Source organism: Hevea brasiliensis, chromosome 2 (assembly GCF_030052815.1).
Source record: "Hevea brasiliensis isolate MT/VB/25A 57/8 chromosome 2, ASM3005281v1, whole genome shotgun sequence".
Lineage (NCBI taxonomy): Eukaryota > Viridiplantae > Streptophyta > Magnoliopsida > Malpighiales > Euphorbiaceae > Hevea > Hevea brasiliensis.
Genome location: NC_079494.1, coordinates 112,577,829 through 112,705,175, shown reverse-complemented (window position 1 = coordinate 112,705,175; position 127,347 = coordinate 112,577,829). Strand labels below are relative to the sequence as shown.

Sequence of the window (127,347 nt, the reverse complement as noted above, 5' to 3'; positions counted from 1 at the left end):
ATGATCAAAGTCAAGATTAAATATAGGTTTGACACTTGGCACAATGTGATTGGGTCAATTAAACCTAGAGCCAATCAGAAGGTGACATGTGGCAAGGGTTTTAATTGTTGTTATGAAAAGAAAAATATAACAAGCTGCTGCCTTTCTCTTTGTACCGCCACCTTGGAGACCTCTTCCTTCTCTTCTTCTTCATCTCTCATCAATTTTAAGAGATTAGCAAACAATCTCTTGAATTAAAAATACTAGAAATAGTTTATAGTGTTTTGTTTACATCTATATTATCTCAAAAGGCAAAACTTGATTTTCTAATTCATAGAAAAAGCTTTAGAAGATGTTCAATGGCTGCCATAGCTGATCTTGGTGTGGACAAGCTAGAGAGACAACATCTGGTGTCCTAAAGACGTATACCAAAGGTGCCAAACACACTATAATGCATCAAAAGGTTAGTGCACTTGTTCTTGATCTAATCTAGGGTTTTAAAATTAATCTGATTAATTTTAAAATCTTAAATGACAAATATAGATCAAAAAACATATTAAAAGAGTTTTAATATGTTATTTATCATTGTAATCAAATAAATAAAAATGAATCTTGTATGATACATGTGACCTAGATGAAAATTTTTAATTTCAATGATCTAAACTTATGTTTTTCATGCTTCCGCTCCTTCACCAATATCATTTAAATTTTTTTTTTCCAAAAAACTTAATAATAATAATAATAATAAAATTAAAAAAATGAAGTTTTTAAAAAAAAAAAAACCTGCAGATCCGTAATTAAAATTTTTAAAGCAATTTATTATACATTGCATAGTAAAAATAATTCTTTAGATGAATTTCCATGTATCATACAATATATGTAATATGTACTGTGAATTTATTAATAAGTTATCTTATTTAATAATTATTACATCATTTGGGAACCTCAATTATTACATCACCCACACACACATATATATATTTATTATACTTGTTTCCTTTAACATGTCCGTGGCAGTGGGGATGGCAAAGCCAAAGAATGAAAGAACTATTGTACACATAATAAGTATATTTTAAAATTTTTAAATATATAAAAAATACAATTTAATTTTTGAAAAATAAAATTCACCCCTTAATAAAAGGTTTTCCCTTTATTTCTACTTTTTAATAAAAATAAAAATTTCTCATTATTCTAATTTGTATAAAAATTTAAATTATAAATTTAAAAGATAAGAAGTAAATTAAAAATTAAAAATTTCTCATTATTCTAATTTCTAACATCATTATATTGATCCTTGATAATAATGGATAACCATTAATTAAAAATTACAAAGTATTAGTTAATTGAGATTTAAATATTATTATATAAATTTTTACTATGGAAATCATTAATAATTATAAACTTTAATTAAACTCTAGCATAATTTTCTCGCTAAAAGTTATCTTAACATGCTTTTTAGTTCTCAAGTTTCCTTATATCTAATAATAAAAACATTAAACTTTAATTTACTATATGATTTACCTTTCGATATTTTATAAATTAATATATAAACATATTTTTATCAACAAATATTTAGTATGAATGGTATAACACCAAGGCTTTATTTCTCAGTAATCTGTTGATTTCCATGCAAATGGATCCACCATTTGGAATCTCTGGTGCTTTTCCTTGTCATAAGCAGTGTTCACGCGGACCTGAACCTGTGTGATTCCCTGGTCAGTCAAAGCATCAGCTCTGCATTTGTTTCGGATTTCAATTTCTAATTGAACATTTGAGATGGGCTGATCTCAGTTTAGCCATTTTCAATGGCCCATTCCTCGTTTGACCCCCATTTTTTTCTAGGTAAACCAACGCAAAACCTCCACGCTGTTCAGAACAATGGACCTCTTACAGCTTGCCACATCATCAAAACACGTCACAAAGTTCGTAACAGGAAGGAGCAGGAAAGCTCCTACGTGCAAGACACAGGTTCACTATTTCCACAAATCAAATATTGACACGTTAGAAATGTGACGGTCGAGCCTATGGAATAAACCTAGTGTCTTCTTCATTTAACATTTCTCATGCCGAATAAAATTCGACTCTAGTCCTTTTTAAGCTGAGGTTAAAAAAACAAGGAAAGCTAAACAGCGGAAAGAAGGAAAGAAAGATGGTGATGGAGAAGTACCAGCAGATCTGGTTAGTGTTAGGTACACTGACCTTTTTCGCCTTATCAGCCTTAGCAGACGACGTCGTTGTGCTAACAGAAGATAACTTCGAGAAGGAGGTCGGTCAAGACAGAGGCGCTCTCGTTGAATTCTACGCTCCTTGGTAAAATTTTTATCGATTACTCTTGCATTTCTTCGTTCTAATTTCGGTTGTTGAATTTGAGCTGATGTTAATGATTTTGCGTGCTGATCGTGATTAGTTTATCGATAGATCTGTTTAAGTTTTACTATTTACAAATGCGTTCTATTTAGTTCGTATTTGATTAATCCTGTAGCCATCAAAATCTAGGTATTTGATATCATAATTTGTCCCTATGATAGATGGACAATGGAGAAACAGAGGGAGAAATAGTAACAGAATTATATAGATGGTCATTTAGGCAGTGTGAGCTAATTGGTTTCTTGAGCTGTCTAATTCAATGGGTTGGTGAAATAAACTTTGTTTAAATCATAAGGAGTGATGGTAAATAGGCGGGATTATAGGTGAAAGATGTTCATTGTGTGTTTCACTTTTGCTTTCTAAGGCCTATAGGATGTTGCTTAACAGTGAGATATTTGCAATGCGATGTGCGGTGCACATTTCCACGATGTCCTTATTTGAAACTTTTCGAATGTGTTGTCCCAGTTTGTGTCAGTGTTTTCCCATAATTTATCTATACTTTTGAGACAATAATTCTAACAACATGAAATTGAACATAACTACTTAAATCCCAATTTTAACTACTACGTCTATTACAGTACACTGTTAAAAACAATAGTAGATTGAATTTAAAATTATCCCTTCATTGATAATTGATATTGGAAATATTTACAGTAAAAATATAAAAGAATCTTAGTTTATTAGATTAATTACATAATTGTATGGCTTTCTTGTTTCTAATAATAAATGTTATTTACATGCATATATTTTCTTAGTATTTTTTAACAAGAAAAGGGGGGGAAAAGCAAAAGGTTATAGCAAAACATTAGTAAATAGTTGGAAGTTCGATTATCAAATTCATCCTAGTAGTCAAGTGAAAGTTAATTGTACGATAATTCAGTGGTTAATTCATCACTTATCATGGACTACACTTATATGTTTTGGATGGAACAGGTGTGGACATTGTAAAAAGCTTGCTCCCGAGTATGAGAAACTTGGAACAAGCTTTAAGAAGGCAAAGTCCGTTTTGATTGGAAAGGTATACTCTTTGTTATTGATACTTGTTTTTTTTTTCTTTGTCCAGGATGGTTTTACTGTCCTTTTTGTGAGTGCTAACGCAAACATTGGCATTGTATGTTACAATGTTTAGACACAGACTAATTTGTTCTTTTTTCTTGATAGGAACTTTGAAACTTGTACTTCCTTATGACATGTTCTTGATGTGTGTAGGTGGACTGTGATGAGCATAAGAGCTTATGCAGTAAATATGGGGTTTCTGGATATCCAACAATTCAATGGTTCGCTAAAGGATCTCTGGAGCCCAAAAAGTGAGAATCGTTAAACTACATAATTGTTCATAAAATATGTGAATGCTCCAAATTTCATTGCCTTTATTTCTATTTGAATGGAGCACATGAAAAGTCATTTTTTGGTATTCATAGGTATGAAGGGCCACGAAATGCAGAATCCCTTGCTGAGTTTGTGAATAATGAAGGAGGTAATAGTCTTTCTTCCAGTTGCTTTACACAAATTTGTTAATCAAATACTTATGTAGTGGAAAAAAGAATTAGACGTTCCTAATCAGATAAGTTGCTTACAGGAACCAATGTAAAGATAGCTACAGTGCCATCCAATGTAGTGGTGCTGACGGCTGATAATTTTAATGAGGTTGTCTTGGATGAAACCAAAGATGTTTTGGTTGAGTTTTATGCACCATGGTAAGCATGTGCGCCCTTTCGTTCAATTACTATTCTTATTTCTGAAACATATATAGCTACTATTTATCTTACAAATTATTGTTTGATTCTCTTTTTATCTTAATTTTGCATTGTCCATTATTAATTGATTTTTCAATTTGTGCTTCTTCCAGGTGTGGCCATTGCAAAAATCTTGCTCCTGTATGTGATATATCCTATTGGTTTTCCTCAAACATCATATAATATTTAATTTATTGTTATACCTTTGTTTGTGTGTGTGGATTTGTGTTCTTTATGGGTGGCAGCTGGGTTCTTCCCGCACCAGCATTTACCCTGACTTCATTTCTGTCGGCAGACATATGAAAAGGTATCTACAGCATTTAAATCGGAGGAAGATGTAGTGATTGCAAATCTAGATGCTGACAAATATAAGGATCTGGCTGAAAAGTAAGGGCAAACACAATTTATGAGCTCATCTGTTAAAAGTCTTTATTCAATAAGAATCAATGTTAATGGTCTATGACATATGCAGGTTTGGAGTAAGTGGATTCCCAACACTTAAATTCTTTCCAAAAGGCAACAAAGCTGGGGAAGAATATGAGGGTGGTAGAGATTTAGAAGACTTTGTCAGTTTCATTAATGAAAAATGTGGAACCAGTCGTGATGGAAAAGGACAACTTACCTCAAAAGTTAGTTACTAAATTAAAGACTGGAAATGTAACTTTTTGTTATCGCTTACTTAAGCATTTAATCTGTTATTATTTGATAGGCTGGTATAGTTGAATCTTTGGATGCCTTAGTGAAAGAGTTTGTAGCTGCCGACGATGATAAAAAGAAAGCAGTGGTTTCTCGGATAGAAGAGGAAGTTGAGAAACTTAAGGGTTCCACTGCAAGGTACCTCATGGGATCAGTGGTTCTTTTTAAATTTAATTTAATAAATATATTGCTCAAAACTGTCGTAGGTTTTGTGTATTTGACTTTTCTTATTAAAGATCTTGTGAACATAGGATATGACCATGTCTATTCCTGGTTTTATTAGGTATGGAAAGATTTACGTGAAAACTGCTAAGAACTGTATGGCCAAAGGTTCTGATTATACCAAAAATGAAATTGAGCGGCTGCAGCGCATGCTTGACAAGGTAACATTACATACTGCATTCTCCCAGTTGAAGTATAATTTGAATTAAAAGTTTATCCTTCTTACACCTTTTTAGCAAAATCTTCCTACATTTTAAGATGACAGCATTGGGGCGAAAAATCTCTGATTGAGGTCACAAATAATCATACAATATTCTTTGGTGATTTCTAATAAATAGATTGCCTTTTCGATTTTGGGCGTTGACATCATCATCAGAAAGTATATAAACAAATGTGAATTTAACAAGCATGTAATAGTTGTGCTGACTCATTGCTCATCTTTTATTGTGCAGTCAATCAGCCCAGCGAAGGCAGATGAATTCACCCTTAAGAAGAATATCCTGTCAACATTTGCTTGATCTTGTGGATCATTTTATTCACTTATCAATACTTATGTGGTTAATTATCATTGGGTTTTGTGGGGATTGGTTCCTTGCACCAAAAGGAAAAAAAAAAAAAAAAAAATCTGCCGCCACCAGATGTTCACCTTGAAATTCATAGAACAAGGTTACTTCTCACACATGCGGTAGCAAAAACCATTTGGAGAACCGCTAGCGAGTGCAGTTATTTTATATGTATTTCTTTATATCTGTACTTTTATTAACAATGGCAGTAGATTGAATTTCTCAGATGAACTTTAGATAAGCTAGTCACGCCAATTAAATGTGCTGATAAGGACTTCTCAACCTGGATCAATTTTTCATTTTTTCTTTTCTCTTGACACTCGATTGAATGAATTGTTGCTCGACATGGATGAGTTAAGACATTTCCTGAGCGCATTCCTGCCCCGATCCTTGTGCCATTGATTACAGCCATCCCTTGCTTGCTGACGATTGTTTTCATTGTTTTTAATGTTTTTATTTCTCTTGGCAGACTGGGCATAAAATATTTAGCACAACTTATTATCATTTCAATGATTTTTGCTTTTTTATGGTAAACATCACAATATGGGATTAATTACTGAGGGAAGTAGGGATTAATGCGTATGATACAGGTAGCGTCCCTATCAAATGATCACTACATTTCAGAAATGTTACTTCATTAGCCTTTAAATTGGCAAAGATTGTGATACATAGTGATGTTGCATATAGGGATTACAGCTAAAGGAAGTATCATGTAGATACTTGTGTACAAGAGAGTGAGCTGATTGATTGCAACCCCTATTGACAAAGGAGAATGTAACCTCCTGGAAAAATCTGGCTATTTCAAAGAATGTTCAGAACCATATCCTGTATTGCAAGAGGCGTTGGGGATACATTCAATGCTTGTATGACAGTAGCGAAATCTCCTCCAATAATCATATTACGAAAAATTTTTGGCTTTGCATGCAAAGCTGCTTCACGACATATCAAACCTTCAAGAATCAAAGGGTTTTAAATTGCTTCCAACATTCTGCAGCGCCAATCAACGAAGTGACCTAGACAATTTTTGGCCCTGTTTAGCATTGGGTTTTAGAGTCTGAAACTACTTCTTTAAATAAAAGCATCATTTTATATGCTGATGAGAAAAGTAATTTGAAAAAAACTGATTTATTACTTTAGTGTTCTTATAACTAAAACTGATTAAATTTAATTTTTAATTATTTTTTAACTCTCTGACTAGTATATTTTCTCTAATTAGTATATTTAAAAAAGTAATTTTCTCAACAGCAATGCCAAACAAGCCCTCTAATAACAATAGTTCTCGTGCCTCTATTATTTCTTTTGTCTGTCCCTGCATCAGCATTCAATTTGAGAGCTGAACCCAAAAGAGGTGACTATGAGCTGACAGAAGGAATATTAACTGTGGGAACATAAATTGGATTATTATCTGCTCCATGCACTTGCTTAAATTCCTCGTAATGATATATCGCTGCTGAAATGATTTATTGATAAGTCTGATTTTGTTGGTTATAAACAAGGGAGTTCCTACCCTTCCACACATGCCAAAGAATAAATGTTGATTGCTGAATGAACTCCTGCCCATCCAGCATCTGATGAAGAAAAGAACAAAGTTCATTCTAGCAATCAATCATGGACGAATGAGCTAGCATCAAGGAATGCAGTCTAAGAGGCGAATGTAACCAAACAGCGATGGCTAGTGTACGGGATAAGAAAATATGATGCAATGTGTCTATGTTTCCTATGTTACAGTCTGGAGCCATGTTGTTAAATCTTCAGTGTAGCAAATCATTTGAGGGCAATTTCTCTTCAAACAAACTCCATAAGAAAATCATCAAGCTTACTTGGTAGCTTTAATTTCAAAAACTGCTTCCAGAATTGACATTTACGAGATAAGGATGGACGGACCTGGGCTCCATGTGACGAAGAGTCTTTCTTCATGTTGCATGCCACTCGATATCCAGATTTGACCGAATATAACCCCTACCTATCATAATGCCATACCATTCAATCCTCCCTTGAGCATAAGCTAGTCGGAATTGCAAGAATATGGTTTGCATCTTCCTCTTTAAAGTTGGCCTTAACTGTGTGGACCTGCTAGGATTTGGAGATGGGGTTGATCAGTTGTGAAACCCACACTATCTCGTTATCATGGCTTGGAGAAGTTCTCATGGATTGGGGAAACATTGAGGAACCCATTTATCCTCCTCACACATAATGGTTTCTCCATTACTGGCTTGCCACTTAGTCCCCTTGTAAAGAATCTCTGTACCCCAAAGAATGCTTTGCCACCCCCAAGAAGCTCTCTGCTACCTTATCTAGCCTGCAAAAAAGATGAGCGAGGGAAATATTTCCCCTTCAACAGTCTAGATAGCAAGTTGGGTTAGCTAAAATCCTCCATCCTTGCTTAGCTAGAAGAGCTTGGTTAAAGCATTCCATGTCTCGAAACCAATCCACCAGTTTGGACCATGCTATCCAGTGCATTCTGCTTTCTTCCCTCTGTTTTTTTGTATCTTTGTAGGTTAGTTAAGAACGGGACACCCCTTGGCATATTCTCATCTATGCCATAGAAAGTATGTAAGAGAAACCATGTTCATACAAATATGCTGCAGAAAATAGACACATTGAAATAGGCATAGTGGTGGGCAAACAAACACACTTACACAGTATGAAGCTTGTAGAGAGAGACACTCAAAAACTGCGGTTTTTTTTTCCTCATAGCAAAGGCTTTTCATCAGAATCTCATATCTATCTATTATATATCCAAGAGAGAGGATCAAACAGAACGACAAGAAGGGCAGAAATATTAATATATATCAAATGGTAAACATTACTGGCTGATCCTTTGATCATAAGATCAACTTCTAAATTCTCTACATTTCATCAAAACCTTTCAGAGCCAAGAGATATAAAATATAATATATTACTGATTTACAAAGATCACTAACCCAACTTTGGTCAGATTTGGCTAACCCAACTTTGGTCATATTTGGCCACCAATATCAAGTGATGGCTTACTTAAGCAGGTGACAATGTATAATCACATCCTCAAAACCTCCTTTTGGATGTATGAAATAGCCATTATTAAAACTGTATATGCAGCATATAGATTCTCTCTTAGTAAAAAAAAAAAAGCCTGATACAAAACTCACAATCATCAACGAATTCAATGAAAAAAAAAAAACAGCTTTTAGGTCAGAAAAAATGCTTGAACTGCGGCAGGCTATAGCAATCTTACAAGATGTGGTCAAAGTCAGTTTGATAATCCAGTTCCAGAAGTGTTTAACCCCCAGACTCATCTCTTTTTATATTCATATTCAACACTCTGCATGACTTTCCATCATTAAATTCAGGTCCAGTGGCACCCCTAGAAGAGCACTCAATCTGATAATCTCTCTCATCAATTAAGGACTTCATATATAAGCATGGCCGCTCATCAGATTCTATATTAGATACAGGCTCCTGCCCTGAGCCAAAAGGCAATTCAAAAGATGATGATCCAGGAGGTTGTGTCCTCATCTGCACGGATCGCAAGAGTGCAGCCCTCCTCAAGTCAGCTGAGTGGCAAATATCACTAGGTGATGATGGAAACCGACCCTCAGAATCTGAACCTCGTTGACGAGGTTGTGAGCAAGTGACACTAGTGGCAGTGCAGCCATGCGCTGGATATGAGCTGGTAGAAGAAGCGGTAGAGAACCCACCAAATGGTCTTTGGTACCTATAGGGAGAAACTGGACTGGTGGGCAGACTCTCAGGTTGTGACGAGCAAGTATTTATAGGGGTCTCACAAAATCTAGAGTCATCCGAGTCTTCTGACATTGGTGAATATTGCAAGGACATTTCATCCCTGAAATAATAAATTTGAGAAAACACAACAAAAATGAGGATTAACAAAAAGAATTGAAGCTTTCAAAGAACTAAATATGACAATGAGGTGTTACCAATGCTATTGTACAATTTAAGACCAATAGACTTTTTTAGAACAAACACATCCACCTTAAAGAATGTGGAGTCATGCTTACAAATAGTTCCCCAGTTATGACAGAAAACTATGCACATATAAGATAAGAGTGCATAAATACAAAGAGAAGGGATATCTTTGTAATTTTTATGACATCTCAATTTTCTTAAAAATCTTTTTGTTTGCAATTCATTCAGCAATAGTTTTCCCACTTTAGAGCTGTGGAAACAAAAGAATGGGTTTTTGGTGACCCGATATTCATTGTACATATGCTACTAATTTGTAATAAGAAGAAAAATATTATACAAAGAAGTTAATGTAGACTGAGGGCACCATTTTCACATAAGATCAAAAGTCAGTGTGTATTCAGATGGCATCATCTTGTTTGAGCTAAATATATTGAAAAAGCAAAACATGAAAACATTTTCCCTAGTAGTCAAATTCATTCATTAAATGAAATCATACATGAGCAACTGGCCCCTTAGACCACATTTTGCTTGCAGCATTTAACAGCATGACGCACTGGGCATGGAAGTTTCCTGCTGGTATTTAACATTCTAACATAAAAGGTATCAACCATTCCTTTTCATTATTCAAAAACTACTTGGAAGCTTTTCTATGACTTCAAGGACTCTCGTGATTCAAGCAAGCATAGATGACTTGCGAAATTCTATGGTTCTAGTAGTTCACTGCAAACCTTGTCTTAAGACTAATGGTGATTATGCAAGTCGTAAACTTGCTAAAAGCTCCACTTCGTCACGGTTACTGCCTTACTGAACCAAGGTAAGAGAAGACCAGATGAGTAAATTATTATTCAGATAATGCGATCAAAATCAGATTGCCCTTCCTTTCATTATAGGAAGAAATGCGGAAAGTAGCTCTTAACATACATAGTACAGCCTGGAGTCCACTGGCCATTGAGAGGAATACTAACAATCTAAGTGCTCTGTATGCATCACATTAATTGATAAGATAACCCATGATTCACTACAACTGTATTTCAAACTACAACACTACAAATTACCATTTGCTTTCCATTGATGCCTGCAAACATTCCCATTTCCAGAAAATATTAGGCCATTAATTAATCCAAGTACGTTGCATTGCATGATTCACTGATTAATAGAATAAACTGCTAACATAGGAGAAGTGGTACAGAAAGTTACAAAACCATAAGAATAAAAAATACTCAAGCAGTTATTTTCATGTGTAAACCAAGAAATTCACCTGGCATAGAACATGCCTTCAGACCTTGCTGGAGATTCCATAAGATTTTCAGAAAGTGGTTCTCCAACAGTTAATCCATTTAAGCTAGATGCCATTATCTGCAGAAAACAACAAAATTTCTAGAAATTAAAGGACCTAAATACAAATAAGCATACCAAATACACTTGACAACAAAATTTATATATCCTAGAGATAACCATCCATAAAAAAAACATAATTACTTCTTTTCGTACTCAATTGTTAAAGAAACAAAACAAAACAACGAACTTTTGTGTCTATCAGGAAACAAACTTTATCAGGAAACAAACTTCATCAAGAGTCACAATCCAGTAAAGTTCAATAAACAAACAGATAAGCAGTTGAAGAAAACCCAATTCAAGTCTGGCGAAGAGTGCCCACTATGACCCATCAAAAAGAGGTTGTCACAAAATGGAAGAATCAGTACAAATGGAAATACTTAGAACTATGATTTTTTTAAAGGATAAACCTCGCTTAGGTAACGCTTGTGAGAATGGAGATTGTCGAGATAGACTTCGTCTTCGGGATCTCTACTTCGCTTCCCATTGGGCGAAGCCGTTGGTGTGGATGTTGATGCCGGTGTGGAGTTCGAATCGGAGCCCATTTTTACCTTCTCATTTGATTAAATTTGATCAAAATACAATAGAACAAGACAATTCCTAGTTCTTGCAAATTGGGAGTTTCGGACCAGAAAATGTTCTTCTGCTGCCGTTGGTTTGTGTTGTGTTAGGACGCTAAAAAGCCATTTCTTTGGCTCAGAGGAGCGATCGCTAAAACTGAGACGTGCTCTTTCCCCTGAAGAATAATTTTATAGAGACAAGCGGTTCTCGACACGTTTCCAAAGGAGGGGCATTTAAGTAATTTCCCCTATTCTATTGAATTAATTAATAAAACTATAAAATTAATAAAAAAAAAAGAATGTACATTATTTAAATTTAACCTATTAAACAAATCAAATTAATAATTGATTAAAAAAAACAAATCAAATTAATAAAATTTAATTATTTTAATAACAATATTTAACTATTAATTTAATTCGATTAATAATTTGTAATTATCAATTCAGCTATATTTATTTTAGTAACTCAAGTAATTAAATTTTTGTTAATTAATATGTGAAATATAATTTTATTAATAATATATATTTTATAATTATGATTTTGTAATTTTATTAATAATATTTAATTTATAATTACTTTTCTGTTAAAAATATTGTAACACCCTAAAATTTTAAATTTTATTATTTTATGAGTATTATTGATATTTTAATTTTATTTAAATTTTAAGAAATTATTTGAGATTTTTCGGATTTTAAAAATCGGGTTCGATTTTTTGAAAATATAAACTTTGATAATTTTTAAAAATTTATTTAAAGACCACGTGGCAAAACTAAAAATATTTTTGGAGTCTACGAATTTTTCTGAGTTTTCTGGAATTTTTTTTCGGAATTTTTGGATCTCATTTTCGATCCCGAGGCAGAGTAAAAATTCAAAATTTTGTATCTTGAATCGAACAGGCCGAATCGAACCGGATCGGATCGGACCGATCGAATCAGACCGGCCTTTTCTTTTTCTTCCTTCTTCCTCCCCGTGCGTCCCGACCCCTCTCCCTTTCTCTCTCTTTTTCTCTCTCCTCCCTCCTCCCCTTGCAGCGCCGCCACCTCCCCCACGGCCGGCCGTTGCACGAACGCCGAAACGGCCTCGGCGATGAAGACGCGCGACCGTTCGTCTTCCCGGCCAAAATTCGGCCGATCCGGCCACCAATCGGACCGGGTCTTGTGTCTAAACTCATCTACTCGTCGAGAGCTTTCCATAGACACCAAGAACACCGAAATCCATAGAGCGGTTTGTCCAATTTTTGCCCGGGAAGTTTTAGCCCATTTTGACTTTCGGGCTAGATTTCTCGCAAACCGTGAATTTCACGAGAAAACCGAGAGTACCAGAGCGCTCCACTCGTTGAGAGCTTCGCGGCGACATAAATTTTGAATTTTTCCGACACCGTTTTTCGGTGGGTCCCACAGAACTTCGCAGTTTCTTTCCGAGCATTAAATGAGCTTAGAAAATTCTGAAAAATTTATGTACTAACCCCCCTGTTATGGGCTTTGTGTAGGTATCCTCAATTCGCGGAAATTCGACAGTTGACCGGGTCTGTGAATTTCCGGCTAGACAGACCCGTTACCGGAAAAGTCTCCGAATTGGACCGAGGTTTTGGCTACTCCCCCATTGTCAGACGTCCCGAGCACGTCCCCGAAATTGGAATCGGCAAAGGTAAACCCGAACCTTGCTTTTTCGTAATTTTCTAGTGCTTAAATAGGATTAAAAATTCATAAAATATTCGTGGTAGCTCAGAAAATTATGATTCTTTTTGCAATAGCCTAGTAATATTGCTAAGGACCGCGGGGCAAAGTTTTAGAATTTTTAGAGCTTGTTTGGGTAGTTTTTGCAAAAACGATCAATTATAAGGACTAAATTGAAATTTTACATATTGTGATGGATGACTGATTTGATGGGCCCAGGAGGGGGTGTCTGATGTGATTGAATTGTGGATATATGAGTTGTGAATATAGAAGTGTGTTTTGAGCCCTTTTGCAGGTTGGGTAGGTCCTAGGTATAGGGGAGACTCTGCCGGATTTTCGGCACGACTTAGGACGTATTTGGTCTTTTCATGATTTGTATTGAGTCAATTGTGTTAAATAATTGTAATGTAATTGTCAGATGAGCTGGGACAGCCTTCTTCCTCCGCCCAGCAGCCCCAGTGACCGTTGTCAAGTCTGTGAGTAAAATATTAATTTTAATTGTAATTTCGATATTATTATATGTTTAAGCATGCCCATGCATCACTTATATGCATATATCTATGTAGATAAATCCTAGGCACGATTTATGATGCATTCATAACTGTGAAAGTGCCATGTATGTTGTTGTGGTAATTTGGAGCAGTGTGCGTGCGTTGGAATGCGTGTGATGTGGTGTGGACTATGGATAGGACGGGTAGTCACGGCTTGAGTTCTTCGTTGGGACCCGATCCTTCGGGGGTAGTCACGGCTTGAGTTCTTCGCTAGGACCCCGATTTGGTATATTAAGCGAAAGTCCGGCTTGAGTTCTTCACGCACGTGTTGGATTTAAGAGAGTCAGATAGGATCAGCTCCCATATATTATGATTGATATTATTGGGTGTGTAAGTGCTCCAAATTACCTTTTTGCTGTTATGATGTGAATTTATTGCTGATGCTGCATTTCACTTCATAGGGTGCATTAGTTTTAGATAGTTATAGAGATTATGGTTAAAATTGATATTTTACTCTCTGAGTCGAACGCTCACTCTTGTTCAATATTTTTTCAGGCTACAGGAGGATTTTATTGTGGTTAACCTGCTTTTCTCCTTCGCAGGTTATTTATCAATATTTGTGTAATTTTATTTACTCCTAGAATTTCCGCATGTGTTAGAAATGTTTAAATGATTTGGGTCTGTAATATAAATTGTTATGTGGACCTGTAAAATTTTTATATGCATGTTTGATGGACTGGATGAGGGAGCTGAGCTCCCATTTATCTTTATGTTGACATGAGTATGTGGAGGGTGAGCTGAGCTCCCCAATTGATGATATATTTTGTTTACAGATCGGGTGAGTCAAAAACTCCCCGTTGAAAGGTCCACTTTATGGCCGGACTCCGTCCGGTTGATTTCTTGATATTGGGCCCAAATGGGCCTTAGAGTTGGGTTAATGAATAGTTAGGCTTACTACGGGCCTCGGGGGCTTTAGGCTAGCCCAGGTTCTAGTGCCGGTCCGGCCCATAGGTTGGGTCGTGACAAATGTGGTATCAGAGCTTAGGCTCCAGATTCATAGGGAAAAATTGTTTAAGTGTTGGGAAGAGTCTACTAGGAGTCACATGCGGAAAAATAGGGTCCACATTCTTCTTGCATTGTCATCTTTGCTTCTAGTTTCTGCTTCATATATTGTGTGTAAATATGAGTCTATAGAGCTGTGTAATGAGTAATTTTGAATTTTGTAGGCTAATGCTACTGAATTTCAGGAAAATGCGTAGAAGCTGCCACCGCACCAGAACCAGATGTGCCTGATGAGGTGTCAGCACAGGATGAGGCGCCTGCCCTGAGGAGGCGGGGTAGGAGGCCTAGAGCTGTTCAAGTAGAAGAGCAGCTGCCAACGATTCAGATCGCCTTTATGGCACAGGGTCCCATGGATCCCATGGCAGCTACTCTAGCTGGGTTGCAGAGAACCATCGACATGATGGCACAGTATATGGTCCACCCTCCACAGCAGCAGCAGTCCACCGCAACAAGAGGGGAACCTTACAAACAGATCATCAATTTCAAGAAGTTGGTACCTGGTACTTATGATGTGTCAGACGATGCATATCGGTTTTTGGATTCTTGCAGATAGGCAGGAACAGAATTGCAGTTGACTGATAGAAGACTAATAGAGTGTATGCAGCATTCATGGGGCCTATGCCTAGACAATGGATGAATGACTACATATTACCTCGAATGGAGGGTTTGTCGTGGACTCAGTTTGTGGAACTGTTCATCAATCGGTTTGTGCCAGAAAGCTTCAGGGATCAAAAGCAGTGGGCCTTTGAGGCCTTAAGACAGAATGGCAGGTCTGTAGATGAATATGCTACAGAATTTCTTGAGTTGAGCAGGTATGCCCCTACAGTAGTTGCTACAGAAACTATGAAGGTGAAGAGGTTCCTAAAGGGGCTTAACAGGAGGTATGCAAACTTGGCCATGATGTCGGATCAGTCTTTTGATGTGGTGGTAAATCGAGCCAGACAAATAGATATTAGCTATGTTGTGGATGACAGCGGAAGAGCAAAGAAAAACAGAGCAGAGGGTTCTTCAAGTGTTCCCCACATGGGTACTACGGATAGTGGTGGCCAGACTACTTGCAGAGGAAGAAGCAGGAATAAGAGGAGTGGTTTTAGACACAAATCCCGAGGGTTCGCACTGTGGTACGGATCCAAAGAAGGGTCACAGCTCGAGTACAGCAGTTCTAGGTCTGGTTCAGGATCCTCCTTGGCATCTTGTACACAGTGTGGAAGAGGACATTCAGGACCTTGTATGATGGGTTCAGGAGTATGCTTCAGGTATGGCCAACCAGGTCACTTTGCTAGGGATGCCCCATGTTCAGCGAGCCATAGATGGGGTCACAGGGTTCTGTTGCAAATGTTCCTCATCAGTTGTATCTGGGTGCTTCCAGCATGGCAGGCAGTTAGTTCAGTGGCCAACAGGGCCGAAGACAAGGTGGACGTGGATTTGGAGGCAGATCAGGAGGTAGAAGTCAATATCAGGGTTCTGCCACTCAGGGTAGGGGTCAAGCTCGGGTTTTCACCCTAACCCACCAGGATGCTCAGCTTCCAATGCAGTTGTGGCAGGTATTCTTCTAGTCTGTTCCTATGAGGCTCGTGTTTTGATAGATCCAGGTGCTACGCACTCATTTGTCTCTCCTGTATTTGCCATGAGATTGGGTAGAAACCCTACAACTTTAGAATGCCCTTTGTCAGTAGCTACCCCACTTAGTGACAATATAGAGGTAGATATGGTTTTTCCGGGTAGCCCAGTAGTAGTGGATGAAAAGATTTTCCCAGCAGACTTGGTTCCTCTACCAGTAATGGATTTCGATGTAATCTTGGGGATGGATTGGTTGGCAACTCATTATGCTACTTTAGACTGCAGGAACAAAAAGGTGTATTTTTACATACCCGGTGTGGAAGAGTTTAGCTTTGATGGTGACAGGAGCGTGGCTCCATATAACTTGGTGTCAGCAATTAGTGCTAGAAAAATGTTGAGGCGTGGATGCCAAGGGTATTTGGCATTGGTGAGAGATACATCTGTAGAAGGTGTTAACATGGAAAATGTTCCTATTGTCAGAGAATTCATGGATGTCTTCTCTGAGGAGCTTCCAGGGTTACCACCAGGAAGAGAAATAGAGTTTTGCATTGATGTTGTACCGGGTACAAACCCCATATCAATGCCGCCTTACAGGATGGCACCAGCAGAATTGAAAGAGTTAAAAGAGCAACTACAGGAGCTTTTAGACAAGGGTTTCATACGTCCGAGCACTTCACCCTGGGGTGCTCCTGTGCTATTTGTAAGAAAGAAAGATGGGTCATTGAGGTTGTATATTGACTATAGACAGCTGAACAAGGTAACTATGAAGAACAAGTATCCACTTCCTCGGATCGATGACCTGTTTGATCAGCTCTACGGGGCTAGATTCTTTTCCAAGATAGACCTACGATCAGGCTACCATCAATTGAGAATCAGGAATGAGGACGTGTCCAAAACGCCATTCAGGACAAGATATGGTCATTATGAGTTCTTGGTGATGTCTTTTGGACTCACTAATGTACCAGCAGCCTTCATGGACTTAATGAACAGGGTGTTCAAGCCATTTTTGGACCGTTTTGTCATCGTATTCATAGATGATATTTTGGTATACTCTCGAACCGAGGAAGAACACGTGTGGCACTTGAGGATGATGTTGCAGACTTTGAGGGAGCACCAGCTATATGCCAAATTTTCAAAATGTGAATTTTGGCTAGAAAGCATCTCATTCTTGGGACACGTGGTTTCTAGTGACGGCATTCAAGTGGATCCTAAGAAATTGAAGTCAGAATTGATTGGCTTAGGCCTACAACAGTCACTGAGGTGCAAAGTTTTCTGGGTCTAGCTGGCTACTATAGGCGTTTTGTGTAAGATTTTTCCAGGATAGCGGCTCCCCTAACTAAGTTAACTCGGAAGAATGTTCCATTCATTTGGACAGATGACTGTGAGAAGAGCTTCCAGAAGCTTAAGGAGTGTCTAACCACTGCCCCTGTGTTGACACTACCTATGGGTGATGAAGGATACACCGTGTACTGTGACGCCTCCAGAGTTGGCCTAGGGTGTGTTTTGATGCAGAATGGAAAAGTAGTGGCATATGCTTCAAGACAGCTGAAGAGGCATGAACAGAACTACCCCACCCATGATTTGGAAATGGCGGCTGTAGTCTTTGCACTAAAAATTTGGATACACTACCTGTATGGTGAAGTGTGCGAGATATACACCGACTACAAGAGTTTGAAGTACATCTTCCAACAGAGGGATTTAAACTTGAGACAGAGGAGATGGATGGAGCTTCTGAAAGATTATGATTGCACTATCCAGTACCACCCTAGGAAGGCCAATGTAGTAGCAGATGCTTTGAGCAGAAAATCTTCTGGCAGTTTGACGCACATTTCAGCAGAGAAAAGACCGTTGATTCGGGAAGTACATGAGTTAATGGATCAAGGTTTAATCCTAGATCTTTCTGATGAGGGGGTATTATTGGCTCATTTTTCAGTGAGGCCAAACTTGCGAGACAGAGTTAGAGTTTCCCAGCACAGAGACCAACAATTGATGAAAATCATAGAAAGAGTACAACAAGGTGAAGGTGGTGAGTTTGGATTTGCCAATGATAGCACTCTAGTGTAAGGTTCTAGGATATGTGTGCCCGATATGGACAATCTCAGAGATGAAATCATGCGAGAGGCACACTATACACTGTACAGTGTCCACCCAGGCTCCATCAAGATGTACCATGATGTGAAGGATAGCTATTGGTGGAATGGCATGAAGAGAGACATAGCAGACTTTGTGTCCAAGTGCTTGACTTGTCAGAAGGTGAAGTTTGAACATCAGAGACCGTCAGGGAAGCTGCAAGAGCTCCCTATTCCAGAATGGAAGTGGGAAATGATTACTATGGATTTTGTGACTTGGTTGCCTCGTACCACGCGAGGATATGATTCGATATGGGTAATTGTAGACCGTCTAACCAAAGCAGCTCACTTCTTGCCTGTGAAGATTATATATTTTATGGCACAGTACGGCTGACTCTACATTCGAGAAATAGTCAGATTACAAGGAGTTCCGGCTTTCATAATATCTGACAGAGGGCCCCAGTTCACTTCTCGGTTTTGGAGAAAGTTGCAGGAGGCACTTGGCACACAGTTGAACTTTAGTACGGCTTTCCACCCTCGCATGCATCGGACAAATTGAAAGGACAATCCAAACATCGAAGACATGCTTCGCATGAGTGTTTTGGATTTTGGAGGTCAATGGGATGATCAGCTAGCTTTGGTGGAGTTTGCCTACAACAACAGTTACCATTCCAGCATAGGGATGGCACCCTATGAGGCACTATATGGAAGAAAGTGTAGGTCTCCTCTATGTTGGACGGAAATGGGAGAAGCGAAGGTGCATAATGTAGACCTAGTGCAGTACACTTCAGAGGTAGTTCTTTTAATCAGGGAATGATTAAAAACAAATTTTCGAGGCGTAAGAGTTATGCACTCTGCACGGAGGGATGTGGAGTTTGCAGTAGGCGCCTATGTATTCCTAAAGGTTTCTCTAATGAAGAGAGTCATGAGATTTGGAAAGAAGAGCAAGTTGGCACCTCAATATATCGGACCTTTTGAGGTTACTGATAGAGTTGGAGCAGTTGCCTACCGGTTGGAGCTACCACCCAACCTTTCTCATGTTCATCCTGTGTTTCACATCTCCATGCTCAGGAAATACATTCCAGATCCTTCCCATGTACTACAGCCGGATGTGATAGAGCTAAAAGAAAATTTGACATTTGAGGAGCAACCTGTAGCCATAGTGGACTACCAAGTGAGACAGCTAAGATCAAAACAGATCCCTATGGTTAAGGTTTTGTGGAGGAGCCAGTCGGTGGAAGAGTGTACCTGGGAGTCAGAACGGGACATGCGTAGCAAGTACCCTTATCTGTTCAATGTGTAATCTTGTACTTTATTCTGCCTTGTGTAAAATTCGAGGACGAATTTTCTGTAAGGGGGGAAGAATGTAACACCCCAAAATTTTAAATTTTATTAATTTATGAGTATTATTGATATTTTAATTTTATTTAAATTTTAAGAAATTATTTGAGATTTTTCGGATTTTAAAAATCGGGTTCGATTTTTTGAAAATATAAACTTTGATGATTTTTAAAAATTTATTTAAAGACCATGTGGCAAAACTAAAAATATATTTGGAGTCTACGAATTTTTCTGAGTTTTCTGGAATTATTTTTCGGAATTTTTGGACCTCGTTTTTGGTCCCGAGGCAGAGTAAAAATTCAAAATTTTGTATCCTAAATCGAACTGGCCGAATCGAACCGGACCGGATCGGACCGATCGAATCGGACCGCCTTTTCTTTTTCTTCCTTCTTCCTCCCCGCGCGTCCCGACCCCTCTCCCTTTCTCTCTCTTTTTCTCTCTCCTCCCTCCTCCCCTTGCTGCGCTGCCACCTCCCTTGCCACTGTAGCTCGCCGGCGCGCCGCCTTACCCCTCCCTAACGGCCGGCCGCCGCCTGGAACGCCGAAAAACGCCTCCTGAAGTGACGCGCACGCGCGCGTGACCGTTCGTCTTCCCGGCCAAAATCCAGCCGATCCGGCCACCAATCGGACCGGGTCTTGTATCTAAACTCATCTACTCGTCGAGAGCTTTCCATAGACACCAAGAACACCGAAATCCATCGAGCGGTTTGTCCAATTTTTGCTCGGGAAGTTTTAGCCCATTTTGACTTTCGGGCTAGATTTCTCGCAAACCGTGAATCCCACGAGAAAACCGAGAGTACCAGAGAGCTCCACTCGTTGAGAGCTTCGCGGCGACATAAATTTTGAATTTTTTCGACACCGTTTTTCGGTGGGTCCCACGGAACTTCGCAGTGTCTTTCCGAGTATTAAATGAGCTTAGAAAATTCTGAAAAATTTATGTACTAACCCCCGTGTTATGGGCTTCGTGTAGGTATCCTCAATTCGCGGAAATTCGACAGTTGACCGGGTCTGTGAATTTCCGGCCAGACAGACCCGTTACCGGAAAAGTCTCCGAATTGGACCGAGGTTTTGGCTAGCCCCCCATTGTCAGACGTCCCGAGCGCGTCCCCGAAGTCGGAATCGGCAAAGGTAAACCCGAACCTTGCTTTTTCGTAATTTTCTAGTGCTTAAATAGGATTAAAAATTCATAAAATATTCGTGGTAGCTCAGAAAATTATGATTCTTCTTGCAATAGCCTAGTAATATTGCTAAGGACCGCGGGGCAAAGTTTTATAATTTTTAGAGCTTGTTTGGGTAGTTTTTGCAAAAATGATCAATTATAAGGACTAAATTGAAATTTTACATATTGTGATGGATGACTGATTTGATGGGCCCAGGAGGGGCTGTGTGATGTGATTGAATTGTGGATATATGAGTTGTGAATATAGAAGTGTGTTTTGAGCCCTTTTGCAGGTTGGGTAAGTCTTAGGTATAAGGGAGACTGTGTCGGATTTTCGGTACGACTTAGGACGTATTTGATCTTTTCATGATTTGTATTGAGTCAATTGTGTTAAATAATTGTAATGTAATTTTCAGGTGAGCCGGGACAGCCTTCTTCCTCTCGCCTACTTGATGACCGTTGTCAAGTCTGTGAGTAAAATATTAATTTTAATTGTAATTTCGATATTATTATATGTTTAAGCATGCCCATGCATCACTTATATGCATATATCTATGTAGATAAATCCTAGGCACTATTTATGTTGCATTCATAACTGTGAAAGTGCCATGTATGTTGTTGTGGTAATTTGGAGCAGTGTGCGTGCGTTGGCGTGCGTGTGATGTGGTGTGGACTATGGATAGGACGGGTAGTCACGGCTTGAGTTCTTCGCTGGGACCCCGATTTGGTTTATTAAGCGAAAGTCCGGCTTGAGTTCTTCGCTGGCACCAGGTTGGATTTAAGAGAGCTGTATAGGGATCAGCTCCCATATATTATGATTGATATTATTGGGTGTGTGAGTGCTCCAAATTACCTTTTTGCTGTTATGATGTGAATTTATTGCTGATGCTGCATTTCACTCCACATGGTGCATTAGTTTTAGATAGTTATAGAGATTATGGTTAAAATTGATATTTTACTCTCTGAGTCGAACGCTCACTCCTGTTCAATATTTTTTCAGGCTACAGGAGGATTTTATTGTGGTTAACCTGCTTTTCTCTTTCGCAGGTTGTTTATCAATATTTGTGTAATTTTATTTACTCCTAGAATTTCCGCATGTGTTATAAATATTTAAATGATTCGGGTCTATAATATAAATTGTTATGTGGACCTGTAAAATTTTTATATGCATGTTTGATGGACTGGATGAGGGAGCTGAGCTCCCATTTATCTTTATGTTGACATGAGTATGTGGAGGGTGAGCTGAGCTCCCCAATTGATGATATATTTTGTTTACAGGTTGGGTGAGTCAAAAACTTCCCGTTAAAAGGTCCACTTTGTGGCCGGACTCCGTCCAGTTGATTTCTTGATATTGGGCCCAAATGGGCCTTAGAGTTGGGTTAATGAATAGTTAGGCTTACTACGGGCCTCGGGGGCTTTAGGCTGGCTCAGGTCCTAGTGCCGGTCCGGCCCATAGGTTGGGTTGTGACAAATATATTATTTTGATAAATACAATTTAATTATATGTGTTTATTAATATTTTATTAATTAATAATATAAAATATATATTATGATTTCTAACGGGACTTTTTTATTTTTTATTTTTATTTTAATTTATTATTATATAATATAAATTTATTTATTAAAAAATAAAATATAAATTACAAATATAAATTTTAAAATATAATTTTAATTATATATTTATATTTTTTAAAATTATAATATTTAAATACATAAATATATAAAAATAAATTATTTTTTAATTAAAAAAAAGTTATCATGCAGGTGAGTTATAAGGATTTGGATAGGAAGAAAGTCTCTCTTTCTTTGTCCTGTACAATATAAGAGTCGAAGAAATTTGATTGGATATCTCTACAGATAAAGTGAAAAATTAATAAAAAGTAACATATAAATAAATAAAACAATTTAAATTAAAAAAAAAATCTTTGTTTACTTTGATTATAGATAAATTAATGGATTATTAAATTATAAAAAGTTAAAACACCCCAATTTTTTTCACCATACTTAGATTAAAATAATAATAAATTTTAATTTCATATAATGCCTGTTACAAACAAGATGAGTATCACTGAAAAACATTATTTTTACATTTCTAATTGGGTGGGCGTTGCCTTCGGTGCATCTAAGAATTTTAGTTGATTATATAATTTGTCTACATTGGATCCGCTAAGCCCCGGTAGAGGTGGATATTTAGTTCAAATCGAATCGAATTAAATTAAATTAAATTATAAAAATTGAATTATATAATTTAAAAATTAAACTGAATTGAAATAGATAAAAAATTAAATAGAACTAAATCATTATATTTCGATTTAGTTTTATTCAAATTGATCAATTTTAATTTTTAATTAATTTTAATTTAAATTTAATTTTTAAATTATTTGATCTAATTTTAATTTTGATTTGAACCTAATAACTATTAATCAATAAAATTAAATAATTTATATATATAATTAAATATAATTCATAAATTTTTTATAAAAATAAATTAATTTAAAAATTAATTCGATTCGATTTAATTTAATTTAAATATATAAAATTATTATTTAATTTAATTTAATTAATTTTTTTTAAAATTAAATTTAATTTAAATAATTAAAATTTTATAATATAAAATTAAATATAAAATTTTAAAATTAATTCGATTAAATCAAATTGATTCAATTCAATTTAATTTTTTTATTTAAACCGAAATTTGATCACCAGTATCCCCCGGAACAAGGCCACAGAATTAGGGAACGCGTGAAAAATCATCTGCCTTCAGTCTCCTCTACTGCTTTACTGCTGCTCATTCCCGCCCCTCTCCCATCTATCTCCCACACTACCCGCCTCTATTCTCAGTCCCTAGTTGCGATGACCACCAGCTTCGCAGCAAACGCAGAGATATCGCGTGTTTTTGCTGCCTCTATCAGACCCTCTTCTATTAAACCCAGACCAACCCCACCACCCTTACTTGGTTGCACATTTAACCGCTTATCCTATAGATTTCCGCTTCTTTCTGCCGCTGCCAATAGCAAGAGCGGCGTTTTTTCCATGTCGAAGGAAACTGGCAGAACAATAGCTGATGGGGCTGGAGGCCTCACTTATAAGGACGCTGGTGTTGATATAGATGCCGGGTCTGAGCTTGTTAGGAGAATTGCAAAGATGGCACCTGGGATTGGAGGATTTGGGGGCCTTTTCCCTCTTGGTAATGATTTTCCGTTGCCTTTCTTGATTTCTTCATTCATGGTTTTCAATTCTTTGTGGCGGCTTTTAATGAACTGTGGTTATGGCCAGTCTGACAATTGTGTATTTTTACACTTTTTAGCAGAATGTTTAGTTAAAAGCTCTATGTTTGCTTCTCATAAGGTTTTCAAGAATTCACTATGTTTAATTCACCTGATTTACTTTTTGCTGCCTGTGATTTTCCCTGTATAACATTTATGTCTATTTGTGTCTTACTGTTTGGAACTCCCTTGCTATATATGGTATTTGTTTGACAAATTATTCGGAAAATATTTGATCAAAGCTATTCTTAGTGTTCAGTTAAGGAAACTGGGGGAGTAGGGTGAGGGTAGGATTAATTGCTGGTGATCATTCTCTTAGGGGTTTTTGCTGGTCAAAGTGGCTTCATTGTTATGCTGATTATCTTCATACAAACAGGTGATTCATACCTTGTTGCCGGCACAGATGGTGTAGGAACTAAACTTAAACTTGCATTTGAAACTGGAATCCATGAAACTATTGGGATTGATCTGGTAACATTTGAATTGGACATTGTTATATGTTCATTGCTACTAGTGATATCATTTCTAATGCATTTCCATTACAGGTTGCGATGAGTGTTAATGATATTATTACTTCTGGTGCAAAACCACTATTTTTCCTCGATTATTTTGCTACAAGCCGCCTTGATGTTGACCTTGCTGAAAAGGTATAGACTATATATAATGCTTATGGTTTATTTGGTTTTGTAGTGTATATGATTATGTGTGTAAAGCAAACTGTAGCTATCTCATATTTTCTTTACTTTCTATTTAGGTTATAAAGGGCATTGTTGATGGCTGCCAACAATCTGACTGCACTCTTTTAGGGGGAGAGGTATTCTAAAAAATTTCTCTGTACTTTCTGCTGCTTAAATATCAATTGGTGCTACCATTCAATACTCTATGTAGTGTAGAACCTGTTAAATTTGGAAACTCATATCACGTTTATAATTTTTATTACAAACAGCAAGAGAGATGAAACTACGTTGCTCTTGTAAATAGACATTGATGTTGCCATGGTCCTGCAATCTGTTAAACAGACCTACAGATGCATGACTTACAGTGAAATTTCCCCATGTCAAAATCTATTCTTGTTTCTTCTTCCTTTCTTTTCTACGTATGTACTTAAAATTTCTCTCTACAAATTATAGGTTTTCTTTGGCATTCATGGTTTATGAATTCCTTTCAGACTGCAGAGATGCCAGATTTCTACGCAGATGGCGAGTATGATCTTAGTGGTTTTGCTGTGGGAATTGTTAAAAAGGACTCAGTAATTGATGGGAAAAACATTAAGGCTGGGGACGTTCTCATTGGTTTGCCGTCAAGTGGAGTCCATTCTAATGGCTTCTCTCTTGTAAGAAGGTTGATGTTGGTTAATGGATTCCTTACTTGCTTCTCCATTTGTGAAAACATTGTCTAATTTGGATGAATGTTTATTTCACTTTAAAATTTTGTTACGTCTATAGAATGTTATTTTTAATGGATATATGCATGTATTTATAGGGTTCTGGCTCGAAGTGGCCTTTCCTTGACAGACAAACTTCCTGGTGAAGGCATTACGTTAGGAGAAGCTCTTATGGCCCCAACTGTGATATATGTCAAGCAGGTTGGGCATCAAGCATTTCACATTATTAGGGGCAGTGTTATATACTGTTTATTAGATTCTAGGTTATTTTTAAAATATATATTTTTTCTTTTCTGAATAGGTGCTAGACATAATTAGCAAGGGAGGTGTAAAGGGCATAGCCCACATCACTGGAGGTGGTTTTACAGATAATATACCTCGAGTTTTTCCAGAAGGTCTTGGAGCTGTTATTTATAATAACTCCTGGGAAGTCCCAACTGTCTTCAAATGGCTGCAAGAGGTAAATGCATTTTACATGGAATCCTTGATTATGATATTAGTTTCAATTACCATTCTATACTCACCCATATGAACTTGCAAGAATTTGTAATTGTACTTTTTGTTTATAAGACCTTATTATATAGTTGCATGTATAATGTTTGTAAAAAGGCTAACATTTATAGCCTATAATTGTGCTTGACGTCAGGCTGGACGAATAGAAGATGCGGAGATGAGGCGGACTTTTAACATGGGCATTGGCATTGTTCTAATCGTTACTGAGGAAGCATCCCGCAAAATACTTGAGGATGGACGTTATAAAGCATATCGTATTGGTGAAGTTATAAAGGGTGAAGGGGTGAGCTGTCATTAAAACATGCAATCTTTACCCATTCCATTTGAGTGTGTTACTTGAGATGAGAAATACAGTGAATTGTAGCTTTTGTCAATTTAACTTGAAATATTCTGTCTTGTTTTTTGTCACGACCCAACATATGGGCCAGATCGGCTTAAAGCCCCCGAGATCCGTAGTAAGCCTAACTATTCCTTAACTCAACTCTAAGGCCCATTGGGCCCAATTTCAAGAATTCAACCGGACAGAGTCTGGCCATAAAGTAGACCTTTCAATGGGGAGTTTTTGACTCACCCGACCTGTAAACAGGATATACAATCAACTGGGGAGTTCAGCTTACCCTCCATATACTCAATGTCATAAAAATAAATGGCAGCTCAGCTCTTTTATCCAGTCCATCAAACATGCATATAATAATACGTTTACAGGTCCAACATGATAATTATATTACAGACCCAAATCAAATAAATACTTCTAACACATGCGGAAATTCTAAGAGTTAACAGGTTTATACAAACATTAATAAACGACCTGCGAGGGAGAAAAGTAGGTTAACCTCAAAAATATTCTCCTGTGGCCTAGAAAAATATTAAACAAGAGTGAACGTTCGACTCAGAGAGTAAAATATCAATTTTAATCATAATCTCTATAACTATCTAAAGTTAATGCACTCTGTAGAGTGAAATGCAACATCAACAATATTTTCACATTATAACAGCAAAAAGGTAATTTGAAGCACTCACACACTCAATAATGTCAAATCATAAATATATGGGAGCTGATCCCCTATACAGCTCTCTTAAATCCAACCTGTGTCAGCGAAGAACTCAAGTCGGACTTTCGCTTAATAAACCAAATCGGGGTCCCAGCGAAGAACTCAAGCCATGTCTACCCCGAAGGACCGGGTCTTAGTAAAGATCTCAAGACGTGTCTACCCGCCCTATTCATAGCCAACACAACATCACACGCACGCCAACGCATACACACTGCTCCAAATTACCACAACAACATCCATGGCACTTTAACAGTTGTGAATGCAACATAAAACGTGCCTAGGGTTTAATTACATAGATATATACTTATAAGTGATGCATGGACATGCATTAAACATATAATAATATCGAAATTACAATTAAAATTAATATTTTACTTACAGACTTGATAGCAGTCACTGTGGCGGCTGGGCGGAGGAAGAAGGCTGTTCCGGCTCACCTAACAATTTTATTACAATTGTTTAATACAATTGACTCAATACAACCCAATAAAAGACCAAATACGTCCTAAGTCGTGTCGAAAATCTGACAGAGTCTCCCCTATATCTAGGACTTACCCAACCTATAAATGGGTTTAAAACACACTTCTATATTTGTATATCATACACCCACAACTCAATCATATCACACAGCCCCTCCTGGGCCCATCCAAACAGTCATCAATCACACGATGTAAAATTACAGTTTAGTCCTTATAATTGACCTTTTTTGTAAAAACTATTCAAATAAACTTTAAAAATTTTAAAACTTTGTCCCGCGGTTCTTAGCAATATTATTAGGCTATTGTAAAAAGAATCATAATTTTCTGAGCTATCACGAATATTTTATGGATTTTTAATCCCATTTAAGCACTAAAAAATTACGAAAAAGTAAGGTTCGGGTTTACCTATGCCGATTCTGATCTCGGGAATGCGCTCGGGGCGTTTGACAATGGTGGGGTAGCCAAAATCCCGATCCAATTCCAAGACTTTTTCTGTAGCCTGTTTGTCTAGCCGAAAATTCACAGACCTGGACAACTGTCGAATTTTCGCGAATTGAAGGTACCTACACGAAGCCCGCAACACGGGGGTTAGTACATAAATTTTTTGAAATTTTCTAAGTTCATTTAATGCTCGGAAAAATACTACAAAATTTCGTGGGACCTATCGAAAAAGGTGTCGAAAAATTTTGAAATTTATATTGCTGCGAATGTCTCGACGAGTGGAGTGCTCTGGTACTCTCGGTTTTCTTGTGGGGTTCACGGTTTGCGAGAAATCTAGCCCAAAAGTCAAAATGGGCTAAAACTTCCCGGACAAAAATTGAACAAACAGCTAGATGGATTTTGGTGTTCTTGGCGTTTATGGAAAGCTCTCGAGGTGTAGATGGTGTTTGACACAAGACCCGATCCAATCAGTGGCCGGATCGGTCGGATTTCGGCCGGGAAGATGAAGTGGCACGGGGCTTTGCGCTCGGTTTCCGCTGCCCAGCGCGATCGCGATGGGGAGACTGGTGGCCACGAGGTGGGGAGGGTCGGGTGGCACCGCCGGTGAGGGGAGGAGGGAGGAGAGAGAGAAAACGGGAGAGAGAGAAGGAGAGGTAGAGACGCGCGCGAGGAGAAAGAAAAAGAAAGAAGAAGCCGGTCTGATTCGATCGGTCCGATCCGGTCCGGTTCGATTCGATCGGTCCGATTCAAGATACAACATTTTGAATTTTTACTCTGCCTTGGGACTGAAAACGAGGCCCAAAAATTCTGAAAAAATTCTAGAAAAATCAAAAAATTTCGTAGACTCCAAATATATTTTTAATTTTGCCACGTGGTCTTTAAATTAATTTTTAAAAATCATCAAAGTTTATATTTTCGAAAAATCGAACCCGATTTTTAAAACTCGAAAAATTTCAAATAATTTTCTAAAATTTAAATAAAATAAAATATTAATATTTAACCATAAAATAATAAATTTAAAAATTAGGAGTGTTACATTCTTCCCCCTTTACAGAAAATTCATCCTCGAATTTTACACAAGGCAGAATAAAGTACAGAATTATACATTGAATAGATAAGGGTGCTTGTTACGCATGTCCCGTTCTGACTCCCAGGTGCACTCTTCCACTGACTGGCTCCTCCACAAAACCTTTACCATAGGGATTTGTTTTGATTTTAGCTGCCTCACTTGGTAGTCCACTATGGCTACAGGTTGCTCCTCAAACGTCAAGTTTTCTTTTAGCTTTATTACATCCGGTTGTAGCACATGAGAAGAATCAGGAATGTATTTACTGAGCATGGAGATGTGAAACACAGGATGAACATGAGAAAGGTTGGGTGGTAGCTCCAACCGGTAGGCAACTGCTCAAACTCTATCAGTAACCTCAAAAGGTCTAATATACCGAGGTGCCAACTTGCCATTCTTTCCAACTCTCATGACTCCCTTCATCGGAGAAACCTTCATGAATACATAGTCGCTCACTGCAAACTCTACATCCCTCCTTCTGAGGTTTGCATAACTCTTCTGCCTACTGAAAGTTGTTTTAAATCATTCCCTGATTAAAGGAACTATCTCTAAAATGTACTGTACTAGGTCTACATCATGCACCTTCGCTTCTCCCATTTTCGTCCAACACAGAGGAGACTTACACTTTCTTCCATATAGTGCCTTATAGGGTGCCTTCCCTATGCTGAAATGGTAACTGTTGTTGTAGGCAAACTCCACCAAAGCTAGCTGATCATCCCATTGACCTCCAAAATCCAAAACACACATGCGAAGCATGTCTTCCAGTGTTTGGATTATCCTTTCGGACTGCCCATCTGTCTGAGGGTGGAAAGCGATGCTAAAGTTCAACTGTGTGCCAAGTGCCTCCTACAACTTCCTCCAAAATCAAGAAGTGAACTGGGGCCCTCTGTCAGATATTATGGAAGCAGAAACTCTATGCAATCTGACTATTTCTCGAATGTAGAGTCGGGTGTACTGTGCCACAGAATATGTAGTCTTCGCAGGCAAGAAGTGAGCTGATTTAGTTAGGCGGTCTACAATTACCCATATCGAATCATATCCTCACGTGGTACGAGGCAACCCAATTATAAAATCCATAGTAATCATTTCCCACTTCCATTCTAGGATAGGGAGCTCTTGCAGCTTCCCTGACGGTCTCTGGTGTTCAAACTTCACCTTCTGACAAGTCAAGTACTTGGACACAAAAGTCTGCTATGTCTCTCTTCATGCCATTTCATCAATAGCTATCTTTCACATCATGGTACATCTTAGTGGAGCCTGGGTGGACATTGTACAGTGTATAGTGTGCCTCTCGCATGATTTCATTTTTGAGATTGTCCACATCGGGCACACATATCCTAGAACCTTGCACTAGGGCGCCATCATTGGTAAATCCAAACTCACCACCTTCACCCTGCTGTACTCTTTCTATGATCTTCATCAATTGTTGGTCTCTGTGCTGGGAAACTCTAACTCTGTCTCGCAGGTCTAGTCTCACTGAAAAATGAGCCAACAATACCCCATCATTTGAAAGATCTAGGATTAAACCTTGATCCATCAACTCATGTACTTCCTGAATCAACGGTCTCTTCTCTGCTGAAATGTGCGCCAAGCTGCCAAAAGATTTTCTGCTCAAAGCATCTGCTACTACATTGGCCTTTCCAGGGTGATATTGGATGGTACAGTCATAGTCCTTCAGAAGCTCCATCCATCTCCTCTGTCTCAAGTTTAAATCTCTCTGTTGGAAGATGTACTTTAAACTCTTGTGGTCGGTGTATATCTCGCACACTTCATCATACAGGTAGTGTCTCTAGATCTTTAGTACAAAGACTACAGCCGCCATTTCCAAATCATGGGTGGGGTAATTCTACTCATGCCTCTTCAGCCGTCTTGAAGCATAAGCCACTACTTTTCCAATCTGCATCAAAACACACCCTAAGCCAACTCTAGAGGCGTCACAGTACACGGTGTATCCTTCACCACTCATAGGTAGTGTCAACACAGGGGCGGTGGTTAGACACTCCTTAAACTTCTGAAAACTCTCCTTACAATCATCTGTCCAAATGAATGGAACATTCTTCCGAGTTAACTTAGTTAGGGGAGCCGCTATCCTGGAAAAATCTTGCACAAAACGCCTATAGTAGCCAGCTAGACCCAGAAAACTTCGCACCTCAGTAACTGTTATAGGCCTAAGCTAATCAGTTACAGTTTCAATTTTCTTGAGATCCATTTGAATACGTTCACTACAAACCACGTGTCCCAAGAATGAGATGCTTTCTAGCCAAAATTCACATTTTAAAAATTTGGCATATAGCTGGTGCTCCTTTAAAATCTGCAACACCATCCTCAAGTGCCACACATGTTCTTCCTCGGTCCGAGAGTATACTAAAATGTCATCTATGAATACGATGACAAAACAGTCCAGGAATGGCCTGAACACCCTGTTCATTAGGTCCATGAAGGCTGCTGGTGCATTAGTGAGTCCAAAAGACATCACCAAGACCTTATAATGACCATATCTTGTCCTGAATGCTGTTTTGGACACATCCTCATTCCTGATTCTCAATTGATGGTAGCCTGATCGTAGGTCTATCTTGAAAAAGAATCTAGCTCTTTGGAGCTGATCAAACAGATTATCGATCCGAGGAAGTGGATACTTGTTCTTCACAGTCACCTTGTTCAGCTGTCTATAGTCAATACACAACCTCAATAATCCATCCTTCTTTCTGACAAATAGAACAGGAGCACCCCAGGGTGAAGTGCTCGGACGTATGAAACCTTTGTCCAAAAGCTCCTGTAGTTGCTCCTTTAACTCTTTCAATTCTGCTGGTGCCATCCTGTAAGGCGGCATTGATATGGGGTTTGTACCCGGCACAACATCAATGCAGAACTCTATTTCCCTTCCTAGTGGCAACCCTGGAAGCTCCTCAGGGAAGACATCCATGAATTCTCTGACAACAGGAACATTTTTCATGTTTACACCTTCTACAGATGTATCTCTCACCAATGTGAAATACCCTTGACATCCACGTCTCAACATTTTTCTAGCACTAATTGCCGACACTAAATTATATGGAGCTACGCTTCTGTCATCATCAAAGCTAAACTCTTCCACACCAGGTATGTGGAAATACACCTTTTTGTTCCTGCAGTCTAAAGTGGCATAATGAGTTGCCAACCAATCCATTCCCAAGATTACATCGAAATCCATTACTGGTAGAGGAACCAAGTCTGCTGGGAGGATCTTTCCATCCACTACTACTGGGCTACCCGGAAAAACCATATCTACATCTATGTTGTCACTAAGTGGGGTAGCTACAGATAAAGGGCATTCTAAAGTTGTAGGGTTTCTACCCAATCTCATGGCAAACACAGGGGAGACAAATGAGTGCGTAGCACCCGGATCTATCAAAACACGAGCCTCATAGGAACAGACTAGAAGAATACCTGCCACAACTGCATTGGAAGCCTGAGCATCCTGGTGGGTCAGGGTGAAAACCCGAGCTTGACCCCTACCCTGAGTGGCAGAACCCTGATACTGACTTCTACCTCCTGATCTGCCTCCAAATCCACGTCCCCCTTGTCCTCGCCTACATTGTATCGACTGTCATCATGGAAACACTAGGATACAACTGACGAGGAACATTTGTAATAGAACCCTGTGACCTCATTTGTGGCTCGCTGAACACGGGGCATTCCCTAGCAAAGTGACCTGGTTGGCCACACCTGAAGCATACTCCTGAACCCATCATACAAGGTCCTGAATGTCCTATTCCGCACTGTGCACAAGGTGCAAAGGAGGATACTGAACCAGACCCAGAACTGTTGTACCCCGAACTATGACCACTGCTGGATCTGTACCCTAGCCTGAACCCTCGAAGTTTGTGTATAAAACCACTCTTCTTGTTCCTATTTCTTTCTCTGTAATTACTCTGGCCACCACTATCCGGAGCACCCATGTGGGGAACACCGGAAGAACCCTCTGCTCTATTTTTCTTTGCCCTTCTGTTGTCATCCACAGCATAGCTAATTTCAATCTGTCTGGCTCGATCAACCACCACATCAAAAGACTGATCCAACAACATGGCCAGGTTTGCATACCTCATGTCAAGCCCCTTTAGGAACCTCTTCACCTTCATAGTTTCTGTAGTTACTGCTGTAGGGGCATACCTGCTTAGTTCTAGAAATTCTGTAGCATACTCATCTACAGACCTGCCATTTTGCCTTAAGGCCTCAAAAGCCCACTGCTTTTGATCTCTGAAACTTTCTGGTACAAACCGTTGGATAAACAGTTCTACAAACTGGGTCCACGACAAACCCTCCATTCGAGGTAATATGTAGTCATTCATCCATTGTCTAGGCATAGGCCCCATGACATACTGCATACACTCTATAAGTCTTCTATCAGTCAACTGTAATTCTGTTCCTGCCTGTCCGTAGGAATCCAAAAATCGATATGCATCATCTGACATATCATAAGTACCAGGCACCAACTTCTTGAAATTGATTATCTATTTATAAGGTTCCTCTCTCGGTGCGATGGACTGCTGTTGCTAGGGAGGGTGGACCATATACTGTGCCATCATATCGATGGTTCTCTGCAACCCAGCTAGAGTAGCTGCCATTGGGTCCATGGGACCCTGTGTCATAAAAGATCGATCTGAATCGTGGCACTGCTCTTCTACTTAAGCGACTCTAGGCCTCCTACCCGCCTCCTGGCGGCGCCTCATCTGTCCGACACCTCGTCGTGCAAATGCAGTTACAGTGCGATGGCGGCTCTCACCTTCTACGCATTTTCCTGAAATTCAGCAGTATTAGCCCATAAAATTTAAAACAGCATGTTACACAACTCTATAGATTCATATTTATACATAATTATATAAAGTAGAAACTAGAAGCAAAGATGATAATGCAAGACGAATGTGGACCATATTTTTCGCATGTGACTCCTATTAGACTCTTCCCAATACTTTAGACAATTTTTCTCTATGAATCTGGAGCCTAAGGTCTGATATCACATTTGTCACGACCCAACTTATTGGTCGGACCGACACTAGGACCTGGGCCGGCCTAAAGCCCCCGAGGCCCGTAGTAAGCCTAACTATTCCTTAACTCAACTCTAAGGCCCATTGGGCCCAATTTCAAGAATTCAACCGGACATAGTCCGGCCATAAAGTGGACCTTTCAACGGGGAGTTTTTGACTCACCCGACCTGTAAACACTATATATAATCAACTGGGGAGCTCAGCTCACCCTTCACATACTCAATGTTATAAAAATAAATGGGAGCTCAGCTCCCTCATCCAGTCCATCAAACATGCATGTAATAATACGTTTACGGGTCCAACATGATAATTATATTACAAACCCAAATCAAATAAATACTTCTAACACATGCGAAAATTCTAAGAGTTAACAGGTTTATACAAACATTAATAAACGACCTGCGAGGGAGAAAAGCAGGTTAACCTCAAAAATATCCTCCTGTGGCCTGGAAAAATATTGAACAGGAGTGAGCGTTCGACTCAGAGAGTAAAATATCAATTTTAACCATAATCTCTATAACTATCTAAAGTTAATGCACCCTGTAGAGTGAAATGCAACATCAGCAATATTTTCACATCATAACAGCAAAAAGGTAATTTGAAGCACTCACACACCCAATAATGTCAAATCATAAATATATGGGAGATGATCCCCTATACAGCTCTCTTAAATCTAACCTGTGCCAGCGAAGAATTCAAGCCGGAATTTCGCTTAATAAACCAAATCGGGGTCCCAGCTAAGAACTCAAGCCGTGTCTACCCCGAAGGATCGGGTCCCAGCAAAGATCTCAAGCCGTGTCTACCCGTCCTATCAATAGCCAACACCATATCACACGCACGCCAACGCACGCACGCTGCTCTAAATTACCACAACAACATCTATGGCACTTTAACAGTTGTTAATGCAACATAAAACGTGCCTAGGGTTTTACTACATAGATATATACATATAAGTGATGCATGGGCATGCATTACACATATAATAATATCGAAATTACAATTAAAATTAATACTTTACTCACAGACTAGACTTGGCCATCCTTTGAGCGAAGGAAGAAGGTCATCGGCTCATCTGATAATTTTATTACAATTGTTTAATACAATTGACTCAATACAACCTAAGAAAAGATCAAATACATTCTAAGTCGTGCCGAAAATCTGGCAGAGTCTCCCCTATACCTAGGATCTACCCAACCTGCAAATGGGTTTAAAACACACTTCTATATTCACATATTATACACCCACAACTCAATCATATCACACAGCCCCTCTTGGGCCCATCCAAACAGTCATCAATCACACGATGTAAAATTACAGTTTTGTCTTTATAATTGACCCTTTTCGCAAAAACTACCCAAATAAACTCTAAAAATTCTAAAACTTTGCCCCGCGGTCCTTAGCAATATTACTAGGCTATTGCAAAAAGAATCATAATTTTCTGAGTTACCACGAATATTTTATAGATTTTTAATCCCATTTAAGTACTAGAAAATTATGAAAAAGCAAGATTCGGGTTTACCTATGCCAATTTCGATTTAGGGAACGTGCTCGGGGCGTCTGACAAAGGTGGGGTAGCCAAAATCCCGATCCAATTCCAAGACTTTTTCGGTAGCCGGTCTGTCTGGCCGGAAATTCACAGACCCGGACAACTGTTGAATTTCCGCGAATTGAAGGTACCCACACGAAGCTCACAACATGGGGGTTAGTACATAAATTTTTCGAAATTTTCTAAGCTCATTTAATTCTCAGAAAAATACTACGAAGTTCCATGGGGCCCATCAAAAAACGATATCAGAAAATTTCGAAATTTATTTTGTCGCGAAGCTCTCGACGAGTGGAGCGCTCTGGTACTCTCGGTTTTCTCGTGGTGTTCACGGTTTGCGAGAAAAAATCCAAAAAGTCAAAATGGGCTAAAACTTCCTGGACAAAAATTGGGCAAACCACTCCGTGGATTTTGGTGTTCTTGGTGTCTATGGAAAGCTCTCGAGGTGTAGATGGTGTTTGACACAAGACCCGGCCCAATCGGTGGCCGGATTGGCCGGATTTCAACCAGGAAGAAGAAGCGGCGCGCTGCGTGTCGTGCTGCTTTGCGCGCGGTTTCCTGGCGTTCCAGGCGGCGACCGGCGATTGGGGGAGGCTGGGGTGGCGCGCCGGCGAGGTGGGGAGGGCTGGGTGGCGGCTGGCCTGCGAGGGGAGGAGGGAGGAGAGAGAAAACTGGAGAGAGAGAATGAGAGGTCGGGACGCGCGCAAGGAGAAAGAAAAAGGAAGAAGAAGCCGGTCTGATTTGATCAGTCCAATTCGATCCGGTTCGATTCGGCCGGTCTAATTCAAGATACAAAATTTTAAATTTTTACTCTGCCTTGGGATCGAAAACGAGGCCCAAAAATTTCGAAAAAATTCTAGAAAACTCAGAAAAATTCGTAGACTTCAAATATATTTTTGATTTTGTCACGTGGTCTTTAAATTTTTTAAAAATCATCAAAGTTTATATTTTCGAAAAATCGAATTCGATTTCTAAAACCCGAAAAATTTCAAATAATTTTTTAAAATTTAAATAAAATAAAATATTAATATTTATCCATAAAATAATAAATTTAAAAATTAGGCGTGTTACATTTTTTATCTATGAGTATCTTTCCCTTTAGAGCCTTTCATTTTAATGGCAACTTTGTAACATTGCCTCAAAAGAACTGAACAAGAGTTAAAAGTTGTAAGAAATTGCGAGTTTTTTTTTTTCCCTATTTACTAGCGCTTTTTTTCCCCCTGAATGCATGTCTTGTGGTAAGCAGCCAAGTAGCAGGGAAAATCCAACAGTTCATTTTCATCCTTGTAAAGGTTAAAATGGATTTGGTTTCAGTTTATTTTAGAAAAAGAAAAATTGAATCAACGAAAGCAATTCACAGTGGGGATTGAGATGCACGTGAATCCAAAGCATTGACGGAAAAATCTAGTTTTCAAATGCAAATTCAGACAGGAAATCCACTTTGAGGGTAATCGTTTAGCTTCCTTATTGTTTGATGCTAATTCTTATTCGTGTAGGCAAAGCATTTTTCACATGTATCTGTTACAAGTGAAGAGACAATATCTTACGAGGGATGCTTGTTGCTCCTGATAGAGATCGAGTTTTCTCTAATGAATTCCTTTCTCCTGGAGAACAACTTCTCTTGGTCTGGCTGACCCAAAGGGAAGTGCATAACATGGCATACAAAGTGACTGTTACGTTAATAAATTAAGAGAGAGAGAGACTTTTTACAATTAATGTGTCGGGGCGAAATGTGCATAACATGGCATGCAGAGAAAAAGGTGAATTCTTTTTGTGGTGAGAATGCTGGTGCTTGGGAAAAGAATCATAGGAAAATGGAGGGCAAAGTGAGGTTGGTATGGTATGCTTTTTTTCCAATGTCTATGGTGGAGAAACCATCCAAAATTACACTTTTATATATTGATATGATCCTTTAACAAAAAGATGGCTATTTTGGATACTTAAAATATATATATAATAAAATAAAAGATTTGATTAGCGTTATTAGGCATAAAGAAAAGAAAAGGTAAGATAGCTATTTTAAAAAGATAGGTACTTAACAATGCTAAAGAAAATGTTAAAATCTATATGAAATTTGAGATAGAAATATTACAAATAAGATGGTCACAATCAGGAAATCGATTTGATATTTTCACGTTGCCTGTCATTGGTACATTGGTATGTTCCAATTGCATGGATGGCTTTGGGCCTTTTTTTGTATTGTTTTCTCAAATTCTAACACTTTTCATGGGAAAAAAAAAAAAGTATAAATACCTACTTACCAAGTCTTTGAGCGCAGTCCCATTCTCCTCTCCTGGGTTTTACAAGAGGCAATTTGTGTCGGCTTTCCCGCTCAGACATTAATCCAAACACTTTGCCTACACACGGAGACACAAGGGAACCGCCACAAAAGCCCAGGTCAAAGACACTCAGATAGAGAAATGAAGTACGTGCTTGTGACAGGAGGAGTTGTCAGTGGGCTCGGCAAGGGCGTTACTGCTAGCAGCATAGGCGTCGTCCTTAAAGCTTGCGGCCTTCGAGTCACCTCCATCAAAATAGGTTTTCTTTAGTTGTATTTAACTGTAACTCTTTACCTATTTCTGTTTTGGCTTCTGTTTTTACTTGTTCCGTTATATGTTGGTTTCTTTTGGGAATAATAACGTGTAATGCTTGGGGTACTTGAATGATTGGAATCTTTAATTTTCTAAGTTTTATTGTTTAATTTTATTAATATTTTTTTAGTTGCATTGTATTTTGTTTTTGGCTTATTACTCTTTTGGTGGGTATATGTGGCAGTGTGTGCACCATCTTCTTCTTCTTTTTAGTCCATTTGTTGATGTGTATTCTCCTTACTTCTTTTTTGATGCAGCTAAATAATTTGAGTTTTGATCTTACAGCAATTGCCTTTTACTTTTCACTGCCTTATATTTCTGCATATATCTTTGCAGATCCTTACCTGAATACTGATGCTGGTACCATGTCCCCCTTCGAGCATGGGGAGGTCTTTGTTCTTGATGATGGCGGAGAGGTCTAACCCTTTCAACTTTGTTTCTCTTTTCCTATATAAACTCTCTTTGAATCATTTTTTTTTCTCACGAGACCAGATACAATACTATATTTTTGTTGCTTGTGCATATGTAAATGTTCAGGTAGCGAAAATGATGTGCTAATCAATACATTAACAGGTTTACACCTTGGTTTCTCTTAAAAGGTTGATTTAGATTTGGGTAACTATGAGAGGTTCCTGGATGTGACACTTACAAGGGATAACAACATTACCACCGGAAAGATATTTCAGGTACTTGAACATAGCCAGTAGATTCAAATATATCAGGTTTTTAGTTCTGTAGATATTCTGAGCGATTGATTTTGTTTGATTTTAATCAGTCTGTGATTGAAAAGGAGAGGAGAGGTGATTATTTGGGAAAGACTGTTCAGGTGATGCTTTGTAGCTAACTAGACTATGCTTGTTAATTTTAATTGGATTATGCATGTGCAGATTATTGGTAACTGAGCTTTGAGTAAATTCCAGGTGGTTCCACACATCACTGATGCCATTAAAAATTGGGTTGAGTCGGTTGCTGTCATTCCTGTGGATGGAAAGGAAGGCCCTGCAGATGTGTGTGTGATAGAATTGGGAGGAACTGTAGGTGAGAGCAGTTTGATTCAAAGATAGATCAGCCTCATTAAAAATTCTGTATCTGCTTGTTGATTTTGTATGAAGGGATAATTTATGCCTTTTGTTTCCCCTTTAGGTGACATCGAATCAATGCCATTCATTGAGGCTTTGCGTCAATTGTCATTTTCAGTTGGTAAAGTTATGCTTTTTGCTATATCTTCTGGGACATTATTAGTGTTACCCATGTTACTTTATGTATGGATCCTTTTTCTCTGATTTGATTAGTAGTCCTTGACATGCTATAAAGTGGTGTGTATTTAAACCTCTAGGAAGTGCCCCAAAAGATTTTTGGGAAATCTTATGAACTTTTTAACTGTTTTGGCTCGATAGTTTACAAGAATTGTGTTTTATTTGATTTTTGTTAAATTATTCATTCTGTTATGCTTTTTGGATTTGTTTGCATGACTGTATGTTAAATGAACTAAATAGTTGCGTATAAGGGGCATTTTTATTAATCTTTCTTTCTTTCTTTCCTTTTTTTCTTCTCTCTCTCTCTCTCTCTCTCTCTCCCCCCCTTTTTTTTTTAACCTAACAGAAACCCATGTTTGAGGATAGCAAATTTCTTCTCTCATGTACCTGTAAATGGTCTTGAATAGATTATTTAATGATTATTATAATCATTGCTAACATGCTAACATTAAATGATCTTTCTTTCTTTCTTTCTTCTTCTTCTTCTTCTTCTTCTTCTTCTTCTTCTTCTTCTTCTTCTTCTTCTTCTTCTTCTTTTTTCTTTTTTTTTAAAAGTAACAGAAACCCATGTTTGAGGGTAGCAAATTTCTTCTCTCATGTACCTGTAATGATCTTGAATAGATTATTTCATGATTATTGTAATCATTGCTAACATTAATTTCCCTTTGCAGGACATGAAAACTTCTGTCTTATTCATGTGAGCCTGATACCTGTGCTAGGAGTTGTTGGAGAGCAAGTAATAATCAATTCATTTTTGAATTTAAATAATAAGTGTTAGTTCTTCAAGTTGGAATTCATTTGTTTGGAGTCCAAGTTCATTATATTCCATTTGCATGATCATGCCACCTACTTTGTTTTCTGAATGCAGAAAACTAAGCCTACACAACACAGTGTCCGTGAATTGAGAGCATTAGGCTTGACTCCACACCTATTGGCATGTCGGTCTGCTCAGGTAAGTCAATTTCCCCTGTGTGATATCTATACTTTTGCAAGAGGATTATTGAGCAGAATTCTTTGGCCAAAGAATCTTTGCAGTATTTCATTGAGAATTGCTTGAAGCCTTGAACAACTCATTTTTTAGACCCAGTATATCAGCTTTGTCATTTTAGTTCCTGTATATACTATTGTATCGTCGTAAATCTCCTGAAACTAGTAAACACTGATTATCTTTAGATGTGTGGCTATGCTCCTTTTGATGATTACACAGCTGAATTAGTTTGTGTTACCCAAGTTTTACCTAGATTTCCACTACTGAACATTTTGAAGTCCTTGTGTATTTCTTTTATGTGCTAGTTATCATGACATTATTAGCTTTGCTTTTACTAACATTTAGTTTAAGGCTAAATTTGATAGTTTAGGCATTAGAATAAATTTTGCTAATTATGTTGCAGCCTTTGTTGGAAAATACAAAGGAGAAACTGTCTCAATTTTGTCATGTTCCGGTAAGCTTGAAAAACTTTTTTTTTTGTAACCATTCTAGTGATATTTATATATCTTGTAATTATTTGGATTGTTAAAGAATATATTAGTAATGTCAGCATGCTGCTAATCTTCTCAATATCCATTATGTTCCAAACATTTGGCATATCCCTCTATTACTTATGGTAGGTTGCATGTTAGTTCTTTGGTTCTTGGAAGCTTAATCTTTTCAGATTCTTTTTTTCATTCATGTTAAGTCCCACATTGACTGGGTATTACGCAAAGTGCTTCTTATATGACTTGAGCAATACTCTCCCATAAGGTGCCTTTTAAGGTGGAGTTAGGCCTAATCCATTTTATCAACATGGTCTCCAATCTCGATGTTGGGCCACCTAAAAATGTGTAATCCTACAAACCTCATTGGGGGTGTGTTAAGTCCCACATTGGTTGGGTATTGGTAAATGTGCTTTCCATATGACTTGGGCAATCTTTCCCTCATAAGGTGCCTTTTGGGGTGGAATTCGGCCTGATACGTTTTCTCAACAATTCATATGTGTTTTAATTTTGTTTGATATTGTTTTATTTTACAGAACCAAAATGGTCATCATGCAATTCTAAAACAACTTAACTTGCTCAGGTAAAATTTTCTTTTAGTTGTGGCACTAATCAACCTCAACCCAACCAAAATTTTGTTGTACAATGGAATAAAGCTAGTTATAAAATTGATTCTAGCTAAATTTTAATTCTTTTGATTGATTACATTTCTTTTTGCCTTTTATATTGTGATTATTGGCGGTATAGCTAACAATTGAACTTGTTGGACACTTGCAAAACAAAATGTGTGGTAAAAACTATGAATGAGATATTGAGTGCAAGAAGGTTGATCAGGTTAGCTAACTAGTCATAATGTTCTATTTCAGCATTGCAACACCTCCTGATTTACAAGATTGGACCAAGATGGCAGAGACTTATGATAATCTCACCAATTCTGTAAGTATTATAATCAGTTAGCTTGTAATTGTCTTATTTGAGGGTGGCTTTAGTGTAACTATAAAGTTACTCCGTTTGTGACCTGGAGGTCATAGTTTAAAGTCACGAAAACTGCCTCTCTGCAAGTAGGGGTAATGCTACGTACATCCATCCTCTCAGAGCCCACAAATGTGGGATGGTTTGGGCACTGGGTCACCATTTGTAATTGTCTTGTTTGATTAATTCTTTCTTGTTCCTCAAACGAGGTGAGATTAAAATGTGCAGGTTAGGATTGCAATGGTTGGGAAGTATGTTGGCCTGACAGATTCGTATCTATCTGTTGTGAAGGTATGCTATCTTTTATCTTGGTTTTTAATTTGAGGAAGAAAAATGTACCCTGTACAGGGTAATTTGATTCTCTACTCTGTGTTGTGTTATTTGACCAATTAAAATTCATTTGGAAGAAAATATCCTTTTAGATGTTAGATGCTAATAGAGTAAAGGAGATGTAAGTGTGGGTTTGTATTTGTGTAACATTGTGCCGCTATTGACTGATTTTTTTAACTATGATCTAAATGATTTTGAAGGGAATCAGTGATGTGCTATGTACATTTCAAGCACATGCTGTTTTATGGAAGAATTATGCATTTTTTTAGCATAAAAGTATATGACCACCAATTATTTATTTCCATTTACATAATTCAATAAGACAGACTATATGAACAGTGAAGCTGGGTTGCTCAAAATATAGACATTGTTGTTTCAACCTCTTATTAACGTGCTTTGTCATGCTTGCAGGCCCTTCTACATGCTTGTATTGCATGTTCATTGAAGCCATCAATTGATTGGATTGCAGCTTCAGATCTTGAAGATGATAGTGCAAAATTGGTATTGAACCTGTCTAGTTGCATGTAGATTCCTGGTATGTATCTTTATGAAAAGTCTTCCCTCTATTAACATTTTTTTTTTTTTTTGTCTTACACAGACACCAGAAGCTCATGCTGCTGCTTGGGAGACTTTGAGGGTAGGATTTAAACAATATCTGTGTGCTTACTCTTCTCTTTTCCTTGGTTTTCCTTTTTCCTTTTATCTCATATGCATATATCCTTCCCCTAAAAACTTTGACTTCTCAATCATCCTTGTGTGAGGAATGCTACTGAATACTGACATTCATTTACACAATTCTCATGGGTGCCATCATTTTCTTTTAATTGCTTTGCTTTTCCATTGTGGACTTTCAACATAATGATATTGTAGTTGTTCCTTCCCACCCTTTTATCATTGTCTGATGTTTACATTGTGACATCCGCCTGCCTTTCTCAAGGACTATGAGTTAGAAGTTTAAACTGCTTCCTTCACTTGTTTCTTGATGTTTCAAGCATTTGGTATTATAATCACTGAACAAATTATTATTATTATTATTTTTTATTAAAATAGATTGATAATACCATGCTAGCAACCTCTCATGGATGAGGAGAGTTATTATTGGGTGGGGTTTGGGGGGGATTGGGAGGAAAGGTTTCCCCCTGTTGTATAGCCTGGGCTTGGTTTTTCAAAAAGACTGGAGGAAGGGGAGAAAAATGTAGCAAAGTAGATTGTAACGAGGGTTTTGGATGCTCTAAATTCTCTTGCAGGCCCCCTCCCGTCTCCTATTCTTCTTTTAACTCTAAATTGCTCAATGATGCAACTCTCCCTTTCTCCCTTTAGGCTTTTTTTTTTTAGTCTGTGCCTATACTTTTGGTGGTTCAGCGTAGGGGTGAGCATTATTAGGTTCAAACTGAATAAACCAAATCGAACTGCCTTAATTCGATCATTCGGTTTGGTTTTTAATATAATTCGGTTCGATTCGATTTTATATTATAAAAATTTCGGTTATTTCGGTTTGGTTCGGTTTTGAAGAGAAAAAAATTAATTAAACCGAAATGAACCAAATAGGTTTATTAATTTTTGAATTGATTTATTTTTATGGGGAATTTATGAATTATATGTAATTATATATATATAAATTGTTTAATTTTATTGATTAATGGTTATTGGGTTCAAATTAAGGTAAAAATCAGATCAAATAACTGGAAAATTAAGTCAATTAAAACATAATCAAAAATCAAAACTAATCGGTTTGAACCGAACCGAATTGAAATAGAGTGGTTCGGTTCGATTCGATTTTTTATCCATTTCGGTTCAGTTCGGTTTCTAAAATATGTAATTCGATTTTCATGATTTGATTCGGTTTGGTTTGAACCGAATGCTCACCCCTAGTTCAGCGGAAACAGATGTTTTCTTAATAGAAGGGAAAAGGGTGACTGATTACCCCCCAAACCCCTAAACCTCACCCTTCTTTTCTTCTTCAGAATCTGTTTTTGACAAAATCCTCATTTGCAGAATGCAGCATGTGTCTTAGTGCCAGGAGGTTTTGGAGATCGTGGTGTAAGAGGAATGATACTGGCTGCCAAGTATGCCAGAGAGAACAATATTCCTTACCTTGGGATTTGCTTAGGCATGCAGATTTCTGTTATTGAGTTTGCTAGATCCGTAAGTGATTTCTTTCCAAGAACTTTTCAATTTTACAACTATACGTCCTACTCTAATTATTCATTTTAGGCTTTGGGTATGGAAAGAGCAAATAGCGAGGAGTTTGATGCTCAAACAGCTGACCGTGTTGTGATGTTCATGCCTGAGGTATGAAACTATTGTACATTTAATATTTTTTACTTACTTTTTACATGTAGTTGCATTTACTTTTACTGTTTTATCATCTTACTTAAATGCAGGGTTCAACAACACACATGGGAAGCACAATGAGATTAGGATCCCGGAAGACTTTTTTCCAGACCCCTGATTGTAGTACTGCTAAATTGTATGTGTTTTGTTTTATATTTCATCTATTTCGGATGTACATGAAGCAACCTTGTTACTGAAAAATACTGTTTGAAGATTCTCTATTTTTGTGCGTATTATCTGTACTATGAATATAGTTTCTGTGCCCATAACTAGTGAAGCCTTCACTAAACTTTAAGAAAAAAACAAAAAGTAATATCAGTAGCAACATCTATATCATATTGAAGCCAAAGGAGCTTTAGCAGATATTTATATATTTTGTTTTGTTTTTTTCCCCTTCCCTGGCCATTTTGTTGACCAGCAACCAGTTACGTGCTGCTGCATGTTAGATTTGAGGCTACTACTGTTGCTGGGACATAATGAACCGCCTGTGTGATTTGAATATTTTGGTGTTTGCATCCACTTGTTTTAATTGATTTTAATTGCTAGGTATGGTAATCCTCAGTATGTAGATGAACGGCATCGTCATAGATATGAGGTTAGTTGCAAGGTTTAATAAGTTGGAAGAGAGAGTGCTCAACTAACATGATATTATTAATTTATTAAGCACGATGTTTTGACATCGTATGCTGCAGGTAAACCCTGACGTAATTGGAGTTCTAGAAGAAAGAGGTTTAAAGTTTGTTGGGAAGGATGAAACAAGAAAGAGAATGGAGGTTTTTTTTTCTATCCTCTAGCTTTGTTTTCTTTCTTTTTTTTTCTCGAATATATATATATATATATATATATATATATATATATATATATATATATATAAAATCTTGTTTCTAATGCATTTCTCACATGCATTAAAGCTCAATGGGTTAGAACTTGTCTAGCTGCCATTCTTTATGCTGAAGAGACAGGACTGAACTTTATGCTTAGCAATACTGTTGAAATCTCAAGCTTAAAAATTGTCTTCTGTTCTGCAGATTTTAGAGCTTCCAAGTCATCCTTTTTATATAGGTGTGCAGTTTCATCCAGAGTTCAAATCACGTCCCCGAAGGCCCTCACCTCTATTTTTAGGTACTTGTTATGATATTATCACTAATTGAACTTTTTTCACCTGTGATACCCTTGTGAGCAGAATGGGAATATGGATGGGTGTGTCCATGGAAAGGAAGAGAGGCATGGGGCTTTTGATTAAGGAAAAGATCAGTGCAGAATAGCAATAAAATGAAATGTTTTACTTCCAATAATTTTGAGTGATGCATTCAAACTTGTATAGTTATTGGCTATAAGTTGTCGTCTTCAACGTAAATCTTATCATGCAATTATTTATTTGGTGATCTAGTGTGGAAATTGTCTATTTTCCCCAAAAAACTAGAAAGATCCTTTGTTTTTGGAAGGCTGCAATGTTATTGATAGAAAAGGAGTAGAATGTGGGCAATTTCTTTAAATTTATTCATGCAAGCAATTTATAGATTTTTGTTCAATTTTGGTATTCTGGTGTTAAGATTTTGACATTTGCAATGTAGGTTTCATATTGGCAGCGACGGGAAAGTTGGAAGGATATCTTAACAATCACCAGAATGGGGTTTGATTTGCATAATGCTTCCAAATCAGCCATTCGAGGTAGTTATTACTTATTTCTTATCAGAAAAGAGTAAAATTTGGGAAAGAGATTAGGTTCATTTGACAAAATTTTGAAGAACTTTTTAGGTTGAAATGAAACTGGTCTTGTGGTTCATCTGGGTTGGAACTGTGCTTTCTGCCTAGTTGTAAAATGTAAATTGTTAGTTGACTGGCAGTGGCTTTCCTATTCTGACCTATACAAGTCATACATGACCATCAAAATAGAAACTAATATCAACCAATTGGTCTGTGTTATGAATGGTTTTGGGTTGATCTCATGCATATTGTGGGCAGTTCTATTTCATTTTTGTTACTAATACAAGGCAACTTTGTAGGATTCAGTTTGCAGCCAATAAGGCTCTCTGGGCAGTTCACATAGCCTTTGCCCTTTGGCTTTGGTTAGTGTAGGATGGATCTTTGTAATGGAGGAAAAGATGGCATATGCTATTTGATGCAGTATATTCTGCTTCAATAGACATAATACATATGGATTAGTTAGTACAATCCAAGGATGAATTATTGGCATGGAAGGGGAAGGCGTTCATATATACATTTTATTTTAAAGATATGCAAATTTTGTTTTAGCAATTTACAGATCAAGTTCACGAAATTGTCACCTAATCGAAACACAATATAAATCGGAACAAGAGCAGCAGCATACCAGCTACTCTTATGGTAACGTCTGGGAGTAATGTCTGCTTCAGTCGACCCCAATGGTGATTGATTAATGCTCTCTGCTGCTGCTTTAAGAAGTCTACAATTAACGAATATAAGTCTGCCTCGGTCAACACAAATGAGTAATGACGGACAACGATGAAATGGAAAATCTTAATGGTACATTTAATTTGTCTTGAATGTATGGTTGATTTCTCTGAGTATTCTCATTATTCAATGCATAACGATAATCATTTTAAGGAAAAATCGCAAGAATTTATTGAACTCAACGGAAACCTTCCGATATTTACTTACAAAATTCCGCAACAGAGTCTTGTTTTACAAAGAAATGGTCACGAATCTGCAAAGAAGTCTCAGGACAGGAAATAATCAACTTGTGCCTTTGTTTAGCATCTCATTGTGCTGAAGACAAGAGACCTGTCTTTGAAGCTTCATTTGCTCATAGAACTTAGCTATGAACTCCTCAGCTCTCAAATCAATCTCTTTCTCCTCCTCCGGAATTCTTTCCTCATATTCTTCCTCCTCTCTACCTTTCATGAAACTCCTTCTCCCTCCATCGTCATATTCATATCCTCCTTCATCATCGTCGAAGTCATAATCAAAGTCGACTTGCGGGGTAATGCAAGGAATATGGAATCGCATGGAGGCCCCGGGGCGGTGCATCTTGACGTGAAAAATAGGTGTCTTGTCGAAGGAGAGCTGGCGCTCTCTATAAAAGAGTTGGGTGCGAGGAGTTGTAGAAGTAGTGTGGCCTAGGGTTAGGCTTTTAAGAAACTTGGGTAAAACACGTAGTTCCACCATCAAACGTCTCTTGAAAACACCACCTTTTCTTGCCCATAACAATGCTAGACGCAGGATGTTCCATGCTCTCTGACCAACATTACAATTTTTTCTTGCCATTGCTAGTTTGCCTAGTAGAGAAGAGTTGAAGTTGAGACTTCTTTGTTGGGTAGCTATTAGATTTTCGGGTGGTGAATGGTTATTAGAGAATGGGGATGCAATGAGAGAGAATTTATACGAGACTTCAGAAAGAGAAGTTGCTTGGAAAGCTGAAAGAAAGTTGTTTTGCGTCGAGAGGTGAACTATGGGCGGTGGAGCCCCGCGGGGTAGACGGCTGTACCCAACGCGGATTGTACGGTAGATAGCTGGAGTTTAATCTCTTTAATTCCAAATATAACCCTGTCTTCTTGGACTTACTTGTACTTTTCATTATTATTCAACAAATGAAAATTCTAAGGTTGGAAAATCATTGAAACAAATTATAGCAGAAAAAGGGCCCCATCTAACATGAACTCAATAATTAAAATTTTCTTAAAAACAGGTTAACGACTTTGTACAAGTAAACGCTTGCTTATTCATGCGTTTTAAGGATCTTAAGAGAGAGATGTTGACCCTCTTTTATTCATTTATTTATTATAAGCATAGAAAATTAATTAGTTGAGAGAGAGAGATACCATTAGTTTATGCTTTGAAATGGGACAAATTGATTAAACGGTTGATAATGCTAAATCGTGTTTTATAGCTGTCCTAATCATTTGATGTCTTTTTCTATTTTAGATGGCAATGTGAATTTACAAAGGACTACTTTAAAATAAAGGACGAATCTATTTTTCTTCATAAAATAAGATTGAAAATTTATTTATTTATTTTTTATAAGCAGAAAGAAGATTATATTAATGATTACTGCAAGAACGTATAGAGAATTGCTATCAAGCTAATAATTTTTAGTTCATGAAATGACTTTTGACACCACTTGTGTTCACAATTCTTTTTAGAGACTGTAGTAGATTCGATTCATTATAAATTCAATATATATATATATATATATATATATATATATATATATATAAAACGTGTGAGACTCATATTTATATTTTAAATTCATAATAAATTAAATTTAAATAAAATTTTCTTATAATTATATGTAATCTATGAGATTAGATAGGTTTTTTTTTGGGTCAACATTGAAACAATTAATTAACGAGAATTGCATTATTAGAATGACTTTAGGAATGAAATTTATTATTTTCAGAAATTATTAAACTCAATAATTTTGTTCTTAATTTGCATATTAGCCATTGTTGTGAATGTATATTACTCTTATAATTAATTTTAAAGAAAAAACGTACAATGACTCCAACACACCCCTAAAATAAGGAAATAAGAGAATTAAATAAGATATATAGAGATTTATACGAATACCCACACCAAATATTTAAAAGTTATGGTCCACATGATGAAGAAACCCTGGACAAGCTAAGTAGGTAGGATTAGGAAGCAGCAAAGCCATAGGCAATAAGTTGGGTGGTTTGAAACTTTTGCTCTTTAATTCGATAAACCGGCTCATTTTTAGCAATGGTGTTCCCACAAAAAAACACAAGTTGACAAGCAAAATCACATGACATTCACCTACTTTGAGTGAACTGGCTGCCATAACACAACATGCAAGGAACCATGATTCTGGGCATTTATAATTATATACTTGTGATAGCTCATTTTCAAGGCTTATAGAAGAAAACAAAACTTCCAGAGGTAAACAACGTAAGCAATAATGACCAGCTGCATGCCAGCTCTCAGCAGACTACTTTAATTTCATTTATATAGTAAAACCCATATTGCCCGATACATATATCTCTACGTGTGACAACATGAAAGCAACCATCTTTCCTTGAAATGCTATCTATATATATTAGTTTGTATGCAAGAAAATTTCAAACTTTTATTAATTTTTAAATTAGCGGGGAAAATTGTGGCTGAGCATATCAAATAAGAGATTGGCAACTATATCATCCTCAAATTTGGCTGAAGTTTTAATTAGTGGTGTCTAAAATTATGTGATTTTAAATTTAAATATTGATTAAAATTAAATAAAATATAAAAAAAGGGGTTAAAGTACATGGTTTGAAGTTAGATAGTTTTGTTTTGTTGGTTAGTTTAACAGATAGAAGAAAGGTGTGCGATTGTTGGGTGGTGACAGACAGAGCAGGTTCAATAATGAGAAAAAGTTAGGATAACAAATTAGAGCTTCAATTATTAGCTTTGCTTCTGGAACAGCGTCCCTGGCCATATCTTACTGCGTGCCTTAAATACCGCCCCCACGTCGTCTCCTGCCAAGCCATTTCCATGAAGAAAGCTTCCAATATTCTGCCAGGGTTCATTGCGTCTCTTTCTTTATAAGTTCTTACTTGCGAGTGAATTTCAACTTAAAACTCTCAAATTTGATTATTTTCCATTGAAATACGATGAATCAATAACTTTGTTGGCTTTAGTTAATGGTAAAAATATATTACTTATTTAGTAGAGTTAAATTTAATTCTCATTCCTTTAATCTTCTATTCAAAAATAAAATAATTTTCATTTTTTTTATAAATTATCTTATACGACAGCAATTAAAACAATAAAAAATAAATAAAATTTTATGTCTAATTTAATAGAGATCGAGTTCAAATTAATGATTTAGAACTCCGAAGAGGGAAAAATTATTACATTCATTCATTTTGTTAAATTTTTGGGCTTAAACAATTCTTTTCTTTTCAATAAACAAATAAAATTAATTTTGCCCCAAATTATAATATAATTTTCACCCTTTTCTCTTTTTTTAGCAATATTTTGCCTTAAACAAGTTGAAATAAAGAATAAATTTGAGTATGAGTTGTAGCCCAAATTAATATTTATATGATAATTCTGCAATGTAGATTAATTATAATAAAATAATTTTACGTTTATTCATTGTAGAAAATTTTTTTAAATATGTATAATTGTATTAATATGGTATGGCTGTTATACAATTTATTTTTAAAAAAATAATTCAAATATAATAAACAATCAATTAAACCACTTATAAATCACAAAAAAATAAAATAAATTAAATTAAAATACCCAGGGTTTACAAAATGGCATATCTTCTATTCTTGGTAAATTATATATAATCCTCCTTGCTATAAGTCTTTTTCCAAGGTTTCTCCGCTTCTCCCTCCCTCTCTCTCTCTCTCTCTCTCTCTCCTGCCCTTCGCAGGGTAGAGAGAAACCACCCAACGGGCCAACTCCCTTCGCCGGAACCACCACAAAAAGGCTACCGTTCTCTTTCCTTTGATGGAATACAGTTCATCAAAAATCGGGATTTCCAGTGCAGCTTTCACACCGAACAACAAAGGTCATTTCGACCGTGATGGCTTGAGAAAGAAGAAAAAGCGCAGTCTGATTCGCCTCATTAGGCTAGCATCGTATGTGCTAAAACTTAAGAAATCTAACAAATCAAAATGTGCCCCATTTAATGCAACTTCCATTTGGAAGAAGTTTGTGGGTTCCATGCGCCCATTGTACCTGCAAAGCCACCAATCTCCATCACGACTGATGGTGATGGAGGCCCCGCCGACGCCTTTACGAAACATCCTGGATGTTGATCATCAGGAGGTTTTAACACCTCCTATATCACCAGCTTATGCAAGCGCAGCTTCATCCTCGTGCGGAATGAGCCAATACGCGTCGGCAACGAATCTGCAGGAGCTTGATCAGGTGGATGAATGCGAGGAAAATGAAGAAGAGAATGGTTTATATGATGACACAGGTGGGGATGAGATGATAGACGTCAAGGCTGAGCAGTTTATAGCTCAATTTTATCAACAAATGAGGCTTCAACGTGAGGCTTCCCAGAAGACAGGGATATGAGGTTGCACATGCATGCATGGAGTTGCGTTCGGCGGGTGGAATATTTAATAATGATGGGAGGAAGTGGAGAAATGTTTTTAATTTTAATTTTAATTTTTTTACCTAATTTTTTTTTTAATTTATTAAACTTTCTGTGATCATTTTAATTTTTAGGTTTTTACTCAACGGGGACAATCTGGGAAATAGGTACGTTTCATTTGTCGTTTTGCATTGTTTTTGTAATTTCGTGCATTACATTTCTTCCGTGGAAAAAAAAAATTGATAAAATATAATAAATATATAAGATAAAATATAATAAATATATAATTTTTTATTAAGATAAAATATAATAAATATATTTAATAAATAAATTAAATATATTTTTATGTATCTAATTTTTCATTAAAATAAAATGTAATAAATATATAAGATTCGTTCGGACACATAGGTTTACACCCAAAATTTATTGGGCTGGGCCTGTCTAATTGAATTCCATTAGTTATGGGTTGGGCTAATTTTGGGTTGGACCTTAATTAAAACTAATTTATACTAGTCCCTTATAATTTTTTTATGATGAAAACTGCACAGCAATGAAATGAAAGGATATTCTTCTAAAATAATAAAATTTTGAATTAATCAAGGGGCACGGTAGCTTTACCAATTAGCAGCACTAATCTTTAATTAATACAAATCAAACTCATCAATTATCAAATTTCAAGAACATCGTTAAACTCGTTGTCAAACACAAATTTAAATTCGAATCAATTATACTAAAGACAAATTCATGAAATGCTATCAAAATTTCCAACTTAAAAATTGTGTTGACCAACTAAATTACGACAATACCCTTTAGTTTCATCAGCAGAAAATTATAAAAAAAAAAATTTCCAAATGTCCAATGATCGCAGCCGCAGGTATTTCGCAGTTTGAACACAGACAATGAGACAACTCAACAAACAAGGGCTAGCTTTGGCTTACCATTTCCCCGCAAATAAGATCCTACCACATAAGCACCGCGGACCACTTGACATGGGACCCGTCCCACGTGGGATAATCAAAACCGTAAAATTCCACTCAATATCCATGGATGATCTCAGAGCACTTATTCTTGATCCAACGCAGCCCGTTCTTGAAAGAAGCCTTGAACTTGCCTTCCACTGTGTAAACCTTGTACTTGGCAATCCTCTTCTTCCGCTTCATCTCAGGATCGCTAAAACTCCAGGGCGTTGACGTGGTCCGACTCTGCCTGGTCGCGCGAGCCGGAACCGGTGGCGGATCGGGCGTCGAGTAGATCTGGTTGGCAGCCGCTAAACTCTTGCCACTTACAATCTCGAATCTCCGATCACCACCGTAAGACCTTTGACCGTACCCGTCCATCCGAACAATCAAGAGTGGATCAAGAGACGGAGAGAGTGAGATAAGGGAAAATGTATAAAGGAATTTCAGGGTTTATACTGAAACTTCGGGTGACTTTTAGGAACGGCTGAAGGGCATTGAATGAAAGTAAGATAAAGCAGGCAGAGAGATAGAGAGAGACAGCGTTGTTTTGTACCAGTTTTTTGGGGTTGAGGCAAATATATTAAAGTTTACCTTTGTGGTCTCAGCACTCGACGAAATAAATATATATTTTTTTATAGTAATTTGTTGATTAAAGAAAAATTGCTAGAAAGGAAAAAGAATATTTAAGGGAAGGGAGAAGCATAATACTGGCATTGGTTAGCTGGAAGGGCAGTGGGCAGTGGCTTGTGGACTGCCTTGCTGTTGGCGGATTTTTTTGGCCAGAGGAAGGCTTTTGCGTTCCCTATGACTATGATGCTCATTTAATTTAATTTATATTCATTGTTTTAATCAAGAAAAAAAAAATAAAAATCCTCGTGTCTTCTTTAAAAGGTAATCTTCATCCCACAAAGCAGCACAATGAAGCTAGCTGGTTATTATTATTATTACTATTTTGAGATGATAAGCCCATTATTATTGATTCCCTGAAATATATCAATTTAATTATATATTTATTTCCTTACATTTTGTAATGGTTAATTTCTTAATTTAAAAATTCAGATTCCTAAATAAAATCTTAATTTGATTATTAAGAAAGATATCCATACTAAATTACTAATTAAAATTAAAAATTATATATATTTTTTAATATGGAAAGGTTCTTCTATTATATGTAAAAGTTATAAAGTTCATTCTGCATTGCCTCATGGTGGTTGTCAATTTTTATTCTTATAGAATTAGTGCGCCAATAGTTGAGTTATGATGGAGTATATGTCAGAAGGTTTAAATCTTGACACTCCTTTCCTTTAAGAAATATCAAATTAGAAAAAAAAAATGTATTTGATGAGTAATGGGAAGAAATTACTATAATTAGCATGTTCTTTTCAATTCAATAATTCATACAATTATAGAAGTATGAGGGTTCTTCAATGAAAGATTCAGAACGGCGAAGAAAGAAAGAACAGAACTATGAAGATTTGAAGTGTTAACTGTTTCATAACGATTGGGGAATTTTGAGCTGAATAATTTCATAACGATCAAACTCACTGAAAAGCATTAGAAATTAAAAGGGTGTCTCCCAAAAGAAAATAATTCAAAGAAAAAAAAGGAAAAAATTGCATACTGTTAACTGGTTTCAACTATATATGACTAAACGGAAGGAGTTAGTTTGAGACAAAGATCAATCCCTACATCCTCATCAGACAACGATTTACCAGGAAATTCAACAAACGATGGCATAGCAGTACCCACGTGCAAAGGCTGCCTAACGTAAATTAGAGAGGTTAACTTAGAAGGAGGTGATGGAAGCAGCAGGGGCCTTGTCGTCGATGACGGACAATGACTTGCAGCTGCTTGTGGCCTAAATTTAGCAGCAACACCGACGCTAGTAAATCCTCCAGTAGAAATGGAAGATGATGATGCTTTCACAGCATGTGTGCTCAGAACTGGAGCAGCTGTAAGCAAGCGCCGATCACAATAGTATTGGACACGCCTGGCTCTTTGCCGCTCTCTCTTGTGCGCATTTTGATGGCCTCCTAGCGCTTGTGAATTGGCAAAGGCTCGCCGGCAAAAATGGCACTCGAATTTCCTGCTTTCAGCACAATTCTCAGTTTTGGCTAGTATTTCACGGTGCTCAGTTAATGGGAAACCGAATAGTTTCAGGGCTGATGAGGCGGCCGGCTTGTGACAGGACTGTTGAGATGGAGCTGAGCTTTCTGCCATATATGTCAGTGAAGGACTCTCTTGTGTGATGTAAGAGAGCATTGCCCTTTACTTATAGGGATCTCAGAATGATTAATTCTTGTTTAATGGGATAATAGTAATATATACTATTCTCAAGCTACTAACAAGAACATTATTAAAGCGAGTTATACTTTTTCTACATATATAGGTAGAAAACTTGCGCATGTGGACAAAGATCCTAGCAAGTGTCAAGGTTGTCTCGTCTCCAAATTTCTTTTGCAAGTCCTGTCGTATAAGGAGAGCCAGACAAGGTTTAGGCTGAAAAGCGATGGCGCAAGGTAATTGTAAGGTTAATTCGCCCATCTTCAAAAATGCATGTCTATCCTTGAATGCTCGAAGGTTTCTGTCAATAAATTTTGTCCAAACTTGAATTACTTTACGTCACAGATTATTTTCTTTTTATTAGTTAATTAATTAATTGTGCAGTTTTTTAATAAACAAGTAAAATGAAATTACACGTGTATGTATATATCTATATGTATATATTATTACATATATGTAAGTAGTATTTTTTATAATTATTTTTAGTTAAGACTTGAACTAAAAATTTTAAAAAATATTTGTATAAAAATTTATGAAGCATTCAATTCAAATAAGTAAACAAACAAATAAAAATATGCAAAGCATATCCGAATAGAAATCCTATTGACAAGGCAGCTATGATATACATAGTCCTTTAAATAAACAGGGTAGGGAAATTTTGAAATTCATTCTTGTAAAAGGATCACCATCCGTCACTGATCTAATGATTTTCAACTTGAAAATATGATGCTACTGCTAGCTCGTACACGATGACACGCAAATACTAGCTACTGTTTGAGATCAGATGTGATGAGCTTCTAATCTTCCCCATTGGCCTGTGTTTGAAGCAAAAGGGAAGCTATCTAATTGAATCATTTGACGTACTTTGGCATCCTATCTTTGTCAATTGTTACCGTAGCAAAGCGACACGTGTGGTACCTCTCTCCCCAGCTCATCGACAAGATAGGGTGTCGGCCACTAACGGGCGCATGGGCAAACTCGCATCCTTCGCCCCTGGTGGAGGGTTAAGGATGAATACAGTGTCTCCCATAATCCATGCTGGATTGACGTTAAGTTTCTCTAAATATCCCAGTGGCTTCGGTGAGAATTAAGAAACCATTCAAAGTGACAGAGGGTATCTTTGGAGATATTGCTGGGTCTATTTTTGAGTAATTTCCTGATCCCTCAGATATGACAGGGTGACAAGGAACCTTAAACACTGTTTAAATCATCAGTGCAACTTCATTGTCTCTCTCCTTGGTAAAAAGGACTAGCAGTCCAATCATATACAGCAACCTCAAATGTGAAACAAATTAAGCAGCAAGAATCTTGACGTTTACATGTCCCCTTTCATTTAATACAAAAGGGCTATTAATTTCTTACCAATGGGTTTGATTTTTTAAATCATCAAAGTTGAGGTTGATTGCTGATCAGGAGATAGACAGCTTAATTGATCTTTCTTGTGAAATTCTCATATTAATTATTTTTATGGTGAAAAATGAAAAGAATATTACTCATTGTATAGTCCACAAATTATTATGTATCCATTAATTATCCTCATTGCACTGATAAAACCTTGCACAAAAATCGCATGCCGATGGGAAATTTTTGAGATGCCTAGAGAGGATAGGCCTTGCCCCCACCACTGTCATATTGGCGTCAAATCATCATTCCGCTCCATATGTATGGATTCCGGCAGGCGGTCGGATTATATTTTTGTGGCCAAGTTCATTTTCCCTACAATTTGTAATCTTCTTTTAATATCTTCCAGATTGGTGTTCTTTCCCCTTATAGTGTCGTCTCTCATGCTCAAAAGTAGTAAAAATACCTTGTGGCAGCTACCCAATTCAAACAAATAAAAAAAAAATCAAAGGAACTGTGTTTTTATTGTCCTAATTACTATTAATTAACTAGAACATAATTTTCTCTGAACTCAGGCCATACAAATTTAGAGATGCATTAATTGGGTGGTATTATATGCCATTTTTTCTTATTTAATTTCTTTCTACTCTTTTGGTTGAAGAAAGATGGAGAATAATGCGAGAGTGTAAATGTTCACTTAAACTTTAAAGTGCTCCTGTAAAAAGAAGATTTTTCAGTGAACGCTTTCCAAGTATATATTCAGGGATATCAAAGTACACTTGATGGGGCCATTTAGGGTTATTCTTTGCATGTCTAGCTAGTTCCTTGTTACTTTTTGAATAACTTTCGCAAAACTTCCTGTAAAGGACACCTTATGTGGGGGACTTCATAATGTAACCTTTTACCTTTTCCATGAGTGATTCGTGCTTCAAGGGGCCTTAATTATTTCTAGTGCTAGCTCTCTTATAAAAGTTGTTTCTCCTGCAAATGAATTAAACTGCTTAATTATACCGATGTTCTATAAATTAATAATATGAATGTAATTACGAATATTATGTGATCCAGGGTTCATATTCTACTTAAAGATGCAATTCAATCTTTACTATAATGAGAAGGCCTAGCTACACATGTCAAAATTAATTTGATTGGGATTTGTTTTATACTTATGTTCACAATTTCCAATTGGAGCTGATGCAGAAATTTAGTACAACATCACAAATAGTCTCAAGAAAACGAAGGCTGCGTTGCAGTTGCTTAAGTATGGTCTGCTCAATAGATATGCAATAGTGTAACCCAAAGCAATTAATTAAAGCATGGACCAAGTGGCCATCAGATCAATGACAATGACATATATCCTAAAACCCCCTCCTTTACATCACGAGAATACACTTAACTAGTGAACCAGATGTCCCATGGTGCACAGGAACTAGCTATATACTTTGTGTTCATGACTCTTGCACGCGAATGTCTAATCCAAGAGTTGCCCCAGAAGATACCTGATCTATATTTCAAGATATTGTTGCCCTAATACGACAAACTCAAACAAATACATGTAGTGATGACAGCAGCTAGCTAGGATTCCATGTATAGCGGCTAGATAGAGATTGTACTTTTACCAATACTAATTTTCTTAACCTGCAAGGATTGGCAATAGCATATCACATCGATCGGTCTTCTGTTATAATCAACTTTTCCCTTTCGAAGAAATTCTTGTTCAGTGAAACTTGAATTCAATGAAAGAAATCCTGTATAAATGTATCTCATCATATATAAAGCGAATGTGAATATAGCATCATCAATTAGGGCTCTAATTTCATTGGCTTCAAGCTTCATTCCATCAATTTTAGTTCTAGTTAATTTTCCATATGATAATGATTCGATCATCTCTCTCTCTTAGTCTCTTTTACTGTAGACATCGCTTTTACCTGACAAAATTGTAATGTCGATCCATCTCCTTTAAATTGTTATTACTAGACAACATCAAAAGATTGCAGAATCCTGGAAAGGACCCACTAAGCCCCTCTTTGTTGTTATCAGAAGAGTCGATTAAAGCCTACCTGTATTATATGAAGGTACATGATTGATCCTGCACCAAGACCTTTATGAATGGCTGTTAATTAATCTCCCGATGGTAAGGTCAACCGTGCACACCAATGAAGGATGAAATTAGACGATTAATGAGAAGTCATGTAGAAGCTAACAAGTCAAATCATATAATTTTTTAAGTAGTCAAATAAATTAAGAGATTAAGAGAGTCTTATTAGATAAGATAGCGATAATAAGAAGCCAAATCAAATTAGATTACTAAGTTAAAATACCAATCGAGTTGAGTGAATGCCAATCGACTTTACTATATCCATTCAACATTAATCGACTTAAATAAAAGAGTTTATATTTAATGCTTAACAAGGATAGAACGCCCACCTTCCATCCTTATGATACATCCACTGTGGTAGGTGCACTGGACTATGCTTATCTCACCAATTCTATGCTGCCGTGAGTTTCTTTAACCAGCTTAATTGCTTTGTTAGCTTGTGACGCAATGAAAACAAGTGAAGTCAGTAGTAGCCTATTAGCTAACCACTCCGACGCTTAAGTTAAAATTTAATTAAAAGTGCACTTAGAAAAGTGATGAATAGTTAAGTAGAAAGTTTGATTTGACAAAGTATACTTGATTATGTCTAATTCTAATTTTTATAAATTGAAAGCTGGAGAACCATTGAAATTAGTGGCGAGAATATCAATATAATCAATTGCTATCCAAGATTTTCACACGCAGATCTGCCTTCATTGTTAACTTGTTCTACTAATGCTCGGTTGGGCGAGCATCAAGTCCCCCTATTGCCCGGATTGCTTCACTTAAATGAATGCTCGGTTCAGACTTGGCTGAGCCATATGATGCTCAGACTAGTCATCTGAGTCATTTGATGTTCGGGCTGATCATCTCTTATTGACTTTTTGATTGAGCGCTAACTCTTTAACTCGATTTTGGATGAGTTATGTCACTGTTACAATTCATGGATAGCTTTTCACGATAACCTATTCAGTGAGGCCCACCTTAATCCTCTATATAAATAACATTTTTCACCATATTATTTTTGTTTGGTTTCATATTCTTAACCCCTTTAATTTTTAATTTTTGGTTTGCCTCCTTTCTCATCATTTTTCTAATCTCTATGAAATTCGAAACTAACTTTAAGTGTTGGAGTATTCCCACCAGATCTGAATCACTCTTTTGCTTTGCCGTTGGCAGAAAGTTCATCGTATTTCATATCACTTACTAATACTTGTCTGCTTTGTAAGAAATCTTATTAAAGCTAATATCAGTAGTGATTATGCCAAAATCTTTACCAACAAAAACAAATTATAAACGTGCAGCTTTGAACAAATACACAAGTGGGTGCTCGCATTCGTTGGCAAAGTCGCCTGTTTGTACATTCTCCAGTTGTAAGGAGGTACATAAATCTTGACGTATATATATCTATGAACCAAACCCCTTAAATCATGTGATTTGTGTCGATAAATCAGTGCAAGAAGTTGAATATAGGGCCCTTGTCTTGTCCCCTGACTTTTGAATAACGGGTTCTATCTCAAAATTTCTCCCAAGGAAGTGTGTTTGTATGTGGATGAGAATTGCAAACAGTGCGAGAAAGAGAATGCAGAAAGGATAATGGATTATCACATCACATGCATGTACATATGAGCACTATGTGAATGACGTATAAATAGATTCATCCAAAATTCTTTTCCACTTTTTACATTTTTTCCTCCCTCCTTTTGATAAGGTGAGCATGCATATGCTCGCATGAATATGTAACTATTAGATGGAAAGTCTCCATATGATTATGTTTGTTTGCTTTGAGTTCAAGCATGCGGCTGCACATAATCTTCTCTTAAAATGATCATCTTATGTTGGAAATGAAAATCTAAAAACTTTCATTAACCATTTGACATTGTGGCCCAATATGGTGTACCATTTAGCAACCAACACCAACCCCAAATGGGGATTTTTAGGAGTAAAGTCGAAAAAGTCATACAACTTCTTGTCGAATCTCTTTTTTAATTAGTGCTTTTCCCTGGTCACAATAATTGTACTTGGTGTAATGCAGAGAATGAGCCCTAGACAGCTCATAATTAAAAATAAATTAAAAAAATTAGAAAAACATAATTAATTTTATTTATTAGTAAAACTACAGTCCTTAATAAATTTAAGACTCTATTTATTTTATAAAAAATTATTTATATATAAAAAATATTTTTTATAAAAATATTTTTATTATTTAATTATAATATTAAATTAATAATATTTATTTATTTAATATATGTATATGTGTTCACATTTTAATAAAATTTTTAAAATTTACAAAACAAAAAATAATTTCCTCTTTTAACAAATAAAAGCCATTTTTTTAAAAAATAACTTAATTTTTCTTTAACCAAGAAAATATTTTCTATTCATTAATTTTTCTAAATGTCTCCAAATATAAAAAAATATAAAAAATATTTTTAAAAAATATTTTTGTAAAATAAACAGAGACTAAATAACTTTTATTTTATTATCACAATTGAATTAATAGTCCTTAAAAAATTTGTAGAATGTTACAAATTTATCTTTATGTTCTCTCTCTATTTTAATTTATTTTTTTCTCTCTTGCTCCATTCCTCAGTTCCTTTCCCTTTTTTCCCTCCTAAAAACCTCAAAAATGGCAAAAAAGAATTAATTGAAGAATAAGATAAAAGCACTATCAATTATTATTTTTTCTACTATTAATTATTATTTTTTTCTTTATATCTCATTAAAAAATTAAAAATAAAAAAAAATAAATCCAAGAAATATTCAACAATTTCAATAAAATTTTTAAAAATATTTATTTGAAAAATATAAAAACTGTTTTCATAAAATTTTAAAAATAAAATAATAATTTATCTAAAAGTAATAATGTAATTGATCATCTGACTTACTTTTAGCACGTGTATCACAATTTGAGCTAAATTAATCTACTTTTTTTTTTAAATTCAAAAGATTTAATCGACTAAATTTTATCATTTTGAATTTAATTATCCTGACTATTAAATGAAGTTAATAAACCTTTACTCCAGCTCTGCAATATGGGAGATTATTGAGTGCATCCGATACTCTTTATTTGAATATAAGGATTCTATTTTCTTAAAATCAAGGAAAATTTACTCTTATTTTTAAAGGATTATTATTTTTTAATGCTTTCGTTTTATATAATCGTTCTCAGTTTCATGCATCTTAAAACTAGCCTAGCCCATTAAATCTTCCGGTGCTCCCGTTTCATATAATAATTCTCTTAAAGTTACATGGGTCTCAAAACTAGCCCAGCCCATTGCATTCTAACTAACCGTCCAACTGGCTAACGTCATCCATTGTTTCGGCGTAAGTTAGCTGCTTCGGCGAAAGTCCTTGTGCTCGGTAGAAGGGAGGACTGCGGTTGTCCAACGCCGGTACGTTTATGCCAAGCGCTTCTCATGCGAGTTAGCTGATCCAAAAACTACCTCAATCCACATTAGCCCGCCAAATGCTTCCATCCAGGAACATTAATATAATCTAACGGCCGAAAATAGAATATGCAGCGCTCCATAACCTCGTGCCTCCGTACCGCGCGCGATAACGTATCCTCGCCACTTAAGCTGTTGTCGTCCATGGATGAGGTTCTTGCTCACCGAGCTTTAACCTCCCGCCCGTTCAAAATCTGTAAATTTTGTCCAAAATTCAAATATTATGATTCTCGGTGTGTGATTTTCTTGTCCACTTTCATTTTCTCGGCAAATCGATTATGTTTGTCGATTCTTTCTATATCACGCGAAAGTAAAATTTGACACATTTCAGCTTGATGATATGATTACGGTGATTTCACGTAGGAATTTTCTTTTCTAGGGTTATAGTTTGAAATTTTACATTTTGTTCACATTGGATTGGATGAGTTAGATAGATATTGAGCCGCGATTGGATCTCTTATTTTCATTTGCAGTACGAGTATTTTTATCTTCAAATTTTCAAAAATTCTATGCAAGGCTATGTCTGCAGTATCGTTTATATACATTGGAAGTAATGTCCAAATCAACAGATTTAGTGAAAGAAGCATCTGAAAGTGTCATGGATTCATGTGCTGAAGATATTGACACTGTAGATGAAATGGTAAAGGATACAATTTTGTCCCGGCAAACTTCTATTAACCTTGACCAATTTATTGGACAGAGGTTTGTTTCCCAAGACGTTGCAATTAGATCTATTGCAGCTTTGCAAAGCAATATGGTTTTTCAATCTGGCGTCGTTGTACCCGAGGGAAAGATGGAGTAGGCAGGGGAATCACAGTAAGGGATTTCTCATGTCACCATGGTGGCTATCCGCAGATAAAGGCTTCTGATGAAGGAAAGATGCAAAAATAATCGAAAATCATCTCAATGTGGCTGTCAAGCTTATATGGGAGTCGTTAAAAAGCCATATTTTAATGTTCCTGAATGGTGTACCACAGTTTTTAGCAACATCCACGACCATGAGAAATTGGTTTTCTAACCTCAGTCCTAGATTCTGCTAGATAAAATTTGGGTCATGAAAACTATTTTTGTTGCTTGTTTGTTGATATCTATTCAGGTTAGTGTTCTACACGGAGCTTAATTTGTTGCTAGTTGAATTACTTTATTTCAAGAAGAGACATAACTGAATGTCATGAATACATAACAGGAAGTCTTGAATTATACAATGTTTCAGTAAACATAACATGATATTTAGCTCAAACCATTATACAGGCAATAAGGAATAGTATTTCCCTAATTTTCTGCTTCATCAGCTAATGAAACCTTGTTTAACCTGCTAGGTAATGTTTTTACATCATTGTTTCTGACCTTTCTGCTTCCAGGACGGCTGCTGCTTGAACTGTAGAGTGCCCTGTGTGCAAGTGCTTTTGCAAATCCCTTGCTGTTAGCTGATGATTCTGTAGAGTTCTGTTGGTTGCTGTCATTGTGGGTGTGCAAGACCTGATCATTGGCTGTCTCAGTTGCCATCTCTCTCTTTTACTCCCACGATGACAGGAAGGAGTTCTGAGAGGAAGAACAGAGATGATATGCGAGACACAGCAAGTACCTATTTTTGATTTTGTGTATAACATGTAGAAGGCAAGGTAGTCGAAGTGAGCATAGATCTTTTCTGAGATCACGTCAGGATATGGTAGTGGAATCTGAAGCTGGCAAAGTTATGAGGCAAAGTTGTTTATTGGCCGAAAGGTAACTCCATGCTAAATCTCTTTTACCAAATAAGGAGTTACATGTAACTTTGATAGGAAGAAACTAAATATACCGAAGCAGCAACCTTTGATCTGGACAGCCATTAGTGTCAGCTTAATTATACTTTACCACTGCTCTTTTGCATAGACAATACTTGATTTTTGGATGGTTCTACCATTTTCTTTTCCCTTTGTTTGTTCAGATGTATGTTAGTTTTTAATCAAAATTTTCACCGGTTGGGTAAATGATAACTTGCAAGTTTTGAATTAAAGGTGATTATGTTTCAACTTTGGCTGCGCATATCATTCATCAGCATATGCTCCCTTTTCAGCATGAAAAAATGTGTTGATAACTTTAATGCTTGTGGCGAACACTAACATAATTACTTCTGGTAGCTGTAATGCCCATCTGATGGAAGTGTTTTTTTTTTTTTTTGGTTACACTTTTTATGTAAGCTTTAGTGCTAAGCGCCAATAATTTCCCTTGTCTACTTAAGAATTTCACTTGAGTTAATCCGTAGCCATTGCTGCCATTTTTTCATGGTAACCAAATTTTATTAGTTTGGTTAGTTCAATACTCATGCATAATTAGCAGAATAATGGAGCAACCGGCGTATTGCCTCTGGCTTTTGGACTGATAACATTTCTCCCTCTCCCGTTAATTATTTACATGAAAAGCCACAGGATTTTTTTTTCTTTTTGTCATTTTAACTTTTTTTCCATCACAAGCGAATGGCTTGATATTGAAACAATCACAAACTGTCTCGTCTCTGTCTTAACCACCTTTAAACAGTCGATGATTCCAACCGAATCCTGGAAAAGACTCGTTAATATCAAGGATATAACGGATGAGTCATGGGTCCTTGCCCACTATTTGTGTCCCCGTACGTTGATATTCACAAGGCAGAGAAGCTTAGAGAGTTAATTTCATAAGCATGCACGGCCACTGCCAAACACAATACTTAATCTTTACAAGTAATCAAATATGACTATCAGGCAAGGAAAACACATAGTAATCAAAATTTTTTTTTTTTTACTGATTTATCTCTTCTCCATTGGCTTGGTGTAGTCAAAGTGAAAGGAAGATGTGCATTGGTGTAGGCAAAGTGAAAGGAAGATATGTATTATAAAGTTTACATGGCTTTTACAGTTAACTTTCCATGGTGAACTTGCAATACGTACATGGCTTTACAGTCTTACATATATACCTTTCATGTGCAGGAAACCAGCAACTAGGCACCAAAATAAGATTTCCACAATTACAAAAGCTAGGGTTCCCCACTTCTTTGAATGGAGTATGGCCTGCATCAGCGATTCTGTGCCATCAACCTGGAAGTTATATTTGGTCAAGTTAGTCTATAAACTGTATCAACCTACTCCAGATACGGGAACAGCAGAAGCAGAACCAGCAGTCAATAGAAAATAAAGGTCTTACCAAGTTGTTTTCAGGTGAATGCCAATAAAAACCTTGAAGGGCTGCTGGGAAAAGTTCACAGGCAGCCAAAGCATAAATAATGAGCGCGTTCATCCCCATCCACTGAAATATCACCATGGGCTTTTTGAAATGCTTGACATCAACCTGCAACACATACGGTTGGGATGAAAGACAACCTGTCTACCCTAGGCATCCACAATTTCAGTCCCCTATTCTTTCAAAACAATTCAGTAGGAAAGGATAATAGGCAACCTAATTAGGATCATTTTTTCATAAACAGAAAAACATTCAACCGGATAATCAAAATGCTATCAAGTTGCTGTTTTAACTACCCAGCCCAAATTTTCCAACTCTCATTCTTAGTGAGGATTATTTATGCTTTAACCTTCTGTCCTTCCCTTCCTTAGGTCCATTGTCTACCTTTCAGAAATCCACACAACACATGAAGGGGAGAGCCAGAGAGAGTAGATGATTAATCACTTCTGGGTTTTCAGCACGTAAAGAATCGGGCATAGTTGACTTATCAATCATGTCAATCATCAAACCCACTTAACCACTTGGCATCTTGTTTCTTATTGTTTTGTAAATACTCTAATTTGTAAGGTAGAATTTGTTCTATTATTAAACTAGCACCAAAACTGGAGTGATAACTCATTACGCAACCTCATAAAACATCTCCTCCAAGGCAAAGTAGAAAAAATCTCTAATATTCATAACCACTAAAATGACTATTTAGCATTACAGTAGCATCTCCTAAGCACGATTGCAGAAAGTTTTCACACCAAAAAATTTACATTGACCTCTACCTAGAAAGCCATGAGCCCATGACAGTTCCTCTGCTCTCCTCCAGAAATCAAATTTAGCAACTCCCATAAAAATTAAAGTGGAAAAATAGTTCTAGCAAGTTACAACCAGAAAACTCAAGCCAACCTATTTTTTATATAGTAAATCATTAAACATATCTAAAAAGATTAAAGTTAAAAAATATTGAAATTCCTTCACTGATCACTAGGAAATGAATTTGCATGAATTTGATCCAAATATTGGTAAATGAGCTCAGCTAAAGCTTGAGCTGATTTAGTCTGTGAATCAGAATGAACTGCCTCTACTACGTTTAACCTATTAAATTATAAAATGGCCCAAGTTAAGTGGTTTCGACCAATATGATCATTGTCCCTCTTCAAACAGCTCACAACAAATGAATATTATCAGCCAATTTAGTATCAAGTTGTATTTGTTTATAAACTAGGAATCTAGCAAGTGGAAAGATGACCTCCATATATAACCTTACGTGCAAACGAAAACATATACGTGTTTTGGCACACATATATATAAAGCTAAGAGTAGAACAATAAACTTACTACATAAAAAATAATGGTTAAAAGCAAGCCTGATGCTCCTGCTGTGATGCACATATAGCTCAATGTATAAAGTGGTTTAGAAAAGGGAATGCCTGCAATATTCATAAACATTGTTAGGAGAAGAAACAGCGTGATCTCCTTGAAAATCATCAACGTGAAATAGAATCACTCTATTACATGCAATTACCAAGCAGTTTCAAAACATATCCAGTGATCAGCAAAGAAAAAGAAGATATCGACCACAAAAACACCCTCTGCTTGTGGTCCTGCAGCAAATAAGTATATAATATATTATCAGCCGAACTAAATGGCTGGGTCAAGACTGATCTATAAGCATGTCACGTGATCAAAAAATAAAAAATAATTAGCTTTTACAAGCAAACATATTCCTAACAAGAAGAGGTACCATACCTTAAAATGAACAAGTATATGCCCAAAATGCAACCCCAAAAAACATGTGACAGCAGCCATCAAGGAACTGAAAATTTTTGTTCAGTGAAACAATTTATTATTCATATTCAATTACCTAGAATGCCAACAATATCAATTGATACTAAGAAACTTTTTAGCTTGTCAGAAATTGAAGTTAATGACATGCCACTTAAGCTAATAATTTCATGCAAATTTTTATTGAGAATTTTTTTGTGACCAACAGGCTTTCTTGATTCACACATTTTGAATTTTTATTACATAAATTTCCTTTTTTCTTTCCATCATCATTGGAGGATGTAATGTAATCCATGAACTATATATGCACATGGTTCTCATCTATAAGTTTCATTTTCAGGTTCCTTCTCAATCACAGTAAAAATTTAGTAACTAAGTTGATCATGGTAAGTAAATAGTGAAGAAGAGGACAAAGATAAAACAAAGGCAATGAATACCTTAAGATGCCCTCAGGATCAAATGGAGCAAGGCACCAAGCAGGTGAATTTGGTGGCAAAGGTCCATAGTCAGGAGAGTTAACACTACATTGCTGTGAGAACCATTAAGTTCATCCTTCACAAAGGAACAAAGCAAATGTTTGAGCATAACCCAGGAAATTACCTTTGTTCTTCTGTACACTGGCCGCTGATATAGATGATGTTCACCAAGAAAGAATCTATCAACCAGGCCAACTGCATTACAAGGAGGTTCAAGACTTCCCCTCAGTCCACAAATCACCTACAAAACATGCATGTCTATTTAAATTAGTTCCATAAAATAGAGAGAGAGAGAGAGAGAGAGAGAGAGAGAGAGAGAGAGAGATAGAGAATAAAATTAAAGCTTCATATTAGCAAGAATACTAAATGAGGGCCTGTAAAGATATCCCTCTACATTAATTACTGATATTATTTTTAACAAGTAGTCTCCAAACATTTATTAGCTAGAAAAAGGCATCTATCATATTTGAGAAAAGGGGAAGGAAAAAAAAAGAGGTCAAAACTACTAGCTTACATGTTCAGTCCATTGACAAGGAGATGATAAGAGGACCAAAGTGGTAGAATGGTACATCAGGATAGAAGGCAATTATGTTATTCAACCAGAAAATGGTTGGTAAATAACCAACAAATTAAATTCACTAAAAAAGCCAACCGCTAACAAAACTCAAGCCAAAAATAGTAAAAATCTAGAGATAACGACAACTAATCACTAGTAGATCAGATTTCTCAAATCAGATTAAAATAAAAGAGAGAGAGAGAGAGAGAGAGAGAGAGAGAAGAAAAAAGAAACAGTAATATCAGCCTCTGTATTGATGGTCCAAATGGTTCATAAAGGATAATGTGGATTTAACTCTTGATAGAATTTTTTTCAGTAAGTGCAAAAATCATATGATTCAACTCACAATTTGAGTACCAGATCCATAACCAAACAGATTCATTCTTGGAGCTTCAAATTCCCAATTTGGAATATAAAGGCCATATAACAAGCACAAATACAATGAACAGAGTAACAAAGAAAACATCCTGCAAAATAAAGCAAAAGTTTTACCTTAAAAAATGTTAAAAACACTGATAAGAAAGATATGGATATATGAAATTAAAGATATTTTATTTATTCACTCTATTAAAATAAAAAAAAAATATTTGTTTTGCTATTGATGTGAAAAAAATGCCTCGCATCCATAATGCATTTAAGTTGGCAAAAAAAGAAACCCAGAATGTAGGTACATCATCACAATATATTTGATGGTTACAAACACATAAAGAATGTAAAAGAAAATGCATTTCTAATCCAATTTCTTCTTCATAAAAAAAATAATGGCTAACACATAATAACAATAACTTCCAGAAGGAAAGAGACATTAAAGGTGAAGCAGTAAAAGGCTTTATAAAAGCAAAATTACACATAATAGTAAACCACAACTTTGGTCTAAATATGAAGTATGCCTTTCTGAGACTGTGCGGTCCTTATTGTGATACTCCAATCCCACATCAAAATATTATGTGAGGAATGGTATTGCGTATAGGCACTTAGGCAGCTTACCACTAAGAAAGTGAAAATTAAGCTTTTGTCACATGGACCAGCCTGCACTATCCATGTTGTTATGCTGGTCTTTGCCCAAGGTGTGACATTGCAGAAGTTTACTATTTCCATTACGTAGTTCTATTCCATTTAATACTAATATTAAGTAGCCACAAACAAAGACATGTAACTCACCAACTACATGTGTGTGAAAGTGTGAGATCTGTGAAATTTAATTAAGAGAGAAAATAATATAAATGAATTCAATTCCTAATTTCACTTCCAATTCAAATCCGATTCAAAATCTTATTCTTCCAAGTCCAACATATAAAGTGATATATCATAGTGTTTGGAACAAATGAATTCCATGAAATTCTGTCAAATGTATTTCTAGTTCATCACCTATCATGCTTCAAACAAAAAATTTCAAGGAATTCATTTGCAATATATTTGGAACCCAATAATGTTGCAATTCCACAAATGTAATCCCATGGAATTCATTACATTTCGAACAAAATTTGATCAAACTTCATAAAATTTCAAATGAATTGTACATTTGAATTATAAAATACCCCTACATAAACTCATTAGGCAATCTCTCTCCCAAGTCCCAACATAAACTATTGACATTCTAGACTCTACCAAATATTGTATTGAACATGGGAATTAATTGGCAAATGCCTTTTTTTATCAAATTCATTTCATCTTTGTAGAATAATTCATCTTGCAAATGAATATTCTAATAGAATTCATTAACAAAAGAAATGAATTTCTTGTCCATTTGATTCCAAACATAGCACAAAAAACATATTTTCCAAATCCCAATCAAGCTTGCCCCTCAAATCCTGCAACACTGTCTCCTTGCATGTGAATAGCAAGAATGTTACAGAAGGTACAAATTCTAAGTGACAGAACTAACCACTGAACATAGTATTTCTTCACAAAATCCAGAGGTGAGTCCACCATGATATGGTCCACAAGCCAGATCTCTGACATTGAAGCGAAAAGATATCCAATCGATATCCTCTGCAAATTATAAAAGCATGTTAACTTAAGAAACATATAAGAGTAGTAGTTCACTTCTAAATTTGTCTACCATAACAAATAAAGAGCCTATTGGATCAAACAAGTTAGTCATATGGTCTTAAAAATCATAAAAAAAAAAAAATGCTTACAAAACAAAACTCATGTCAAACGATGTTCCATACAACTCAGAGCACTCTCCTAACAACTCATTGAACCATCATTACAATTACAAGTAAAAAGGAAATTCAAACATTTTCACAAATTTGCATCTACCTAAAACATGTGAGATATAAATCATTGCTACATCTAAAGGTTCTAAACCCACCTCATGCACAGCACACTTACTAATTCAGGAATTAGAATCAAGCAGCATAAGAGAACCAGCATCAAGAAATATGAAGACCAAAGGCCTTGCAAAGCAGTGGGCACACAATAATAAAGTGCACCAATAAAAATCCCAAACTTAATTAACTGATTGTTTATGAATGTTACCTGTAGTACACCCAGCCAACGTATCTTGCCCACATCAACCCCATATGTTAAATGGTTACGCCCATGGAAATACCCACCTAGGTACATTCCCAAAAGAAATACAGAGCCAAATTTTATAAGTGTCAAACTGTCATTGAGTGACAGAATATATAAATTACTCCATAATCAAAACAAGGGAAAGGCACCCATAATGCTCATGAAAAATATTTAAACATCTAATACATCATAATCTAAAATATAGTTAACTTGATCAGAACAATAAACCAATAAGCAAAACAAATTTAAGTCAGTCACTCAACTTGCAATGGCAGTAAATCAAGATTCCGTAGAGCAGATAGCAACCTACCTTGCAACAACAAACCCAGAAGAAATAGTTTCATTGTCCTCAATATGGCTTTCTTTGTTGCCAATGGTTTGCTAGATATTTTCTGCATGGTATCATGACTGAAGATAATTAATTGGCTTGCTCCAAAGAATCTAGATAGTATACACATACAAATAGTTTTGACCCAACAATGGTTTCATCACATATTACTTCTTGCATTTATCACTCTCCACTGCTAAATTGACCAAAATCATGGTATGAAAGACTCTTCAATCTTACGCACCCTTACTGAATTAAATTAAATGCCTATATCAAAGGAAACAAGAAGTAGAACTAAAGTTTATAAAAGCATGGCTAGGTTTAACATACAAAATAAATGGACAAGACCAGACAGTTTTGTCAACTACTAAATATTGTCTCCTTTTATTGTTTGTACAAATAAAGCTTTAACACAGAAATGCCACTCTCATGCCAAAAAGGAAAATTAACAAGAACAATTTCAGTAGCCAAGGACTGCAATATATATATATATGAAATAGCCCTAGTAAGTTAACCAGCACATGTGAGGCATGCTCACCTACAGACTTCATAAACATAATTGAACCGCAAGTTTAATCTCAAACTTAAGAAATTTCCTTACCTTAAATACCAAACCGATAGAAACACCGACACCAAAGAGGAAAAATGGCATCACGAAATCTGCTAGTGTCACGCCAAACCATGGGGAGTGATTAATAGAAGGCAAAGCTCCTCCGGCATCATCAACTAAAATCATGAGCTGTAATAAACTAAATTCAACTTATAAGTGAATAATTAACTGAATCAAGTACTCAATGAATTCTCTGATTCGGATGTCAATAAATTCTAAATGTGTACCCTCTTTCATTGAACCTCTATGATACACAATTTTTGCCATGCCAAAAACAATCCTACGAACAGTATTAATTTCCTTAATCGATACACATAATCTAAAAATTACCCACTCGCTAGGATTAACACAACGCATATACCACTAATTTGAACTGGTACGCCAAAAAAATAACAAAACTGTCACCACCGCATCAAATTGAAGTTGTTCTTATCATGGAATTGACATTATTAGGGTCCGTACAGCGACTGTGAGTCCGCGGAAGACGTCAAGAGATATAAGCCGTTGATTACGCAGCGGCGGCGATGGCATCGCCTCTACGTCGTTGGATGATGAGGAAGGTGTGGTCTCTTGTTCTTGTCCATTATTAGGTGAAGTACTATGGAGGAGAAGGGGTTGCCGTTGTTCATCTTCTGTCACTGCGATCAGAGTTGCCATTTCTCTCTCTTGACTGGTATGGCTTCTCCTTCGTGTCTTGTTTTCACTCGATGACGCGAACAACAACTGTTTCAACCAGCACTTGGTTGCTCATTTCATTGGTTGACCAACCTAAGCGGCAGCGCTACGGGAGGAAGGAGGTAATATAAATATTTATTTTTATTTTTTAATGATTAAAAAATTATAAACTTTATTTTTTTTAGATTTGATTAATTTTAATTCAAATTATTTTTTTTTGCTTTTGTAATTCAAATTATTAATATTCGTAATTATTTTAATCTATTTAATGTTTAATTTAAAAATTATTTTTTTTTAATTTCTACTTTTTGTAAAATTAATAATAATATTTTTTAAAAGAAAAGAAAAATTAACTTATCAATATTCAAATAAAATAAGATAAATATTTTCTCTTTTTAATTAATAAATTTTATATCATCACATAAAATTATTTAAATTTTATAAATATTTGAAGTTATATTAGAAAGTGAAATTAATATATAATATAATATCATCATAATATATTTATAAATCACTTAAATCAAATATCGGTTATAAATTATATAAAACTGTATTACACAGTGCAATGTATGTGTTATAGAAATTAATTATATTAAAATTATAATTAGTATATATTTTTATTTAATAGTTTATATCTCTAATAAATAATAGGGAAAAAAATCAATTAAATTTTATAGTGGCATCTTTTTAAAAGATTTTTGAAATATAAAAATAATCAAAGGTAAAAAGTTAGTTTTAATTCCTTACAATTACTCTTAGACTTAAATAAATATTTATCAATTTAGTTAATTAATTTTAGTATCTGATAATTACTCTTAGGGTGTGCTTGATAACAATTTAAAAAATAAAGGGTTAAATGTTATCTTATGAGTTTTAATCTTTAAGGAGAATAATTATAACTTTAAATCTTTTAAAATTAATATTTAACTTTCCAATAAGATATAAATATTAATGAGGTAAAAAATTAATCTATTCTCTCTTAATAAGCACTCATTTAATTCTATGTGTATTTAAAAAGTCTTTTTGCCATAATCAAAAGAGCTTATTACAAGTTTAAAAGCTTATTTTTCTTTAGTAGTATAAGATCAGCCAATGGTTCACAATATATACAGCAGTGCCAATGTAAGAGGGTGTTTGATTTGCAATTTATATGTTTAATAAAAAATAATTTATAAATATATTTATTATTTAAAATACTAAAAAAAATATTAAATGGATATGTGAGGAAATTTAAAAATTAAATGAGAAATTTTGCATGTTTCTCTTTCAAGAATTCAATTTCGATGACAGAAAAAGAGCTCACTAAAATTGGACTGTGTATTCAGATAGCAAGGAGCAGGAGGTCAGTGGCACCAACCGCCAAGATTGACTATCACGCTAATGTTCACAAATGTAAGCAAAAGAGTATCATATTTCATCTGTTATAGCTAGGCAATCTCTTCCGCAGCAAGCTTCCGCAATGATCTGAATCTCATCTTTAGTTGAAACTTTCCCCGTTGGATTCTGAGGACTGTGCCACTTCATGTCAGTAAGTCATAAATTCATTATTTCTGAAGCATCATCTTCTGAAGTTTTATAATTTAATATAGATCCTAAGAAATCGTTGTAATGTGCTGCATTTTTTTTCCAGTTTCTTCCTATCTGCTCTAGGTAATAAACAAAGTTATGGACTAAGAGCAGGCTGTTGATCATACACTTTCATGGGTGATCTAGCAGAGGTCCAAAGAGTCTTCAATTCAAGTTTGTAGGATCCGAAATCAAGGCGCGAATCTCATATAGAGCAATTGCTCATTAAACTTGAAGGCTAATTGCCTGTTGAAAAAATGTAGACATGTTATATGTGTACCGCTCATAAATATCTTTCTTGATAGTTCTTACTCTCATCTTGGTCACAAATGTGAAGTACAAAGTTGCACCTCAGATAGGTTTGTGAATGCCACAAAAATTGAAGCATTTCATTCAAACAACAATGATAAGAATTGTCCTACCAATGATAAGAAAATCCTTACCTTTTCTTACTGGGAAAAAAATGATTTTCAGTTCCCCCAAGTGAACCCTCTAACCTGTTTAATATCTCAGGTTTTGTTCTGCCAGTAAAAGATCCCAAGAATTTGTCTGAATCCAAACTCCAATTAGAAGGGTCGAGTGCCACATATACCTTTAACAAATCCATTTTTCTAAAAGTAAATAAAATCTTCCAATTCTTGCCATTAACAATCATCACCACTACTCTTAAAACCACAATTCAAAATTAAAACCCGCATTAATTGACAACAAAAAGCTTACAGGAATTCCTCCAGCCATTCTGATGCACCCCTCATATGAAGGGTCAAACTGCACAACTTCATCCCCCGGGTCTATCACTGTCAAAATGGAAGCAGCAACACAAATAAATATATATACCCACCCAAAATTCTTGGTGTAATAATAAAAAATAATAAAAAAAAACCTATTATGCATTAGCAATTTCAGATCAGAAAACAACTAGCAAACACTGCGGCTGCGAATGGCTATATCAGTCTGAGCGTCAACATCAAAACTATGCATTTCCTTCATAATTCTCGCCAAGTGCTCATAAATTCCTTGCACATGCCTTGATTTACAACTCTTAGGCTGCATTAGTTCTACAAATAAAACGAGTTGTTCGACTGAAACCAGTTTATTTTCTACATTAGGCTAGCAACCTAACTAGTTGAGGTTGGAATTGATGGCGGAAACGGTAGCGATTTTCTGGTGGGTGGAAGCGGGGAAGTCCGGGAAGCCATCAGCGAGGTTGATGGCATTGCATCTCTTAGCTAAGTGAGAGAGTTCTTGAATGGGTGAGGGGTGAAGATAGCTTGCTTTCCATTTCTGTCTCTCTGCTCTGCCCACTGATAATTAGAAAATTGACGTCTTTTTCTTTCTTTCTTTCTTTTTAATACAATAACAATCATTTTATTTTCGTACATTTTTTATATAAAATACAAAAAAAAAAATCTTTTGCTTTAAAAAAAAATGTTTTCTGCATTTTTCTTAATTTTTCATTTATTAATTCTACATTTTTTTCATCTATGTTATTGTAAACATAATGTAAAAACTAAACCTTTTGGGACACAAATATTTTATAGTGATAATTCATTATGCAACATAAGTTATGAAAATATTGCACTTAAGCCCTTATTTTTATATTCATTTAATATATTGAAATTTTATTTTAAAAAATAAGAATTTTAGGGTTGAATCATTAACTCCAATACTATGAAGTAAATATAATTTTTTAGAGTTTTAAAAGATAAGAAGAGGACATTAGTTAAATTTATAATATAAGTACTTTGGTGAAATGCTATATAGTAGCATTATATACACATTGAGATGTCTAAATTGGGCTGAACTCATATGAAGACTTAGAAACCCTACTTTTCTAATTTCCTACTTTCCTAATTCTCTATTAAAAACACATCAAAATACTTACATTATGCCATATAAAAAAATTAAGGAATTTTGTAAACATTTGTTTTATAAGTACTTTGTAGTAACAAGTTATACAATAATAACTACATGATATCATCATTTTAAATATTTAACGATTAATTATTATTTTTAATAATAAAAAATATGTTACTTAATTATTTTTTAAAAAATGTAGTAATTTATTAGTGGACTGTTAATTATGAGATGCTATAAAATGATGAGCTAGAGGAATCATATTCAAATTGAAAATAAATACTAATCATTTAAATTATTAGATAAATTTAAAATAAGAAAAATTGCTATTTAGTTTTTTTTTTTATTTTAACTTTGACTATTTAACTTATTATTTTCAAAAATGTACTAGTTAGTACTTAAATTTTTATTTTATTTACTTTTTAATTATCTTATCCAGTTTAAATTAAATTTTATATTAGTGGATGCATTCAAATGAGAAGAAATAAATTATTGTTATAGGACTAAATGATAAATATTTAAAAAATAAGAAGACTTCAATTAAAAAAACAGAATGAAATTCAAATTAATAATACTTCATTTATTTTATAAAAAATAATTTATATATAAAAAATATTTTAATAAAATGTTCTCTATAAAAATATTTTTTTATTTTTTATTATAATATTAAATCAATAGTATATATATATGTTTTTTTATATTTTAATTAAATTGTTAAATTTATTTTAATTTTAAAAAATAAAGCCATTTTTCTTAAATAATTGACATTTTTTTAGTGTTTCAAACACTAAAAATATTAAAAAAAATTGTAAAATAGTTAGAGTCTTAAAATATTAAAATAATTAAAAATAAATGAAATAAAAATATAAAATTAATTAATATATTTTTTAATTAAATAATTAAATTCATTAAAATAAAAACGTCTAAAGAATAAATTTTCCTTTAAAATATTATACAGTGTTAAGAAAATGGCGGCGATACGTTGGAAGGCTTTAGAGCCCTTTCCAACTTCAAATTCAAATTCAACTTCAAAAATTACAGTGGCAGTTTCCGTTAATACGTGCCAATCCAGGCCCATTTCCCCACAGTCCGGTAGCAGTTGAATGTGGAAACCCTCTATAATCCTCGCCCTCCTTGCGCTCCACTCAAACAAATATTCAAAGGCCCTTCCCTCCTCTCCCCCACTCCCTCCTCTCTCACTCTCTCTCAAACGTAACCACTCCTTTTCTCTCACAATCACCCTCTCTGCCTTCACCTTCGATTCGATTCTATTCTATTGCCGACCATGTCGCTGAGGCCGAGCGCCAGGACGGAGGTCCGGAGGAACAAGTACAAGGTGGCAGTGGACGCGGAGGAAGGGAGGAGGAGGAGAGAGGACAACATGGTGGAGATCCGGAAGAATAAGAGAGAAGAGAACTTGCAGAAGAAACGACGTGAGGGACTGCAGGCCCAGCAGCAGCAACTCACCTCCTTCTCCAATTCCGCCACTACCGATAAGAAGGTATTTTCCTTTCTCTTTTGAATATGTCGTTATTTCACTGCTCTTTTTGGATCTTAGTTTAGCTGCTTTTGTATTTTGTATTACGTAATTTATTCTGTTGGATAAGAAACGAGTAGAGATAAAGTTTGTTGAAACTTGAAGGCACATGTTTGTTTTTGTTGTCGAACTGATTGGAAGGTTTAGAGCTGCAAATATTAGAGGGAATACTATTCAATGTTCATGTTGTGTTACAGTAGCTATTGTGTATGCTTTGTGAGAATTATGCATTCATGGAGGAGCAGGATTCAAAATATTTTGGGTTACAATGAAGTGCTTTCTCAGATTATGATTCATTGATTTTTTTTTTTTTTTAATTTCTGAATGTATTAATATTGAGAGATTTGATTGTGGAGTTGAAATCCAAGACTTAAAAATGCAAAGGCCTTCATACCACCATTTCTCTAAATTCAGAATGATGAAAAAGTTCGATTATGATATTTGATCTGGGAGGTTGTTGGCAGGAAATAAGTGTAATAGTTTGAGAATATTATTCGCTTTTCTTTCCTGGTATACCTCACTAAAGCTGTTGTTTTTGTGAATAAAGGAAATAAATTATCTATTCTCTGATTCAGTGGCTTATTTAATTGAGATGCTTGAGTTTCTTGTTTTTTGCACTCCCTTAATCTGTGAAACTGATGTTCTTATTACTCTGATCGCAGTTGGAAAGTCTTCCAGTAATGGTTGCAGGTGTTTGGTCAGAAGATAGGAATTCACAGCTTGAGGCAACCACTCATTTTAGGAAGTTGCTCTCAATAGGTTGAATTTATCTTTAATTATTTTCTTTGTTGGTATGCCATTTTGCGTAACATAATGTTATAGACATAGCTTCTTACTTTGAATATTTATACAGAACGCAGTCCTCCAATCAATGAAGTTGTACAGTCTGGTGTTGTTCCTCGTTTCATTCAGTTCCTTGCAAGAGATGACTTTCCACAGCTTCAGGTTTGAATTTAGCTCTAAATTATTTTCTTTTTGCTATAGCTTCATTATTATTATAGTTATTAATTCATATTTCTTAATTATTCTTTTGTAATGTTTGATTTGTTAGTTTGAGGCAGCATGGGCTCTCACAAATATTGCTTCTGGGACGTCAGAAAACACCAAGGTTGTAATTGATCATGGGGCTGTGCCAATATTTGTTAAGCTTTTAAGTTCACCAACTGACGATGTCAGGGAACAGGTAGATGACCTTAGTTTTGTTTATTATTTATTTACACTTTCATAACTTTTCCTTGTTCAAACCATGTTCCGTTCTTGCAATCCAGGTTGTTTCTTGATTGTTTCACTTCATTTTTCTTTCAAATTATAGGCTGTTTGGGCACTAGGAAACATTGCTGGAGACTCACCCAAGTGTCGTGATCTTGTCCTTGGCTGTGGGGCTTTGACGCCATTGCTTGCACAGTTCAATGAACATGCAAAGCTTTCTATGTTGAGAAATGCAACCTGGACATTGTCTAACTTCTGCAGGGGCAAGCCACAACCTTTATTTGAGCAGGTTTGGCTCTCAAGATCCATTGTTGGTGGAAACTGTTATATGTTTTCCCTTATTATGATAATTGTTAATAATAAATATACTGTTGATATTCATTGAGCAGACAAAGCCTGCTCTCCCAGCTCTTGAGCGTCTTATACATTCAAATGATGAGGAAGTCCTGACAGATGCATGCTGGGCACTGTCTTATCTCTCAGATGGAACCAATGACAAAATCCAATCTGTTATTGAGGCAGGTGTCTGCCCAAGGCTTGTTGAACTTTTGCTGTAAGTACTATTTTTTCTATTGATGTATTTGAGATGAACATTTTTTACCTGTAGGTAGTTGCAAAAACTGAAATGCTTTTTGAATGTTCTTTTGTTAGTCATTCATCTCCAACAGTGCTCATTCCTGCATTACGTACCGTTGGAAATATTGTCACTGGTGATGACACGCAGACTCAGGTATCAACTTGTCATGCTGTTCCCCTCTCCACCGCCTAATTTCTCTATCTTGCTTCTTTGCCACCTTGTTTTAGTCTAATTTCAAAATCAACTTAGCAAAGCCATATTTAAGGTATATGGAGCAGTCAATAGAAAAAAAAGTAAGGGTAACTAACAAGGGAGATTTAATTTGCAAGATTTTGAAAGGGTAATACTTAGATATTTTAGTCTTCTTGAACTAGTCACTTGATGATGTCTTTGACATGCCTTGTGGCTCATGAAACATTCATACTAGGTTGTTCTATTTTATCTTTTAATACAATTAAATCGTTTAGAGCAGAGAAAGCGAATCCATATAGCCGACCCCAAATTTTTGGAATAAAGGCTTAGTTGAGTTGAGTTGAGTTGAGTTGAATTGAGTTTTTTGTGGGTAAAACTTCATTTATGTCCATCAAGGTCATTGTAGCAAATTTGTGATGTTTGCATGACTTCAAATGGTATTGTGGTGCCTTCTGAGTTATGAGCTGATGAACTAATCCATCGTCTTACTTTTGATCGCAGTGTATAATAAACCATCAAGCTCTTCCATGGCTTTTGAACCTCCTTATCCATAATTATAAGAAGAGCATCAAGAAGGAAGCATGCTGGACAATCTCAAACATCACAGCTGGAAATGTAAATCAAATACAGGTGAGTGGGTCTCTTCATCAATGTCTTAGTTTCTTCAACCCCTTGTCCAACTGCTTCAAGATGCCAAGTTCAATTATCTTGTATGCCATCTCATTGTTTTTTTAATAGTTCATGTTTTTCGACTCTTGATTATTCGTAACTAGAGATGTGTTTGGACTTTGGATGCTATTTGGAACCTACTCATGATGAGTTAGCTTTAATTGTCTGTTTTTAGCCCACCTATTGAAGTAGATGGTGTTTTAGGATAACATTTTGAAATATGCAGGCCATAATTGAAGCTGGTATAATTGCACCCCTTGTTCAACTGCTTCAGAATGCTGAATTTGAGATCAAGAAAGAGGCTGCTTGGGCAATTTCAAATGCTACTTCTGGCGGCAGCCATGAGCAAATAAAGTATATTTTCTTTTTTCATGGTCAATCTTTTCATTTGATTGGTAAGTTTAATTAATGTGTTACATTAAAAAGGTTGTGCTTTGTTTTTCGAATTGTAGGTTCTTGGTGAACCAGGGGTGTATCAAGCCATTTTGTGATCTCCTGATCTGTCCTGACCCCAGAATTGTCACAGTTTGCTTGGAAGGGCTTGAGAACATTCTAAAGGTTGGGGAAGCTGAAAAAAATTTAGGTAATACTGGAGAAGCGAACCTGTATGCCCAAATGATTGATGATGCAGAGGGATTAGAAAAGATTGAGAACCTTCAAAGTCATGATAACAATGACATATATGAGAAAGCAGTAAAGATTCTTGAGACATATTGGCTAGAGGGGGAGGAGGAGGATGAAGAACTGCATCAGGGTGATGCTCCCCCAACTGGATATAACTTTGGAGGAAGTGAATTTACTGTTCCTTCTGGTGGATTTAAATTCAGTTAAGGTATGCAACTTTTTGCCATGAATGGTTTCTGTTTAGATGTGAATGACAAACCTTCTGGCCAGTAGGTGTCTTTCCCCATAGGTTGAGTAATCATGAGTCAACAGGGATTTATTTATTTGCCTTGTTGGCAAAATTGTGTGATTTATATAGGCTGTCATTTGGCAATTTCATAAATGGTTGTGGAAATTGGTTGGGATGTTTGTAAATTGTAGGTGATCACTTAAACCCTAAAGAGAGTGTTGATGAGTATGAGAGGCCTATTTGCGTTGAGATAGAGCATTTAGTCTTTTAACTATTACCATCTAAGGGGATGATTGGTACAAGGTTAACTCAACTCAACTCAATTAAGTCTTTATCCCAAAAATTTGAGGTCGGCTATATGGATTCGCTTTCTCCACTCTGAACGATTTTGGGTTAAATCCTCAGAAATGTGTAATGCTTCTAGGTCATGTTGTACTACTCTCCTCCAAGTCAATTTAGGTCTACCCCTTTTTTTCTTTCTATCCTCTAACCTAATGTGCTCTACTTGTCTAATTGGAGCCTCCGTACGTCTACGCTTCACATGACCAAACCACTTCAATCTCCCTTCTCTCAACTTATCTTCAATTGACACCACTCCTACCTTTTCTCTAATACTCTCATTACGGACTTTATCTAGTCTAGTATGGCCACTCATCTACCTTAACATTCTCATCTCTGCAACTCTTATCTCAGATGCATACGACTCTTTCAGTGCCCAACACTCACTACCATATAACATAGGCTGTACGGTAAAATTTTCCTTTCAATTTATTGAGAATCTTACGATCACATAAAACTCGCACGTCTCCACTTCAACCATCCGGCTTTAATCCTATGACTAACATCCTCCTCACATCCCCCATCTATTTGAAAGACTGAGCCTAAATATTTAAAGTGATTACTTTGGGGCAGTATCACTCTAGTTTGGCCTTCACTGAACTTGCAATGTATGTATTCTGTCTTCGTTCTATTTAACTTAAAACCCTTTGACTCTAGAGTATTTATCCAAAGTTCTAGCTTTCTATTGACTCCTTCTCGTGTCTCATTTATCAGAACAATATCATCCGCAAATATCATGCACCAAGGAATACTCTCTTGTATATGTTTCGTCAGTTCATCTAAAACTAATGTAAAAAGGTAAGGGCTTATGGCTGATCCTTGGTGTAATCCAATTGAGATCGGAAAATCTCTTGTGTCCCCTCCCACTGTGCGCACAATAGTTGTTGCTCCTTCATACATATCTTTCAATACTTGTATGTACCTAATAGATACCCTCTTTTGTTCTAACACATTCCATAAGACTTCTCTTGTATCATAAGCTTTCTCCAAATCAATAAAAACCATGTGTAGATCTTTCTTTACATCTCTATATTTCTCCATCAAACTTCTAATGAGAAAGCTTTCTCCAAATTAATAAAAACCATGTGTAGATCTTTCTTCACATCTCTATATTTCTCCATCAAACTTCTAATGAGAAAGATCGCTTCCATAGTTGATTGAGAGAGATAGAAGTATTATGACGTAGTCGATGCTCCACAACTCTCTCCCACAACTTCATAGTATGGCTCATAAGTTTAATTCCCCTATAGTTTGAGCAACTCTGTATGTCTCCCTTATTTTTAAAAATAGGTACTAAAATACTCTTCCTCCATATTCATCATGCATTTTCTTTGAGTTTAAAATCTTATTAAATAATTTAGTTAACCATGCCACTCCCATATCTTCCAAATACTTCCACACTTCAATTGGTATTTCATCGGGTCCACAAGCTTTTTCATTCTCTTAAGTGCTTCCTTTACTTCTAAAGATCTAATCCTTCTAGTATAATTCACATTCTTTTTTATTGTTCTATAATCTATATTCACGCTATTACCATTTTGACTATTATTAAAGAGATCATTAAAATAATTTCTCCATCTTTCTTTAATATCCTCATCTTTCATCAACACTTTTCATTCTTTATCTTTAATGCACATAACTTGATTGAGATCTTGACATTTCCTTTCTCTCCTCCTTGTTAATTTAACAAGGGGTAATTTATAATTTTTAACTTTTCATTAAGGTCCATTTGAATATTTAAAAAGACTAGGTTAATTTTTAATCTCATTAATATTTATATCCTCTTGAAAAGTTAAAAGTTAACCTTGGAGGACTAAGTTAATAATTACCTCTTTAAAAGTTAAAATTTAAACATTTAACTCTTAATTTTTTAACTTTTTACCAAGTACAATCTAAATTTTTCCTTTTGTTTTTTTGGTTATAAATTTTAATCAATGCAAATGGGAAAGCTTAATTTTTTTTCAGTTTTTTTTAGCAGTTTAATTTTGTAGTTAAATGTCATGTTGTGTTGGGAATTTACAGGATATTAAGTCTATGTGGAATGAAGCTGAGCGTCCAGGTTCATGTTTTGGTTGGGTGGTGATGAAGGCACTTGCCATTGCATCCTGTTTTGGTCCATATTCAAATGGGATTGAATAACACAAGGGTGCAATAAAAGAATTTCTTCAAATGGTTAAAGCTTCTCGCCGATGACTACACAAACGATAGTCCTTTTTCCTCTTTTTCCCTCAAATCATTTTTTCTTGTTCTAGTTTTTTTTACTCCTAGGTGGACATGTAAGGCTGCCCATCATTCTCTACAAGCATCTTCCTCAATTTTTTTTTTTTTAAGTAGTTAGAGCAATTATTAATAAAAAAGGTTTACAAATGTTAAATACTGTGCATTCAGATTGAGATCTCGAGATTTTGTCTTCCTGATTAGAAAGGTGTATCGATTTTCTGGAGATTAATGTCAACAGGCAATGATTTTTCTGCTTCTTGAATAAAAATTTCTATCATTAAATATCAACTTGTAATATTTGAATTCTATGATATCCTGTCATTGTATTTTAAAGCAGCAGATAAACTAATATATATATATATATATATATATATATATATATATATATATATATATATATATATGTACTTCTATAATATAATTCTGAAAGTAAAATAATGAATTTATAGATTCATATATACAATCACTAATATCAATTTATATTATCAATGAGTTTTAGTTAAATGATATTAAAATTCATTTTAGATCTGAGATTTTAAATTTAAAGTATAAAAAATAAATTGATTAATATATTATAATAGCTTAAGACTGTACTTATTCAGGAGCTAGCAATATTCTCTTTTTTATAAATTTTTATTTTTTTGACTCGGAGGGCATATTCAGTTTCAATTTCCTATTATTTTCTGATGTGGGTCTCTTAATTCATCAGCCTTTTATCCTGTTTGGAAAATGATTTGATACAGTGTGCCTCCATAATGCAAGAACTAATTGAACTGGGTCTTCAATAGATCAATCATTGTCTTCTAGGCCACCATTTCTGAAAAGAAATAACAAACCAAGATAAGAAAAGCCAATTATCTTCCAGCGATGAAGACGACGATTTCGTAAGGAATGTTGTATTGCTGGTGGAGATTGCACATTAGTACTTTCCATTTTTGTTACATCAGTTATTGTTAACGGTACTTTCACTTAATTGTACAGAAATCTCTGGCCATGGTGAATTCCTTTTCTTTTCATCAATTTTCTCCGACAGTGTAGCTTGAATGACAACAAATGATGCCTACAAGTGATGGGAGATTCGGTCATTAACTATGATAAAAATGATGCCATGTGGACTGGAAATTTCTGGTCTTTGGATACCATTAAAAGACCAAGCAACCCTTTCTACTTACATTCAGATGATGTTGACCCTACCAAGTGAAGACATGTGCTATTGAAATTAACTTTGGAAACTTAATTAGGAAAATGATGTTGCATACCCACTAAACCACAATTATGTTTTTATTACTACATAATACAAAACAAAAGCTTCTCTTAATTAGCATCCATCTTTGATTGCAGATGAGAATCCCATTTTGATCTTGACGCATGGGGACTTGCTGACAACTGAGAAAGGATAGAAGACAGGCTCAAATTATGCGAACGTCTAGGCATAAATTAATGGAGTGTGACCTACTTTGCCACACAGAATATGGGTTTCTTGCAGAAGAATCCGATCCTGTTACTGCCTGTGGCTGCAGCAGTATACAGGGCATTGCCCATCTCGGACATGGGTCATTTTCCAAAGAAATGCTTCCATGACTTGGCAGTGCTCATATTGTCATGCTAATGACATTCATGGGTATTCTCTTCGCTTTCTTTGAACACCTAAAATGATTTCTTATTCTAATAGCACTTGATAGTTGAAATCATGCAGGAATTGTTTAAAAAATTAAATCAAGTGCAAAAACCAATGAATTACTGGGACATTAGCAACATAAAACGAAAATTAACACTCAACAACTTTCCTTGTGTGTCTGAAAGGATATTCAAAATAAGTGGCAGGAAGAAGTTCCTTTTGAGAGTTGGCTATGGGATGCTCAATCAATAAAGATATGGATGACTGTCTGCGTTTGTGGACCAGAATTGGACCAGAATCTATGGGCTGGGTTTTGTCTGTTCTTGCATCGTTATCTCCTTAATGGCCATCCTAACTTTAGTGCTATTTTGATGATTTTTCTCCTGTTGAGCATAATTTTACATCTGCGCACTTGTCGTTTCCTTTTTATTTATAAATCTACAAAGGATAAAACGACAAAAATGACCACTTCTCAAGATTCTTCTACCTTTCTAGTATCACTATCATTGACGTTTTACCCCCCCGCTACTACTTACTAGGCTCGCACAGCCCGAAATCAGTCCTTCCGATATAAGGCTCAAGTAAACTTGACTGGAATTGAGGGATTTTTTAAAAAAATTTTAATATTGATTTAATTTTAATTGAGATAATTTACTAATCTTGACAACTGGACAAGCATCCAAAATCATATAATCTTGTCCAACAGAAGCAGATAGGTTAGTTGAAGAGCGTATTCTGGTCAAACAAAATATACTAGAATTAGGGTTTGTGAGCCGCAGCCCAACAATCAAAGTTGGCCAAGAGCTGCCTGTATTACATATTGAGAGAGCCAAATCTTCTATATTTTGCAAACCTGATCCCTTTTTTTTCTCTGTTTCTTCTTCCTTTTCTATCAATCCTCTGGCTCTGCACATTAATCAAACACCTTTCTCTCTCATTAGCTATTTCGAATGCCCTTGTTATTGCTCTTTCATTTTATTTGTATAGTATTATAAGCATTTCTTGTCTTGGAGACTTCCCTCGTCTTTCTTTTACTTCCATTTATTTTTCTCTGCTTTGCATATTAGCTAATCTTTGAAAGTGTTCTTTCTTCAGTCTTGTAACACGAGTACAATGATGATTGTGGATTTGAACACAAATGTGAGTGATCTTAGCCTTCTTGAACAGAGTTTTTCTTGTTTTAATTTCTCTTTAATTAGTTGATCATTGAATGTTTTGGTGTATTCATGTACTTGAACAGGGTCAAGAGTCAGAGGGCATATATAATACTTCACCAGCCAAGGGCGGTGAGCTCAAGAAAAGCTGTATAGATTGCCACACCACAAGAACACCTTGCTGGAGAAGCGGTCCAGAAGGTCCCAAGGTTTGCATGATGTCTTATTGAACATTTGCAATTATATTCAATACTCTTGTTTACATTTATTATGAGTTTTCAAAGCTCTGGTTCTTACTGCTGTTTTTATATACTTTGTTTCTAGACACTATGCAATGCGTGTGGGATCAGATACAGAAAGAAGAGGTGGGCTCTTCTGGGTTTGGACAAAGGAAGAGCAGAGAAGTGTAGAAGGAAGATGGCTAAAAGCAGCAGAAGTAAGCTAGGAGTCTCCCTGGAGCTTGGATTGATGGTTCCTGGAAGAGATATATTGTTGCAGGAAGAATGGAAGAGGAGGCTGGGAGAGGAAGAACAAGCTGCTATTCTCTTGATGGCTTTATCTTGTGGCTGTGTCTCTGCTTAAGAAAAATAGAAGGATTGAAAAAAAAAAAAAAAAAAACACTAAAGTCATAGTTTTGATGGGGAATTGAAAGGTGTAAAGGCAACGGATATTGTTGTCCCAAAATAGTCCAAGAGGGGATGAATTAGATTTTATAATTTTTCGACCCTTGCTTGTAGCCTACTGAAAAATTGTGACTTTGTTCAATTAGGTGCTCTTTTATATATATTGTAAAAATGATATATGTTTCAATAATATGTCTCTAAATTTCAGTCCAAATTTCAATCAATATTTATAACAATTTTTGTCATAACATGCATCACAAGATTTTCAATCAATTTCTCAACCTACTCAATATATTCTCAAGTATATCAACTCAATCTATTCAATTAATACTCAATATCATGCATAGAAAATAAATTACAAAAAAGTAAAGAGATTAAGGTTAGAGAGATTAAACATAATAATTTTTATAGTGGTTCGGCTTAACTAGCCTACATCCACTCTCTCAAAGAACACTCTTTGAATCTTCTCTTCACTATTTGCTTTTTTAAAGGCAAGAGACCAAAAGCCCTTTACAACTTTTTCAACACCAAGCTTTTAACAAGGTAGTTTGAACCCTGGACAAGTGTTATCTCAAGCACTCCCACTCTCAAGCTTTAATAGGTGCTTGTATAACCTCTCTTAAATGTAATTTAATGTTTTAACACTCACTCTTACTCAATACAAATCAAACTATAAAGAAGAGATGAGTTGATTTGTCAATGGTAACTTAAAGACTTTAAAGCTCTTGAATGAAAGTAATAAATGAAAAATCAAGATTGGAGTGCAATTGTAAGCTTTCATCAAGTGTAAAATGAAGTAAAGAAAAATGTATTTATAGTCCCAAATCATTTTAAAACGTTTGAAACCTTTTTGAAACGTTATACACTCTGTTCTAGGCAAAATAGTCATTATTTTGTCTTTTTGTGTGAAGTTAAGCAACTCTGATCATTTAGCAAACTAATGAAATTTTGGTAACAGTAGTAAACTAGTTAGTAAACTAATGTTTTAGCAAACATATTAGCAAACTAATATTTTAGCAAACTAATATTTTAGCAAACAGGTTAGCAAACTAATTTACCAGATGCCTGTTTCAAATTGTAATCTTAAAAAAAATGATTTTAAACCTTAAGAAAAATATATACTCTAATAGTAATATTCAATGTCATGATGAGAGAAAATTTTATAAAATAATTAAAAGAAAAATTTTAATTTTGAGCTCCATTTGACTAAACTTTCATTTATTCTTTTTACACAAGTCTTAAGACTCAATTTCTAACTCTATGACTTTCATACCTTTACTTTGAGTCTTGACTTACATAATCTTGTTCTTTCTCATCTTGGATTTGTCTTGAGATGCCTTTGAGTATTCTTCCTCCTTAGATGCAACTTCAAAGATTCTTTATGAATAAGAGAAAGAATATACACATCACTTTAAAGTTGGGTTAGATAGATTCTATTTGAATTTTGTTATCATCAAAATCAATGCTCATTTTGAGCTACACGGAGTCAACAATCTCCCCCTTTTTGATGATGACAAAACTCAATTGAATCATCAATCAAAAATAAAAGTGTGCGTAAGTTTATGTGAATCCAAGCAAGTTAGTATGCAGAAAATGCTCCCCCTAAATATATGCACATAATTTCCAAGAAATTTATCAGCTATACAAAAACTCCCCCTGAATTTATGCTACAAAGCATGTTCATAAGATATTCACAATATTATCTCAATATGCAAAAAAAATGTTAATATGCACATAAACATACTTCCATTTTCAAAGTACTTCCATTTGTCAAAGTATAAACACATATCCATCCTATTCTCCCCCTTTTTGTCATCATCCAAAAAGGAAACAGGAGATATTAATCCAAAAAGAGTCAAGTTAGTCCAAACTTAAACGCAATAAGGTAAACAGTAGCAAATTGAAAAATCAGTCAACAGGTAGTAAACATACTAGTAAACTAAAAATGCAGATATGAAACTAAAAAACCAGATTATTTTCTAATCATTAAGTCTTTTGCTCCTTCGAATAGCTTTGGAAGGCACCATCTTCTTCCTGGAAGGTTTAGCAGCAGGTGGCTGAGAACCTTGGTCAGCTAAATGCTCATGCTCCTGTGGCTCATCTTCATCAGATGGGGTTTGAAGGGCAGCAGCTAGAGTCTGGTATGGATTAAACACCGTAGACTTAGATCTTTTTCTACCTTTCTTGGCTAGAGGTGCAGCAGCTGCAGAAGGTTGAGATGGAGCACTCTCTTGTTGATTCTTTAGAGAGGCTTCCTTTTGCTGTGTAGAGTCAACTACAGGATCCATAATTTGTTCACTCTCAGGCTCAACAGCTGGCTCACTTACAGGTTCTGCAACCTGTTCACTAAGATGCTCAACAGGAGCTTTAGCTGCAGGTTCAACTTCAGGTTCAACAACCTGTTCACTTTCATGTTCCACATCAGTAGTAAACTCATAAAGCCCAGTACCTCCACACTCAACATTACCATGAGCAGAAACATGAGTAGCAGGAGAAGAGGAATCACTTGCAGGTACATCAGTCTCAACTTTGGTTGAGAAACCAGTTTCCCTTGCCTGCTGAAGATCTGCAATCTGTTTCTTTAACTCCTCATTTTGAGTAAGCAAATGACTCACTTTATAATCAACAACATCCACAAATTTTCTTAGAAGTTCAATAGACTGATTTGTTGTACTAAATTGCTCACTAATAGAAGTTCTTAGCCCTTGAAGCTCACTCATAATCTCACTTTGAGAATCTGAATCAACTTTAGCTAAGGAAGATCCACCTTTTTCAAACCGTTTCTTTCTTCCATCAGTATCGGAGTGAATTTCTCTAAGCACAATCAAATCTGTCCTAGAACTCTCCTTAGAGACATTTATATCCAACTCTTTAAACAAAGCAGTCAAAAGATGTGCATAAGGCAATTTTCCAATCCCATAAGCTTTACACATATTCTTGAAAATCAGATATGCTAAATTCATTCTTACTCTGTTAACAGTATGCCACATGATGCACATATCCAAGTAACTCAAATAGCCATAGCTGCCAGACTTAGGACAAAAAATATAATTCACCATACTGTGAATAATTTTAAAAGCTTTTGTGCTAGTGGACTTTTCAATAGTGACAGTATTGGCAGGAAAGACTTCATTTTCAAACTCAGCCAAGTTAAAGCCTGGAACTCTAGCAACATCTCTATGAGTAGAGATTTTATTTCCATCATTAGGCAATTTTAAAGCCTTAACAATCAACTCAATAGAAATGACATACGCATTATCATTCAAGGCGACTTCAAATCTGTCTTCTTCATCAACTATTCTTAGAGTTCTATAGAATTCTTGAACCAATCTAGGGTAATAAACAGTAGTGCATTCACAAACGTTTGTCCATTCTTGAAATTCAAAGAGTTCTTTGAATTGAAAATTTACCTGATCAAAATAATCCCATTTCATGAACTTACAATCAAGCAGTGCTTTGTCAACAGAACCCGAAGATTTTGCAACACCCTTTTTGCGTTGAGTATCAATTCCGCTCATTTTTCTCCCCTTTTTCTTTTCTGGTGCCGTTATAGCAGGTTCGACTACCTTAGATGGGTCGGAGAATACACTAGTCAATTCAGCTTCTGGTGTTTTCTTCTTTTCCTTCAATTTCTTCCTTAATGCAGCAACAAGGAGTTCTTCAGATGACGACGAGGACGACGAAGTAGCAGTAGTAGAAGTTTTTCATTTGGTGCGAGCCATAGATGGGGAAACAAAGATGATGAAGAATGGGGAATTTTAAAATGGCTTCTGGTGCAATGAGAAATGAAAGAGAGATTAGATATTTAGATGATGATTTGAGAGTGAGATAGGCACTCTGATGAATATAGGTTAGAGTTAATGGCAAGAAAATTGGGAAGAGTAATGTTGTAAACCAATGCAGAGGAGAGAGAGAGTCGGGTATGGCAAAACAAATTTTGATGGGTGACGGTTTCGTGTACCAGTGGTTAATATTTCTTGAGTCCCGCACTTTTCCTTTTCTATTGTACCTTATTTGAATTTTATTCTTATTTCATATATATATATATATATATATCACAGCAAGGAAAATATGAATAGGTAAGTGCATTGATTGGCGCACAGAGAATTCAAAGCACAATCACATTTTGGTTTGGAATTTGAACAGTACACGATATAGCAAACTAATTCTAGTTACGCAACATTAGCATACAACTTAGTAAACTAATTTCTTGAGTACACAAATAAGTTAGCTAATGTTATTTAGAGGTTTCTCAGCAAATTTATATCACAGCAAATTACTCACACATTGGATAATATGCAGATATATTAAATTAAATTTCAAGCAAGTGGTTCGCTCATGCCAATTTCCCTTCTGATTTTACAAAAGGTTTCCTCATTAAGTGGTTTTGTAAAAATATTAGCAAGTTGATTTTCAGAGGCAACAAATTCTATTTTGATATCTGCATTTTGAACATGATCTCTAATAAAATGATGTCTGATCTCAATATGTTTTGTTCTTGAATGTTGGACTGGATTTTTTATCAAGTTTAAGACACTTGTGTTGTCACACCTAATTGGAATAAGATTATATTTTAAACCAAAATCTTTCAATTGTTGTTTCATCCATAAAATTTGAGCAACACAACTACCAGCAGCTATATATTCTGCCTCAGCTGTAGATAGAGCTACTGAAATTTGTTTCTTACTGTGCTAAGAAACTAGTGCAAGACCAAGAAATTGACAAGTATCTAAAGTACTTTTTCTATCCAATCTACTTCTTGCAAAATTGGAATCACTTTAACCAACAAGATTAAATGATTCACATTTTGGATACCATAAACCGATTGAGTGCGTGCCAATGAGATATTTGAATATTTTTTTAACTGTACTTAGATGAGATTTTTTTGGACATGATTGAAATCTTGCACACAAGCAAACACTAAAGTGTATGTCTGGTCTAGATGCAGTAAGGTACAAAAGAGAGCCAATCATACCTCTATAAAGCTTTGTATCTACTTCTTTACCTTTTTCATCATTGTCCATTTTAATTGTTGAACTCATAGGAGTGCCCATGCTCTTCAAATCTTCCATTTTAAATTTCTTCAACATATCCTTGATGTACTTTGATTGATTTATGAAGATGCCTTCTTTCATTTGCTTAATTTGAAGTCCAAGGAAGAATGTGAGCTCCCCCATCATGCTCATCTCAAATTCATTCTACATAATCTTAGAAAATTTCTTGCAAAGAGATTATTTAGTAGCACCAAAAATTATATCATCAACATAAATTTGCGCAATGAGCATATCATTATGATACTTCTTAACAAAAAGTGTTGTGTCCACTTTGCCTCTTTGGAAATTATTTTGTAAAAGGAATTTACTAAGCCTTTCATACCATACTCTAGGAGCTTGTTTTAAACCATATAAAGCTTTAGTAAGCTTATAAACATGATTTGGATGCTTATGATTTTCAAAGCCCGAAGGTTGTGCAACATACACCTCCTCATCAATATAACCATTTAAAAAAGCACTCTTGACATCCATTTGATAAAGCATAAAATCTTTGTAACATGCAAAGGCACACAACATTCTAATAGCTTCAATTTTAGCAACTGGAGCAAAGGTTTCATCAAAATCAATCCCTTCCTCTTGGTTGTAGTCTTGAGCCACTAGTCTAGCTTTATTTCTAACAACATTGCCTTTTTCATCCATTTTGTTTCTAAAAACCCATTTAGTACCAATAATTGAATGATCTTTTGGTTTAGGCACCAAATTTCAAACTTTATTTCTCTCAAATTGATTTAGTTCTTCTTGCATGGCAAGAATTCAACTTTCATCATTTTGAGCTTCTTCAAAATATTTAGGTTCAATTTGTGAAACAAAGGCAACATTATCAAAATATCTTCTCAATTGTGCTCTAGTCATCATCCTTTGAGATGAATCATCAATGATGTTTTCTTGGGGATGATTTCTATGGAATCTCCATTCTTTAGGTAAATCTTCATGTTGGGGCTCATTCACTTGTAATTCTTCCAAATTTGGTATTTCTTCATTGATTTGATCATTCTTGGCATTATGGACATCTATTGTGGTATCTCCTTGAGTTTCTTCATCTTTGTCATCAATTTGTTCTATTTCTTGACTTGATATTATATTTTCTTTTCCAAACACCTGCTCATTATTATCATCACAAACATTTTTCCTTCTAATAGAAGGGTTAGTCTCATCAAACAAAATATGAATAGTTTCCTCAATAACTAACGTTTTTCTATTAAACACCCTATAGGCTTTACTCTTTGTTGAATACCCAAGAAAGATTCCTTCATCGGATTTAGCATCAAATTTCTTTAAGTTATTCTTCTTGTTATTTAAAATATAGCACTTACAACCAAATGCTTTGAAATATGAGATATTTGGTTTTCTTCCTTTCCACAGCTCATAGGGGGTCTTTTTCAAAATTGGTCTAATCAAAATTCTATTCAACACATAGCAAGAAGTATTAATAGCTTCAGCCTAAAAATACTTTGGCAAATTATTTTCATTCAACATGGTTCTAGTCATTTCTTGCAAAGTCATATTTTTCCTTTCTACAACCCCATTTTGTTATGGTGTTCTAGGAGCTGAAAAATTATGGTTGATTCCATGTTTATCACAATATCTCTCAAATAAATGATTTTTAAATTCAGTTCCATGATCACTTCTTATAGATGTGATGCAAAAGCCTTTTTCATTTTGAACCATTTTACTAAAAGAGGTGAATTTCTCAAAAGTCTCATCTTTGTGAGCAAGGAAGAATGTCCATATATATCTTAAATAATCATCAACAATAACTAAAGCATATGTCTTCCCACCAAGACTAGTAGGAGATACGGGTCCAAATAAATCAAGATGAAGCAATTCTAATGGCCTAGTGGTAGACACAATATTTTTAGATTTAAAAGATGCTCTAGTATGCTTTCCTAGTGCACATGCCCTACATTGAAATTCATTTTCATAATTAATCTTAGGAAAACCATTAACAGGTTCTTTCTTAGACAATTTTGAGAGTGTATGCATGCTTGCATGACCTAGTCTTCTATGCCACAAATAACTAGAGTTATCAAAAGATACTAGACATGTACCATGATTAGTTTCAAAATATTCATGTCAAGCAAGTAAACATTATTAGATCTATTGGCAATGAACAATGTGTCATTTTCTAAGTTATTGATTGTACAAAGAGAAGAAGTGAACTTTACCTCAAAACCTTTATCACAAAGTTGGCTTACACTTAGCAAATTGTATTTCAAACCTTCAACAAGCGACACATCTTTAATGCAAGGTTTGGTTCCAATTGTGCCATTTTCAATTATTTTTCCTTTCCCTTTATCTCCAAATTTCACATGTCCTCCATCTTCCATTGTGATTTTTGAAAACTTGTCATTTTCACCGGTCATGTGCTTTGAACAACCACTATCTATATACCATTTTTCACTTTCCTTCATCCCTTTAAAACAAACCTGAAATTTAATCATTAAGCTTTAGGTACCCAAGCAACTTTGGGTCCTTGAGGGTTAGTGATCTTAGGTAAGTTCCCTTTGGTACCCATACATTCTTTACCTTAAGAAGACCCTTCCTAAGTGCACAGGAACTAATCATATGACCTCTTTTATTGCAATAATAACATGTGACATTAGGCAAGGAGCATGTAGATGCTTTAATGAAATGATTCTTATATTTACCATAGTTCATGAAACCATCAAAACCAATTCCATATTTTTCATTTGAAATTCTTTGGTTTCCAAGAAGTACATCCAGAGTTTCTTTTCCTTTTGTAAATTTGGCCAAATCATTTGTCAAAGATTCTACTTTAGCTTCAAGAACTTTATTTTTCTCAATGAGCATTTCACAAGTTTCTTTTGAGATTTTCAACTCTAAATCTAGTTCTTTAAACAAAGCAATTTGTCCTTTGTAAAATTCATTTTCTTTATACACATTGGACATGGAAATATTTTGTGATCTCAATGATTCAATTTCTAAATTCATTTTAGTGCACTTTCTCTTGTAATTTCTATACTCATCATATACTTTAGCAAATGCAAGTTCAAGTTCTTCTACATTAGGAGGTTCATAAGAGTTTACCTCATTGTCACTTTCTTCTTCCTTTTGTGAACTCTCGACTTTCTCTTCAAATGCCATCATACAAAGGTGAGCAGTCTCTTTGTCACTTGATTCATCATTTGAAGATTCTTCATTGTTGCTCCATGCTACTTTCATAGCTTTCTTGCTCCTGTCTTTTTTTCCTTTCTTCTTTTTAAGTAATGGACATTTGGGCTTGATATGTCCAGGTTTGTGACACTCATAACATACAACTTCTTCTTTTAAATCCTTCAAACGTTTATCCTTGGGATTATACTTTTTCAAGAATTTCTTGTATTTACTTCCTCCCTTCTTGAAAGCTCTTTTGAATTTTCTTGCATGCATAGCCATTTCATCATCATCATCACTTGAAGCACTTGAGTTGTCACTTGAGTCAACTTTGAATGCAACTCCTTTCATCTTATCTTTATCCTTATTTGACTTGAGAGCAATGCTTTTCTTCTTCTTTTGTTTATTTTCAACTTCATCTTTCTTATATACCATCTCATGTGCAATAAGAGATCCAATGAGTTCATCATAGGTGAAAGTTTTAAAATCCTTGGTATCTTGGATAACTGTAGTCTTTGCTTCCCAAGATTTTGGAAGTGATCTAAGAATTTTCTTCACAAGTTCAGCTTCCTCAAATCTTTTACCAAGTGCTTTGAGAAGATTGACAAGATCGGTAAACCTTGTACTCATATCCGTAATTGATTCTCCCGGCTTCATTTCAAATAACTCATAATCTCGGATAAGGAGGTTTGCATTGGATTCCTTGACGACATCCGTTCCTTCATAAGTTACTTTAAGCTTTTTCCAAATTTCCTTAGCAGATTGACATCCTGAAATACGATTGTATTCATTAAGGTCAAGTGAGCAGTGCAAAATATTAATAGCTTTAGCATTTACAGAAATTTTCTTTGAATCATTGTCATTATATTCATCTTCATTTTTAGGAACTTTAGTATTTCCTTGACCATTCTTTTGAGGAACATGTGGACCATTTTTAATAATTCTCCATGCATCAATATCTACAGATTGTATAAAATTTCTCATTCTTACTTCCCAAAATGAATAATTAATGCCATTGAAGAGTGGTGGTCTAGTAATTGAGTAGCCTTCTGCTAGTGGTGCGGGTATACCGGCAGTGTTACTAGATGAACCAGCCATTATGGATAACTCCAAGGTTGTAACACCCTAAGCAAGAGAGACAAGCTCTGATACCAATTTGTTATCCCAAAATAGTCCAAGAGGGGGGTGAATTGGACTTTACAAATTTTCGGCCCTTGCTTGTAGCCTACTGAAAAATTGTGGCTTTGTTCAACTAGGTGCTGTTTTATATATATTGTGAAAATGATATATGTTTTAATAATATGTCCCTAAATTTCAGTTCAAATTTCAATAAATATTTATAGTAATTTTTATCATAACATGCATCACAAGATTTTCAATTAATTTCTCAACCTACTCAATATAACCTTAAGTATAACAACTCAATCTATTCAATTAACACTTAATATCATGCATAGAAATTAAATTACACAAAAGTAAAGAGATTAAGGTTAGAGAGATCAAACACAATAATTTTTATAGTGGTTCGGCTTAACTAGCCTACATCCACTCTCTCAAAGAACCCTCTTTGACTCTTCTCTTCACTATTTGCTCTTTTAAAGGTAAGAGACCAAAAGTCTTTTACAACTTTTTCAACACCAAGCTTTTACCAAGGTAGCTTAAACCCTTGACAACTGCTATCTCAAGCACTCCCACTCTCAAGCTTCAATATGTGCTTGTACAACCTCTCTTAAATGCAATTTAATGTTTTAACACTCACTCTTACTCAATACAAATCAAACTATAAAGAAGAGATGAGTTGAATTGCTAATGGTAGTTCAAAGACTTTAAAGCTCTTGAATGAAAGTAATAAATGAAAAATCAAGAATAGAGTGCAATTATAAACTTTCATTAAGTGTAAAATGAAGTAAAAGAAATGTATTTATAGTCCCAAATCATTTTAAAACGTTTGAAACCTTTTTGAAACATTATACACTCTGTTCTAGGCAAAATAGCCGTTATTTTGTCTTTTTATGTGAAGTTAAGCAACTCTGATCATTTAGCAAACTAATTAAATTTTGGCAATAGTAGTAAACTAGTTAGTAAACTAATGTTTTAGCAAATACATTAGCAAACTAATATTTTAGCAAACAGGTTAGCAAACTACTTTACCAGATGCCTGTTTCAAATTGTAATCTTAAAAAAAATGATTTTAGACCTTAAGAAAAATATATACTCAAATAGTAATATCCAAGGTCATGATGAGAGAAAATTTTATAAAATAATTAAAAGAAAAAAAATTAATTTTGAGCTCCATTTGACTAAACTTTCATCTATTCTTTTTACACAAGTCTTAAGACTCAATTTCTAATTCTATGACTTTCATACCTTTACTTTGAGTCTTGGCTTACATAATCTTATTCTTTCTCATCTTGGATTTATCTTGAGATGCTTTTTAGTATTCTTCTTCCTTAGATGCAACTTTAAAGATTCTTTATGAATAAGAGAAAGAATCTACACATCACTTTAAATTGAGTTAGATAGGTTCTATTTGAGTTTTATTATCATTAAAATTAATACTCATTTTGAGTTACACGGGATCAACAGATATTAATGAAGAAATTCAGTGAATACAGATGAAATATTTGGGTTTCCTTTGCCACCTGTTTTCGAATTTTTCATGTTTCTTTCCTTTGTTTGTGAGCATGTATCCAACATTTGGGGGACACAAAAAAAATATTGAAATCCAGCAGCTTTCATAATATTGGACTTAAGCATGTAAGTTTTTTTTTTTCCTTATAAAATTTTAGGGGAGAAAGAAAGATGTAGGAATTTAAAATTTCTAATATCTGCTGTTCTGCACTGCACAAGACCATGTGGGACTCGATGATACTTAATGGGTGCGGGGGCCAACTGTTGAGCGCTACGATATCCAGTTTACCAGAGCATTTTAGTAGACTTTCGTTTAGTTCCAATGTTGTGTTTGGATTGAAGAAGGGAGAAAAAAAAAATTTTGAGAGAAAAAAAAAATTTTTTTATAAAAAGAAATATTTTTTTATAAAGAAAAAAATTAAATTTTAAAATAAAAATAAAAATTAAATTTTACTCTTATTTTTTCTTTAAATAAAAAAAATTAAAATTATAAAAATACTTCTATATTTTTAAAATTCTTTTTAAACATCTAAAAATAATATTATAATTTTATTATTTAAAAAAATAACTTTTTTCACAATATTTTTTCCCTTACCCAAACATAAATAACAAAATTATTTTCTTTCCTAATTATTATTTTTTTTTTAATTTTTCTTTCATTAATTTCTTTCCTTCCAACACAAACATAGTGCAAGGGCCCTCCTCCCTCCTGGAAGCAACGTCTCGAGGCATCCAGGTGCTTCTCTCAGCTCCAAATGACACGTACATAGATGCAAGAAAGAATCAGAAAACGACACGTCAAAACCATTAAGGCATGAGATACTGTTGCCACGTCAGTTGCATCGACACGTGTTCTCGTGACTGATCTCCTTTTCTCTAGAATGTCCTCCCTCTACTCTCTTCTTCGCTTCTTCGGTTGAGCTGCACTTCGCCCTGCATTCCTCAACTAATTTGAAAGTAACTGAAGTATTCAAGCAACAGAAAGCAAAATGGATCAAACAAGACTAGCTGCCATCGCAACAAGATTTTATAGGGTGCTATCTTTAGCCCACAATCAAGTTCAACAACGAGGATTTGCCGCTATTTCTTCTGGTCGAGCCGCTGACCCTGCCGTTTACTCCGGGGATCGTGATCGTGAAGTGAAACCTGCCGTTCTCTCTGGGAAACCAGAAGTAAGACTCTCACTCTCTCACGAAATTTCAAAATGAGACTCTCCCTCTCTCTCTTTCATTCTTATTATCTGAATGAGCGGACCTGAAATCCTAGAGCGTTTGATATTGCAGGAAACAAGAAATCTATACAAGCCTGAACCAGCCAAGAGAGAAACGGAAACTGAAGTTGAATACAAACCCAGTAAAGAAACCGAACCATTGGCACCACCGAAACCACCGTATGTTTCTTCTCCTAGGCTTGAAAGCATTGGAGTGAACCATCCTGTAGAACCACAGATTCAACAAAAACGTCAGAACTCACCGGTAACCCTCGAAGAAATAAACTGTGCGGGGCTTGATGGGACCCCATGGCCGATGGAGAAGGGAACGCAAGTACAAGAAGACGATAAGGATTACTATAGGCATCACAAGGCGTCCCCTTTATCGGAGATTAAGTTTGCAGATACAAGGACGCCGATAAAAAGGGCAACTGATAGCACTGCAGATGCTAGTGGAATGGGTAGAGACGTAATTGGGTGGCGGCCGGAACAGCTTGACACGGCTGAGGAAGCGTTGGAAAGAGCTCGAAAGATATGGAGAGAGAATGCTATGCGTGGTGATCCTGATTCTCCACATGGACGGGTTCTGAGAGTTCTTCGTGGGGAGTGGTTTTGAGTACTCGGAATATGCGTGCTTGATGTAACTCTTTTATTTTTTTTTAAGAATAAATTCCTTTTTTTTTTTAAGTAGAATTCCTTGTGTTATTAAAAGGTCCTAATTAATCCCATGAGTTATTATGTAATAACAGAGATTTTTTTTTTGTTAAAAATGTAATAACATAGTTTTGTTCCATTGGGATTATGTAATTAAATTGGAGAATCACAATTAAATGCGAAAAAAATTCTTTATATTTTCTTAATTATAAACAAAATTAAATTAACTTTTTGACGGAGGAGGATACTCTTGGAGATGAAATTTATAGGTTTTAAGTAGCTGAGGATGGAAAATGACATTAAAATGTCGGCAGAGAATAGGTTTCTTTCCTCCAAAGAGAGACAAAGGGAAAGAGTTGTTTAAATGCTTATGCGAGAGAAATAAGGACCACTCCCACTATTTGCTAAAATTTTATTTTCCGTCTAGTGATAATTGTACATAAAAATGTTGCGGTCACCAATACACGCCATATTTTGCCCTTTCTCAATCGCAATACCCGACCTACACTTTGCTGCTTCTGGTTCATCTCCAATCCTCCTCTCATCCCCTCGACCTAGCCAGTAGCATATGATGCCAATCGCCATGAGAGTTCTGTTGATAATCACTTCCCTAGCATTTTTTTCCTCCTTAACCACATCAACAACAACAATAACAGCAGTCTACAGAGACCAAATGCCATGCACAATGTGCTACTCCTGCGACAATCCATGTCCACCCCTTCCATCTCCACCACCACCACCACCTGCTCTCCCTGAATGCCCCCCACCACCTCCACCTCCTTCTCCTCCTCCTCCATCGCCCCCACCTCTCCCTGAATGTCCACCACCACCAGTGGAAGAATGCCCAGCATGCACCTTACCGCCTCATGCAATTCCTACTCCACCGCTGCCTCCTAATGCAATTCCTATTCAACAGCTGCCTCCTAAGCAGCCTTATTATAACCCTCCACCCCGTGGTTCATTTTATGCGCCTCCAGGTCCCGGTTATGGGAATAACCCAACGCCTTACTTCCCCAATTACAACCCTTCATTGCCTTCTTCCACCTTCAACTCTGTCCATTTGCAACTGCAGTCTGTTGTTTTCGCTGTTTTGCTTTCCCTGGCAGCTCTATGCTTCTTCTAAGTAAACTAATGTTTCCTTGAATATATAGAACTCTGAGCAGCTCATGATCATCAGCTAATAGGAATTTGACAGTTGACAGAAATGCATGCTATATATTATGGTAGATAGTCCTGGAAATGCCAATGTTAGAAGAAGAAAAACAAATAAGGTTTGTACTTACTAATTAGTAGTATGGAAAACATAACTACTGTTTCAGACTCTACACAATTACATGGGATATGTTCTTTGTGTTCTTATGAATTGCATAATAATAATAAAAATAAATACGTATTTTTCTTTCAGCTTTGCTACTTAATTAATCAGCATCTTCTTATTATGCTGTTACATTACTCGGAATTAAACAAGTTGTGCTTGCTTAGATTATTTAGTAGTTATAGCTTCGAAATTAATAATTAATATATATATATATATATATATATATATATACTATTTTTAAGCTACCATTATTATTAGCTCGATCGTTTTAAAAATGAATGATTGATGAAGTTATTGTTTCAAAGTATAAAATTTAATGATATAATTGTTAAAATAAATGTCCATAAATTTAAACTATTTAAATTTTAAATATATATTTTTAAAATTATAAAAATTTTAGATTTTTATATATTAAAAATAAAGAACAAAGTTATATAATAAGAACCTTACATTCTGTTTATTTTTCTAAGTAAGCCTACTTATATGAGAAAATTTTATCTATTTAGGTTTAGTTTATTATAAACTCATAACACATTGTTAGAAATATTGACTTGATTTTAGTTCACGTGTCTAGGGTTATTGGCTTGTGGTCCATAACTTTTGATTAGGTTCACCACGAGAAATTATATGCTAACACTGTACTATCATAAAGTAATTACAAATTTAAAAAAAAAATTAATATTGAGTAATTACCTAATAATTATAATTTTAAAGGATGCACTTTTATTTATATATATATATATATAATTTTTATTGATTTGTCATTATATTTTAATTTTAGTAAAATATTTAATTTAATTCATATATTTATTGAGAAAATTTAATTTAATTTATTTTTAATATTTTATTTAAATTAATTAAAATTTTTAATTTAAATTTAATTTATTTTAAAAATTAAAATTTTTGTGTTAAATTTTTTAATTTAAATAAAAAATTAAGAAGTTTAATTTCTTAATTTTTTATTTAAGTCTTTATATATATATATATTTTATAAATATCTCTAATTTAATAAATTAATATTAATTTTATTCATATTGAGTGAGCTCATTAAAAATAAAATATTTCTAACGAGTATTTTCTCCACCCACGTGCCAAAAGGCTCAACTGACTTAGAGATAACTCAAAATTTATATTTTAAAAAATAATAATATTATGAATAATGAAGTCTGTAATAAAATCCGAGGGCGAAGACTTCTTAAATTTGGCGCGTATCATGTACGAAATCGTTTATATGCAGGAAATATAGGTTGGTAGGTGCGCAATGGGCTGTCTGATTAATGAGTCCCAGCCCCTCCATTATGAGAAACACTATACTCAACCCACCCTCATTTCCAATCTCCATCCGCATCTATAAAATGCACATTTATTTTGCTCTTATCAAATGCCAACTTCATCAACTCTCATCCGCCCACTTCCGTTATTCTCTTCCTCTGAAACATGGAAGGAGTTTCTGCAACCATGTACACCAAGCTCAGAGCCTACTGGAGGAGGAGAGGCTACCAGAGGTTAAACAAATCCACCCGCAGGCGGATGAATCAGATAGAGCTCGGGTCCACCAGGCGGAGAAGGTTCTGGCGGATCAAGATCAAACCCAAGCTTAAAATCTTCCAAATTGCTTCTCCCAAGAAGTTGTTCATTTGGCTACGCGACACCTACGTTAGGATGATGCTGGGATTCGCTAACTCCAGGCTGATTGGAGCTGGAGGCTACGGTTATGGATTTCCTGATGGGATGGCGGCGTTCGAGAAGGGCCCACTCAAGGAGTATGATGAGAAGTTGATCATTGAGATCTACAAGTCTTTGGTGAAGGCGCAGAGCCAAAGCCAATTGGTTCCTCACGACACAGCCAGGTTTGGCTCTATGTCTAGACTCACTGCTATTTTAGAATAGCGAGTAAGGTTTTTATGGGCAATAACAAAATTCGGATCCCGAACACCCATCAAGAAATAATGCAAATTCTGCCCGAAGATGAGATAAACAAGAAGTGTCTTTAGGTCGTTTTTCGTCTAACAGGCAGACAGCACAGCAGAATTAAATGTTTGTGTAGTCATTTTCATGTATGTAAGAGTCGACTCTACGGAGGGGAATACTGGAATTTTAGCATATTATAACAAGGTTCTTCATTAACAACTCTTACAAAGTGCTCAGCATTTTCATCAAAACACAAATGATGCATTAGCTATATCCAAACAAATATCCAGATTCAGTAACATGCACAGGATTCTGTTAGTTCCTTATTTGAGTCTTTGTTTGTGAGATTAAAAGGCAGGTCCAACGCCTGACTAAAAGACCATTTGAAGTCATCATGCAATGACACCAACGTAATTGGAATTCTACACTGGAGACTAATGGCTAATGTTATAATGGAATGTTTTAGCCTGGCTTAATTAATGATTAAATGTGTATTAACACATTTATAAGTATCATTTTTGAATCCTCGCTCCCCTTATTAAAAAAATGTTATACAATGAAGGTTAAATTTATTTATTTCTATAAATCATCTAATAATTTTTTTTTTTAATATCATCTAATAAATTTTTAGCTACGCAGAGTTGAATACTGGAATCACCTTCAACCTCACTTCGAGGGATGAACCTAAGCCTGGGCCAGGCCAGTATCCAAATAACAAAGCCTTTAACACCTAAAGTGATTAAAAGAGATCTATATTTCGGACCCCTGTGTGGCTAACTTTACTTTGGGCTGAAGCCGGTTTTAAAATGTTATAATGCTACTGCATAACATGTCCAATGTGTTTAGGTTACCCTTATCGCTTGATATGGTATAATGTAATATAATTAATTATAAAATAAAATTAATAATATAATATAATATAATTATTATTTTAATTTAATATTTAATTATAGAAATAAAAAAAAAAAAAAAAATATATATATATATATATATATATATATATATATATATATATATATATCATATTATGGTAATTTTGATTTAATTTATGGTGATCATAGAGAATAACAAGAGTAGCTGTGATTGGTAGTGGAGATGATTGACGGTGATAATGAGATTGGTGATAAGTTGACTATTTTTATTAAAAAATTATTATATGTATAATAAAATTTTAAACTAGAAAAATATGATAGAGAGAAATATATTTAATATTATTATTAATAATATCGTAATTCTTAATACTTTTCTCACTAGTAAAATTATAAGATATTAATATTATATTTAATATTTTTAGTAATATATTATAATTTATTTTTTATATATTAACATTAAAAAATTTTGAATTTACCTCTAAATAAGGTGGTGATGGCGATAGACAAATAGAGCGATGACAATAACAATAGTGAGATGGTGATAACAATAATAGAGTGATATTAATTAAGCCTTTGCATGATTTTTGGAGTATAGAATTAAATTAAAAAATCGTACCGAATTGAAGTGATTTTATACTTTAATTTGATTCAATTAAGAACTAGAACAAAACTATATTGAATTGGAACCAAATCGATAACTAAATTTATATATATTTTTCTTAAAATTTTTTATATTATTATATACTTTCAACATATATATGAACTAAATATAATATAATATTATATTTTTATTTCTTTATATTTTCTTAATAATTTTATTTATAAATTTATTAAATTACCTTATAATATTTAATCATAAATATATTATTATACAATATATATGTTAATTCATAATTATATTTGTATCTTATAGTTAAAAATTACATAATTGATAAATAATTAAACTATATATTATATGATATAATTATATTATTGTATTATATAGTATACTTAATCATAAATTGTTTTTACATTTTATAGTTAAATATTATATAATTTATAAATAGTTAAAATATATATTATATGATATATTATGCATTAATAATATAATTCAAAACTTAAATGTTAATTTAAGTATAATTTTTTAAATAAATAATTACATAAAATTATTTTAAAAACAAAAAACCTATCGAATCAAACCGAACCTAAATTAAAACAATGAAGAATTACATTAGAATCATAATAAAATTTCAGTTTGATTTTAAGATCTAGGCATTATTCTGAATCAAACCAGAATCACCCATCTCTAATATAATATAGTGACTAGATGATAGTTACGAAATGATTGTAGTGGTACTAATTATAAAAATAAAAAAATAAATAATTATATATATATAATTATATATCTATATTTATTTATAATTGTTACTATATAAATTAAAGTATAATTAATTTTATGACATAATTATCACTTATTACATTAAATTTATATTATATAACATAACCAAATCAAACATATTCTTACTGAAATAAAGTAGGGACTCAATTGGGATTAAGACTCTGGGCTTTAAGGTATAAACTCAATACGGCACTTATTTTGGAGAGAGAGAAAAACTAAAGGCAAAGGGAAATGCTGATAGATGGCTAATTGATAAACCATTCATTAAATCGTAAGAATTAGCGAGTGATATTCTCATGGCCAATAATTACAAGGTAATTTATAATGTTTATATAAATTTTTCTTATTTACGTATTAAATATATAGTAACATTTACGTATTAAATATATAAATTTTGACAAAAAATTTATTATATATATGAAATATATTTATTTAAGAAATTAAATTAGTGCAATTTCGTATGAAATTGTCCCTAAAAAAAAGAAAAACAACGAACTCGTGTAAAATTGACTTGGACCATCGAAGTTATCAAGAAAATAAACATAATTATGAAACTAACCGACTTTTGTTAGAACAACATGAAATAATTCATTTTAATATTTGATTTTCGTTTCGCCATTGTCCTTTAGAAAAACTAAAACACATATAATATATAATTCAACGAAACGCGTTGCTTAAGGACGTTATTACATCGCTATTAGAAGAAAAAATATATATATAAAAAAAAGAGCAAAAAAAGATGATAATGAGGGTTAGATTATTGAGAAAAAATAATATAAAATGAAGTAAACATGTATCTTAAAAACTTATCATGAGAAAAGTTTTCTTAGTGTAGAGATCCCCTTTGATGTTTTCTTTTGCTACTTCATAACTTTCTTGTCCATTAAGCACTGAATTGGATGCTTTTCCTATACTCACTTTCCAAGTCTTCTTTCCTTTTTGTTCATATGATTCGGATAATTAAGACCCATCAACTTGCCAAAGAAATTGCAGCACTTTATTAGGGGATGATTATTAATTTTATAAACTGTGCTAGATATTTCCATATCACTGCTTAATATTGTTTATGCCTTTACCTAATCATAGTTAACTTAATTACATAAAATAATAGAGGATATTAAAACGACATAATCAGTGTCGATTTCAGACTGGGGTGAAGTCCATATCAACAGAAGAAGTTTCATATTGTTTAAGCCAATGATGTATGGTTGGTGAATGTTAGCGCCGAGCATCATTTAATGGTGATGTGCTCAAGTCCCTTCAATTTTTCCACCGAGAAGCATGAACTGGATTAGCTAAACGTGTGATGCACATACACATACACAATTAGTTTAGTGTTTCAAAAAATTAAACGTTCAAATGTTAATAATTCGTTAATGGTTAGATTAGTTGCCTAGAGTTAATCTGCATAAGAACTTTACCTGTAGGTCAGGGATAAAATTTAAAAAAAAAAAATTATTATCTTTTAATGATTATTTTTAAATTTTTTATAATAAATAAAATTACACCATTATTTATTTGGGATAAAATTTTTGAATAAATATGTCTCAATACATTATATCTTGAATTATGCATAATATTAATAACCTTTTAAGTTTTTACTATGTCTACTTTTATTCAAACATAGCTTTAGAGAGAGAAATCATAGACGGCTCGCTCTGACTTTAAGAGAGAAAAAATTTTCTGTGAGTGTTGGGTTGTTTTTTAAAAGTATAATTTTCCTTTGTCATTATCGTTCAAGCAACCTCCCCTGCCCCATTGGGTGAGAGAGGCTCTTGCCTTCTCTGTTTAATAATTGTTTAGCTCTCCCAATTGCTTGGTGGGCTGTAAATATGGTTTTTTGGGGTAAGTTATGACAAATCAAGTTTCAAGAGATTTTTATAATCTACCTTTTTCTTTATATTTTCATTTCAGACATTTGATTTGATTCAATTAAAATTTCAATTTAATTCAGTTTGATCATTTATTATATTTGATTTAAAACTTAAATTTATTTATTTATATCATAAACTTGTATCTCTTCATTATGATGTATCTAGCCATTTGGCCTATATGTATCTATGCCTAAGTCCTTTTTTTTTTTTTTTTATAAAATCAATGAAATATCTTTCAATAAAAGTCTGCTTCTATTCTATTATTCCCAAGCAAAAAAAAAAAAAGGAAATACGAGTGCCATGATTTAGTTTTCTCTACGATTCTATCAATGTATGCTAGTTGAATCGGTAAATGAGGTTATTATTTTTATGTTACGAAAAATTTAAGGTTAATATTTTAGAAATGAAGAGACTTCTAAGTAAGTTAATGTATTATTATTTTGACTTTATCTAATTGCGTTAAATTTTTATTAGTATTTTTTTAATATTTATAATTTCAAATATTATTAAATTAATTTATTAGCATCAATATTTAGTTTTTTTAACAGGTCATATTTTTTCACATCAGCATACTAAATTTATAATTAATAATTTTAAAATACTATCCAAATAAATTTATATATTTTGTTTGATTTAATATTTAGGGGAAAAAGAAAAACGAACATAGATTTGGTGCCTCATCTCTTTCAACTCGAGTCATCACGAGACTCTGTCAAAATTGTCTAGGTGAAGGTAATGGTCCGTGATTACTGACCTCCAACGGCTAAACACTAAACAAAGCAGAGAAAGAGTGAATGAAAGAAGGGGTTTGGTTTTGAAAATGGAGCTCCTCCTCTTCGCTAGTCAATTTTAGAAAACCCAAGCGCTAACGGCTACCCCAATTAACGTCTATAATCCGAGTCTGACGCCGCCACCATTAGCTCATCTGTCACTATAAAAAAAAAAAAAAGAACACGTAAACTAATCATATTTTAATTTTAATTCTTTACATATTATATGAATGCAACTTCCAGGCAGGGAGCTTTCCTTGTCCAGGAAAAAGCATGACACAATCGAGCTTTCACGTCTATGCACCACCCAGGTGGTGTTGGATGTAGTCACTGAGATGATAATAGACTGAGGACTTACGGAGGTGATGTAATGTTATGTGCCACCCTTTTTTTTGTTCTTTTGGATCATTTTCTTGCTGCCAATAATTAATTTGAGAATATGCTTTAGCTTGTTTTCCGCTTGCCTTTCTCTTGCAAGGTTTTACTGAAGCGGCTCTCTTACGACTTTCCTGAAATATAGTAAAAAGTATATATATTTTTTAAATAATTTTAACAGAATGTCAACAGTCCTTAATTATTTACGGTGAAGCCTTACAGGCCTAAGTTTACATGTGCCAGTTGGTAATATATCTTTATAATTATATTTAATTGATAGCCTAATCCGGCGTAGCTGGTGGCATAAGGCACTTCTCAAAATCTCATCGTGCCTGGTTCGAGAATACCTCCCCCTTTTTCCTGTACTTGACCACAAAAAAAAAAAAAAATGATTGATACAGTATAGCTCTGTTGGTCGGTCCCATGTTACGAAGCATGGGTATGGCGGTGATGGGAAGATTTGATTGTATCAATGGAGGATCCGATCCGACCCATAAACTGAAGGGTGGAGGCCAGGCTGGATCGTAAGGGGCACAGGTGTACGGACTGATAAAATGTGCTCACCAAGGAACACGCTTCACAAGGTTTAATCATGTAATGCACAGCTGCGATGCTCAGGATGCAGGTGCACCGTGCACCGTACATCTGCAATCTATAAAAATGGGACCTGACACACTAATGGTAAAGATGTAGACACGTGCTCTCCTATAATTGGTTTGACTTTTACAGCTGGTCTACACTACCTCCCTCATAACACCCGCTCTGTGAAAGCCTGAGAGAAAAGGTTCTGATGTTTTCTGATGGATTTATTACACAGGATTTCCTTTGTTCATGCCCAACTTTTTTCCAGCAACATCTCGATATATGTAAAATTTTAGATTTTACTGCGCATTGCATAAGAGCTAGATGACAAACCAAACAATGCTATTGGGTGGGACCCGTAGATTCTGCGGGACCCGATCAACATGCCCACCCATAAACAAATAATCTGGCTGTCCCTTGGACGAGTCCATTATAGTAAATGTGCACCTAATTATACATTTTTTTTTTCTCAAACATTTACATTTTTATTTTATTTTTGATGAGTTGATTGCAGAGAACATGCGTTTCTGTATCAATAATTTTTCTTGCGGTGTTTATTTGGCAATATTATCATCACATCACATGGGTTCATCTCTTCCCATTTTGGCATGCTTTGTTTATTTAAAATTGTTTAATTTAATTAATTGTTAATATGTTCTCATGATTATTTTTGATGGGTTTATCTATTTCCAGTTAGACAAGAATGCAGTGTGATTTTGAATTGAAATTCATTAAATTTATATTTAATTATATTCGTTTAAAATTGAATTTTTAATTTAATTGGATGAAAATTAAATATTACTCATTAACAACTTTTATCAGTCCCCTCTAATAATTATGCATTCATAAAAAGCAAAAAAACCAATAATTATGCTCTATCAATTGCTGTTTGAAATTATTATTAGAGTTACTATTAAAAAAATATGTATATTTAAATAAATTAATTAAAATTATTTAGACAATAAATATAACATATTTAATTATAAAATTTTAAAACAATTAAATAACTTTTTGAAATAATTTTCAACAACAATTTTTTTAAATTTTAAATTTCTAATATATATATCTTAAATTTATTACTTTGCTTTTTGCCTGCTAGAAATAGAAGGAATCCACGTCTTACACATTTTCTTTTAGTTTGGTATTTAAGATAGAATTTTCATTATTGAAAATGAAATGTTTATATGTGGCTTTATATAAAAAAGGATCACAAGTCAATTTTAATAAATAAATTATATATATAATATATATGTGTAAAGAGAGAATGGGATAGAGAGATGGTTGCTTTCAATTTGTTCCGTCTTCTTACCTTAGTGAATCCTTTCTTTTTGTGGAGCAAATTTAGGGCATCGATTATTTGTTACTTGATAAGGACCGACTATGGTTACTGTTTCACAACAATTTTGATGGAATTTTATTTTAGATGATTTTATCATATTATTTATATGTTTGAAATATTTTTTTTTAATTTAATAAAAATTAAATGAATCCAGTAATATGTTTGAAATAAATTTAAGGCGTTGATAATTATTTTAATTTTATTAATAATTGACAATGAAGTATTGTTAAATGGAGTTTTTTTTAGTTATTTAAAGTAAATTTTATTTTATTAATAGTTATTAGTGGATGATTTAATAAAATTTTAATTAATGATAGAAAATAAAGTAAATTATTAAAAATAATTTATACACACAACAGACAAGGAGAAAAGGTAGAAATAGAATAAGAGGAGGATGATAAAGAAATAACTAGAAGATTTCCCTTAATTAAAGATTTGATATTGTTTTGGCAAATTTGGCATATAATCCAAATAAAAAAAATAAAACTACACAAAAATTACCTAAAATAACAAAAATTACATGTAAATATACCAAGCAAATGAGAAGTAATAAGGCTTTTATAATTTTGGTCAGTAATAAAAAGAAAAGTGGAAATACGAGAGGTATATGAACAATTAATTAGCTTATTGGTTGTTTTTATAACTTTATGTTATAGCTTTCAAAAGTAAAGCCAACATGGCAAGAGGTCTGTGAACACGTCTTTTAGGTGTGGCACAGTGATTGGAGGAGTGCAAAAGACCCCTTTTATTTTTATTTTTAAAATTTTTTTAAAAGGAAAGACTCCTCTATTAAGTTAATATGACGTTGATGCTTCATCCATCCTATATATACACTTTTTCCTCCGAAGGAAAAGCGTGGCGATTAAAAGGAAAAAAAAAAAAAAGTAATAATTGATTAATTTTGTGGATAGGCGTGGGAGCCCATGGCGATGGGTAAGTAAGTGCTGGAGAGTATTGACAATAATACTAATATACGCACCCAAAGGAGAATGAGTGACGTGTAACAATCGTAATTGTGTTAGAGGACAAGAACAGCTGGTTGTTTCCCTCTATATACCCTCTCGGCTTCTCCCAATCAATTGTGTATGCACTTACGGAAATTAATCGTGCGTTACTAAATTATTTTCTTATTTTATTTACTTATTATGGTTTTACTCTAATAATTATAAAATTTATATATATTATTTTGGTTTTGGCCGTGGATTTCTATGGTGGAAAACGCAAGGCTCAGCTGGAAAAACAAACAGAAAGTACCTCTCCCTTCTCTCTCTCTCCTCTGCTATCAGCTTGTGTCTCTGTTCTGCTTCTATCGCCCTCTCTCAGAGGCCAATAGCTAGAGATATAGAGCGCGCAGAGAGACGGAGAGGGAGAGGTGGGAGACCAGAGCGCAGCAAAGCACCGGGGCCTGATTCAGCGCCCTGGTTTGGTTTCATGGATTCATCTATTTTCTCTCTCCTGTAAGGTCGCTTCGTTCCCACGGCATTTCTGCTTTCAAACAGAGGAAAATATCGATTCGTGCTTCTTTCTTGGGTTTTAATCTCTCCATTTCTCATCTCCACAGCTCAATCTGGCAGACCTTAAAGGAACCATTGCGTTGCTTCGATCCTTTCTTTTCTCCTTCTTGCCAGATCGCGTCGATTTCAAATCTAAGAAAAAGAAGAGGAGAGGGATTTACCGTGGGAAAATGCTCTGGATTATGCGTTTCTCAGGCTTCTTTTCTGCAGCTATGATCATGATTATCCTCTCCCCCTCTCTCCAGTCCTTCTCTCCTGCTGAGGCCATTCGATCTTCTCACCTCGACAGCTTCTTGGGAAATCTTGGCGCCTATTCGCCGGACCGATTCTCCTTTCGAAAAGCGGCTGTATTCCGCAATGCCGATAAATGTAGCTCCAGTGATAACCTAATCTCAGGGAAAACTGGTGTCTGCGATCCTAACTTGGTACACGTTGCCATTACACTCGATGTTGAGTATCTCCGGGGGTCAATCGCCGCTGTACACTCCATATTGCAGCATTCATTGTGTCCAGAGAGTGTTTTCTTTCACTTTTTGGTTTCGGAGACCAATCTGGAATACCTAGTGCGGTCTACTTTCCCTCAATTGAAGTTCAAGGTGTATTATTTCGATCCAGATATTGTGCGAAATCTGATCTCCACTTCCGTTAGGCAAGCTCTTGAACAGCCGCTCAATTACGCTAGGAATTACTTGGTTGATCTGCTGGAGCCTTGCGTTCGTAGAGTGATCTACTTGGACTCCGATTTGGTTGTGGTTGATGATATTGCAAAGCTGTGGACTACGAATTTGGGTTCTAGAACAATCGGTGCCCCGGAATACTGCCACGCAAACTTCACGAAATATTTCACGGCGAGTTTCTGGTCGAATACAAGGTTTTCCAGTACTTTTAGTGGTCGGAAATCGTGTTACTTCAACACTGGAGTAATGGTGATAGATCTGGCAAAGTGGAGACGGGTTGGGTACACAAAGCGGATTGAGAGGTGGATGGAGATCCAGAAGAGTGACCGGATTTATGAGCTGGGGTCACTGCCGCCGTTCCTCTTGGTTTTCGCCGGACACGTGGCGCCGATCGAGCACCGGTGGAACCAACACGGATTAGGTGGTGATAATGTGAGAGGCAGCTGTCGTGATCTGCATCCAGGTGCAGTTAGCCTTCTACATTGGTCCGGCAGTGGCAAGCCCTGGCTCAGGATCGACTCGAGGCAACCTTGCCCACTTGATGCTTTATGGGCTCCATACGACTTGTACGGACACTCACATTGAATCGCAGTAGTCGCCGACGGTAAATTCCCCCTGCACTGTTTTTGTCACTAATTTTCATTTTTTTTGGTTTTTCTCTTTTGGGCATTTCTTTCTTCATTATTTGTGTCTTCTCTTACTAAACCTTACCGATTTATATTTGATTTTCATTTTTTTAGTTATGATATCAAGTCATTTGACGGGCGATTTGTATTCTATTTTTTGTTATTTGTCTCTGGAAATAAAAGAAGAAAAAAAAGTGAAGAAACAGGAAGATATTTAATTTAACCGTTGTAATTGTTTGTTGGATTTGCATTATAGGTAACAGTAGCAATTAGGGCCAGAACTGGTCTGTCGGCTGCAGATATTCAATGGAGGGAGGAGGCAGACCAGACGGTCCACGCAAGAGTGGTATTATTGAGGTGGAGATATATTGAAATGACCAAATTGCACTAATTAATATCATTAAATTACTAGTGCAATTGCAATTGGGCATTTGTAGATTATTAGCATCCTGGTGTCGGTCAACTTGTTTAGGCTTTAGGCTTGCGGGGTTTTCCTCTTTTTAGTTACTTCGTTCCCCTCCCTTTAGCGTCTTTGGTGGAAGGTGGAGGCGATTGGTGGCATTGATGTTTTTTTTTTTTTTTTTTGAACGCTTGTTAGGCCATTTGGGTTTTGTGGTCGAGTGCTGATTCACTGTTAGGCAGAGGCAATTTTGTTATATCATGCATGTCTCTTTAGCTTTTGCAAGGCATTTTGTAGAATAAGAAGGTATAATTTGTCAAATGAGGCACTGAGAAAGTAAAATAATAATGAGAAAGAATGATAAAGTTATGTATACGTTGTAGGTGGAGTGCAATGACCAAAAAGGTGAAGGGGGGCATGTGATGTGAGCGAAGTTGCTAGTCGGTTGTCCATTTTGTGTAATGGCCGAAAAGAACCGAGTGCTCGTCTTCCAAAGCAAAGGAGTGTGGTGCTGGCTGGAGGAAAAGCTTGAATTAGCAATCGGAAGAATCTAAGAGGTGGTGTGATGGTAGCAAAGTCATGCCGACGGGAGTGTATAGTTTTGGATGGTGTTGTATTCGTTGGCGGCAGCGGGAGGCTTGTGAACAACCTCATTATTTGTCCCTCTGCGCAATTTAGTGTTGTTCTGGATAAATCTACCATGCGTGATCGAATTAATAATATATTTATAGTTTATCCAGCTAACAAATAAGGCCATTAGAAATTAGTAATATTATTTTTGGGTTTAATAGATGTTAGGATGTTGAACAATCGAAACTTAATTGCAGCATTGAAAGGGACCCAAAATTTATTATTTGTTGCGTGGGAACTGTCCAAAGTTGAGGTGGGGACCGATTCCTTCTGCCCTGGCATCACACGTGGCCATTTGCTTCCTGGAATCAGCTGCTTAACATGTGGTCTTAACTCTTTAGTTTATAACACCATTGGATTGTATTTAATTGTTGATCTGTTAACTCACCAGTTTTATGCTCTGGTTCTACGTTGTTGGATGCTTTTAATCGTATTGCCTTCCGATTGTTAAGGCTGCCGAGATAAACCTAATTAATTTGTTAGGAAAACTGATTAGGACTTGGCAACAGCCTCTCAGCTGTGAAATCATAAAGATATCAATCTGAACTTGACAGATTTGTCTTGGCTAATTGTTGTAATGTCATGCCAAAATAATTGTTTTAAATTTTAATCATTAAGTAGGGTTAGATGGTTCCAGAATGCAAATGGATTAGCCGGGCAATGATACGGTGCAACACAACAATTGGAGTCCATTAGTTTTGATTCAAGTTTTGCACATCAAGAGCACCGAACAGATGGGCCCATACCGCACGATTTTTTTTTTTTTTTTAATTCATGTCATGTGGTTCGAATTGCAGATGATAACACGCAATATTCTGATGATTTCTCATTCTTATATCTGTAATTCTGTATGCCTACTGGCATAGGCGGGTGAATTAGAAAATGATCCAAAATAGTAAATCTGAAGAAAAGATTAATTATAATGTAAGTTTTTAATTTATAATTCATTCAAAAATTTTAAAAAATGGCAATAAAAATAATGAGATAAAAAAATAAAGATAATAAATATACATTTACTAAAATGATTAAATTAAAGTTAATAATTTATATTTAAATTTTAAAAATTTACATTATTATCAAATAAAATTGGAAAGTGAAAATTTATTTACATTAATAAAGGAAATATTATATTTATTCACGCGCATATATTAAAAACTTTTATTAATAGTAGGGAAAAGAAAAACTTTCATTGCATGCACCTAAAGCCAATTTAGAACTCCTTGGTCAATGTAATTGGTCAATGCTCTCTGCTGGAGTAGTATTTCATGGACCATCAAATGTGCTCCAGAAGACGCTTAAAACAACAAAAAATGGGTCCCATAGCATAAACCATTGAATATGGCTGCAGCCTACGCATCTTGGGTGTCAAGGATAACAGAATCTTGAACAGGGAACACTAATTACAGGAAAAGGCCCTGGCGTTGCTTGATCTTTCCTTTCTCTTCTCCTTGCGTTTTCGAATTTAGCTCCATCATTCCAGGTTGGCGGCTTTAGAATGAGACAGATACACCTCCTTCAGCCTTCAAAGCTTCAAGCAACTGAGATCCTTACGAAACCAGGAATCGAATTTATTTTCTGGTATAAAACATCTCGTCAACGGAACATGTGCAGCTGAAGGAACAAAAGAAGATAAAGAACCCGAGATCAGTTATCAGGCACAGCACCGTGTCAAGACGATATATTTACTTCTAGGCCAACTAGCTAAGGGTCCATCGGCTGTAGGAAACCTTACTTCGAATGTCTTGTAACAGGAAGCAGCATCAAATCCTTAAAAAATTATGATTACCATGTCACAATAACCTTACTTCACTCATTAAATGACGTCCAACATGAATTAAGAGTCCCCATATACAAAAAGGTGCATCCATTTAATCTTGAGTGATTACTTTCACGTAGTAGTGACCTCATTGTTTGACTTCATCATCAAAGTGAACACTAATTAGAACTGGGGTTCTCTCTAAGCTTTTTTTCTTTATCACAGGTAATCGCCAAGGTCATTTGGAAGGCCCACGATCATCAGGGCACAAGCACACATGAGAATGGTTTAAGCCTAAATTTCACGGCCTTTACAGCTAGAAATAGCGGTTGACGTGAGAAACAAAGGACTATTGAAAATCCATGGTCCACCACCACAATTTGTTCTCTGATTGGTAGTGTATGTATATTACGGTGTGCTACAATTATAACCTTTGCTAAGGCCTAACCTCTAAACACAAGGCAGTTAGCCTCTCCTATCGAGTGGGACATACCACTTAGTGGCAGGAATCATTTTTTTAAAGGGGGACAAATCCAGGAATTAGTGTATCTATGAGTAGACATTATAAGGGGGTAACTTTTGCCTGGGACATAAAAATTACAAAGAGTAACAGGTACAACAAATCACCAATTCCAGCAGGATAATAATGATGGTATATTGGTAGCGTTCTATGATATAGGCACTATAATTAGCCTGGTAGTTAGGCTGGTCAAATTAATATTATTAGAATTTTCCTGAGCTAATGATTACTTATAAGGTGAATTCATTGTAAATCCTGCAAGTACCCAGTGTCTCTAACAGGGGGGAGGGGAGTAAAATTACCCATTGTCCATATACTGGATTACTAGTTGATTCAGAACCACTGGATTTATCTTACAAGCCAACTTAGAGAGCAGATTTAGCTTGTGGTAACAGCTAAAAGGGAAGATAACATTGAAAACTTAGCTTCCTTATTGGATGGGGGGCTGAATTGGTTGATTGTTTTACCCTGCGAAGTTTCCTCAGGAGGTTAGCTTTCAGTGAGAAATGTGGGTGACTTCATTTTATTAGAACCTGATAAAATGTGGTTAGCAAGACATTGAGTTAAATTTCTGGAAGTGCCAACATTATTTACTTTGAGTTAAATTTCTGTTAAGTTAGTTGCCATTTCTCCCTGCACATTCACAACTACAATTAAACTGGTGAAACATTATAAAAAATCAATTTAGGGATAGCAAAATTTAGGAGTTTGATTGCCTAAACTTAGAATACAGGACTTCTGCAGTGCCTATTAAATTTGTTGGGCATTATTGACTTGTGACACATTGCTTTTTCAGAATAACAGAGGTGGGATCTGGACTGTCATCTTTGGCATATGTGACAGTTCAGTTCGCAAGAGAAACGTCATGTAGGAGAAAGATTATATCTCAGATATTTGTCCCATTAAACAATGCATTTGATACTTATTTCTCACAACAACATGAAAAACTTGCAGCTTCTAAGAGTCAGATTATATAACTTAGACGACCAATGAATGGTAACAATTTTCCAAGTTCCAGCATATAACGCACAAGGAGAAGGTGAGAATGAAGGTGCAGAATTCAAATCAATTACAGAGTAAAGTAAAACTACAAAGATGAAGTTGAGAAACTTCACATTTTGTCTGCTGCTGTTACATATAGCCCACATGCCTACATATATAATATAACCAGGAGGTGAAACTTCATATATCAAGGGAAGTGAAACTTCATGTAGTCTTCTTCCCTTCCAGAAGGAGGACTAATGTACACCCAGAGCAGAGAAATGATGATGGAGAGCAATCCGGACCAGACATAGACAATGGTTGGGACCTTCCCCCTTCTTCCCATTAAGCCTTTTGCAAATGGGTATAGATGGGACAATACCCAGAAGCTGAAGAACACTCCTCCAAGAAGCTTGCTCCATTGTGGATAAGTACTATACATGGTCCTTGCTACTCCTACTGCAATTGCAATCAGGTTCAACATCATTATTGTGATTGGAGGTACCATTAAGAAGCTCCATTTTACCACATATAGCTCAGCAAACTCATCATCTCCCTCATCAGGTGTGGCAGATTTAGACGTCAATGTGAATGAGATGTCAACTCCTGCTATAACTTTCAGCAGTCCTTGCAGTACTGCTGCAGGATGGGCACTTGTTCCCCCAATCAACCAAAACTGTTCATTTCGCCACCAATCATGGAGAGTGATTCCTGACCACTTGATTTCCAGGAGTGCAAGCAAGCATAGGGTAATTGTGATGGCCAACAAGAACACTAGGAAGGTCACGCTAAGAGATTGGACAATGAATTGACCAGAAAATAGAGATACCGCAGGTAGAACACAATATACTATGAGAAACATAGAGGTAAAAGGGTACATTCCCACGTTGAAATATGCCACCCTCTGTAAGAATTTCATCCGGGGACTAGCAAATAGAGCATTGTTCCTTGACAAAAATATTTCAACTGAGCCAGTTGCCCATCGAAGGACTTGGTGAAGCCTGTCTGTTAGATTAATTGGAGCTGTCCCACGAAATGCATCCTTTTTGGTTACACAATAGACAGACCTCCATCCTCGATTGTGCATTCGATAACCAGTCACCACATCTTCTGTCACAGAACCATAGATCCATCCCACCCTTTTGCCCCACTCAGTTTTGTCCTCATAGAAGCAAGAGATAACACTAATTGCCTCTGCAACAGTTGCAGCATCCAAAGGCTCCCTAGGAACAGCAAGGGAACCTGCTGGTCTTCCTTGATTGCCCTTTCCTTGCACATCTTGAAGCAACCTTCCCTGGTACTCTGCAATGGGGATAGACGCAGCCAGAGAAGTGGAGTTTCCAAACCTTTTTGGTAAAAGTAAAGACTCAATATCTGCATCATCATCATTGTGGTCCCCGTTGATTGAAAATTCCATCTCATCCTTCTTTGTCGTCTTGGGTTTCCTCAAAAACAACTTGATTTTCTTTCTGCCAAACCATCCATGGTGTTCTGTGGTTCTAGGAGGACCGAACCCATACAGAGCCGTTCTGCGGAAAATGCAGCCCGTTCCTACATACATTGGACCCTGCAACCCATCAAGAGCTCTCATGCTTACATCAAAGAACACCGTGTTGTGGTTAGCATAGCGATCACTTGGATCAATCCCCTCAAACCTTTGTGGAAATTGAACATAACAGATCCTGTCACCACCTCTATCAAGCATAAAGCACATTCCCTCCCTCAAAGCCAGAGAGTTATAAATATAGTGATCACAGTCGAGATTTAAAATGAATGGACCATTTGACATGATTGCACTAGTTCTAACTAGAGCATTCATAGCTCCAGCTTTCTTGTTGTGATCATAACCTGGCCTCTTCTCACGAGACACGTAGACCAGCATTGGCAATCTGATGTCAACTTCTGTTGTGTCGATCAAATTCTCCCCATCTGCTTCTGCCCCCAAAACAGGTTCTGCATTTGGTGGGGCTAACATTGCCTGTAAATAAAAGCAGAATGTCAAATCATACTCAATTCAGAAACATAGTAAATAGTAAGTTTACAGTTTTAAAAAGAAAGAACTACCTGAATTATACCAGCATGGTCCCCCCTTGAGTGGTCGGTCTCTCCTGAAGCCCAAGTCCCAGGCCAATGGGAACCATCTGACATCCAAGTACCCTTTGGTACCTTAATAGGTTCTGATGGATTGCCACCCATTTCCATCTGTTTCTTCTTCGCTCGAAGCTCTTCATGGGCGTTGTAAGCATCTGATCTTCTCCTTATTGATTCAGGCAACGAATTAATCCTCACCTTAAATTCATCATATTCTCTCTTCACTCTTCTCCTTTCCCTAACAAAGTCAAGCCTCACTTTGTTCTTAAGGAAATCACGCTTCTGCCCGAAATAAGCCTCAGGGTTCCTTGGTTCTATATTGTGTTTTCTGCAGAAAGGAACCCAAATTCTGGCAAAGCTAGCAGTCTCAGCTAGAGCTTCAAACGTCAAAAGAGATCCACCATCATCCGATAAGTAGCAAGCGAGCTTTTCCACCGGATAATCAACTGCAAGGATTGAAAGAATGGTGTTTGCAGTGACCAGAGGGGGTTCTTTCTCAGGATCGGCTGTTGAAACAAACACATCAATGCCAGGAAGGTCTGATCGGCCTTTTGGGTTTCGAAGATTGGGGGATTCGAAGCGATCTTTCAGCACAGAAAGGTCAGTCACCCTATTTACAGGGCAGAGCTTAGGAAGCTGATCAAGAAGCCACGAAATGGCAAACCAGGTCTCACAAGTTATGGACATCCCCCATAACCACATTGCTTCGCGATTAGGATGTCGGATTCTCCATGTAAGAAACAAACCGAGGGCGGCCAGTCGTATTGCAATTAGTAGTCTGCATAGCAAAAATATCAATCTCACATTCAGGTACTAATGCCACGATAATAAACATTGTTCATCTTCTAGAACCTGCTAGATAAATTATTTAGGCAAAGAAATTCATTTATCATATCACACACACACACAGGTCTATAGATTCCAAATCCAAGAAGCTAACCTTCTGGAGCGACAAGTAATTTAGAAGCAAAAAATTAGATAACTAAAGCCGAATATGAGATGTAAAAAAAAAAAAGCACAAAAAAAATCCAAGAAACTAGGAATTATGAGTAGAAACTAATAAAGTTCAATTATTACAAGCATGTAATCAAAAGCAAGTTACTCAGGTTGCAACAATTGCCATTCAAGTTCAATTAAAGAGAAAAAGAGAAATTATTCTGTAAGCATACCTGTATGGGCTAAGAATTGCAGCGGATACCCCAACCTTCCTAGTCAAAGGCCTCCTACTTCTCTCTCCAAAATCTGGAGGATGTTCAAATCCATTTGCCCCTGACCCAGCTCCATAACCATCTTTAGGCCATACCGCATTCCCATACCCATAAGTTCCCTTTGTCTCAAACAACCATCGCGTGTGATCAAAATCAGGGGGATGATTCATTGCCTTGAATGACTTTACAAGGGAAAGCCTCTTATCCAACCTAGGCAACGGCAATGCCTGGTCTTCTTCTTCGCTTTTAGCTTCATCATCTTCACCAAAATCCTTTTCATCAACATCCATATATGGTTCTTTGCAACCAGGACAATGGCCCACTCCATTAGACCCCACACAATCTAAATAACAATCTCTACAAATCTTGAATCCACACTCGCATTTTCCTTGAATTGCTTTATCATCACAACCCTTCATCCCACAAACAAGCCCTGATTTCAGTGACTTGGTTACTTCCATTGAGCAGTCAATGACATGACCACGCGTCACTGAATTGAAACCACCAGTGAAGATAGTGCCCGAAATGAAACTCCTCTCAGGCTTGCCAGCGTTGTTGATATGTTCAGAGAGGCTGTTCTGTGAGACTGACATTGGCTGGTGGTCTGGAGTAGGAGGTATATGAACTGTATATGTGACAAATTCTGAGTTGATCTCCTCCGTGGTATCATCTTTAGACATTGAAGAGTATCTGCCTCCGCTTGAGATCCGGTTCTTGCTGTTGCTGAGAGGGGAATTTGGGTTGTTTGATATTGAAGCTCTTGGTACTGGACTTGTTAATCCCATGCTTCGACTTCCTCCTCCTTTGCCACCTGATGAGACCGTTATGGTCACCGGAGAAGAAGATGGAGAGTTGACGGTTTTCACCATTCTTTATTGCAATACCCTCTCTCAAAGAGCATTCAAAGATGAAATTTTTTCGTCGAAAGGAAAGAAAAAATGAGGAGAGGAACTGAAAGAAACACAAAAACAAACAGACCCAAAATAAAGAAAGCCCTCAAGAAGCAAAAGGAAGGTAAGAAATTGTTTCAAGTGAAGAATCATAAAAGAAAGAAGTGAAGTCTTAAGGGAGTTTGTGCAGTGTGGCTGCGGTTCAATTTGAATTTGTGAATGAATTTGGGGCTGGGGAATTAATTATAACGGTCGGCTGATCAGGACCGTACGTGGAAATAGATCTGACGCTTCATATTTAAATTAAACGGTCAGGTTGCAGATGTGACACGTTAACGGGGTCCCACGAAGAAGAAAGTCATAAGGTTAAGGCCAAAAGGGGTTTTTCCCTGCTTTGAATATAAAACCGTTGAGGTGAAAAGCAATGGGGACTGCATATTAGGTTCTTGGAAGTACAGATTCATATTTATTAACAAAAAGGCTAGTATAATTATTTTACTTAAAACACCCAATTTTATTATAAAAAATTAGTAATTTTTTTTCAAATTAATTAGTAAAATTTCTTTTTTCTTCTGTAACTGGTAATTTTGAATTATATATGAATAATAAAAATTTAGAATTAAATAAGGCTTTTGAATTGTGGTTCTGAATATAATTATGAATTAAAGTAAAGATAGATAACTTAATTCAAATGTGAAAAGGAGGGAAACCCAGCAAAAAAGGGATTATGGCAGTTGTGACTATTGACAAGAAAAGGGACCAGCTTGGGCTTCCTAGCTTTTAAATATATGTTGGACTACAAGTCAGAAATTTAAAATTCATTTATTACTTTGCATAAGAAACTCTACTATTGCATTGCCCTCGCCCATGGGGCTTGTCTACTATTGCATTGCCCTCGGCCAAGGGGAAAACATCTTTACTATTTATTTATTTTTATATAAATACAAACTTAATTTCATTTACTGTTCTTTAACATAAGGAGTTGTAATAATGCCTTTATTCTTCTTCAATTTGCATTACAAAACTTACTAAACATTAATTTGACGAATGATAATATCATTTTTCAACACTAATCGTTTTAAGCTGTCACGACCCAATCTATGGGCCGGACCGGCACTAGGACCTGGGCCAGCTTAAAGCCCCCGAGGCCCGTAGTAAGCCTAACTATTCCTCAAATCCATAACCAGGCCCACAATTTAGGCCCAATATGCATATAAAATAATTTAAATCAAACTGTTATAATTTCATTTCAGGCCAACTTAGCCCAGAAATTTTCAGAAACTAAAATCAGGGGAGCCCAGCTCAACCCTGTTATCTCATTTACAAACTGTTTAAATACCATACAAATCTTCATTTATTAATCTCAAAAATTTAAATTAACACAACCTCTACCAAGGTCCACACTATTTCTAACACATGCGGAGTTCTAGATTTTAAATTTAGAAAAGATAGTAAAACAATTAAATAATCGACGTTAAACCTGCAAGGAAGAAAACAGGTTGCTCTGTAAAATAACTCCTCCTGTGGCCTGGAAAAATATTGAACAGGAGTGAGCGTTCGACTCAGAGAGTAAAATATCAATTTTAACCATAATCTCTATAACTATCTAAAACTAATGCACCCTGTAGAGTGAAATGCAAAATCAACAATATTTTCACATCATAACATCAAAAAGGCAATTTGGAGCACTCACGCACCCTGTAACATCAATCATAATATATGGGAGCTGATCCCCTATACAGCTCTCTTAAATCCAACTTTGCCGTGCCAAGAACTCACTCGGACTTCCACTTAAATACCAAATCGGGTCCCAGTGAAGAACTCAAGCCGTGTCTACCCGAAGGCCGGTCCCAATGAAGAACTCAAGCCGTGTCTACCCGTCCTATCCATAGTCCACACCACATCACACGTACGCCAACGCACGCACACTGCTCCAAATTACCACAACAACATACATGGCGCTTTCACAGTTATGAATGCAACATAAATCGTGCCTAAGGTTTAACTACATAAATATATGCATATAAGTGATGCATGGGCATGCTTGAACATATAATAATAGTGAAATTACAATTAAAATTAATATTTTACTCACAGTACACCGATGACTAATTTGGCTGCTGGACGCAGAAAAATAGCTGATCTCGATCACCTAATAATTAAATTATAAATTTATTAGTACTAAGTTAGAATAAAACTCTAAAGAGGCAGCATGACTTAATTTATGCGGAAATCCAAGTGAGTTTCCCCTATACCTGGGACCTACCCAACCTGCAAAAGGCTCAAACAACACTTCTAAATTCTCAATTCCCACAATCACATCTCATCAATATCACATGGCCCCTCCTGGGCCCTCCAAATCAGACAATACTCAAAATCTTAAAAATTACGTTTTAGTCCCTATAATTGACATTTTTCAAAAATCCACTCAAACAAGCTCTAAAAATTCTAAAAATTTTCCCCGCAGCCCTTAATAATATTATAAGACTATTGCAAAAGGAATTATAATTTTTCGATCATCCACGAATATTTTATGAATTTTATTCTAAATCGATATTAGTCGAAAATGAGCAACTTGGAGTTCGGGTTTACCTATGCCAATTCTGACACCTGGAACGCGTCCAGAACGTCTGAAAATGCTAGGATTGACTGTAATATTGACCACATTCTGAGACGGGCCGTCGGGCAGCCGGATCTGGCTGAAAATGCAGTCCCGACGCCGGTGAGCTATCCTCGATCTGATCGCACCTAATTTAAGCCCAAATTTTGTTAATAATTATCATAAAATTATTTTTAAATTTTAGAAACCGAAAAAGTTCGAAAATCTCACCAAGCGATCTGGACCGTCCGATTATCGCCTTTTTCAAACGGTGTCCGATCGGAGCGGGACCAGTCCTATCTCGAAGATCTCGTCGTCCTGAGTCCATCGGTGGCCTCGGATTTCCGATCCGACGGTCGGATCGCCAGAAAAGTGATCGGAAACCGAGAAACCCATATGATTTTCTTCCAACTTTCCCTCGCCGGTTCTCTTTCCTCCGGCCACCAAACGGGGTGCCACTGGTCTCATCTGAAAGTTCATCATCTTGGGAGTCCGTGGCACTTGAAATCACCGGAAATGGCCGCCGGAGTTGGCCGGGGCGACGCCGCGAAGTCGGGCCCCTGCTGCGCGCTCTCCCTCTCTCCTCTCTTTCCTCTCTCCTTCTCTCTCTTTCTGCTGCTTCCTGCTCGGTGCTGCCGCCATCTGGTGGTTGCTCCGACACGGGGGGAGGCCGACGGTACCTCGCCGGCACTGATGCTGGCCGGATGAAAAAAGGGAGGGAGAAAGTGAGGGGGAGAGTGGAGTCGGGGAGAGAGAAATGGGGTGGGAGAGTGCTGCATTTTTTTGTTTTTAAGTTTCTGCAGTTTTTTTTTTTTTTTTTTATATGGGTTGTTACATTCTTCCCCCCTTAAGAAAAATTCGTCCTCGAATTTTCGAATAAACAAGAGATAAGGAAAAGAAGATTATTAGAACATGCACAATAATTACTCCTCCAGCTATGTAGAAATTGATAAAACATTTATTCTTCAAACTCTTCGTATATTATATATGATATTCTATTACTCTCTGATTCTACTATGGTGTCCTATTTGTCATCATCTCTATCTAGAGATGCTCTTATCTCTTGGCTATTCATTAACCATTCTTCTGTCATCTCAGGTATTCATTATAACTCCATTACTCTCGACTTGATATCTGATAACTTTAATTAACTTTGGCGCTTACCTCACTTTTATTACGCCCTAACGTGTCTCTTGATGATTTCAGTCCTCATTCCTTTGTTTCAATGATCTCTGTTTTCCCTAATGACATAACTTATGTTCCTTGTTCCATGGTATCTTATGAGTAGCTTTCCTGTAGCACCTAATCTAGGCATCCTGTTCGAGATCTTCACTCGTCTTATGACCTCAGTGGTCAATACCTATAAATCTTCTCACTCCCATGATATTTCAAATTTTTAATCTCCTTTTGTGTCATTACTAAGGTACTTAGACCAACCTCTGTCCATTTTATGTAACCAGTCAGGTGGAGTCTCCTCCAAGGGCCAAGTGTATCATTTATCAATATTGGAAAGTGAACTGGGTCTCTCCTTCTAGGTAACAAAAGTGTTTATATTCCCTGACAACTCAATCCATGCGACTTTATCGATTCTCACTCCTCCTTTGGAATGAGAATATCTGGACTTCTTCCTAAAACTTCTTAGTATGTGGCCTACTTCTGACACATTGGCACTTAGATTGAGGCTCTACTACTCCTTTAATCTATCATCTCATAATAACTTGTTTTAAACATCTCTTGGTGTGTTCCTAGCATACCTATCCCTTCTTATCCTCATCATTATAACTAGCTCTACCGAGCTTTCTTCTTGTCCTTTGGATCTTATCCACTTCCTTTTTCCTATTTCTAGTATTGTTGATATCTTTTCAACCTGCTGTACTTATTCATTAATCTTAGTCCTATTTCACCCTTACACCTTTTCCTTTAAGGATGTTCATCCCATCATCAACTTTAACTTTCATTTTATTTCTTAGTCTTATCTTGATTACTAGTTCTATTTCTTCGGGAATTCTAACCTTACGATTTACTGCTACCAGCACAGTCTTCACCTTTTGTAACACTTGTAATTAACCATAGAAAATTTTTCTTGTATCCCCTTTTTCCAACTTAACTATCAAAACATTATCATTCCCTACCAGCCTTAGTAGGAAATTGCTCATCCTGAATGGATAGGAGCTCCAGAAACTATAAGTTCCATCTGAACTAACACGGCTGTGGGAAATGTGTGCCATGCCTTAATTCTAAACAAAATACTTCATGTATTCATTCTCCTTAATATAATCACATATACTGCCTATAGCTTTCTAAACTTCAACCTCAAATTACCCATCAGCAACAATTTCATCTATTAAAACTCATCCACAATTAGTATTTCCTCTAGCTCATAGTTTAAAACAATTGCAAGCCTTGGTAGCTAACTCCATTTGACTCCTGTCACTATTCTGATCGTCCTTTCATACTTAACACTAGGTGTGCACTTACTGTCATTCTCATATCAGGAAATTGTATATGAGTTGGTGCCTACCAAACTCTCAAATAACTAGGTCTCCTTACCTCAGTCTCTGTTCCTTATATAAGCCTCCAGAACCAATAGCACAAGCTAAACTTGAAAAGAAAGAAAAATATCCACTTATATTCAACTACGCCCGATTATCCATATAATAACGTTTAACCTATGTTTCTTGGTTTTTCTCTCCAAATTTCATTATCTCCTAGCACAATTGTGCTCTACCTATAAGGTATCATCTGCATGAACCCTTTACCGTACCATTATCCTTCCTGACATAATATTTTATAATTTATTAACTTTACTTATACTTGACCTATGATTCATATCTATCATAGTTTATATTGTGCCCTTAACTTTTGTTGATTCCTTAAGGATTTCTCTCACTAATAGATTCTTCCAACACTAATTCCACCCTTATCTATGGTCATTAATTTGATCCTTGAACTTTCTAGTGATTTATTACCACCCATACTTGTCACTTTTCGTTCTACCCTTACTGTTGTTCTGTCGTTATTGCTTCACTGCAAAGTGATTCTGTTGATCACACTAAAGACGTTTGCCTGATATTCATAACGAACCTCTAACTACCTTCTCACTATCTCAAAAGTCTAACCTAATGTCTCTGTGTCATTATCTATCATTCTTTTCCTCTCATCATATCTATTTGATCCCTTAGATTGACTTTTATTCAACTTACTGCTTACTAACTTCTCTTTCTCTACCTAATTAGATAGTCCGCAATATCATCGCACACCTTCTAACATTTACTCATTATTATTGTATTCCATACCTCCATCACTTTTCTCACTAATGTGGTCCCATTTTGGGTTTTCCATCCTTGTCATTCTCCTTGCCAAGAATAACACTTAGCCTATCCTATATCTTAACTTTGTTCCTTTTATTATGCGCTCTTTAGGTTGTCTTTTCATTTATTTCCTTTGTCTTACCCAAAATAGAACTTGACTATTCTATCCCTGGTTCCATTCTTCTTCCTAACATAATAGCTGTACTTGCTAACTATATCTTTCAGAGTCTCTATCGCGTTATCATATGTCTGTGCTACTCAGATTTGGTCTTTTGACCACTCTAGCTAGCACTTCCACTAGCATTTAGATTATATTGCATCTGCAATCAATTGTCCAAACTTTCATTCTGCACTTTCTTTATCCATTGGCCTTCTGTGATTTATCTTCGCTAATTTATTACTCTTAACACTATTATAATTAGATTATACTATTGTTTTGAATAATTTGAAATTATAAATGAACTCAAAGAAATTACATCATACTTTTATTGTATGATCTCTATTCTTATCCTTTAGCTTACATAATACCCTTACCACCTCGAGAACTGATTCTGTAGTAATTTTATTTATTTGTTATTATTATTATTATCCATGTTTACTCAATTAGCCAAAACTTAAGGTTCCGGGCACCCAAACCCGTCATCCAATTCAAAGGATTTACATCCATCGTGATCTGATTATATATGATTCCTATAATAGAACTTGCATCCTCCGCAGGATACCTGAGCCAACTTCTCTCTACCACACTCTACAGTCCCATCTGGGGCACTATTTTGTTGGTCACCATTATTAGTAATAACTTTCGATCCCTTCTGAAAAGATAGGACTATACCCTAACTTGCTGCAACAAAGATACTACATTTACCACCTTGCCCAAAACCATGTCAAATTAATGACTCTCCTATCATATTATAGCTCTGTGAATCATCAA

At 35.5% G+C, this 127,347-nt stretch overlaps 16 protein-coding genes and 1 long non-coding RNA gene across 22 annotated transcripts; 11 read left to right on the top strand and 6 right to left on the bottom strand.

The window, feature by feature from the left end:
• Positions 1–2,045: 2,045 nt before the first annotated feature.
• Positions 2,046–5,804, top strand: LOC131175355 (probable protein disulfide-isomerase A6). The gene is made up of 11 exons (XM_058139245.1): positions 2,046–2,289; positions 3,280–3,364; positions 3,556–3,653; positions 3,768–3,823; positions 3,926–4,043; positions 4,196–4,223; positions 4,378–4,469; positions 4,555–4,711; positions 4,792–4,916; positions 5,062–5,161; positions 5,453–5,804. Exons 1-11 carry the CDS (start codon positions 2,129–2,131, stop codon positions 5,516–5,518), a joined length of 1,086 nt encoding a protein of 361 aa, XP_057995228.1. The 5' UTR covers positions 2,046–2,128; the 3' UTR covers positions 5,519–5,804.
• A 1,218-nt stretch (positions 5,805–7,022) lies between these two features.
• Positions 7,023–11,480, bottom strand: LOC110659242 (uncharacterized). Its single transcript, XM_021817109.2, has 3 exons — positions 11,215–11,480; positions 10,728–10,825; positions 7,023–9,386 (listed from the first exon to the last, which is right to left on the bottom strand). The coding sequence occupies exons 1-3, from the start codon at positions 11,347–11,349 to the stop codon at positions 8,822–8,824; spliced, it is 798 nt and encodes a 265-aa protein (XP_021672801.2). The 5' UTR covers positions 11,350–11,480; the 3' UTR covers positions 7,023–8,821.
• An 11,975-nt stretch (positions 11,481–23,455) lies between these two features.
• Positions 23,456–26,281, top strand: LOC131175353 (phosphoribosylformylglycinamidine cyclo-ligase, chloroplastic/mitochondrial-like). Its single transcript, XM_058139230.1, has 8 exons — positions 23,456–23,909; positions 24,365–24,459; positions 24,534–24,635; positions 24,743–24,802; positions 25,157–25,329; positions 25,471–25,573; positions 25,674–25,832; positions 26,019–26,281. The coding sequence occupies exons 1-8, from the start codon at positions 23,576–23,578 to the stop codon at positions 26,181–26,183; spliced, it is 1,191 nt and encodes a 396-aa protein (XP_057995213.1). The 5' UTR covers positions 23,456–23,575; the 3' UTR covers positions 26,184–26,281.
• Positions 26,282–37,809: 11,528 nt separating this feature from the next.
• Positions 37,810–46,232, top strand: LOC110659244 (uncharacterized). Its single transcript, XM_058139227.1, has 22 exons — positions 37,810–38,028; positions 38,418–38,497; positions 38,681–38,767; positions 38,857–38,907; positions 39,002–39,119; positions 39,225–39,281; positions 40,009–40,073; positions 40,206–40,289; positions 40,729–40,779; positions 40,876–40,941; positions 41,347–41,393; positions 41,677–41,746; positions 42,011–42,073; positions 42,524–42,613; positions 42,711–42,749; positions 44,108–44,257; positions 44,327–44,404; positions 44,497–44,582; positions 44,993–45,041; positions 45,139–45,219; positions 45,475–45,568; positions 46,021–46,232. The coding sequence occupies exons 1-22, from the start codon at positions 37,911–37,913 to the stop codon at positions 46,083–46,085; spliced, it is 1,689 nt and encodes a 562-aa protein (XP_057995210.1). The 5' UTR covers positions 37,810–37,910; the 3' UTR covers positions 46,086–46,232.
• Positions 46,233–46,938: 706 nt separating this feature from the next.
• LOC110659246 (uncharacterized) lies at positions 46,939–47,769 on the bottom strand. The gene has a single exon (XM_058139221.1). It carries the CDS (start codon positions 47,690–47,692, stop codon positions 47,162–47,164), a length of 531 nt encoding a protein of 176 aa, XP_057995204.1. The 5' UTR covers positions 47,693–47,769; the 3' UTR covers positions 46,939–47,161.
• Positions 47,770–50,808: 3,039 nt separating this feature from the next.
• LOC110659210 (uncharacterized) lies at positions 50,809–51,512 on the top strand. Its single transcript, XM_058130250.1, has one exon. It carries the CDS (start codon positions 50,885–50,887, stop codon positions 51,458–51,460), a length of 576 nt encoding a protein of 191 aa, XP_057986233.1. The 5' UTR covers positions 50,809–50,884; the 3' UTR covers positions 51,461–51,512.
• A 1,001-nt stretch (positions 51,513–52,513) lies between these two features.
• On the bottom strand, positions 52,514–52,816 carry LOC110659211 (uncharacterized). The gene has a single exon (XM_021817074.2). It carries the CDS (start codon positions 52,814–52,816, stop codon positions 52,514–52,516), a length of 303 nt encoding a protein of 100 aa, XP_021672766.2.
• A 1,212-nt stretch (positions 52,817–54,028) lies between these two features.
• On the bottom strand, positions 54,029–54,785 carry LOC110659198 (zinc finger protein 4-like). The gene has a single exon (XM_021817061.2). It carries the CDS (start codon positions 54,698–54,700, stop codon positions 54,086–54,088), a length of 615 nt encoding a protein of 204 aa, XP_021672753.2. The 5' UTR covers positions 54,701–54,785; the 3' UTR covers positions 54,029–54,085.
• A 6,676-nt stretch (positions 54,786–61,461) lies between these two features.
• Positions 61,462–63,555, top strand: LOC131175346 (uncharacterized). The gene is made up of 2 exons (XR_009145443.1): positions 61,462–61,818; positions 62,947–63,555. It is a non-coding gene; the product is annotated as an uncharacterized LOC131175346 (long non-coding RNA).
• An 852-nt stretch (positions 63,556–64,407) lies between these two features.
• LOC131168882 (uncharacterized) lies at positions 64,408–71,714 on the bottom strand. Of its 3 annotated transcripts, XM_058139201.1 has the most exons (13): positions 71,507–71,714; positions 71,034–71,173; positions 70,415–70,496; positions 70,069–70,145; positions 69,470–69,576; positions 67,931–68,051; positions 67,153–67,269; positions 66,990–67,081; positions 66,517–66,583; positions 66,293–66,371; positions 66,106–66,197; positions 64,745–64,888; positions 64,408–64,638 (listed from the first exon to the last, which is right to left on the bottom strand). In XM_058139201.1, the coding sequence occupies exons 1-13, from the start codon at positions 71,697–71,699 to the stop codon at positions 64,498–64,500; spliced, it is 1,452 nt and encodes a 483-aa protein (XP_057995184.1). In that variant the 5' UTR covers positions 71,700–71,714; the 3' UTR covers positions 64,408–64,497. The 3 variants fall into 3 exon arrangements, 2 of the variants coding, with proteins under 2 accessions (XP_057995184.1, XP_057995192.1); XR_009145441.1 differs by lacking the exon at positions 64,408–64,638 and having other exon boundaries at positions 66,283–66,371; XM_058139209.1 differs by lacking the exon at positions 64,408–64,638 and having other exon boundaries at positions 64,750–66,197; positions 66,283–66,371.
• A 4,525-nt stretch (positions 71,715–76,239) lies between these two features.
• Positions 76,240–84,427, top strand: LOC131175344 (importin subunit alpha-like). 2 transcript variants are annotated; one of them, XM_058139193.1, is made up of 11 exons: positions 76,240–76,641; positions 77,340–77,436; positions 77,531–77,622; positions 77,729–77,860; positions 77,990–78,175; positions 78,276–78,439; positions 78,538–78,616; positions 79,157–79,285; positions 79,551–79,678; positions 79,777–80,156; positions 84,078–84,427. In XM_058139193.1, exons 1-10 carry the CDS (start codon positions 76,426–76,428, stop codon positions 80,153–80,155), a joined length of 1,602 nt encoding a protein of 533 aa, XP_057995176.1. In that variant the 5' UTR covers positions 76,240–76,425; the 3' UTR covers position 80,156; positions 84,078–84,427. The 2 variants fall into 2 exon arrangements, with proteins under 2 accessions (XP_057995176.1, XP_057995168.1); XM_058139185.1 differs by lacking the exon at positions 84,078–84,427 and adding an exon at positions 82,539–83,024 and having other exon boundaries at positions 76,242–76,641.
• Positions 84,428–84,675: 248 nt separating this feature from the next.
• On the top strand, positions 84,676–86,355 carry LOC110659201 (GATA transcription factor 16). Its single transcript, XM_021817066.2, has 3 exons — positions 84,676–85,494; positions 85,595–85,717; positions 85,833–86,355. The coding sequence occupies exons 1-3, from the start codon at positions 85,468–85,470 to the stop codon at positions 86,088–86,090; spliced, it is 408 nt and encodes a 135-aa protein (XP_021672758.2). The 5' UTR covers positions 84,676–85,467; the 3' UTR covers positions 86,091–86,355.
• An 11,368-nt stretch (positions 86,356–97,723) lies between these two features.
• LOC110659251 (uncharacterized) lies at positions 97,724–98,933 on the top strand. The gene is made up of 2 exons (XM_021817124.2): positions 97,724–98,102; positions 98,214–98,933. Exons 1-2 carry the CDS (start codon positions 97,920–97,922, stop codon positions 98,754–98,756), a joined length of 726 nt encoding a protein of 241 aa, XP_021672816.2. The 5' UTR covers positions 97,724–97,919; the 3' UTR covers positions 98,757–98,933.
• Positions 98,934–99,251: 318 nt separating this feature from the next.
• LOC110659202 (leucine-rich repeat extensin-like protein 3) lies at positions 99,252–100,198 on the top strand. Its single transcript, XM_021817067.2, has one exon. The coding sequence runs from the start codon at positions 99,363–99,365 to the stop codon at positions 99,915–99,917; it is 555 nt and encodes a 184-aa protein (XP_021672759.2). The 5' UTR covers positions 99,252–99,362; the 3' UTR covers positions 99,918–100,198.
• Positions 100,199–101,466: 1,268 nt separating this feature from the next.
• Positions 101,467–102,242, top strand: LOC110659252 (uncharacterized). The gene has a single exon (XM_021817125.2). It carries the CDS (start codon positions 101,550–101,552, stop codon positions 102,000–102,002), a length of 453 nt encoding a protein of 150 aa, XP_021672817.2. The 5' UTR covers positions 101,467–101,549; the 3' UTR covers positions 102,003–102,242.
• A 7,865-nt stretch (positions 102,243–110,107) lies between these two features.
• On the top strand, positions 110,108–113,474 carry LOC110659255 (probable galacturonosyltransferase-like 7). 3 transcript variants are annotated; one of them, XR_002495708.2, is made up of 3 exons: positions 110,308–112,008; positions 112,287–112,387; positions 112,814–113,474. XR_002495708.2 is itself a non-coding variant. In XM_021817130.2 (2 exons), the coding sequence occupies exon 1, from the start codon at positions 110,898–110,900 to the stop codon at positions 111,987–111,989; it is 1,092 nt and encodes a 363-aa protein (XP_021672822.2). In that variant the 5' UTR covers positions 110,108–110,897; the 3' UTR covers positions 111,990–112,008; positions 112,814–113,474. The 3 variants fall into 3 exon arrangements, 2 of the variants coding, with proteins under 2 accessions (XP_021672822.2, XP_021672824.2); XM_021817130.2 differs by lacking the exon at positions 112,287–112,387 and having other exon boundaries at positions 110,108–112,008; XM_021817132.2 differs by having other exon boundaries at positions 110,306–112,008; positions 112,287–113,474.
• A 2,908-nt stretch (positions 113,475–116,382) lies between these two features.
• On the bottom strand, positions 116,383–120,706 carry LOC110659253 (cellulose synthase-like protein D5). The gene is made up of 3 exons (XM_058139154.1): positions 119,578–120,706; positions 118,382–119,186; positions 116,383–118,295 (listed from the first exon to the last, which is right to left on the bottom strand). Exons 1-3 carry the CDS (start codon positions 120,483–120,485, stop codon positions 116,526–116,528), a joined length of 3,483 nt encoding a protein of 1,160 aa, XP_057995137.1. The 5' UTR covers positions 120,486–120,706; the 3' UTR covers positions 116,383–116,525.
• Between the last annotated feature and the right edge of the window lie 6,641 nt (positions 120,707–127,347).

Bases quoted from the DNA above. Each gene is read 5' to 3' on its own strand.
- LOC110659244 (XM_058139227.1), top strand. From the start codon at position 37,911: ATGAAGTACGTGCTTGTGACAGGAGGAGTTGTCAGTGGGCTCGGCAAG. The intron at 41,394-41,676 runs GTAAAATTTTCT...GTTCTATTTCAG, and splicing joins AAACAACTTAACTTGCTCAG to CATTGCAACACCTCCTGATT. The intron at 42,614-42,710 runs GTATTGAACCTG...TGTCTTACACAG, and splicing joins AAGATGATAGTGCAAAATTG to ACACCAGAAGCTCATGCTGC.
- LOC110659210 (XM_058130250.1), top strand. From the start codon at position 50,885: ATGGAATACAGTTCATCAAAAATCGGGATTTCCAGTGCAGCTTTCACA.
- LOC110659246 (XM_058139221.1), bottom strand. From the start codon at position 47,692: ATGGCAAGAAAAAATTGTAATGTTGGTCAGAGAGCATGGAACATCCTG.
- LOC131175355 (XM_058139245.1), top strand. From the start codon at position 2,129: ATGGTGATGGAGAAGTACCAGCAGATCTGGTTAGTGTTAGGTACACTG. The intron at 2,290-3,279 runs GTAAAATTTTTA...TGGATGGAACAG, and splicing joins GTTGAATTCTACGCTCCTTG to GTGTGGACATTGTAAAAAGC. The intron at 4,917-5,061 runs GTACCTCATGGG...TGGTTTTATTAG, and splicing joins CTTAAGGGTTCCACTGCAAG to GTATGGAAAGATTTACGTGA.
- LOC110659211 (XM_021817074.2), bottom strand. From the start codon at position 52,816: ATGGACGGGTACGGTCAAAGGTCTTACGGTGGTGATCGGAGATTCGAG.
- LOC131175344 (XM_058139193.1), top strand. From the start codon at position 76,426: ATGTCGCTGAGGCCGAGCGCCAGGACGGAGGTCCGGAGGAACAAGTAC. The intron at 77,861-77,989 runs GTAGATGACCTT...TTCAAATTATAG, and splicing joins CTGACGATGTCAGGGAACAG to GCTGTTTGGGCACTAGGAAA. The intron at 79,286-79,550 runs GTGAGTGGGTCT...TGAAATATGCAG, and splicing joins GAAATGTAAATCAAATACAG to GCCATAATTGAAGCTGGTAT.
- LOC110659251 (XM_021817124.2), top strand. From the start codon at position 97,920: ATGGATCAAACAAGACTAGCTGCCATCGCAACAAGATTTTATAGGGTG. The intron at 98,103-98,213 runs GTAAGACTCTCA...TTGATATTGCAG, and splicing joins TTCTCTCTGGGAAACCAGAA to GAAACAAGAAATCTATACAA.
- LOC131168882 (XM_058139201.1), bottom strand. From the start codon at position 71,699: ATGGCAACTCTGATCGCAGTGACAGAAGATGAACAACGGCAACCCCTT. The intron at 66,372-66,516 runs GTATGGTACCTC...TATTTGCTGCAG, and splicing joins ATATACTTGTTCATTTTAAG to GACCACAAGCAGAGGGTGTT. The intron at 64,639-64,744 runs GTAAGACCTTTA...TATAACTTCCAG, and splicing joins ATTCACCTGAAAACAACTTG to GTTGATGGCACAGAATCGCT.
- LOC110659255 (XM_021817130.2), top strand. From the start codon at position 110,898: ATGCTCTGGATTATGCGTTTCTCAGGCTTCTTTTCTGCAGCTATGATC.
- LOC110659242 (XM_021817109.2), bottom strand. From the start codon at position 11,349: ATGGGCTCCGATTCGAACTCCACACCGGCATCAACATCCACACCAACG. The intron at 10,826-11,214 runs GTTTATCCTTTA...TGTTTTCTGCAG, and splicing joins ACAAGCGTTACCTAAGCGAG to ATAATGGCATCTAGCTTAAA. The intron at 9,387-10,727 runs GTGAATTTCTTG...TTATTATTTCAG, and splicing joins GAAGGCATGTTCTATGCCAG to GGATGAAATGTCCTTGCAAT.
- LOC110659198 (XM_021817061.2), bottom strand. From the start codon at position 54,700: ATGCTCTCTTACATCACACAAGAGAGTCCTTCACTGACATATATGGCA.
- LOC110659253 (XM_058139154.1), bottom strand. From the start codon at position 120,485: ATGGTGAAAACCGTCAACTCTCCATCTTCTTCTCCGGTGACCATAACG. The intron at 119,187-119,577 runs GTATGCTTACAG...TTTGCTATGCAG, and splicing joins GCAATTCTTAGCCCATACAG to ACTACTAATTGCAATACGAC. The intron at 118,296-118,381 runs GTAGTTCTTTCT...TTTTATTTACAG, and splicing joins ACCATGCTGGTATAATTCAG to GCAATGTTAGCCCCACCAAA.
- LOC131175353 (XM_058139230.1), top strand. From the start codon at position 23,576: ATGACCACCAGCTTCGCAGCAAACGCAGAGATATCGCGTGTTTTTGCT. The intron at 24,460-24,533 runs GTAACATTTGAA...TTTCCATTACAG, and splicing joins AAACTATTGGGATTGATCTG to GTTGCGATGAGTGTTAATGA. The intron at 25,833-26,018 runs GTAAATGCATTT...GCTTGACGTCAG, and splicing joins TCTTCAAATGGCTGCAAGAG to GCTGGACGAATAGAAGATGC.
- LOC110659252 (XM_021817125.2), top strand. From the start codon at position 101,550: ATGGAAGGAGTTTCTGCAACCATGTACACCAAGCTCAGAGCCTACTGG.
- LOC110659201 (XM_021817066.2), top strand. From the start codon at position 85,468: ATGATGATTGTGGATTTGAACACAAAT. The intron at 85,495-85,594 runs GTGAGTGATCTT...GTACTTGAACAG, and splicing joins TTGTGGATTTGAACACAAAT to GGTCAAGAGTCAGAGGGCAT. The intron at 85,718-85,832 runs GTTTGCATGATG...CTTTGTTTCTAG, and splicing joins GCGGTCCAGAAGGTCCCAAG to ACACTATGCAATGCGTGTGG.
- LOC110659202 (XM_021817067.2), top strand. From the start codon at position 99,363: ATGATGCCAATCGCCATGAGAGTTCTGTTGATAATCACTTCCCTAGCA.